At 46.3% G+C, this 144,179-nt stretch overlaps 1 protein-coding gene and 1 long non-coding RNA gene across 2 annotated transcripts; one reads left to right on the forward strand and one right to left on the reverse strand.

Moving 5' to 3' along the window:
* Nucleotides 1-7,882: 7,882 nt before the first annotated feature.
* On the reverse strand, nt 7,883-58,131 carry LOC140426831 (pantothenate kinase 3). The gene is made up of 7 exons (XM_072512060.1): nt 57,761-58,131; nt 33,170-33,522; nt 30,228-30,481; nt 29,290-29,466; nt 26,492-26,615; nt 23,508-23,633; nt 7,883-19,483 (listed from the first exon to the last, which is right to left on the reverse strand). Exons 1-7 carry the CDS (start codon nt 57,786-57,788, stop codon nt 19,433-19,435), a joined length of 1,113 nt encoding a protein of 370 aa, XP_072368161.1. The 5' UTR covers nt 57,789-58,131; the 3' UTR covers nt 7,883-19,432.
* A 4-nt stretch (nt 58,132-58,135) lies between these two features.
* On the forward strand, nt 58,136-78,421 carry LOC140426832 (uncharacterized). Its single transcript, XR_011948302.1, has 2 exons — nt 58,136-58,420; nt 77,926-78,421. It is a non-coding gene; the product is annotated as an uncharacterized lncRNA (long non-coding RNA).
* Nucleotides 78,422-144,179: the final 65,758 nt, after the last annotated feature.

Here is a 144,179-nt window from a genome sequence, read left to right on the forward strand (position 1 = left end):
CACTGCAGCCCCCGGCGATTCTCCAACCCAGCAAGGGGTCGGAGAATGACGCCCCCAATGTCTTATGGTTTAACCTCCCTGCTTTTTAATTCTGATGCTCCAAAAATGAATCCCAGAGCTCTGTTTCAATCTTTCTGGCCTTGTTAATCTGTTTCTACTTGTAATAATTTATGTCGGATTAGGTCCCTTTGCTCCTTAATCTAACTTTGACTCTTCCCAATTATGTGACTTCCTAATTCCCTCAAGCAAAACTTACCACCTATATTTAAGTTAATTTTCCAATTACTCCACCTTTCTGCAATGTTTTTAATGATGCCTGGCATTTTGTTATCGATTAGTATTAACTGTTACCACAATTTGTCACCTTTGACAAATTTTGGAACTATCCTCGGTTTCCCAGATTCCAAATTGTTTAAGTAAACGATGGATAAGAGTGGCTCCTGTAGAGCACAATTTCCACTTTCCACCATTGTGAGTGGTTAACTTTAATCCCTAATGTTTGTTTTGTTGCCAGCTTGCTATCCACTTTGTTACTGAACATGTTTGGCCTTAGCCGTGAGTTCTATCGAAGACCCTTTCAAATGTACACATCTACTATATTACTCCAATATACTCTGTTGCTTCTTCAATTAATTCAATATGGTTGGTCAAGCATGATAATATCTTCTGAAATTCATGCGTTTTTAAATTATATATTTGATTTCTAAATTTTTCCCAATAAATTGTTGAGTAAAGATTCCAGTATCTTTCTTACCCCCCCTACATTAAATTAACTGGTCTATAGCTTCTGGACCCATTCTATCATCCTAGAATATGTAACACGCCTCGCTTACCTAGTTTCGCTTAATTGAGTGGACGCAATCCACTTGGGTGGATGTTTAACTTCAAGGTTGACCGTTGATTTTAGACAGCAGGCAGATCTTAAATGTCACATTTTTTGATCTATTTTTCTCATGGCATGTCTACTCCATTAGTTTTCCTGGTGAATCCTGAAGCAAAGTAATACTTAAATATTTCCGCCATTTTGCCTTTATTGTCTAAGAGTTTACCTTGTGCATTCCGTTGTGGCCTTATATTCATCGTGCTTTCCTTTGGTTATGTATCAGTAGAATATCTTACTATTCCTTAGTATTTCCTTGAAACAAGTTTTTTTTTGTCTAACTTCTGTTTTGAATTAATTCCCAACCTGTCAGATCTCCTTTTTGCATCCGCTCCTTGACTTGTCGTTTACTGTCATTTCAATTTTTTCTTTACCTCTTCATTCATTCATGGGGTTTCGTTCTTGGCAAGTTTGTTCTTGTCCTTGAGGAATTATGGTCCTCCTGAACTTTTAAAAATATTTTTTACTGTTGTTCTGTTTGTCAATAAATTTATCTTTTCAATTTACCTTCTCTAGTTCTCTGCTTAGCCCCTCAAGCTTCTTTTCCAAACTGAGAGTTTGGTGTTTGTCACATGCGCCGTTCTCAACTATTAACATCAATACTATTTGGTCATATGTTGGTCTCAACATAATGGTTGGACTAATGAGATCACCAATATTCATGGGCAAATGATACAGCAACATCAGATGATCAGTAGATTGGTCAAAGGCAGAGCTGGATTTATTGGAGCCCGCTAAAGTGGGAATGATGGTGGAGTAGGGCGATTGGGAAAATTGAGCGAGAGTGCCTGCATTGGATTTTCAACGTGTAAATTGTCCCTAATTAAGTTGGGGATGGGAGGAGACTTCCGGTGGTGGCATGTAGGAGGAAGTCTCAGGTTGGGTGGCTCCTGCTTGAGGCTTAATTTTTAGGAGTTAATGCCCGGTCCCAACAAATAGGTGTTGGAAGACATAAGGCAGGAGGGGGATATCCCAAAATCAGAAGGCCGCCATGAAGAAGGGGGCGCGTGAAGGTCCGCCAACGAGCTAAAGAGTCAGCCTGGCAACTGGATTGATGGCTGAGGCTGGGTGGGGCCGCACCAATCACAGCAGAAAAGCTGACTGAGGTCATGGAATTTGAGAAGCAGTTTGCTGAGCACATGGAGGTGATGAGGAAGGAGATGATGGTGGCAATGAAGATACTGGTGGAGGAGGCAATTGCCCCGGTGAAGGCGGCGGTGTCGAAAACATTGGTCGAGGTGTAGGAGCAGGGTGAGAAACAAATGGCGGTGGAGGGGGTCTTGTTGCAAACACAGCGATCAGCTCACTTCGATGGGTGAGGAGCTGCAGAGGCTGGTGGAGGCCAGCAAAGGTCTGAGAGCAAAGTTGGAAGACGTGGAAAACAGATCTAGGCCTCAAAATCTGAGAATCGTGGGACTGCCTGAAGGGGTGGAGGCCCGATGTCGACTGAGCATTTGCCAAGAGGTTGGCGGAGCTGTTGGGGGACGGGGAAGACCCATCCCAGTACAAACTGGATCGGGCTCATCAGTCGTTGAGGCCTAAACCAAAGCTTAATGAGCTGCCAAGAGTGGAAATTCTGTGTTTTCACAGGTACCAAGTGAAGGAGAAGGTCCTGAATTCGGCGAAGCAGAAGTGGAAGGTGCAGTGGGCTGGAGCTGGTATATCCATATACCAGGACTTAACTGTGGAGTTGGCAAGGTGGGCGGCCTTTGGTCGAGTGAAGATGGCACTGTACAACAGCGGGATGTGGTTCGGCGTGGTGAATCCAGCGAAGTAGAGGGTGACCTACGTTTGTGAAGCAGAAGGACTGGGGCAGAAGTGAGAAATGGGACTGCGGGTTGGTCTTGGACTGAGGGTAGCAGGATGGATGATTGTATATAGTTCTATTTTTATATTTCTTATTTCATGTTTTTATCTCATGTTATATGTGTTAAATGGGGTGAAGTTGCCTATTTGAGTAAGGTTGGAGTTGGGATTCTCTGTAATGGTTTTCTGGAGTTTGTGTGTTTGTATTGGGTTTGTTTGTTTGAAGGGAATTTGTTTGTTTTCCAGGGACCGGATGGGGGTGGGGGGTGGGGTTGGAGGGGAGTGGGGCCTGGGCAGGGGCCTCCACACTAGCAAGAGGTCAAGGGTGTCTGCACATCTAAAAAAACTTAAAGGACGATATTGTTATGCTACAAGAGGCTCACCTGAAGGTGAAAGATCAGGTGAGGCTCAGACAGGGCTGGGTAAGTAAAGTATTTCACTCAGGTTTCGATTGAGGGCTGGGAGGGTAGCTGTTTTGGTGGGTAAGAGAGTGTGGTTCCAGATAGAGAAGGTGGTGGTGGACCATGGGGGCAGATATGCGATAGTAACAGGGGCGATGGAGAGGAAATTAGGGGCATTGGAAAGTGTGTATGGCCCTAACTGGGATGATGCAGGATTTTTGAGGAAGGTGCTTGGGGCCATTCCAGACTTGGATTCGCACGAGCTAATAATGGGAGGGGACTGGAGGCCGGGGTGGAGAATGGATGCGGGGTTGCTGGGGGACCAATGTTTTTGTGAGAAGATCGGGAAAGTGATTGAAGAGTACGTGGTCTTTAACTGTACAGGAAAGTATCACAAGCGGTGGTATGGGAGGCCCTGAAGGCGGTAGTGAGGGGGAGGTGATATCATTTATGGCCAAGGTTGATAAAGAGGAGAGGGAGGAGTGTCAAAGGCTGATAGAGATGTTGGAGGTGGACAGGAGGTACGCAGGGGATGCAGATCCAGCCCTTTTGGACAGATGGAGGGAGCTTCAGGCTAGTTTCGACCAATTGTCCACGAGGAAGGCAATACGCCAACTGAGGCGGGCGAGGGGAGCAATTTACGAATATGGGGAGAAGGCAGGGTACATGCTGACAGGCTAACTTCAGAGGGAAGAAACGGCAAGGGATATAGTTCAGGTGCGGGATATGACAGGGAAATTGGTGGTAGCTCTGGACCAGATTAATAAGATGTTTGAGGAGTTTTATGAAAAATTGTACAGTTCAGAACCACCGAGGGAGGATTGGGGATGAGGGTGTTCCTGGACGGATCGGAGGTATCCGAGGTTGGAGGAGGAAGATAGGGCCAGACTGGAGAGGTCGGTGGGGGAACAGAAGGTGAAGAATTGGGAGGACACAATTGGGGAAGGTGGCAGGGCCAGAGGGAGTATTACAAGAAATTTAAAGAAAAATTGGTGCTGCGGATGATGGGGATGTTCGAAGGGGTGATAAGGAAGGGGGTGCTACCACAAACATTGGGGCAGGCCTCGATTTCCCTGCTGTTAAAGAAAGTTAAGGTCCTGACGGAGTGTAGGTCGTATAGGCCCATATCGTTACTGAATTTAGATGCCAAGATACTTGTGAAGGTGATAGGGCAAGACCAGACATGGTTCATGAAAAGAAGCAGCTATTTTCAAATATCAGGTGATAAAAGTAACCCTGACGCCGGCTGAGGCAAAGGAGAGGGAGGTGGCGGTTGCGCTGGATGCGGAAAAGGCATTTGATCGGGTAGAAAGGGGATACTTGATGGCGGTTCTAGAGAGGTTTGGGATAGGGCTGGGATTTAGAGAATGGGTACTGCTACTACAGAAGGAGGTGATGGCGAGTGTCCTCACGAATAATTTGAGTTTGAGGTTCTTTGCTCAGCACCGGGGTACCAGGCAGGGGTGTCCCAAGTTCCCTCTGCTATTTGCATTAGCGATAACGCCTTTGGTCATCGCTTTAAGGGGTTTGTGACTATGGAAGAGAAAAGTATGGTGGGGGGGGGGAAATTGAACATAGGGGGCGGGATTCTCCAACCCTTTGCGCCGAGCGTGGGGGCGGAGAATAGCCGTTCACGCCGGAAATCTGGCGTGACGGCGATTCCACGGACCCGCCAGTCCCACGCGCGCAGTTGACGCAGCGCCAGTCGACGCAGCGCCAGTCGGGGGTACAGCCCCCTGCGGCGAATCTCCGCGGTCGACCGGCTGAATTCCTGCCGCCGTGGTTTGCATGTGGTACCACCCGGCGGGAGCTGGGACCTTCACCCGTGGTGGCGGACGGTGGGTATCTGACGCCAGGGGGGCCTCCGCAGTGGCCAGTCCCGCGATCGGGCTCCACCCATCTGGGAGGGACCTACCTTCGTCCGCGCGGGCCCGCTGTGGCCGAAACGGCGGTACCTGCACCGAGGTGTTCCGCCGTGCACATGCGCAGACCCGCTTGCGGCGCCATGCGCATGCGTGGTCTGGCTAGCAAGGCCCCGCCGGCAGCCAGAGCTGCGGGACACACGCCGGGGCTCTGCTATCCCCCTGGAAAACAGAGAATCACCCCGGAACTTCGAGGAAAAAGTCTGGAGTGATTCTTGCCCTTTTCCGAGGCTGTGGGGACTTCCCAGAAGGGAGAATCCCACCCTGGGTATCTTTGTACGAGGACGACTTATTGTTCCATATATCAGAGCAGAGTACGTCGGTGGGGAACATAATGGGACTTCTCTGAAGATTTAAGTATTTTCAGGATATAAATTGAACCTGGAGAAGAGTGAATATTTTGTAATGTCCCAGCCGGATGCATTTCGCAGGGCAGCATCCCATTTCAGGTATTTGGGGATGCAGGTAGTGTGGGATTGTGAGGGCTTCCATATGTACAAATTCACTAGTTTGGGGAGGGGGGGGGGGCAGAGTTGGGAGGGGAAGGTGAAAAAAGGACATGGCAAGGTGGGACAACTCTCCAGTCATTGGCAGGTCGGGTGTAGGCGCTTAAAATGAATGTGGTGCCGCGGGTTTTGATTTTATTTCAGTGCCTGCCGGTCTCTTTGCCGAAGGCATTCTTTAGTGAAGTGGACAAGTCGGTCAACTCATTTATTGGGGAGGGTGGGCGGGTAGAGTGTAAGGTAACCAGGAACAGGAACGTGGTCCTGCAGACAGGGGGGTTGGGCATCTCAAATTTATCATATTATTGGGCAGTAAATGCGGAAAAGGTGAAGAGTTGAATCGGGGGTGGTTAGTCCCGTTGGGTTAGGATGAAAGCAGGTCTGTGCACGGGGTCGGGATTGAGAGCGCAGGAAATGGCACCGCTCCTGATGGCCCCAGGCAAGAACTCTGGGAGTCCGGTGGTGGTGGTAACACTGAGGATTTGGAGGCAGTTGAGGCAGCACTTTATACTGGGGTCTGAGTCAAGGGAGGTACCAATAAAGGGGAATCACAGATTTGAGCCCAGGAGGATCGGTGGGAGGTTTCGGAGAGGGCGATCAGGGTATTAAAAGACCTGTTCCAAGGGGGACGTTTTGCGAGACTGGAAGAGTTGGGGGAGAAATATGGACTGGGGCAAGGGGAAGGAGTTAGGTACCTGCAGCTCCGAGATTTTGCTAAGAAGGAGGTTCCGAGCTTTCCAATAGCACCGACCCCCTCGTTTTTGGAAGTATTGACTGCATGGGGAATGGAGAAAGGGGTGGTGTCAGCAACTTACGGGAATATGTTGGAAGAGGATGGGATGCCTATGGAGGGGATTAAAACCAAGTGGGAAAAAGAGTTGGGGGAGGTTATCGAAAGTCTGTGGTGTGAGATGCCCAACGGGTGAACGCCTCAACCTCATGTGTGAGGTTGGGACTGATGCAGTTGAAGGCAGTGTATACGGCGCACCTCACGAGGGTGAGGAAAAGCCGACTCTGAGGGAGTGGAGGGCGTATGTGAGCATTGAGGGAGGGGCCCCACAAACCATGTTTTGGTCTCATCCGAAGCTGGAGGGGTTTTGGAGGTTTTTAGTATCATCTCAGGGATACTGCACGTGAACTTGGAACCAGCAGGTGCGGGGGTGTGCCTCGGCTGGGCAGGGGGGAATCTACTGGAATTTTTGACCTTTGAGAAGGTGAAATTTGAGATGAGGGCAATGAAGGAAAGGTTCTACAATTCATGGGCACTGTTTATTATGGACTCTCGAAAATTGTTTGCCATTGAACATTGGGGGGGGGGGGGGGTTGGATTTATTGTTGTGTTGTTGCACTGTTCAGTTTGTCAACTTTTACCTGGAATGAACAAATGGATGTATTGGACTATACATTGAAGGGGGTGATGTTTCTGGGGGATTGTTATTGTGATTGTTTTTTGTTTATCTTTTGTTTATCTTTCCTTTGTGTTTAGTTGATGAAAATGTTGAAAATGCGAATAAAAAGATTTAAAAAAAAAAAAGTTGGGGATGTGAAGTGCTTGATGCAGAAATCCTGCCTACCCAACGACAGGAACATTTATTAGACTACTGTCGGAGTCATATAAAAGCCAATTATCCAGTGGACCAGAATTTAATAGGATTTTAGTAGAATTTTGGGGAGGTAGTAATGTCACTGGACCAGTAGAGACCAAATCTAATGTTCTGGGAACCTGGATTTGAATTCCAACTCAGCAGTTTGTGGAATTTGAATTTAATGAATATCTGGAACTAAAAGTCTAATGGTTCCCATGAAACTGATGATGGTCATAAAGACCCATCTGATTCATTATGTCTTTGAGGGAAGGAAATCCGACACCCTCGCCTAGCCAGCGACACCCACATCACATGAAATTAAAAAACATTAGTGGTGACTCAGGAATTTAATAGACTTTCATATGACTTCAAAGGACCACCTAGCAAAACCCGGTCAGGTTTGCCTGTGGCTTTGAAAGGTGAGGTATCCCTCATCGACAGGCTAATGTGCCCATTGAGGGACCGGCAAGAAGGGCAGGGGAGGTCCACACTGAAACCCACCCACTTGCCCTTACCTCTGACACCATCTCCATCCCCTCCTTGCTTCTCTGGCATCCCTACCCCATCCTCACGTGGGCTCTGGGATCTGGTGTTGAACCTGGGGTTGGGCCTCAGTGCAAACTGAGTTTGAAATAGGATGCGTGCAGAGGAACAAAATGTTGAAAACAAACGTAATTGCCAACATTTCCTAGACATATTGATGTTTGCATATTTTGGCCTACTGAACTTCTATTGTGTGAACAGGTAACAAAACACAGAATACTATGAAATCAAACCAAAAAAGTAAAATTGGAGATGAGCTTTATTTTGTCAAGCACCAAGGAAATACACTGTAAACTGCAAACAAGAGATCAGACCATGCAACAGATAATACAACACACTGTAGCTGGATGGTGGATGGGAATGCTACCAGTACAGATTTTGGCCTTTAGAAATGTTGTGAAGGAAAATCTTTTATGAGCAAGACATCTCACAAATAGAGTAATAAAATAAAAGTATGCACAAAACAAACACCCACATACATGCAACCGGACAATGAATCATAAAACATGTATTCTCACAACTTGTTAGGCAAAGGATTTCTTAAAACAAACATTGCATCTAAATGATTGTATGTTGAACAATATTTTACAACACATCATACCATTTTTTTTCTACAAACGTCAGTGTTGTATGTTTTACCAGGTCATTTAAATAGCATCTTAATACTCAACAAACTCATTAACCTTTAAGTTACTGAATTACAGTGAAATCAAATATCTAACAGATGCACCATGAAAGTTTTCTATTGCATACTAAAACTTTTTTAAAATATATTAAATCTTCATGTTCATCATTATATTGCCTAACTAGTTCATGGGTTGAATTTATAATTTAATATAGCTGGTGACAGGCTCTTTATTTCAGTGGCTAAAGCACAATTAAAGAGCAAGCTGTTTTTTGTTGTTTTTTTTTTTTAAAGAGGGGGGGGGGGGGTGAGAAATGCTAAACATATGCACCTTGCCTTGCTTGAGAAATGTTATCTTCCCAGACTGCAGTTTTTCCAATATAAAAAAAAAAGTCCCTGAAGCTTTGGGAATTCAACAGGGGCCAGTTTTACTTCGTCAACCTTTGGAGTAATTTAATGCATTTAGCTGGGTTCACTCTGACTCAGCAAAGCTTCAGGGAGTCCCTGAAAAAGGTTTAACCAACAGAAAATGCTTATAAACTACAGTGAGTGATTATAGCAGATATGAATGATCAAAATTGGCGACTCTGGTATAGCTGGATACATTGGAGTTCCCATGCTGGTTTTAACCTCGTCTTTTGTTGTCCTTTTACAACAAATTTATTGCGACAACTGTGCAACTGCATTCTGCAACTCAAACTTCGAAAACAAAACCTTCAGGGAAGCACGGTGGCGCAGTGGTTAGCATTGCTGCCTCACGGCGCCGAGGTCCCAGGTTCGATCCCGGCTCTGGGTCACTGTCCGTGTGGAGTTTGCACATTCTCCCCGTGTTTGCGTGGGTTTCGCTCCCACAACACAAAAGATGTGCAAGGTAAGTGGAGTGGCCACGCTAAATTGCCCCTTAATTGGAAAAAATGCATTGGGTACTGTAAATTTATAAAAAAACCAAAAAACAAAACCTTCCATCGCTTAGGTTTCAATGGTCAAGTCTAATTGCCACCCCAGCCTCCTGGTTTTGAACTGGACAGGCCAGTTAAAAAGGCAGTTGTCACATTTCTAAACCGCGATCTTGACACCAAATGTCTGTTTTTATCAAGTCAAATTTTACATTTATCTGTCGTTTATGACGTGGAGGCAATGCATTTTCAGCAGCATGGCAAATCGTGGAAATCGATCTACAATCTGATGGTCCCAGTCTGCTCCAAGTTTAGTACATAAAAAATATAACAAAACTATAACTGAGACATATTTCTTAAGGATTTAACCTGTGTAATGTTGGGGGCAGGGTGTGAATGGGGAGGGAAAAGAGACCCGATTTTTTTTTTTTTTTTAAATGATTAAAAGTTGCAGAAGTATTCAACTACAACCACAACCCCAAGTTCAGCAGCTGTAAATGAAATTGGTTACCACCCTTTTGCTGTGGACAGATTTCAGTTCCAAGTCGGTCAACCGTAGTCTTTATACTGTTCTAATCCTTCTGCAGCTGTAAGCAACTGCACCTCAATACAAATTAGCAAGTGGTTTAGCACATTGATTATGATCCTCACAGGCCAGCTAACTGGTAACAAAACTATGGTGACACCACCTCCGGCATGTACATATAACTGCTGTCATTTTATAGTTTGATACTGGTCAACTGACAGTCAAGAGTCCTAGTGAATGAACAGAGGCTCTAAGACTGAAACATATTCCAGAAAGTCTCCAAAATTTATTTTCCCCCTCAAACATCTACAAGGATTTTGGAAGGTGCTTGTTGCGTGGCTAGTAGTAGGGATGGAGAACAGAGCTCCCTCCTCCTTTCCACCACCCCCCCCCCCCCCCCGACATTCTTAAACCAAAGGTTCAAAGATCAAAGGCACGCCCACAATCACAACTACTAACACCAAAGAATTGTCAAGTTAATCAGTAAATGCTTACATTATCTACCTCTTTAGTTCAGTTCTCTCAAATTCAAAGTCACACAATGTTCTTAGTCAGGCTTTAATATCTGCAATTGACTGGACTGATTATAGTTTAATTAATTCATAACCCCTCACCAATAAGAACAAACTTTCATCGCCCATCCACAGCATGAATTACAAATGTAGAAAAAAAATTCCACAAAGCCAGCAAGGTCTTAATTCCATCCAGTCTGTTCATCAGTAAGGTTTAAATTATACACAATCTGAAGTGTCTGTTCTATGCTCGGAACTATTAATCAGATTCAACAGGTCCTCACTTTAAAATTAGTTATCCACACCTGTGAAGATGGGTCAGTACTTGCTCCCAAAAGTAATGCACGCTGTTCTCCTGTCCAACCTCACGGTGTTTTTACCCATTGGCGTGACCACAGATCAGGAGCACAAGAAGCTCTTCATAAACCGGAGTTTGACCCGCCTTCCTCATGTATAATTCAACTCTGGTCCATACTCTCCAAAAACTACAATCCAAAGGCTAGATTTTTAAAAATTGTATTGCATTACCCAATTTGTAACGGCAACATGTAGGTTTAGAATGATACTCACTGAGCACGAGTGTAATTCGCCAGGGGGTGCAAGTTTATTATACAAATCAGCCATTGGTTCTACATTGAACAATCAAGCAAAAACAACTTTGCTCAACGCTACAGAGGACATTTTGAAGAAAAAAAGTCAGCAAATTATTTCAGGAATATTGAAGCAATAAAACTGCTGTTGCGATAGACACATTACTGGGAAGTATTTGAGGTGGGTTTAAAAATAGATTCAGCAGAGCACCAATTCCGTTTTTGGTATTGAGAGTTTGATGGTGGGAGAAAACGGTGACAAAATGTTCGAACAAACCCCAACAAAAACCGCAGAAGGACTACAGATAATCGTACAGCTCCCTTAAAGACTGCATTAAAAGCTTAAAAATTATACTATGCTAAATTTCACTGACTCTCAGTACTGGAAATTAGTATAACCACAGCAAATATTCAAATACTAAGGCATAGTTTTGTCTGGCTTAATTGCATTTTGATGCTTGCAGATCTAATTAGGTCATGAGCATACATTCTAGTAATTAAGTAAATTTAACAGCTCTGAAACGGACATACTGAATGTCCATTTATACTAAAATGGCACACAAACTGGAAAATGCACTGCACCATGTTAAACAGGTTTGTTGTTCACCAAAATAAAAACTGTAGAAACCTTGCAGTGTAGACGGAGGCCATTTGCCCATTGAATCTGCACCGACCCTCTGAAAGAGTACTCTACCTATGCCCACTTTCCTGCCCTAGCCCCGTAACCCTCTGCATTGATCATGACAAATCCACTTAACCTGCACATCTTTGGATTGCTGGAGGATACCAGAAAATCTGGAGGAAACCCACACGGACACGTGGCCAAGGAGCAAACTCCAGTCACCCAAGGCCAGATCCAAGTCCCTGACATTGTGAATCAGCAGGGCTAACCACTGTGCCACCCAAAACTATAGAATTATTTTCACTAATCATCAAAATACTATGGTTACACAAGTTCAATCATTCTAACTTTATAGTTTCCATTCAGTGGAGAATGTTTCAAAGGATCTTTTTACCCTATTTACGTAACCAAGTGAATAAAATACTTGTGTGCCCAGAGGCATGTACGACTGCATTATAATAAAGTTCAGGTCACTGTCTAGATGTCACTGCATCTGCTTTAGACAATGCATTCAGAGTAAAATAACATCACTAGCGAGCACAGAACTTTCCACAGAATTCTAGTTTCTGCACATAGAAATTTCAATCCTGTGTTTTTTTTAAAATGCTAGTCGATCTCGCATCATGGTGCACACAGGGATTGAGAGTCAAGCACAGGTGGTAAACCAGGACTGGATAGCAGGGAACACTTGGACCATGGTTTACAGAGACAATTAAGCCCCCATATTAAACTCACAAACTGTCCTTAATCATACCATTTCATTTCAAATTCCTAAGTCTGGAAATTGTCTATGTTACTGCGTGACATTGTCATTCCAATCTCCCACCATGGGTAATGCTGCAACATCTCCACTGATGGAAGGGTGCAATGAGGTAGCAACTGGTTTAACTCAGTGGGCTAGACAGCTGGTTTGTGATGCAGAACAAGGCCAGCAGCGCGGGTTCAATTCCCATACTAGCTGAGAATTCCAAATTCTCGCTGTGTACCCGAACAAGCGCCTGAATGTGGTGACCCGTGGCTTTTCACAGTAACTTCATTGCAGTGTTAATGTAAGACTACTTGTGACAATATAGGTTATTTATTTGTTTATATTACGTAGCTTTTAATTAAAAGACTGTAGGAACGGACAAAGAAATTGAAATGGCAACAGTGAACTTAGACTGCCCTAGGTCTAGTGTGTGCAAGATGAGAATTCCATATGGGAAAATGTTTTGCCGATCTAGTGTACTGACAACAATGTTACATTGGATGGAAAAAGAAAGAACGTTATATACAGTGAACTGGACCTCAGATTCAGTGACCTGATAAATTCACACTGGAGGAAAATGGTTAAACATAATTACTTGACGGATCTAACCATCCACACCATTAGAGGAGACGCTGTTCTGAAACACCGTGTGAAAGTAATTTGTTCACCCGGTTTCCTCATTCAGAAGGTGGTGATCATGCGTTGAATGGTCTTTGTATATTAACATACGAGGAAATAACTAGGACCTCAGCTATCAACAGTCACCATGAAGAACAAGAGTGTTGTCTCTCACACCGGTTCTGGTATCTAGAATAAAAACTAAACCATATCTCAAGCTCATTGGAGGAGTGCAGGAGCATTCTATTTGGCACGGTAGCACAGTGGTTAGCACTGTTGCTTCACAGCGCCTGGGAACCGGGTTTGATTTCTGGCTTGGGTCACTGTCTGTGCGGAGTCTGCACGTTCTCCCAGTGTCTGCGTGGGTTTTCCGGATCCGATTTCCTCCCACAAGTCCCGGAAATATGTGCTTGTTGGGTTAATTGGACATTCTGAATTGTCCGTCAAGTGTACCCGAACAGGCGCCGGAGTGTGGTGACTGGGGATTTTCACAGTAACTTCAATGCAGTGTTAATGTAAGCCTACTTAGGACACTAATAAAGATTATTATTCTAGAAATCGAAATTTAAAACCAATTACACTAGTACCTATCGTAGATGGCTGCACATCAGTTGACTGGTTGTATAAGATGACCCTTGTTTCTGCATCCCAAAATACATGTTTAGACCGACTCTCGCCATATAGGTTGACCCGCCCCCCCCCCCCCCCGGGCTGATAAATGAACGTTTAAGGCTAAACGTATAGTCAGTAAAGCTGCCATAGTCCTAGATGCGCATAGGCCGCTTTCTCCTTTGAGGGGGGGAAGATTTGACTGGTGGTTATTTAACCTGATGATCACACCTCCGGCGAGGGTAAAGGTCAAGAAGCCGGTACAGGAATTGAACCCGCGCTCTGCATCACGAGCCAGCTGTCCAGCCAACTGAGCTAAACCGGCTATACGAGCATTAGGAATCAATCTCTGTTTTTTCAGCTCAGAAAATACATGTTTACGGTTATTCTCATCTTCCAAATTGCCACAGGGGATCAAACCGGCGATACGAGCCATGTTGCCAAGACGATGAGCAAGAATTTGCCTTCCCCCTCAGCAGATTGCACATGGCAACCAATGAACAGGAAATGCTTTCACGTTTCAAAATGGCAACCAGCCACACCCAAAGCCAAAATGTTTGACACTCCGCATTTAAGTCCATGCATTTTTGGAAGGACTTTTCAAAGCTTCAAATATCGACTTATAATGCCACAAATTATGGTGCCTTTAGGCAATGAAAAACATTTTAAAATGACAAAAAGATTCAAAGAAATCCAAAATATATACTTTGCTATTGAAATTAGAGGAAAATATTCTGAAAATTAGTATGCATTATGCACTTATCCCTTTTATTTAAAAAAAGACACTCCTTAAAGGCAGATGTGAAATTTATATTTGTTTGTTCCTGGTTGTCATAATTTGTGAGTCCCTTCTATTATTTGCTGGTTAATTATGATTTTAAAAAACTTTTCTACTAATCTTATTTCTATGAATAAATTAACTTTTATAATTAAATAGATATTCGAGTAAATGCTTAACTGGCTGATCTGAGCAGTACCTAATTGCAGGATGTGTCAGTTAGCTCAAAGTCTCGGGTGGTTGAATTAAGAGCTCGAGAAGCAAACGAAACATTCTCCAACTTGAAAGAAATACACAGGAGGTGCTTTAACGAAACCCCAAACCAGAGACTTCAAATTAACGTTGATAGAAATATGAAGACGAGGTGGGAGAAACGGCCAGAATGCTCTAGCCGTTGGCACTCTCTTTTCTCACCGGCAGCACACCACCGCCAATGGGAAATCTCACGTACAAGTGGCGGGAGTAGAGAATCCCGCCGCCAACAAACAGCGCACTGCCGAGAAACACGCAGCTGGAGGAGCTGAGAATCACGCCCAATATTATATGTATACAAAAAAAGTAAATGGCAAGGAAAAAGCCAAGTTGCATTAGTTTTGCACACTTACTTCCTCAAACTAAACATTCGGAAAACAAAACGATTGTCCCCGTCCATAAATTCAGATTCCTTAACCATCAATTCCAGCCCTCTCCCTGTCACCGTCTCAGGTGGAGTCAAAAGGTTTGCAATTCCCGAATCCCATTTGACCCAGAGCTCCTGACCCACACCTTCCTCATCACAAGGACCACCTACTTCAACCCCTAATGTTTTCCATTTCCTCCTCTACCTCATCCCATCTTCTGCTGATAAAAAACCATTTGTCCTTCCGTTGCCAAACACACTTCACTATCCCAAAGCCCTCTTGGCTGGTCTCCCATCTCTCATCCTTCATGAAATTGAGCATGCACCAAACTAGGAGAACTTACACAAACTTTCATTTACCTATAAACTCTGTGCATTTGGATCCAAATCGACTCCCAACCCATTCAAGTCTCTCCTTGGTCTCACCCCTCCATTTACTGATTACCTTCTCCAGTGTGACAACGCTAAGTTTCTCCAACTCCAACATCATAACATTCCCCATTTCCTTTATCCCCATCATGGGGAAACATGCCTTCAGATGTCGAGACCGTAAACTCTCTCCCCTGAACCTAAACGTCTTAGTCTATCATCTCCTTCACTTTAAATGGTCTGAAACATTTCCCTTTAACTCGGTAACTTTTCTCTTATTATGTTTCTGTGGAGTGCCTCTGTTAAAAGTGCTTCATAAATGCCAATTATTGCTTTCAATTGGAGTACCTGGAAATATTTTTCGCTGCTACATGCTCTCTCTGGGAATCAGGGCCGATTGCAAAGTCTGTGGAAGGATTTTGTTTGATTGGACTACTCTTTCCTCTACATCGATGTCTTGTATTTTATATTCTTAAGCCACATTGATGTCATCCATCTCAGATGGGTGGAACCGAAGCAACAGCACCATCCAGTGGCAAATGAGCTACCATCTTGAACGACTGTTCTGACAAATGGTTATTGATCTGAAACATTAACTGTTTCTCTCCCCAGATGCTGTCTGACCTGATGAGCACCCAGCATTTTTATATTTTTACTTCAGATTTCCAGCATCTGCTGCTTTTTCTTTAGTGAGACCGTAAAAGAGGTTAGATCATCATCTCTCCCATTAATAACAGGTGAAGAAAGAACCACAATTACACTGAGCTACACTCTCCCCTATATGGCTTAACAACACAAGCGCTACAAAACTGGCTACCTTCCCATTTCTTATACCCCAGTAGGTTTTTTTTTTAAGCCAGTGCTGTGCTTGGTGATGGGGAAAATCTACACTTTCAAAAATGAATGTTTACAGTTGTGTTATGATCATAGGGTAATGGAAGTAGAATCAATGCTAACTTTCAAAAGGAAATGGATGAATACTTGATGGACAGAAAATTCCAGGCTCATGGGGAAATGGAAAAGTGAAACAACTCCCTCAACGAGCCAGTAGAGGCACAAATGAATCTAATGGCCTCCGTGTGCTGTAAGATTCTATGGGGTGAACATTTTAGACGCGATCACACACTAAAATCCAAGAGCCGAGTACAAAATATTCCTAAACAAGAGTCACCTACTGTAGATTTTCTTGTAACGTGCATTAATATACTTTCACTCTGAAAACTGTAAAAAAAAAAATCTTTTAGAAAGGGGAATATTTTCCACCAGTTTAATTGTTGGGAAGATCAAAAACAGACAAAAATGTTTTAGAACTCAACCTAAACAACGTAAAACCCTGAGCAATTTTGCATCACTGTTTGGTGCTGAAGCGATTACTTCAGGATCCACTGGGTTGCTCTGACATGATACAACTCTTTGTTTCCTAAACTAAAACCTGTGACAGCCCGACTACAGAAACACGTCAAACAAGCCGAGCCTGTGGTTTGTTACATATCTGTATACGCTGTTATTGGAAATGTGAATTTGAAATGAACGTGATGCATTAGTTATATTGAAATGAGCTTTGCCGATCAAAAAGTATCAGTGGATGGAATGAGAATTTTTTAAAAATGTAGCGTGGTGGAACGTCCATTATCTTCACTCCTGTCATTCTGCATCAATGAACCAACAAGGCCTGAACCAATGGTAAATGCAGTTGGTTATCCATAGAATCCCTACAGTGCAGGAGGCAGCCATTCAGCCCATCGAGTCTGCAGTGACCCTCCAAAAGAGCACCTTACCCAAGCCTAATCCCCTACTCGATTTCCATAACACCAAGCATTGATCATGGCCAATCCACCTAACCTGTACATCCTTGGACTGTGGGAGGAAACCGGAGCACCCGGAGGAAACCCATGCAGACAGTCACCCAAGGCCGAAATCGAACTCAGGTCCCTCCGTGAGGCAGCAGTGTTAGCCATTGTACCACCATGCCACCCATTATGATGGATTGAGAGTTAGAATTCAGTTCATAAGAGATCTGGAATTTATTTTTTTTTTTTTTTTTTAAACTGACATAGGTAAAAGTGATCATAATCAGTCAAATTTTTATGAAAATCTAACTGGTTCACTGATGTCCTTCAAGAGGAAATATGCCATCTTTGTCCAGTATGGTCTTTATGCAACTCAGTCCACCAGTCTCAAATGCCCACTGATGTGGCCTAGCAAGTCATCCAGTTGGAAAGTAAGGACCTGCAATGAATGCTGGCCTTGCCAGTGTTCCACACCTCAATAATTCACACCTACAGGGCAGCACTGTAGCACAGTGGTTAGCATTGTTGCTTCACAGCACCAGTGTTCTGGTTTGGATTCCCGCTTGGTTCACTGTCTGTGCGGAGTCTGCACGTTCTCCCAGTGAGTTTCCTCTGTGCACATGATTTCCTCTCACAAGTCCCGAAAGACGTGCTTGTCAGGTGAATTGGATTATTATGATGAATGAACAAACAAACATAAAAATCCCCTCTTAAAATTGAGATGTATCACATGCAGGTCATGTTGGACAATTTTTTGTGTCATATTGATCTAGGTCTCAGTTCTTTGCCTGCTAAAGTTTCTTTGGTTAATTGCATTGTATTTAAGTTCAATTTCATGTCTAGGCTTTTTCCCCCTGTACCGTACATGCAAGATCAAAATTTGGAGCCCATCAATAACTTGGCCAAATTCCAGTATCGATTAATGGGACCTTCTCGGCTATCAGAGTAAGGAGGTTCCGTTATATAAGGAACAGGTTGACTGGAGGGGGGGGGAAATGTTTTTGCAGACGTCAAAAACAAAGGCTGAGAGACACAATAATCTCAAAATAAAATTATGGCCATTTTATTAAATTGGTTGTCAATAATTTTCTCACTGAAATTAGAATAGGAAGGAGCATGCTCCAGATACAAATGACAGGTGGTGAAAACTATACTGAACATTTGGCACATAATTACTGTACAACTGATGGGACTGACAATAGCAGCCAATTAGCAGAAGGAAACACAATCAGGGTATATATAATACTGCCTGCATCACTTTCTAATAATCAGCTGGTTATTACCAACTTCTCCAGCAATTATCGTACATCACAATCATTAGCCCACTCAGTCTGAAATCACCATACGTTAATATAGAAGGCACTAGTCGTTGACTATTGCACCTCTCAGCAAAGACGGCCCAACATTAAACTAACATGCTTATAAATTTCACATATATAATAAAATAGATACCTTTGAGGAACTTCAAGAGGTGACCCAATAGAATTCCTTAAACAATGAGCAGAACATTTGCTCAAACTCTGCTCTGGTGTTTATGGGACCACTTGGCTAGATACAACTTATCTAGCAATCATTACCGTCAAAAAGCGTTTTCCCACATTTGTATATGTACAAGTCTAGTTTGCCCCATTTCCTGTTAAGGATGTATTAGAGTGTGCACCTGTTGTTGGTGCACACTTAAGGCGTTTTATAGATTGAAGTATTTCTAACGATTTCTCACAGGTAGAATTCCACCCTCTCCCATATAAGATACATACTTTTCCTGAATAAAATTAACTACTTTAAAAAAATAAATAAAGCCACTTTTGGTGTGTACATGAATACATACCAAGGTTTCCCAGGAGAGAAGGGGTCATATTTTAGTTGTGATTATTTTTTGCCTAAATCTGGCGACTTTGAGCAACATTATGTGTCTTATATACAGAGTCCTTAAACAGATCTGTGTTACAAAGTAAGTACTTGCATTGCTGCAACCCCAAATCATTCTCCATAGAGCAGATTCCTCCTCACCTCCAGATACTGTTAGATTATTTATTTATTCCACCTGTGGAAGTGCTTATCTTTCTATAATCATTAGCCAGTACTGAGATTCCAAAAGTTCAAGGAAGGTTTTGATGTGTATAGGCTCAAGGGTATTTTGGAGATCATTTGAATAGGGTAAAGGGTAATTCAAGATTAGATTAACAAAACAAAACAACCTTTTGTTGATGTGGCAATAAAAGGAAGTTTTTAAAGCAGTGTTGTGCTAAGTTATGGTGTGGTTTAATGCCCAATAACATTGGACCCAATTTAAAACAAAAATCTGTTAAGATTTTTCACTATTCAAGTAGAAAGAATACTTTCATAATACAACAGCCTGTAGTGTGGCTCAATTTTGTCACAGATTTTCACAAGATTTTATTACCCTGGATGAACCTTTCCATTTCAAAATCATCATACAGATGTTTGCGTTTCTTCAGAAACCACCGGGATACCGAAAGCCATGACTTCTAAGTGGAATTGAGAAGTCCAAGGAGGGCACCTACTGCTCCGAAGTAACCCTGTAGTTTAAAAAGGAAGAATAAGTGAACATTGCAGAATTTCCATATAACAGTTTTTATTATCTTGTGCAGCATTTTTACATTAAACATAACACCCCATAAGTCTCCCAAACAAAACTGTGCTTCTGATAAGTTTATTTTTTCTCCAAACATTTCTTATGCTGCAGGTTCACAACTTTTGCTTGATTGTAGAATTTTACAGGGTTTTGTTCGCCTCTACATTTGTGCAAGGGCCTCCTACACATCAGTGACTCACACTCATTCTTTTGCTGATAATTCCACTCCAGATTTCATCTTTCAGATCAAATTTTTCTGCACATGTAAGTTGCAGTCCTCTTGCCCCGCAAACATCTTGCTCTCCGCCAGATTCTTTTGAGAAAGCATCAAAAGCTTAAGTTTCTTTTGAATCGGGATCAATTCATCTATGCACCTAGATTCCATAGAATCCCTACAGAACAGAATTAGCCCATTCGGCCTATCCACTGAAAGAGCATTCTACCTAGGCTCATTCCCCCACCCTATCCCCATAACTTTGTAATCACATTTAACCTTTGGACACCAAGGGGCAATTAAGCATAGCTGACCCATCCACCTGACCTGCACACCTTTGGACTGTAGGAGGAAACCCACGCAGACACGGGAGAACGTGCAAAATCCACACAGACTGTCACCCAAGGTCAGAACTGAATGCGGACCCATGGTACTGAGGCAGCAATGCTAACCACTGTGCCACGATGCTGCCCATGCTAGGCTGACCATCACCTGCCACTTTTGAAAGGGCAGGAAGGTCGAGCCAAACAACATTTTTAGCTTCATCATCTCTCCCAACCTAGTGTTCATTTCTCATTGTTGAAAGTCAGTTTCTTCTACTGTTTCAACACATATTTTCCCCAAGCCTGCCCAAAAAACTACAGCACGCTTAGCAGAGTAGAGTTTTCTCACACATCTTGCATCCCTAGACATGACAGCAAAAAATTAATATTGTTGTATTGGTAGTATCCTTCACCATTAGCTTCTAACTTCATCTTCCAAAAGCCAACATGACAACATACCAAGCTCAAGGTGACAGCCAGTGAAGTTCAGATGTCACTGACCATTGCAGTAATTTTTAAACGTAGAAAAACATGAAAAGTTTTTGGAATGTCGGCTGAGGGACCATTACAAACGAAGAACTCAAAAGTATCTCCAGCCTCCAAATGAAGGTGAGGAACAAGCACTTCATGTACTGCTTAACCAACACCACCCGATACGGAGAAACTTTGTATCGGACAGGGAAATCCAGAACAAGAAATGAAAAATGAAATGAAAATCGCTTATTGTCACAAGTAGGCTTCAATGAAGTTACTGTGAAACGCCCCTAGTCGCCGCATTCCGGCGCCTGTTCGGGGAGGCTGCTACGGGAATTGAACCATGCTGCTGGCTTGCCTTGGTCTGCTTTCAAAGCCAGCGATTTAGCCCTGTGCTAGAGGGGAATAATGTTAAAATCAGAGTTAGGCCATTCAGGAAACACTGATACGAATAGTGGAAATCTGGAATTCTCTCCCCTAAAACTATGCTGAGTTAGCTGGAATTTCCAAAACTGAGATTATATTATTTTTATTAGGTTTGGTGAAGGGACATGGATCAAGGCAGGAAAATTGTCATGATAGGGAGATATTAGAAACTTGGGTTCAGAAATGGGATCCAAGATGTAACAGACCACCTAGGGGTTAACCATACTGAGGGAAAAGCAAAGGGATATACACCCACAGCCTGAGTTACCTGGTCATTCAGACTTAACCTCGTTTGTAGGAATACACATGGTGCTCTGAATCAGCCAGGGTGATCCACTCAAGATCCATTGTCCTTTGGGACAACCTGTTTGACCAGCCAATAACCCATTACAGAGTCTGTTGACCTATTTGTCAGTCAATGGAAGTTGAGCATGTATAAATGCATAGCTCTGTTCTTTCGTATAAACAGGAGAGGACAATCAGCCAAGGTAACAATAATAGGTTCAGGTCTGGAAACCCGAGAAAACCTTTGTTTGATGGGCTGACGGAACTTAGAGACAGAGAGAGAATGCTGTTTTGAACAGTTACAGTTACAGACGGCTGTAGAAATCGATCAGAGGGGTCATGAAAGTTGCCATTGAGGCAGGCTTTGGGAAAGGGTTCTGAACAAGTGTCCCTAAATGCAAATATTGCCTTGGCCTGTGCAAGCGCCATGGTTAAAGAGACGATTAATGGGAACTAGTGCGTTAAAGTTAAGAAACTGCATGTAATCTGTTAGTGTTAAGAGCTGACGTAGAAGTTTAAAGTTTGTTTATAACATAACCAAGCCCTATTTCTTATATTATGCCTCCTGGAATTAATTGATCTTTCCGCACTGAATTAAAACTTAAATAAGGTTATGGAATCTGGTCCAGACTCTTAGTCACTATTGAGAGCTGACCAGGTATCCGTAACAAAATGGACTTGCGGCTTTTCAGATCAGCCACAACTATTTGAATGGCCCAAGGGGCTTGAAGGGTTGATAATCCTACTGCTTTTGCTGGGTTTCTTTATTTTGAACCTGGGACAAAAAGACCAAGTAAATTGCCCTGTTGTACACAGTTGAGATAAGCTAATCAGCACATAAAATCTAGTATCTAAGTGATCTGTACCAAATAGCATCAGACAGAGATAGTTAGCACTTCTTTCCAAGTCTTCTCAACCCTGGAATTCCTATTTTGTTCAGTTTGGTTTCTGATGTCTTCTATGATGATAATATAGGGTTTCCTTCAGGCCCAGATTTGATTGACATAGCCCCCAGAACCTGATCATTCTCCAAACCTGGACTCAGGTTTTCCCAAAATCTGATCATACGTACTCCAAAAAATGCAACAGTGATTCACATGTTTCTTCACCATAATATTGCCTCTTCAAATGGCAAATATTAAGTTGCTGATGTCTAATCGTAACCATTATATACACTTCCATCGCAACAGGTTCATGTGACGATCAAGTAACAAGAAATATTATGCCCTAATTGAATAACTCGATGAATATGATACCATCATATTGCACCAGGACAGATTTTGTTTGTTTGAACAACAAATTACAGGTTGAGCACCCGTTACTTGAAAAGCTCTGAAATCCGCACTTCTTGAACTCCAAAATCATGTTTTTAGTTAAAAAAAAGAAATGGGGCGGGATTCTCCGTTGCCCAACGCCAATATCGCAATCAGCGATCGGGCATAGAATCCACTTCAATGCCGAAATCGAGGGCGGCGCCGGTTTGAGTGACTCTGCCCCCTCCAAGTCATCGCGTTGGGCGTTGCATGCTGTTGCAACGGCATTGGCGCGTCATCGGCAGGCCCTCCTACGATGTGTCCAGCGCCGCCACACTCGGCCGGGATGGCTTCTGCGAGGGTTGGCGAATTGGTGGCAGGTGGCCAGGGGTGGCCTGTGGGGTTGCATTTGGCGGGTCGGGTCCGCGAACTGCCGGGGCTATGTTGTACGGCGCGACCGATGTAGGTTGCCGCCGTGTGAATGCACGGTCAGGGACCCGGCCATTCTCTGGCTGTTTTCTGGTGTGGGAGCCAGACGTTTCACCCAGTGCCACTGCTAGCCCCTCACCGGTCCCAAAAATCGGTGAGGGTTCGGCGCCGTGAAATACCCGCGATGGAATTCTCTGTTTCAGCCGGCACTTAGCTGCTGGAAAGGAGAATCCAGCCCACGGTAGTCACCCGAGATCCACTAGCTGTGTGACGTTTCACAACTATACCTGTACAAGTATTCAAACATTTGGAAAATTCCGGAACCAGAGATACTCTCGGCCCCAAGCATTTCGAATAAGGGATGCTCGACCTGTACTATTGTTACTGTTGTGTGGGCAGTGAATGGCTGCAACTGCTTCATGTCAGATAAACTCGTTGACAAAAAGCATCGGGCAATTGTTTGGAGTTTCGGAAATTCGCCATGTAGACTTTTCAAATAAATGAGCAGGATCAAATAATTTTTGATGAATACCGTCAGATATTAACAACTGGTAAAGCACGCACCTCATGTTCTAGAAACAATGCCTTCAACTGACCCCTTGACCAGTAATCCAGTGCATAAGCCAGGAGTTTCATTGACAGTGTATTGACACGCAGGAAGTTGCCAACAAAAACAACTCTATTTATCTTCTGCAAACAATAAAAATATGAAGTGGTGAAAAGAAGGGTTTGATTGACCAGAGTTCAAAGTTATGGAAGCCACCGGTATTCGCAGAGCATAGCAATCCAAAAATAACAGCTTTTGAATAAAATGTTTTTTTGCTTACAGACACACTAAGAGCTGATGAAGGAAGCAGTCTTTTGTTTTGTAGCCTAACCCTTCAATGTTAAACACTTTGTCATCTCACTCTGCTTCCAGAACCATGTGCTTTTATTCTGCTGACCATAAAGGGTAAATTAGCCTATGGGACCCGGTACAATGCATTTTAGATCAAACGTCTTCCTGAGAAGTACACGGTTCAGGAATTCCATCTCCAGGAGCCCATTAAATTTGGAGTTTAAGAAGCAGGCCAATTGAAAAAAACTGACATATTCAATCTGATAACCTTTCGCCAATTGTATTTAAAGTTTGAGTCAGACTAAAGGTGAACAGGACAATTTTACAAACCTTAGCACTTGCAAAGGTTTGTCTAGCTGGAGGACATTTTGTTTAACTGGGCTCCCAACAATACCATTAGCAACTTTATTTTTATCTTCTCATTCATTCTTGGAATGAGGGTGTGGTGTTGTGAGCAAGCACAGCATTTATTGGGATCGGATCAAGGGTTGCAGAACATAATCACACCTTTGCGATGATCAACACAAAGGCTTTTTGAAATCTGGATGAACCCGTCTGATGCCTTGGTTACAGGATGGCTCGTCATTCTCACTATGTTCAATTAATGATGCTACAATTACTTCACCAAATACAGCAGCTACTTAAACACTCTTAGTTGATAATATATATTTTATATAGATAGATATTGCCATTTTTAGTTTACATATAGCGATACTTTTCATGACTAAATCACTGGTAGGCGGATAGAGTAGACCGCATAGGCCAAAGGAACAGACTCCCATTTAAAATTGTTCAATGATGTGAAGTCTCTGAGCTTTCATAGCCCTGTACAATGCTGCTTGATCTTCACGTCACAAGGCAGCACTGTAAAGAAGCCGAAAGTACAGAGAATTTCAAGTTCTTTCATAGATTTGGCAGCTATCGAGATAAGAAACATTCTTCTGCGTAGCTTCTATCACACCAGATATGTGAATTCTTTCCTGTCAGGACACATCAAGATAAGTAGCAGTTTAACATTCTCACCCATGGTATTGTATTTAAGCCACATTTCAAAAGTTGAACATCCTGACAGACATCCCAACAGTCCAGTGCAAAGACAGAAAAAAAACCCGTGTGTTTAAAAAGTGCCTTTCATCACCACAGCAATCCCAAATCACTACAGCCAATCAAGTACTTTTGGAAAAATAAACGTTATTGTTGCAATGTATGGAAAACCAACAGCAGGCAATTAGTACATAGAAGGTTCCAAAAAAAAAAAACAGCAATGTGAAAATGATTAGATAATCCCTTTTTGTGACTTTGATCGATTGAGGGATAAATGTTGGCCAAGGCACCAGGGAAAACATACCTGCTCGTGCTGCTGGATCTCTTCGATCCACGAAAGGCAATCATCTTATCTGAAAGATTTCACCTCCAACACTGCAGCATTCCCTCAGCACTGTGCTGGCGTCAGCCAAGACTTTTGTGCTCAAATCCTGGAGTGGAGCTTCAAGTCATAACCTCTGATGCGGAGGCGAGTACACGACCAACTGAGCAACATCTGTTGCTAGTGTCACTAATTAAATGCCATTATTCAGGTGAGAGGCTAAACTGAGAGATTGTCTCCTTAACTACCGCCCCTCAAAAAATAAGGTTAGCTGGTCATTCATCTCACTGAGTTTATCGGACTCTGAAGCATGCAAAGTTAATGGTTGCATTCAACCACACAACATCAATTAACTTCAAAGTATTCCATTGTTTTGAGAGATGTGATATGAACTTATTAGAAATGCAACTTTGTGAGGCATGACGACATCCACAAATCAGCAAATATTACAATAACATTATTTTCTTCAATTTCCAGCAATATTACACTACATGCACTCAGATCAAGAGATATGGGGCGGGATTCTCTGATCCTGAGGCTAAGTGTTGACGCCGTCGCGTTTCACGATGGTGTCAACATGCCCCCAGGAGCAGCAACTCTGACCCCTACAGGGGGCCAGCAAGGCACTGGAGCAACCCACGCCGCTGCAGCTGCCGATACCGGCGTCAATTGGAGGCCGCGGGGCGTGCGACCGCCACGATTGTGTGGTGGTCCCTTCTCCGCGCCGGCCCCGATGCAACATGGCATAGGGCTACAGGGGCCGGCGCAGAGCAAAAGAGGCCCCCAGCCCGCCGATCGGTAGGTCCCGATCGTGGGCTAGGCCATAGCGGAGCCCCCCCTCCCCCACCAGGCCGCCCCTGGATGGATGCACGCCGAGGTCCCGCCAGGTAAGACCACACGTGGATGGCACCAGCGGGACTCGGATTTTTTTTGCGGCCGCTTGGCCCATCCCGGGTGGAGAATCGCCGACGGGGGGGGGGCGCTCTGGCACCGATTCTCCGCTCTCCGGAGAATCAGCGTTGCGCGATCAAAGCCCGCCGAATCTCCATCCCGGCCTGGGCTGAGAGAATCCCGCCCAAGGTTTCATAACTGTTAAGTTTTGTTTCCGATCATAAGAGGACTCTAATGCATGGACTGAGTAGACACACGCAGTATCCCCATCCTGGCAAGCTCAGTCCTGACATGTGCCTTCTAGACGATGGACAGGGAAGTCAGGCAGCAGGTGAGTTAATTTGATCAGCACTTGTAACCAGTGTTTGTTTATATGGCTATTCTAATTAGGTTTCTGATCGCAAAGCCAGCCATCATCTGCAAAACAGTTAACTACTGACAGAACTACTATACCTCATTCAGAGCACACATTCGGGCTATGGATCCAATGTTGTTTGTGATGGTGACCAAAGTAGCTCTTGCTAGGTCTTCTTTGCTGACGGAATCTCGTTTCTCCCTGCAAATCATATTTCCAAAGCTACAAGAGAAAAGTAAATAGTTCATTATTAAATTATGAAGAACTTACATTATTTTAAATCTATAAGCAAATATCAGAATAACATTAGTCATTGGAGGCTTTCTGCTCTTCACCTTTATTTCTTTGTGTGAGCTGCAGAGGCCTTGGGAGATATCTATGCATCCAAATGGAGTGCTACAGAAATTTAAATTACTGTTCTACAAGTAAACAAAACTGGCCGTTTTACTTCAGTCTCTTGCTGGAGTACAATTCTGAAGGTGCTGGGCACATGCTGGGCCCTTTTTGTATTTGTTCACGGGATATGGGCTTGCTGGCTGGGCCAGCATTTATTGCCCATTCCCAAGGGCATTTAAGAGTCAATCACATTGCTGTGGATCTGGAGTCACATGTAGGCCAGACCAGGTAAGGATGGCGGATTTCCTTCCCTAAAGGACAACGCTGAACCAGGTGGGTTTTTACGACAATCAACAATTTGGTTTCATGGGCACTTAGATTTTTATTGAACTCAAAGTTCGCCAAAGTAAGAGTTCAAACACAGGTTCTGGATTACTAGTCCACTGACAATACCACTACGCCACTGCCTCTCCTGCTTTTCCTGCGAATGACACCCTGCAGCTTTAAAAGTCCAAGCCAGACAGGCAAATGACAACACTGTTGTTAGGTGGATTGCCTCGAATCCTGCTGAGCATTTTCGTAGGCCACATTCATTCAATGTGGTGGACAGTCTGATTCAGGCAACCACAGGTGGCCTGTTGGTCTTTCTTTCAAATTCCATTTGTAGAGGGGTTGTGACATCCGATCATGGAGACTATGGCTCCTATTGATTGTAGACCACTAGAAAAGTTGAATCCTGGAGGCTATAATGTCGGGTCACTCGCAAACCTCACTGGAACTCGCGGAATGCTTTGAGCAATGTTTTGAGGGTTTTGACAGAAAGGAGGAATGGTGCAAACCTCTGGACTGTCACCAACATCACCAAAAAAGATTGCTGAGTGATCCAACACTGTTATCTTAGCCCAAGTTCAAAGCAAATGTTGAGTATAGATGTCCTACAGGGCGGTATGGGCTATCAGATCGCTCCTCTTTACCCGATTGCCATAGCTAGGCACTGGCCGCAGGGATTGCTGGACAGTAACCAAAAGTGGGAAAGCAATGTTCCTTCTAATTTTCTGCTCTGTTTAAGAGTCTGTTTGTTGAACTGTGTACATGCCATAGCTAGGCACTGGCCGCAGGGATTGCTGGACAGTAACCAAAAGTGGGAAAGCAATGTTCCTTCTAATTTTCTGCTCTGTTTAAGAGTCTGTTTGTTGAACTGTGTAACATGCTGTGAGTTACTATACAACCAGGAAGCTTAACAGGAACACTGGTAGGGACAATGGCTGACACATAGAACATAGATTGCAGAAGGAGGGCATTCGGCCCATCGGGTCTGCACTGATCCACTTAAACCCTCACTTCCACCCTATCCCAGTAACCCAATTACCCCTCCTCACCTTTTTGGTCACTAAGGGCAATTTATCATGGCCAATCCACCTAACCTGCACGTCTTTGGACTGTGGGAGGAAACCGGAGCAACCGGAGGAAACTCACGCAGACACGGGGAGAATGTGCAGACTCTGCACAGACAGTGACCCAGCGGAGAATCGAACCTGGGACCCTGGCGCTGTGAAGCCACAGTGCTATCCACTTGTTCTACCGTGCTGCGACATGGGCGGTCAAGCTAATTACAGCACCCTGAAATCTGCGCCATCTGATTTAGAGTAGAATGTTACTGCACGGAAATGTTCCTGCATGGTGTAGCTCAGCAACACACCGAGTAAAATTGACAAGCTGTCGGGGAACCTTTTCTGATTTTAACATTTGAGGCAATGACTAATTAAATCCACAAAACCCAAAATTGCAGTCTTGTCAATTTAAAAAGGAATTTGGTCTTGTTCACTTCAGAAAGGCAAAAAGATCTGCTTTTATGACCAACCTGGACCTTGTTTATCTGTTGTCATTATATAAATGTGAGCATAATGGCAGTAATCACAGTTTGTGATTAACAATACTACATTCTTTAGCCTAATAACATTTATGGGTCTATAGTTTAATATTTTAAGCTGATATGAGAGTGTGCACTATTTAAATATAGTTGACTTTTCATTTTAATTATAAAAAGGATTTCATAATCATGTTATTGCACCTGCCACGACTTGGCATGGTGTTCTCCCCTGCAACACGTACGCTAGCAATGAAGCATTTTCAAACACTTAGTCATGGTCATAATCTTAAATAGCTTCCAATCAATATTAAAATATTCCTCGAGATAAGACGGAAAGTGCAAAACTAAACACAGAAGGTGCTAGAAATAAACAATTGGCCTGTTAACGTTAAAGACAGACTGGCATTTCAGATGATATCCATCATCAGATGCTTGGCTGTTAAGACATCTCTCCAATACATTTCAGGGTAGATCCTTTAGCAGATGTTTGGCAACATGCCTACCCTATACATTTAAAATCTAAGGAGCTTATATGTACAGAGATTGACAAAACATGCAAAAACAAAAGTCCTCCTAATTTCTATGTGCAGTGCAAGCTATTGCTTGAAAACTGCAACGCTTCATAGAAGTTAAAGATATTGGGCTCAGAGTGTTCAAAGAGCTAAAGAGTTAAATGCTTTTAGTACCTACCTGGATGCAACTGCCCATCCCGGCAAACCAAAACGCTCATAGTCTCCCCCATAGATATCCCGCACAAGTTTGTCAGCCATGGTGCTGTCGCCCTTTGATGCCATTTCGAGAGCTTCATCAAAAGTCTCACAACCTGTAAGTAAACAGCAGAGGCCCAGGAAGGTTCCACCTCCTAAACTAAAAAACAAAAAAAAAAGTCAACATTTCAGGCAACATAGGCATTTTAAAGTAGTAATGTGAATATTTGGAAATAATTAAGTGTTCTTTGCTTTTATTTCTCAAGCTCTGAATTTTGCCAAATAACACCAATTTTTACAGGGTCCCATTACATCTAATGGTTTTGCCTATTTTGTGGATGGAGGGGTTTCCCTGGTAATGCCAGGATGCTGCAGGTACTGGTCGGAGGCCAGAACCTGCTCAGAGCAACATGGCTCAAAGACACAATTATTTTGCTGGTTTCATATGGGTGTCCAGTAAGGCAAAGTAGAATTCTATACATACAAATGTGCACTGCTCCGTTCACTGATATTTAAATACCAGTCTAAATGTTTATATTCATGAAAGGTCACAGCGATGGACTAATGCTTCTATTAAAATATCTGAAAATTAATTCTCAAAAAGTTAATGGGCAACAAATAGAATATATATTCATAGAGTTGGTCTTACTCACTTCAGCCCAAATGCGGTTATAGAACTGGGTCAGAATACATGATGAAAACTCTCAACAGAATAAGCCAGTGTCACTTACCATGAGGCAGGGAAGCTAAAAAGGCATAGCTCTAACTGATAATCAGATAGACATGGAATGACAGAAAAGATAGGGTGAGACAGAAGAGGTGATGGGATCTACCATGATGTGGGTTGCAAGGTTTATTTATTATTTGGCAAAGTAAATTATAGAAAAAAAAAACATAAATTGTAATCCTGTAACATATTACCTCGTCCCAGTTACTCTCTTATAATGGTCCTTTGAGTATACAGCTAATATGCTGACTCCTGAACCAATGTTCACCACAAGCAAAGGGTAGGGGTCATCAAGGTTGAAAGGCATCTTCTGGCATTTCTCAGGGTCTGAGGCATTTTCAAAGTAATAACATTCTGCCTGGCCATTAAAACTGAGAGAGTCAATGTGCAAAAGGCCATTGACCAGGCAATCCAGTTCATCCAGTTTGTGTAGCTGCAGATTAGCAATCTGAAATAAACAAAGTCTATTAGTGTCACTGGAGGGTCAGAACAAGATCCCAGTTTGACAGAATTAGAGAAAAATCAATATTAATCTCCAGCACTACTTTCAGAATAAGAAATAGTTTGCTCAAGTTTTTCTTCAATTCTAACATATTCTCAAAAATGAAACAAGAGAACAGTAAATTGCTCCCATTTAATTCCTGGCAAACAAATTGCAGTAGAAAATTCTGCACAAGGAACAATGAGGTTCAATGTTCATTCCCATAAAATAAATTTTAACTATGAAGGATGAATCGCCATCTGGTTCCTTCCTAAATCAACACATGAACACCTTCCAGCATCAATCATAGTGAAATTGCCTGAAATAACAGGAGTGATCATTTAAAAATGGGCAAGATGGAAAAAGGTAACCAGGTTTCGTGATGATTGATCTCTAACAACACAACCATCTTCCTCTGTGCTGGTTATGACTCCAACCAGGCAAAAATGAAAAAAGGTAGGGTGGTATTGTTAGTAAAAGATGAAATCACTGCAATAGTGAGAAAGGATATTGGTTCAGAAAGTCAAGATGCAGAACTATTCTGGGCGGAGCAAAAAAGCAAACAGGGGTTGAAGACATTAGTAGGTGTTGTCTATAGGCCTCCAAAGAGTAGTGGTACGGTAGGGGATAGCATTTAACAGGAAATTAGAGATGCATGTAGCAAGGATGCTACATAATCATGGGTGACTTTAATCTACATAAAGACCGGGCAAGCCAAATTAGCAATAATACTGTGGCAGGTGAATTCCTGGATTGTTTAAGAGATGTTTTTTCAGATCAGTATGTCAAGGAGCCAACTAGGGAACAGGCTAGCCTAGATTTGGTATTGTGCAATGAGAAGGGATTAATTAATAATCTTTTTGTGTGGGGTCCTTTAAGGAAGAGTGACCAGAACCTGATAGAATTCTTCATTGGAATGGAAGGCGAGGTAGTCCAATCAGAAACTAGAGTCCTAGATCTACACAAAGAAACCATCAAAGTAAGAGGCACGAGTTGGTTACGATAGATTGGGGTACTTCATTAAAAAGGCATGATGATGGACAGGCAATGGCTAATATTTGAGGAATGAATGTATGCATTGCAACAGTAATATGTTCCTTTCTGGAGCAAAAACACAACAGGAAAAGCAGCCAACAAAAGAAATTAAGGGTAGCATTAGACCCAAAGAGGAGTGATATAAAGCTGCTAGAAAAAGTAGCAAGCCCAGGGCATGGGAGCAGTTTAGAATTCAACAAAAGGAGGACAGAAAGATTGATCAAAAGGGGGAAAATAGAGATCCCAGCAAACTGTAAACTGCACCACACCTGCCCACCTTTCACAGCACAGCTAATTATTCCAAACTATCACAATGACGTAGTGGTTCAGTGGGCAGCACGGTGGCTAGCACTGCTACCACACAGCACCAGAGACTTGGATTCAATTCTGACCTTGGGTGACTGTGTGAAGTTTGCACATTCTTCCTGTGTGTGCGTGGATTTCCTCCGGGTGCTCCGGTTTCCTCCCCTAGTCCAAAGGTGTGCAGGTTAGGTGGCTTGGCTGTGCTAAATTGCCATGAGATGGGGTTACGGGGATGGAGCCTTGGTAGAGTGCTCTTTCGGAGGGTCGGTGCAGACTTGGATGGGCCAAATGGCCTCCTTCTGTACTATAGGGATTCTATGATTGCCACCTCAAATTGTTATTGTTGAGATCAGGGGTCAAGGTTTAAATTTCAGGTCGAAAGGAAGGTATAAGATCATAAGAACTAAGAGCAATTCAGCCCCTGCTCCGCCACTCAACATGATCATGACTGATCTCATATAGGATATATATCGAGAAGTGGGATGCCAAGATTGGGTTTTAAACACTTGCAGGATGTACTTAAGGGGTTGCAGTGCTGATTAACCCAGGCTCCTTTCTATGCTTGGGCTGTGGGTTTGGTAAATTTACCTTTGTAAACAGTTCAACAGTTTTGAGACCCCGGCAAAAAGATTAGTTCAGAGAAATAAAAGCACTTGTACTGAGGGCAATATGCAGTCAGTGCATTTTCCAATTTCCCTTCCCCCTTTTGATCACCTGTCCATTTTTCTCTCCGATGTGCATATTTACTAGGGGATTGGCAGTTCCATGCTATTTATCCCCAACACCTCAGCCATTTAAAAAAAAAATCACAACGTACAGAATTCTACTCCATGTCCATCATTATTCGGAAACGTAGAATCAGTGTCAGGAAAAACATTCACCTCTTAAGCAATAGAATAAATTCTGATTTTTTTTTCTTCGTACTTCCTTTCCATGCAAATGTGATGAAGAATATTGATATTTAACATTATTTGATATTTAAAATTATTTTAGAGTTCTTAAAACACTTGTGCTGGAATATGCTAACATTAAGGTGTTAATTCAGTGTTACCAGAGTGCGAGTGTCAAGCAGCTCTTCAGACTTTCATTCAAGTGGTCATTCCTAAAAGGTACAAATCTTAGACGGTGTCACTAGGTGTCACCTAAGATGGCACTGCACCCATGTTTGACCATCCAAAATGGGAAACAGATAGAACTAACAAGGGACAAAATGATTTTGATTCCTAATCCTAATGATGAATATATCTGATCATAAAATCTGTATTTGTCCTGTGTTTCAATACATCAATTGGATCTTCATCACCAACACATTCTTACCGTACGAAATTCTTCTTCAAACTTATAAGCACCCCCTCCAGTGGCACAAAGCACCGTGTGTAGTGTTGAAAAGTTCTTGTCTCTCCCCATTTGAATGAAGGTAGGTAGGTCATGTGTAGGAAATCTAATAAAGTGCAGGTTTCCTTTGCGGCCACAAAGTGTCAAGTCTTTGAGCTCAAGATGCACATCTCGGATGCCCGTGGACCCATAGGCAACGTTTGACACCAAGTACTTGCGAATACTTTTTAGGCTTTCTACTTCTTCTTCCTCCTCCTCAGCTGTGATATCAATTGGCTCAAAATAAACTAATTTCACCAGCGTTCCACCAATATCCATCCCAAACCACGGGAATGCTGCAAAGAAATGACAAATGTGTTGAAAGATGCCAGAGAACAAACTCACACACAACACTGAGCGGCAGGACAAACTTAGAGAGGAAGGATTTGTGTGGGGCACATAAAATCAATCCTTTATTAGGAGGCTTCATGGAGGGGTTTTTACAAAACTACAGCATTAAATTGAAATTCAATTTGATTAATATAACTAAATCGTTCGGCCACTATTAAGCCTGGCAACACCGTTAAGGGGCCTATGACAACACTGTTCAGGGGCCTATGGCGCTCCTGATGTGCATATTTAAGTGAGATAGCAGTTTCACGCTCTTTTACTTTCAACACTTCAACCATTTAAAAACAAAATCACACACTGTACAGAACTCCATTCACTGTCCACCATTATTAAGTAACCTGGTGCCAGGGGGAAAAAAAAGATATTCACCTTTTAAACACTACCATAAATTCTGATTATTATTCTTGTCCTTCATTTTCATGCAATTGCAATTTTCAGTTGATAAAGAATATTGCTATTTAAAATTCTTTCAGAATTCTTAAGAGCCCGTGCTGGAAAATGCAGCATTACAATGTCACAAACTACTTTAAAATGTTGAAAAGATGGGTTTGTTTTTGAAAAGGACACTTAAGTGTCCAAAAGCTTGAAGACAAGGTACATAAAACTAAGGAATTGATATACTTTACTGAAATCAGTTTGTAGCGTACAGTTCAGTGAAACAGTTCCATGTTTAATTAATGTACATTACTGGTATTGTGTGTACGGAACATCATGCAGTTAAATATCTGGGCATACACTTAAAGCAAACTTTACTCTCAGCTGCACCTCAGGGATGGCAGAATGCAAACCCTCATTCAAACTTACAATCTCACCCACCCAGAGTAGCCATAAGGACTTGAAACGTTAATTTGGGTACTCTCTTCACAGATGCTACCAGACCCGTTAAACGTTTCAAGCATTTTATTTTAATTTCAGATTTCCAACATCAGTAGTATTTTGCTTTTATCTATAAAGTACAACATTTCAAAATAGCCAGTTATGCACATCACTTCAACACCATAAAGGGGGTAATGAACTAATGCACCAAACTCATAATTACGGTTTACTCATAAAAATCATATGAAATTGTACAGGGCGTTGGTGAGACCACATCTGTGCCGTGTGTATTGTTTGATATCCCTACCCAAGAAAGGATATACTTGCCTTTGGGGGAGGGGAGGGTGGGATGGAGTTGGTGGCTGCAACAAATATTGACTAGATTGATCCCTGGAATTTGTGTTGCCCAATGAGGAGTGATTCTGAGTCCATACACTCTGGAGTTTACAAGAATGAATGATAGTTGATCTCGTGCAAGATTCTTAAAGAGCTTGGCAGTGTAAACGCCGAGAGGCTCATTCCCCTGGGTGCGAAATCTAGAGAGCAACCATAGTTTCAGGATAAGGAGTCGGCCATTGAGGAATGAGATGAGGAGAGATTTCTTCACTCAAAAGGGTTACAAACATTTGGAGAAAGGGTGCAAGCAACTACAGACCTGTCAGTTTAAAGTTAGTGGTTGGAAACATGTTAGAAATGATAAATCTAGGACTACGTTTAACAGCCATGGACAAATGCAGATTAATTAAGGGAACCCAACACAGATGTTAAACGCTAATTTTGTTTGACTAACTTGATTGGGCTTTTTGTGGAGGCAAAAGAGAGGGTCGAGGAGGTTAACTGATGTGTTGTATATGGACTTACAACAGGCATTTAAGAAAGTACCACATAATGGTCTTGTCACCAAAGTTGCAGCCAATAGAATAAAAGGGACTGTGGTAGTATGGTTGAGTGATATGAAACCGTGGTGGTTTTTCCAGACTGGAGGAAGATATATTGTGGGGTTCAACAGGCATTTGGAGAAGTTAAAAGTAAAGATGTTATGCTTCAGTTATAGAGGGCATTGGTGAGACCGCGTCTCGAATAATGTGCAGCTTTGGTCACCTTGGAAGGATATAAATACATTGGGAGGGGGTTCAGAGGAGGTTTACTAGATTGATACCTGGAATGAAGAAATTGTCTTATGAAGGTAGGCTGGAAAGGCTTGGCTCGTTTCCGCTGGAGTTTGGGAGAATATGGGGTGACTTGATTGAAGCAAACAAGATCCTGAACGATATTGACAAGGTGGATGTTCAAAGGATGTTTCCTCTGAGTGACTCCAGAACTAGGGGGTATTATTTTAAAATTAGGGGTCCCCCTTCTCGGACAGAGATGAGGAAAAATATTTTCTCTTATAGGGCTGTGCAACTTTGGAATTCTGGGTCTCAGAAGTTTGTGGAAGCAGGGTCACTGAATGCTTTTAAGGCAGAAGTAGACAGATTCCCGTTAGGCAAAGGAATCAAAGGTTATCGGGGTAAATGGGGAATGTGGCACTCAACACAGATCAGCCATAATCTTACTGAATGGCGGAGCAGGCTCGAGGGGCCGAATGATCTGCTCCTTGCTCCTATGTTGTTTGTTCATAAGTTGGTGTTGTTCTCCTTAGAGAAGGGAAGGGTGAGGGAGAGGTGTTCATAATCACGAGGGCCCAGACTCAGTAGATAGGGAGAATCTGTTCACACTGGTAGAAAGACAGTGAGAAATAAAAAAAAGATTTAGGACGATTGGTAAGGTACCAAAGTTTACCCGAGGAAAAATTATTTTTAGGCAGTAAATGGTTCAATCTGGATAAGCACCCGTGGAGAAACAATTACAGAGCTGCAGGGAGACAGCGGGGAAGTGGGATTTAGCTAAACAGCTCTGACGGAAGAGCTGACAGACTTGATGGACCGAAACGTCCCCAATCTTGCGCTGTAATCATTCTGTACTCGGAGGCCTCTGGATGCGCAATCATTTCGGGCCTGAGAACTAGATTTTTGGACCTGACTGGAATGTAAAGATGGCAAGGCAAGGGAAGAAAGTGTTAGATCAAACGTGGTCTTATTGAATGATGGTGCAGGCTCATGGAGCTCTATGGCCAACCTCCTGTTCCATTTCCAAATAAATACTGTTCCTTCTGTAAGTGGGGAGGGGGTTCTCTGGCTACACTGAACCATTTGGCTTTTGCGTGAGAGGGAATGAGAAAAAGGGAAAAAAATGTATGCAAAGCTTGTGAAGGGAAACGGTATGCAAATGTTTGTAGGGGGAAATGGTATTTGATAGATAAGATTAACATTTTCACTGTAAGAGAAGCAGATTGTTCAGAAGGTTAATTAATAACAGCACCGCCTGACATAGTATTTAGAAAAGAAACCTCTATTGTTGTCCAATATGCTTAATATAAATGAGAGGAGAAACACACTAAATTTATTCTACTTTAATATTCCACTACACATCGGACAATTTGGTCTCATCACATCAAACTGCTCCCAGGACTATCACAGCCACCAAACGCTAGGGAAGCACCAACGATATGGGCTTTCAACAGACCCACCAAGTTTAGGATAAAATCTATAATTGCATGGGTGCTTTTATTTATTTATATTTTTAACACACAAGTGTCTCTGGTTATTGGACTTCATCAAAAACTTAAGAGGCAACATTGGATTTTAAATGTGACTGGATATAATTTCAGGGGTCACAAATAGTTCTTCCTCAGAAATATGTGGATATGAACAAGGGAAGCTTAGATGGATTGTCCCTCCTCCACAAAACACTACCATTTGCACAACTGTATGCGGACATTTGAATGTTTAATAAGTTATTTATCCAGTATTCTGTGGCTGCATTGCCGATTTGAACATTCACAGATAGTCTTCCACTGCTGCTTCTCCCTACCTTTGTCTTTCATTTTCATTTTTGTCACTTTGCTTTCCTACTCCTTAAACCCTTCCCTGTCAGATCTTCAGCTTTCTTAGATTTTATGATGATCTGATTTCCATTTCCCCAATTCAATGCATCTTCTTGGGTTCTCTCTTTCCAAAATCCTTGCCAAAAGATCTGCATGAATGTTTCTTTTTCCAAAAATATTACATATTGTACACTACACAAGCAGTAAGGATAACTGTGCCGATTACACTGTACATGTCAAGTTCCTTGAGTACCTCAATGAAGTATGTCCACTCGTCTCTGTCGAAGGCTTTTTCTGCGTCCAGGGAGACGATCACTTCTGATATTCTCTCCACAGATGGGGTCATTATCATGTTCAGCAAGCGCCTGATGTTCGCAGTTAAAGCCCGTCTAGTCTTCTGCGACCACCTCTGGTACGCGGTTGTCCAGCCGCTTGGCCATGACTTTTGCGAGTATTTTCACATCCAGACGGAGCAGCAAAATGGGTCTGTATGATCACCACACAGTTGGGTCTTTCTCCTTTTGGGTATCAGCGATATGGTGGCCTGGGTTAGCGTTGGAGGCTGGGTGCCCCTCCTCACCGAACGTTTCCCGCAAGTGTGGGCCAGTGCCATCGCAGGTTGTGTTTCAGGTCCGCTGGGCACTCGTCGTGTCCCAGCGTCTTCCCCGCATGCATGGAGCTGATACTCTCAATGACCTCTCCAGTTCCAGTGGTGCTTCCAGATCGGCCTCGTCTATCGTCCCTGACGACTGGCATGTCTAGTCCATCGAGGAACCATTTATTCCCAAGTCCCTGTCATGGGGTTCGGATGTATACAGTCCCCTGTAGAAGGCCTGGAATGCTTCGTAAACCTTTTTTGGTGCAGCTGCCAGTCTTTCTCAGTTATTATTTTTACCTGAGCTATTTCCCTCATGGTTGCCTGCTTTCTCAGCTGGTGAGCCAGCAGGCAGCTAGCCTGGTCCCCAAGCTCGTGAAAGATCCCCGCATTGATACATTGCTTTCTTGGTGGATAGCAGGTTAAAGTCCAATTGTAGCATTTTCCTCTCCGCCAGAAGCTCTACGGTCGGAGCCTCGGGAGTACTTTCTGTCGACCTCCAGGATGGAGTCGATCAGTTGTTGCCTGGCCGCCCTCTCTTCCCTGTCTCTGAGTTTTATAGGAGATTATTTCTCCTCTAATCACAGCCTTCAGTGCCTCCCAGAACGTGGAAAGTAAGACTTTCCTGTTCCTGTTGTTATTGACGTATTAGCATGGGCTGTGATATTTTTTGGCAGAAGACCTTGTCGGTCAAGAGGGTCGTGTCCAACCTCCATGTGAGGAGTTAGGCACAGATGTCTCCAACCTCACAGCCGTGGAGCGTGGTCGGAGATTACAATATCAGAATATTCCGCTCTTACTATTTCTGGAAGCACGGATTTCCCCACTACAAAGTCGTCGATGTGGGCAGAGACGTTATGTACTGTGAGAAAAACAAGAATTCCTTCTCATCCGCCATGGCTCCACTGCCCCCATCTGCTCCATAAATGTTCCCAGTTCCCTAGCCATGCCTGCCATTTTTCCCGTTCTGGGGTTTGACTTGTCCATCCGTGGGTCCTGTACATAGCTGAAGTCCCCTCCCATGATCTGTCCGTGCATGGCTATGTCGGGGATATCCACCATGGTCTTGTTAATGAATTCTCTGTCGTCCCAGTTGGACGCATACATGTTTACCAGGACACCGCTGATGATGATGTACCGTCCTCTTACTTATCAGTACGGCTACGCCCCTAGCCCTCGTCCCGTAATAGGAATGGTAGGTCTGTCCCACCCAGATCTTCCTTTACCCGCAGTCGATCCTTCTCCCTGAGGTGCGTCTCTTGGAAGAAGACTATGTCAGCTTTCATGTCTTTCAGGTGGGAGAAGACTCTGGATCTTTTCACTGATGTTCCAGGTGACTATCCTGATTTTGTTTTGGCCCCTCGCTTCCTGCGGGATCAACCATCCTTACCTGTGGATGTGCCCCTGCACTCTGGGGTTTCCCTTTATTAGGGGGCCTCCTAAATAGCTGCAGTCACCGTTCTCACCATGAGGCCAGGCCCGTGTGTTCCGGGGATTCCCTTTGTCCAGGGGTCACCCAACATGACCGCCAACTGTGTGAACGCCATGTGGGTGAGCCCATGCACTCCGCGGTTTCCCTTTGTTCAGGGACTCGGGTGCCTGTGATGCCATCTTGTTCCACGTTTCCGATATTGACCGGAGGCCAGTCCAGAACCCTCCGCAACCCCCGCGTTTCATTCCCCTCGTGGTTATGGTTCCCCCTCTGCCCCCCCCTTCCCCCCTCTTCTATCTGGCTCCCTGCCTCCAGCCCCTCACCCCCTCTTCTAACTGCCCCCCTGCCTCCAGCCCCTCACCCCCCTCTTCTAACTGCCCCCCCCCCCCCCAGTAAGAGCTGCACCGTGGCCCCCCTTTCTCGCATTCTTCCTGCCGCTAGCTTTCCTACTATTGTGGTGGCCCCCCTCCCAGGGTCAATCTGACCCACTTCTATGCCCACTCTGCTATCGCCCCCTCCTTTCTACGAGATGGTTCCCTTGTTCAGAGTGAGGTGATGCAGTCCCAAGCAAAATTTTCCATTTCTTTCCTTCGCCTCCACTAGGTCTATCTCACCGATGCCTCTCTTACGGACGAACTCTTCTGCCTCTGCCGAGGCAGTTCAATAATGTTCTTTACCCCGCTAAGTTACGAAGAGCCTGGCTGGAATAACATCCCGAATCTGACCTTGCTCTTGTAGAGGGCCACCTTTCAATGGTTAAATTCAGCCCTGCACTTTGCCAGGACGGCCAGGTCCTTATTTTATGTCCCTTCCAGTTGCACACCTTTGTCTTTCGAGCCTAGCGAAGGATCCTTTCCTGGTCCTGATATTTGTGGAGGTTGGCTGTTATCGCCCTCGGCTGCTCCCCGGCCCGTGTCTTCGGTCGGAGCAGCCGGTGAGCCCTGTCGATCTCTGCTGGTTTGGGCCACGTAGTCAGTTGGGCCCCTGCCCTCAATTCCCTCTGGCAGGTCCACTACAAATGTTCTGCCTCCTCGACCGATTCGCCTGGTCCTCGAAATTCCCTTTCAGGCATCCCTGGATCACCACCAACCTCTTGATCTCGGCCTGTAAGACGGCGGTTTGGCCATCCTGATCTATCACCGCCGTTTCCAGCTCTCGAATCGTGTTCCCCGAGGCTTCCAGTTTCCTCCCTGTGCCATTGGCCGTCGTCTGCATGGCAGCTAGCGCCTCCGCCACCTCGACCGTCGCCTTTATCTCGGCCTTAATGTCATCCTTCGTTGCATTCAGTTCTTTGGTTAAGGACATCCTACATCCATCACGGGGGGCTTGTTTTCTGGGTCACCAGTCTCCTCCTCTCAGGGGAAGGCTGGGTAGCCCTCACCTCATGGCTCCCCTGACCCACTTGCTCATTGTTCCTGTCCCTTGCCGCAATTTCTGGTGTCCCTGCGGCATCTTGAGCTGTTGTTCGTACTATTGTTGAGGGTGAGGGGATGTTCAAATTCGATTTTGCAGGCTAAATTCGGCCTAAAATGTCTATTTTTCTGTCATATGGAGGAGAGCCCCTGATGTGCAACTACTCCGCACATCCCCGTCACTGAAGTCTGCATGAATGTTTCTTTGCTTCAAAAGGAAATTAACAGCAACAAAGGGCAACAAAAATAAAACATGTTCAGAACTTGGGAGAAATAAAAACAAGTGGAATTATTCAAAATTGTATCTCTTATTTTCAAATGGAAATGAAAAAAAAGTTGAAAAGATGTAAAAGAGCAAAAAGAGTCAGCGAAATGTTAAAAAACTGAAACTCAAATTTTATTTGAGACTCTCGTTGTTGTTGGAGCAGAATCCAGTTCGGAGGGATTCACTGAAGGTGACGCGCGAAAGATAGGCTTTGAATTGATAAGCAACATGATCAAAGACCTTGGCGAGGAAAGGTAGTTTGTCCACGGAATAGTTGTTACTAAGAGCTGGACAGGGGGATGCCCAAGGACGCGTTTTCTGACAATGATGGGATTTTGAAAAGGAGGGACTACACACCCAAGGAGAGGGAACCAATTACAAACCTGGCTCGTTTGGGACTAGGAATGAAAGGGGGACAGTCAGAAATTTAGTGGGAATGGGGGTTAAAGGAGTCAGGTGCAACTCATGGATTGGGGAAGGGAGAAGCCACTCTAACCTCATTATCTAGCTAATTCCAGAGCCGCATTGGTGGAGGTGTTGACAATCTACATATGGCCAAGGAAAATGCGTTGCAAAGAAACCAAGTGTCACCATAGCAGTGAAAACAAGTTGATCAATTTTATGTCCAATTACTCGTCTGGTCAGATAAATGATTTTTTGCTCTGTAACAAACTGTTCACTGATTCAGCATTAATGCCGAGAAAGAACCATATAAATACTCTGTAAAACCAGGCAGGCAAAGAAGAATCACTTTTCTGTCTTGTGTGATTATTTCTCAAATCAACATTTTCACAATTGCTAACTTAACTTTTGCTTATTGAGCTAATAGCATTATGTTTTTAGAACCAACTTAATAGTCTGAGGGTAAATAAAGAGCATTTCTCTAAATAATTCTACAGCAATAACTAAAACTCAACTGTCCAAAAACATTTTCCTGTCTTTAAACCCGCAAATTCAATGTCTTTAGATTGGGCCTGTGCTGTGCAAATTGATTAGACAGCATAAATCTACTGATCTTGATTAAGTCTTTTGAGTACAGATTATTTTGCTGATTTAATAAATATCTGTACCAAAGGCCATGTCAACCAGCCTGCGCACACAGCCCAAATAATGAAATGTTTGGCAAACAGATTGAAAACATGAAAGGCAGAAGATATTTTTTTTTGGAACAGAAAAGGACTATTAAATCCATGGGGCTGACTAAGTTGGTAGCATTCTTGCCCAGAGTCGGAAGGTTCTGGGTTTGAGTCTCATTTCAGGGATGGAAGGTCAAATTTTAGGCTGACCATGCATTGTGGGACTGTGGGGAGCTGGACCATTGCCGACATTGTCTTTTAGCTGAAAGATTAAACTTGAGGCCACGTCGGTCCCCTCGAGTGGATGGAAGAGATCCCATGGCACTATTTTGAGATCATAGGATTTACAGTGCTGAAGGAGGCCATTCAACCCATCGGGTCTGCACCAGCCATTGGAAAGAGCACCCTACCCAAGCCCACACCTCCACCCTATCCCTGTAACCGCACTTGACCTTTGTGGGCACCAAGGGCCAATCCACCTAACCCGCACATCTTTGGACTGTGGAAGGAAACTGGAGCACCCGGAGGAAACCCACGCACACACAGGGAGAACATGCAGACTCCACACAGACAGTGGCCCAAGCCGGGAATCGAACCTGGGACCCTGGAGGTGTGAAGCAACTATCCTAACCACTATGTTACTGTGCTGCCCCATCCTGGTCAATATTTATTCCTCAACCAACATCACAAAAACAGATCATCTGATTATTATAACACTGCTGCTCTGGGACCTTGTTTGGTGCAAATTGGAGGCCACAGCTTCTGCATTACAACAGTGACTGTATTTCAGAAGTATTTCAATGGCTGTAAAGTGTTTTGGGAAGCCCTGAAGTTGTTGAAAGCACTGTATAAAAGCCAAGTCTTTCTCTATGTTTTTTGTGGAAATTAACCACACTCTTATTTTTCTCAATTGCTTTAGCCTAAAAGGCATCTAATTGCCCCATGAAACCATTAATGCATCAATATACAGCACCTAACAAAATTTTAAGTAGGGTGCAGGTTAGTTGATTGGCCATACTAAATGGTTAGTGTCCAAAAGGTTTGGTGGGGTGACTGGGTTACAGGGCTAGAGTGGAGACATGGTCTTAAGTGGGGTGCTCTTTCCAAGGGCCCTTGCAGAAACGATGGGCTGAATGGCCTCCTTCTGCTCTGTAGATTCTATGAATCTATGCTTAACTGAGAAACATTTGGCATTTATAGACTAGAAGGACTCACCGAATATCACTACAGTAGGATAGTAAGCAGATTTCTACCTCTTGAAGATTTATTTGGCCCTTGAAGAGCATTTGACACTTGGATTAGACCCTCTTACCAGATTTAAGCAATCTCCTCAATCTTTCATCATTTTTCCATTTCTGGTTGACAATTTCTAAATAAAGAAGGGAAACTACAAAACGGTGAAGATGTTTAGATCTCAGCTGGTTTTAATTCCTCAATCTATTCATTAATTAATCTTATCTGACAAAATCATACATTTTCTTCATTATTTTCGATCAAAGTGGAGCTATTTGCTGTTGGATCACACCAGTGAGTAAACAGAAAAGTGAACTGGATCAATAGATACAAAACTGAAGATGTTTAGATCTCAGCTGGTTTTAATTCCTCAATCTATTCATTAATCTTAACTGACAGAACCATGCATTTTGTTTATGTTGGATCACACCAGTGAATAGATTTGCTCCTCCCCCCCCCTCACTTTTCTGCTTATAAATTTCCTAAGTATAATAGAGTTATTCCTGTGTCTAAAGCATCAATCGAGAGAATCTTTTAAATGCAGTATAACTGTACGAGTTCATCATACCTTGGCGAAACATCATGGAACTTGACAATTACATGAAAAAAAGAGGATTTACAACTTTAAAAAATTATTTATTGAAACTATGATGAGAATTCGCAATAAAATGGATCTAAAATGTTTTGTTCTAATCATGAATATTTATCTTACTGTTTAATGTGAACTGTTGAAACCATCCAGTTGTCAAAAAACTCCACGTGTGGCTTGTGTACATTATATCACTTAAATAAGGCACGATGCTGCAGATTCTGGAAATCTGAAATAGGATCCTAAATGCAGTCGGGTAATTTAGACTTGTAACGTTAACTCTGTTTCTTTCCACAGATGCGAGCAAACCTGCTGAGTTTATCCAGCTTCTTTTGTTTTTATTACATTTTAGCACATTGGCTCTGAGGATGCTGGAGCCTGCAGCCGTTTTGTTGGGATCTTGTCATTCCTGGAAACTCAAGGTGGGACACTGGTAGACATGAAAAGCACCTTAAAAGGTGTGGAGTTGGGTCTCTTCATCTAAAAAGTGTCTTCGGGGTATTAATAGATGAATATTTTTTTGTGTTGACTGAACGTACACACTTTCAATTGATTTGAAAGCAGGAACATGTTTTTATGGAGTTACATCCACATCAATTAGTCAAATACAGATTGGCAGTGCCAAATGTTGTTTTATCGGTGGTAGATTATAATAGAGGAAGGAAAAGCTTCAATATGTCCTTTCACAGGTGCAGTTAGACTGGCAGAGTGATTTATTTTATTTTGGTATAAATGTCCAGTGCAAGGCACCAAAAACTGGATTTATCAAATAGTCCTCTTCCCCCCCCCCCCCCCCCAAAAGAGTACAGTTTAGTTTTGCCATCTTCCTCGTGAGCAGCATATAGTTTTTCAGTGCCTCCTAATGGAGATGAGTTTAGGTATTTACATTCAGAAACTGAACTGAACTAGCCATATAAATGTTGCGGCTACAAGAGCAGATCGGAGACTGGAAATCCTGTGGTGAATAACTCGCATCCAGATCTCCCAAAACCTGTCCACCATCTACAAGGCACAAGTGGAGTGTGATGGAATACTCTCCACTTGCCTGGATAAGTGGAGCTCCAACAACACAAGAGGCTCAACACCATCCAGGTCAAAGCAGCCCCGCTTGATTTGTATCCCATGCACAAACATTAATCCCTCCACCACTGAAGAACAACAATGGCAGCAGTGTGTACCATTTACAAGATGCACTGCGGGAACTCACCAAGGCTCCATAGGGAGCACCATCCAAACTCATTACCAGGACCACTACCACAAAGAAGGGTAAGGGCAGCAAATACTTGGGAACACCACCACCAGGAGGTTCTGCTCCAAATCACTGCCCATCCTCCTTACTTGGAAATATATTGCTGTTCCTTTACTGTCACTGGGTTAAAATCTCAGAACTCCCTTCCCAGAAACACTGTATACCTACAGCTCAGAGACTGCAGCGGTTCAAGAAGGCAGGTCATCACACCTTCGCCGGGGAACTAGCGATGGGCAATAAATGCTGGCCTAACCAGCGATACCCACATCCCGTAAATGAACAAAAAATTCCTGGTTGATTTTTGACTTCACTTGTAACTCAAATCTTTATTTTTGAAAGGATTTTTCAAAGCCTCAAAGGTTGACCTAAAGCTGTGAACTACAGCACGATGAGAAAGAGTATGTGCATAAACCATTTCATGAACTGAGTAATTTAACTGAGAAATGAATATTAATAAAAGCCCCAAGATTTCAGACTGATGTACAACTTAAGTCTTGTGCAATTGTTGCAATAAACGGCATAGGAGCAGAATTAGGCCACTCGGCCCATCGAGTCTGCTCCGCCATTCAATCATGGCTGATATTTTTTTTCATCCCCATTCTCCTGCCTTCTTCCCATAACCCTTGATCTCCTTATTAATCAAGGACCTATCTATCTTAAAGACACTCAGTGACTTGGCGTCCACGACCTTCCCCGGAAGTGTAGAAGATTTTAGTTTAGATGGGCAGCATGGTCGCCGCAGGCTTGGAGGGCCGAAGAGCCTGTTCCTGTGCTGTACTTTTCTTTGTTCTTTGGCAAAGTGTTCCACAGATTCACCGCCCTCTAGCTGAACAAATTCCTCCTCATCTCTGTTTTAAAGAATCAGTCTGAGGTGGTGTGCGCCCTCCGGTTCTAGTTTTTCCCTATTAGTGGAAACATCCTCTCCACGTCCACTCTATCGGCTTCTCAGTATCCTGGAAGTTTCAATAAAATCCCCCCATATCCTTCTAAACTTCAGTGAGTACAGACCCAGAGTCCTCAACCGCTCCTCATATGGCAAGCTCTTCATTCCCAGGATCATACTTGTGAACCTCCTCTGGACCCTTTCCAAGGCCAGCGCATCCTTCCTTAGATACAGGGCCCAAAACTGCTCACAATATTCCAAATGGAGTCTGACCAGAGCCTTATACAGCCTCAGAAGTACATCCCTGCTCTTGTATTCTAGCCCTCTCGACGTGAATGCTAACATTGCATTTGTCTTCCTAACTGCCTACTGAACCTGCACGTTAACCAATCTTGAACTAGGACTCCCAAGTCCCTCTTCATATGCAGCAAGACATTTAGCTTTTGCGTGAATAATTTTTATAGGGCGGCACAGTGGTTAGCACTGCTGCATACGGCATTAAGGAGCCGGGTTCAATCCCGGCCCCGGGTCACTGTCCGTGTGCAGTTTGCATATTCTCCCCCATGTCTGCGTGGGTTTGACCCCCACAACCCAAAGGTGTGCGGGGTAGGTGGACTGGCCACACTAAATTGTCCCTTAATTGGAAAGAAATAATTGGGTACTCTAAATTTATTTTAAAAAACATACAATTTTTATGATACGTTCAGCACTTGGGCGTGGTTCAAGAATGCAGCTCACTACCACTTAGGAATGCTAGGGATGCTCAGATCCCAAGGATGAATAAAAATACCAGGACTGAAAAGGGTATGAAACAAAACAAATTTTAGATATACACATATGTACATACCCCTACTAGAATAAAACAAATATATTACATGTCTGTTGAGATGCTATCGATGATCTGTTGGAAGCATATTAAGCTCCATCTCCTCTGCCCAAACAACCCTCAGATCATAAATGCAAATTATTGCGGATGCTGGAATCTGAAACAGAAAGTACTGGACCATCTCAGCAGGTCTGACAACACACCTATGGAGAAAAAAGGGAGCTTGCATTGAGTCTGGATGACTCTTGTCAAAGTCCTTGGGTCACACTGGACAGCCAAGAAAACATTCAGCTTATCTTCTCCATTACCAATCATCTCCGACAAATGCACGAAGCTCATGAACTTTTCTCATTCAGACGGACACTACCCCCCACCCTCAACTTCTCATGCCCGACGAGTCATATTTCCCCAGGATTACTCCACACCTCTCCTGCCCAGCCTTGAACTTGCCAATATTTCTGGTTGGGCTTCTCTTAGTCCCCTCTGTCCAGAATGCCCTCTTCCTTGATTCATTTGCTGTAAAATTGCTGACAACACAAATTTTCTTCATAGTTTCTATCCTAGTTAACACTGCAAATGGTTTCACTTTTGTCAGGTATGGGCCTTCTCTCTCATACCACGCCACACCATCAAACTTCTTAACTACTGTTAACATTTCTAAGTGTCATCCCACCTCCCTTTCCTCTCCAGTCTTGAACTGGATTTCTCATACCATTTCCCATCTTTCTTACAAACCCTGATTTGAATCTCTTCCACTCAATTTCCACCCCTACAGAGCAGGGCACTAACCAATGTTCCATAGGAGATGCTCTTTGGCCGTGACAGTGGGACATTATTCCTCTTTATCTAGTTCAGCTGAACGTTGGAACTGGTTTAGTTCTTCTGTTACTTATCCAACTAGAAGCAAAGCATGCACATCAATAACGTCCCTTTTTGCCTCTATTATTGCTTTGGATTTCCTCAAGGATCAATCCTTGGCTCCTCACCTTCCTCAGAAAAGGACAGCACGGTGAAGCAGTGGGTTAGCACTGCTGCCTCATGGCACCACAGTCACAGGTTCGATCCCGGCTCTGAGTCACTGACCGTGTGGAGTTTGCACATTCTCCGTGTTTGTGTGGGTTTTGCCCCCACAACACAAAGATGTGCAGGGTAGGTGGATTGGACACGCAAAATTGCCCCTAAATTGGAAAAAATGAATTGGGTACCAAATTTATTTAAAATCTGCCTCAGAAAAAAGCTGCCGCTTGCCAACAGAATTCACTGGCAGGCCAGATTCCAATTGTGACAGTCAGCTTTTTCTTTACCAGTCCTTTTGAATGCCTTATAGGTTGTCAAGACTGCCAGGGTCCAGTCGTGGATGTCCCACAATTTCTTTCAAGCAAATTGGAAGACAGAAGCCACTGCCTTACCGCAAGTTGTGATTATGCCATCAATTCAACCACACTCTCTGTGTGGGCAAAGATGCAAGGTGAACCAGACTGCGTGCAACCTCAGCACCCTAGTCAGCCCCAATCAGAACTTCAGATCCCATATCTTCTCCGTCAGAAAGGCTCCCTACATTCAGTATCTGGGCACCTCTATCTCAGTCCATCTGCTGCAGGAACTACCACCCACGCTGTAGGCATCTTCAGGATTGCTGCATTGCACATCCGGTCAATCTTCCATTCTCAATCCTCTGTAAACTTAGTCTCCCAACTCAAATGTAAAATTCTCATCCTCGTGTGTCTGTCCTTCCATGGCACACTTTACCCATCTTTGTTAACTCAAGATGCAGAACCCGTAGTATTAACCCCGGATTTCTCTACTTCTCAGACTGGTCTCTTGCACACGACCATCCTTCATCCCACCATTGGGAAAGAATTACATGTCAACATTAGTAGGTATGATCACTACACAACCCTTATGGAATCTAAGTTCCTGTCTTCACACTCGGGATACCGCACATTATATTAAGCGCTACCAGTATGTTACATAGGATAGATTCAGAAGAGAACTAGTAGCTCAAAACCGGGCATCCATGAGGCACTGTGAGCCATCAGCTGCAGAATTGTATTCAACCACAATCTGTAACCTCATGGACTGGCATATACCCCACTCTACCATTACCATCAAGATGGGAGACTAATCCTTGCTCAAAGAGGAGTGCAGGAGAGCATTTTGTTTGAAGCAGCACCAGACATACATAAAAAGGAAATGTCAGCCTCGTGAAGCAAAACCGCAGGCTACATGCGTGCCAAACTGTCAAAGCAGCATGTGATAGAGTGCCAAGCGATTCCACAACAGATCAGATCAAAGCTTTGCAGTCCTGCCACATCAGTCATGAATTGCAGTGGACAATTAAACATCTAATGGAAGATGGTGGCTCCACAAATACCCACACCCTCAATGAAGAAGCCAAGCGCATTCATGCAAAAGCATTTGCAACGATCTTCAGCTGGTAGTGCTGAGTGGTTGATTCATCTCAGCCTCCTTGAGATTCCAAATATCACAGATGCCAGTCTTCAGTCAATTTAATTCACTTCACAGTGTGTCAAGCAATGACAGAAGGCATCGGATACAACAACGGCTATGGCCCCCAAAATATCTTGGCAGTAGTATTGAAGACTGGTGTTGCAGAACTAGCAGCATCCCTACCCAATCTGTTCCATAACCAGCTCCTGGCTTCTACCAGAATGTGGAAAATTCCCCAGGTATGTGTTGTCCACAAAATGCAGGGCAAATACAATTCAGCTCATTACCGCCATATCAGTCTACTCACGATCATCAGGAAAGTGATAGAAGGGGTCATTTATGCTATCATGTGGCATGTTCAGCAATAACGGATGCTCAGTTTGGGTTCTGCCAGGGCAACTCAGCTCCTGACCTCATTATGGCCTTAGTTGAAATATGGACTAAAGAGTTGAATTCAAGAGGGAGAGTGACTGCCCTCGACATTGACAGTGTGTCAAAGAGCCCTAGCAAAATTCGTATCAATAGGGATCAGGGGAAACTCTCCACTGGTTGGATTTGGGCTTACCATTAAAAAAAATGGTTGTGGTTGTTGGAGATCAATAATCTCAGCCCCAGAACATTGCAGCAGGAGTTCCTCAGAGTAGTGTCCTAGGCCCAACTGTCTTCAGCCTCTTCATCAATGACCTCCCCTCAGGGCAGCATGTGGTGCAGTGGATAGCACTGGGACTGCGGCGCTGGGGACCTGGGTTTGAATCCCAGCTCTGGATTGGACACGCTAAATTGCCCTTTAATTGGAAAAAAAAAAATTGGGTACTCTAAATTTATATTTTAAAAATGAAATTTAAAAAAAAATAAACAATGACCTCCCCTCCATCATAAAGTTCAAAAGTGGAGATGTTCACTGATGATTGCAGTGTTCTGCAACTCCTCAGATAAACACCAGACAAGTGCCAGGCATGACCATCTCCAGTAAGAACTGAGCCACCTGCTGCCGATATTAAACAGCACGACAATCGCTGAATCCCTCACTATTAATATCCTGATGATTACCGTTGACCAGAAACTGAACCAGCTATATAAACACTGTGGCTACAAGAGTGGGTTACAGGCCAGGAATTCTGCAGCAAGTCAACTCATTTGCTGACTCACCAAAGTATGTGTGCCATCTACAAGGCACAAGTCAGGAGTGTGATGGGATACTCTCCACTCGCCTGGATAAGCACAGCTCCAACAATAACATGGGGTTGGTTTAGCACAGTGGGCTAAACAGCTGGTTTGTAATGCAGAACAAGGCCAGCAGCGCAGGTTCAATTCCAGTACCGGCCTCCCTAAACAGGCGCCGGAATGTGGCGACTAGGGGCTTTCCACAGTAACTTCATTGAAGCCTACTTGTGACAATAAGCGATTATTATTATTAGGCTCAACATCCAGTACAAAGCAGCTTGTTTGATCGGACAACCTATCCACCACCAACATACAATGGCAGCAGTGAGTACCTCATACAAATGCACCTTCGCAAGAGTCAAGTACACTTGCAGTGGCACCTTCCAAAGCCATCTTTATCACCTGTGGTGGTATGTATTAGGGGTATTAAGGTACCCTGGGATGCCAAGAGGCTATTGGTGGATAGTCACTGGATCCCGATTGGCTCCACCCAGTAAGGCGGAGTATAAGAGCCCGGGTTCTCCCAGCAGCCGCATTCTGTAACTGTGCTGCTGGAGAACAAGTCTGAGTAATAAAGCCATCGTTCGACTCCTTCTCATCTCGTCTCGTGAGTGATTGATTGTGCTACAATTTATTACGCAAACTTTTAAGGACATGGAGCTCCGAATCATGCCGGAGTGTCTGCAAATCAGCCCCCATGCGGCAAACGCAGCGGCCACTTTTAAACATTGGTTAGCGTGTTTCCAGGGATACCTCCGAACGGCCCCCGGCATACCTACAGAAGAACAGAAAATCCAGGTCCTGCATGCAAGGGTGAGCCCTGATATCTACACGCTTATAGAGGATGCGGAAGATTTCCCGACGGCGATCGCGATGCTGATAGGAATCTACGTTCGGCCCGTCAACCAGGTCTACGCACGCCACCAGCTCACGACAAGACGGCAGATCCCCGGGGAATTGCTGGACGAATTCTACAATGCACTGTTGACACTGGGGAGAAACTGCAACTGCCCATCGGTGGCGGCTAATGAACACAGAGCTGCTGGTCCGAGATGCTTTTGTGGCAGGTATGCTTTCATCCCAAATTCGCCAGCGATTGCTTGAAAGAGACACACTAGGCCTCAAAGGAGGCATGGGCCCTCGCGGCTCATTTGATGTGGCATCACAGAACGCCCGCGCCTACGCCCCCGACCGTGCGGAAGCCCCTTGGGCACCATGGACCCCCGCCGCGACCGAACCCCCAGGACCCCCCGCTGGCCTGTGCTGCCAGAGCGGCGGATCACCCCGGGGGGCCCCCGCTGCTACTTTTGCGGGCAGGGGAAACACCCCCGGATGCGCTGCCCAGCCCGCTGTAAAGGGTGCGGGAAAAAGGGGCATTTTGCCGCTGTGTGCCAGGCCCCGGGGGGGGGGGGGGGGGGGGGGGGGAGTAGCTGCAATCTCCGGGGGAGAACCCCAAACTCAACCCCCCCAGCGATTCACGTGCGGCCAACGGGCGCCGCCATCTTAGGTCCCAGACTCCACGCGGGAGGGATGGGGGCCGCCATTTTGTGCCCCCCCGGCAACGTGCGATCCATGGGCGGCGCCATCTTGCCCACCCTCGACAGTGTGCGACCCGTGGACGCCGCCATCTTGGCTGACATCCAAGGACCCCAGGATGGATGGCCACACGGGGCCTGAAGAAAACGCCCCGGTGCAACAATTACGACTGGCTTCGGTGACCCTGGACCAGTCGCGGCTCCGAACGGCATCAACAACGATATTCGTAAACGGGTACGAGACGCCCTGCCTGATCGACTCTGGGAGCACGGAGAGTTTTATACATCCTGATACGGCAAGACGCTGTTCCCTTCCGATCCACCCAAGTAATCAAAAAAAAATTCTGGCGGCGGGGTCCCATTCGGTAGAGATAAAAGGGTTCTGCATCGCGAACCTCACGGTGCAAGGGAGGGAGTTCAAAAACTACCGGCTGTACGTCCTTCCCCACCTCTGCGCTGCCACACTCCTGGGATTGGATTTTCAGTGCAATCTCCAGAGCTTAACGTTTAAATTCGGCGGTCCTATACCCCCACTCACTATCTGCAGCCTCGCGACCCTCAAGGCCATTCCACCTTCCCTGTTCGCGAACCTCACCCCGGACTGCAAACCAGTCGCCATTAGGAGCAGACGGTACAGCGCCCAGGACCGATCTTTTATCCGATCAGAAGTCCAGCGGCTGCTGAGGGAAGGCATAATTCAGGCCAGCAATAGTCCCTGGAGAGCCCGGGAGGTAGTTATAAAGACCGGGGAGAAGCAGAGGATGGTCGTAGACTATAGTCAAACCATCAATAGGTTAACGCAGCTGGATGCATACCCTCTCCCCTGCATATCCTACATGGTCAATCGGATTGCACAGTACAAGGTCTTTTCCACGGTGGACCTTAAGTCCGCCTACCACCAGCTCCCCATCCGCCCGAGCGACCGAAAATACACTGCTTTCGAAGCAGATGGGTGGCTCTATCATTTTTTAAGGGTTCCATTCGGCGTCACTAACGGGGTCTCGGTCTTCCAACGGGAGATGGACCGAATGGTTGATCGGTATGGTTTGCGGGCCACGTTCCCGTATCTCAACAATGTCACCACCTGCGGCCACGACCAGCAGGACCACGACGCCAACCTCCGCAAATTCCTCCAGACCGCAAACGCCCTGAATCTCACATACAACAGGGAGAAGTGCGTGTTTAGCACCGACCGTCTAGCCATCCTTGGCTACGGAGTGCGAGATGGAGTGATAGGCCCCGACCGCATGCGCCCCCTCATGGAGTTCCCCCTCCCCCACTGCTCCAAGGCCCTGAAAGGCTGTCTGGGCTTCTTCTCTTATTACACCCAGTGGGTCCGCAACTACGCGGACAAGGCCGTCCGCTAATCCATTCCACGGTCTTCCCCCTGTCGACAGAGGCCCGCCAGGCCTTCAGCTGCATCAAAGCAGATATCGCAAAGGCCACTATGCACGCAATCGACGAGTCCCTCCCCTTCCAAGTCGAGAGCGACGCGTTTGACGTAGCTCTGGCGGCCACCCTCAACCAAGCGGGCATACCAGTGGCCTTTTTTATACGCACCCTCCACGCTTCAGAAATCCGCTACTCCTCAGTGGAAAAGGAGGCCCAGGCCATAGTGGAAGCTGTGCGGCATTGGAGGCATTACCTGGCTGGTAGGAGATTCGCTCTCCTCACTGACCAACGGTCGGTTGCCTTCCATGTTCGATAATGCACAGCGGGGCAAGATCAAGAACGACACGATCTTGCGGTGGAGGATCGAACTCTCCACCTATAACTACGAGATCTTGTATCGTCCCGGAAAGCTGAACGAGCCTTCCGATGCCCTATCCCGCGGCACGTGTGCCAGCGCACAAGTGGACCATCTCCGAACCCTCCATGAGGACCTCTGCCATCTGGGGGTCACTCGGTTCTATCACTTCGTAAAGACCCGCAACCTGCCCTACTCCATCGAGGAGGGCAGGACCGCCACCAGGAACTGCCAGATCTGCGCAGAGTGCAAGCCGCATTTCTACCGGCCAGTTAAAGCGCACCTGATAAAGGCTTCCCGTCCTTTTGAGCGCCTCAGCCTGGACTTCAAAGGCCCCCTCCCCTCCACCGATCGCAACACGTACTTCCTCACCGTGATTGACGAATACTCCCGGTTCCCGTTCGCCATCCCCTGTCCACACATGACCGCGGCCACGGTCATTAGAGCCCTCAGGGCCATCTTTACACTGTTCGGTTTCCCCGCCTACATACATAGCCATAGGGGGTCCTCCTTCATGAGCGACGAACTGCGTCAATTCCTGCTCAGCAAGGGCATCGCCTCGAGCAGGACGACCAGTTACAGCCCCCGGGGGAATGGTCAGGTAGAGAGGGAGAACGAACAGTCTGGAAGACCGTCCTACTGGCCCTACGGTCCAGAAGTCTCCTAGTTTCCCGCTGGCAGGAAGTTCTCCTGGACGCCCTCCACTCCATCCGGTGGCTGCTGTGTACAACAACGAATCAAACATCTCACGAACGCCTCCTTGTCTTCCCGAGGAAGTCCTCCTCCGGAACGTCACTTCCGACCTGGCTGGCAGCTCCAGGACCCATCCTGCTCCGAAAGCATGTGCGGACACACAAATCGGACCCGTTGGTCGAGAGGATTCATCTCCTCCACGCGAACCCTCAATACGCCTACGTGGCGTACCCCGACAGGACACGGTCTCCCTGCGGGACCTGGCACCTGCCGGAGCCCAACCCCCCCCCCCCCCCCAAACACCAGTGACCCCCTCTGGAGCCACGCGCCCCCCCTCCACACCAATCACCCCCTCCCTCCCGCCAGCGCACCCCACAGCCACCCCCTTCCAGGGTGGATTGGTCCTTCCCCCGGCCCCGAATAGGGATATTGGAACGGGACGAGACATCGCAACGCTCCCAGAGACGGCGAAGCCGGAACCGGCGCCTGCATCACCACCAGGGCTAAGACGATCGGCAAGGATGAACAGGGCACCCATTCGACTCATCGAATCTGTATAATGAAGTGAGATTTGCCTCTGTAAATATTTTTTGGGGTTGCCCAGTAAAAGCGGCATTGTAAGTAGTTAATGTTGGAGCATAGCCGCCGTGTTAGTGGCATCCTAGGTACCGACTCTGGAAACCCCTACCACCATATGATCCACTACCCCGCCGGGTTCCTTTTTAACAAGGGGTGAATGTGGTGGTATGTATTAGGGGTATTAAGGTACCCTGGGATGCCAAGAGGCTATTGGTGGATAGACACTGGATCCCGATTGGATTAGCCGCCTACTGGCTCCACCCAGTAAGACGGAGTATAAGAGCCCGGTTTCTCCCAGCAGCTGCATTCTATAACTGTGCTGCTGGGGAACAAGTCTGCGTAATAAAGCCACCATTCTACTCCTTCTCATCTTGTGAGTGATTGATTGTGCTACATCACCTAGAAGGGCAAATGCATCAGATGAATGGGAACCACCTGTAACTTCCCCACCAAACTACACATTATCCTGACTTGAAACAATAGTACCGTTTCTTTCATTTAATCTTTATTGTCACACGTAGATTTACAGTAACACTGCAATGAAGTTACTGTGAAAAGCCCCTAGACGCACATTCTGGTGCCTGTTCGGGTACACAGAGGAAGAATTCAGAATGTCCAAATTACCTAATAGCACATCTTTTGGGAGAAAACCGGAGGAAACCCATGCAGACACGGGGAGAACGTGCAGACTCCGCACAGACGGTGACCCCAGCCAGGAATCGAACCTGGGACCCTGGCACTGTGAAGCCATAGTGCTAACCACTATGCTACCATGTTGCTTTCTTTGGATCAGAAATATGGAACCCTCTCTTTAATAGCACTGTGGGTGTACTTACACCAGTAGGGTGTAACAGCATTATTCAAGGTGGTGGCTCACTACCACCTTCTCAAGGGCAATTAAGGATGGCCAACAAATGCCTGCCTTGCCAGTGACACTCCCATCCCGTAAAGAATATGAAAGAAAAGCAGAATTGTAATACTAGTAGATACATTTAATGGAACAATGGTGTGAATTATCGGTCAAGGATTAAATGCCAAACATTGCAACAGCTGGTGTAAAAAAAAAAAATCAACATTTTATGTGAGGCTGACAATTTGAAATTCTTGTCATAAACTATACTAGTCATTCTCTCACCAATGGGAATAATTTAGAACAAAATATTCTGTTGGATTTTTAAACTCTGTCTTGTACTCAAAGATGGGCTCGATGGGCCGAATGGCCTCCTTCTGCACTGTAAATTCTATGATAACTCTATGAAGTAAACCAACCTAGAAATAAAATCTGAGTCATCCCAGTCTTTACATTTGGAATTAAATTAAAAAGGATGAGATACCAGTAGTTTAACTATGCATAATTAATCATGTAATCTGCAAATCTGGACATTCTTTTTTCAAAATCATGAATTGTAACGACTACTTTACCAGCATATTTAAACTACTTATTCATAAAGAATGTTTACTTTAATGAGTGTTACACCTACTTATTTGAATAGGTCAGAATGATTGGTTTGCAAAATCTCAAGACGCACAATTCACACTAACCTAACAATAAGGGTAATAAATTAATCAGAATTAAAAAAAATATAGTTATATAAAAAGTGAATTTAAAACCTTAGCGTTCATTGTATTAATACTCAGCATTTATCTAGGCATTTTTTAAAATTACAAACAGGAATGTATTAAATGGTCAAGGTGCAGGGGTAATTCTTTTCATTTAACAAAAATATTATTTATTATAAGAACATCTTTAATTGGATAGATTTACAATTATATTACATGGAGAACAACAAAAGAAACACACCCATAGTTGTCATATAGATTCAAGGAGAATTTGAAAAGCATATTCCTGCATGTCATCCTTATAGACAGATATTAAAAATAGATCATGCAGAGTTATTACACAACTGGAGAAGTGGGAGGAATTTCTAAACATTGCAAAAGATTATTGCCTTGCAACATAGGAACAGGCCATTCATCCCCTCGAGCCTGCTCTGCTACTCACCCAGATCATGGCTGATTATCTACTCAATGCCATTTTCACCACATTATCCCATATCACTTTATGTCAGTAGCAAACTCGAAATCTCTCTACCGGTCTTGAACATACTCAATTAATCAGCTTCCAGAGCTCTCTGCGGCAGAGCGTTCCAAATGCCTCCTCAATTCTACCTTTTTTTCCTGAGACTATGCCCTGTGGTTCTAGAGATCAAGACAGCAACCAATGCAGTCGCAGAACAATATGCTTTAATACATAAAACGAACACCTTCCCAGTAAATCGGAAGAATTTGGAAAAATATAAAATCAGAGATGTCAAATGCACCTTTGTCAGAAAAATCGAGGGGGCTAATGCCTAGTGAAATGCAACCAATTTGCACACTTCTCAAAATTGAGAACACAAGCGTCTCTTCCGTTACTACCGTGGTTCTACTTCCTGAAGGAGAGAATCAGCGTTAGAAATGGCTATTTCCTGAAAGATGGTTCTCGCTCGTCGTTTCATTTCAGTGGCCGCCACAACTTCAGTGATATATTGAAAGCCATTTCTTTCAGAGAACCATTTCAGGGACAGAAGTCCGCGCCACCGCGCATTCCAACTACATTCAGCTGTTTATTCCTCAAAAAGCTGAAATGTGGAATAAATTGAAATGTTATATCCCCCTCCCTCGCTTTACACTAGAATTTAGAACGGTGTTATGAACGATTTAATAACTCACAAGGCTTCTTGGCGTCCTTGATCTTCATGTTGCCGTCTCCAGACACCCAGATGATTTGACAGGAACTCAGCTCGACTCGGCCTCTCTTCTTAAATGGGTGGGTTGAAGGGATCAGCCGAGAGGGTGAGTGTGGGGGAAAGAGGTGCGGTCGGTCGACGGCAACCTGGCGCCGAATCGGTGTAGTGTCGTCGGATCGATTCAGATGGCAGAGAGTCGGCCGGTACCTGCAGCGATCATCATCTTCCTTCCTTCCCACCCACCCTCTCCTCTCCCTCCCTCCGGCTCAGTGCAGCCGCCCTGCGGAAGGACGGCGCTCAGCCAGCAGCAGGGTCCGCCTCCCCTTGGCCTGAGAACACAGCGGGCCGGGGGGGGGGGGGGGGGGGGGGAGAAGGGGAGGTGCTGCTGCTCATGGAGCTCGGGGCCCAAACCTCCTGCAGCTGATTGCGATGCTGGCTCACCTGGGCGCGGCTCGAGCTGTATCAATCACTCGTCCGGCTCCGGGTCACATTCCATTGGAACGCTGCTACATTCTCACCCCCGCCACCGCCCTCCTCTGGGAAATGTAGGTTCCCGAGCCCACGCCCAGAGGGCCTGCCCAGCTGAAAGAGAACTACAATCCCAGGCGGCTCCGCGCTCGCGTCACGTGCCCCCAGTTGACAGGTAGGAACTGTTCCTCTCAGTGAGCTCGCGGGGGAGGGAGGTTGAGGAAGTGTGAGGTGGAGACTACACTGTGGCTGCGTTGTTTTATTTTATGCACCTACGCAAACAGGAGCTTTTTTGGTTTGCAAATGTTAGTCAGTTTTTTTATATTAGAATATGTAACAGAAGGTTGAATATAATGTATGTTGTCAGAAGGAAAAATAAAAATACTGGTCGAACTGTTTTAAAAAAAAATGTATTTTATTACAAACATGTATCAGAACAGGTGACAACAAATAAACACCCTGGGAAACTTAATTCCCAACAATCAACTATACAGTCTGTTCAAATACTTTCCCCTTTTCATCCCCCCTCCCCACCTGTGGTGAACAGCTCCTCAAACACATCACAAAACCTTTTCTCCAACCCCCTCTACAGAGCCCCTTAACTCATACTTTATCTTCTCCAACCGCAGGATGTCATACAGGTCATCCAACCAAGCCGCTACCCCCAGTGGAGATGCCAACCGCCACTCCAGCAAAATTCGCTGCCGTGCAATCCGAGAGGCATCAACCTTCCTCCTCTCCATGAGCTCCGGCTTCTCTGAATGACCAAATATCGGCACCCACGGGGTCCACCTTCTCCTCCACTATCCTGGCTAAGACTGCAAACACTCCCACCCAGAATCTTATGAATTTTTCACAACCCCAAAACATGTGCATGCAATTCACTGGCCCACACCCACAACTCTCACTCATCTGCTACCCCCTGGAAGAACCCACTCAATCTCGCCGAGTCCTATGCACCCTGTGCATCACCTTAAATTGTATCAGACACATCCTTGTACATGAGGAGGTCCCGTTTACCCTATGCAGTGCCTCACTCCATACTCCCCAATTAATCTCCCATCCCAACTCCCCTTCCCATTTCTCCTTGATCTTCATCACACGCTTGCCTCCTTGCTCCCCCAGCCACTTGTATACATCCCCAATTCTTCCCTCCCCTTCCACATCCGGAAGCAGCATTCGCTCCAGCAGGGTGTATCCTGGCAACCGAGGGAACCTTTGCCAGACCTTTCGCGCAAAGTCCCTAACCTGCAGATACCTGAATTCATCCCCTCCCGGCATCTCTAGCCTCTCCCTTAGCTCCTCCTGATTGGTGAACCCCTCCTCCAAATAAAGATCCCTCATCTTGACCAGCCCCACTTCCCTCCACCTCCTGTATACACTATCCCCCAACTCAAACCCATGATTCTCGAATAGTGGTGTAAAAAAACGACATACCTTCCACCCTAAACTGCCTCCTCAACTGATTACATATCTTCACCTTGGATTGCAGTACTGGGCTCCCCGAATACCTACTTGGAGCCATTGGCAACGCTGCTGTCATCATAGCCCTCAAACTGAACCCCTTACAAAATTCCTCCTCCATCCTAACCCACTCTACTCCTTCTCTTTCCCACCATCTCCGCACCTTATCCACAGTAGCCGGCGAATAATAATGAAGCAGATTCGGCAACACCAACCCCCCCTGCTGCACAGTAGCACAAGTGGGTAGCACTGTGGCTTCACAGCGCCAGCGTCCCAGGTTCGATTCCCCGCTGGGTCACTGCGGGGTCTGCACGTTCTCCCCATGACTGTATGGGTTTCCTCCCACAGCCCATAGACGTGCAGGTTAGGTGGATTGGCCATGATAAATTGCCCTTAGTGACCAAAAAAGGTTTAGAAGGGTTATTAGGTTACAGGGATAGGGTGAAATTGAGGGTTTAAGTGTGGCGGTGCCGACTTGATGGGCCAAATGGCCTCCTTCTGCACTGTTCGTTCTATGTTTGTTCTATGTTTATGCTGCCTCTGGAGCAGGGTTCTCCTGACCCTCGGCACCATCCATGCTGTCATGGGAGTGTCCCTTTAAGAAATGTTTTTGTCTTATCACATGGCTTCAGTGATGTCATTGTGTGGGTGGAGCTGGGCTGTGGCTCTGGCTTTTTACTTTCACTGTTGAGTTGGTTTTACTTTCGCTTTGAGTTTGAACTGGTTTGTACAGCACAGGTTGAAAAAGATGTGTTTCTCTATCTGCATTTAAAAGCTGTTTTCAGACTGCTTGATAACTTGAAAATAAATAATTGTTTTCTGGAAGGAATTCAAACCTGCTGTTTTGGAAAGGAAACAAGAGCATCCAAACCAGGTCTTGAGTGCTGTGTGCTGGGCCACCCCTTTGAAAAGGGGTTTCTGGTTTATGGGATCTTGTTATTAAATTGGAACAGCTTAAGGGGAAATTTTTATTTTTTATTTTTTTAAAAATATGTTTTTATTAAGAATTTTTCAACAATATTTTCCACCTTACAAACAAACCCCCCCCGTAACAAAGAAAAGAAAGAGAACTCGTGTGGCAAGACATGAACATGGCAAGTCAATAAGATACAGAACTTTGTACATTGGATTCATCCCGTACATGTCAGTTTCCGGATCATTTATGTGTTTTCTTGCTCAAATGCCCCCCAAAGGAACTCCCCTCCCCCCCCCACACGAACGATGTCCCCCCCTCCCCCCCCTCCCCCCCAACCCTCCACCCCCTCCCCCCCCCACCCCCCTGGGTTGCTGCTGCTGCTGTCCGACCTTCATCTAACGCTCCGCGAGATGGTCTAGGAACGGTTGCCACCGCCTGTAGAACCCCTGCGCAGACCCTCTCAAGGCAAACTTTATCCTTTCCAACTTGATAAACCCAGCCATATAATTTATCCAGGCCTCCACGCTGGGGGGGCTTCGCCTCCTTCCACATTAGCAAGATCCTTCGCCGGGCTACTAGGGACACAAAGGCGAGAATGCCGGCCTCTTTCGCCTCCTGCACTTCCGGCTCATCCACTACTCCAAATAGTGCTAGCCCCCAGCTTGGCTTGACCCGGACTTTCACCATCTTAGATACTGTTCCCACAACTCCCCTCCAGAACCCCTCCAGTGCCGGGCATGACCAAAACATATGGACATGGTTCGCCGGACTTCCTGAGCACCTCCCACATCTGTCCTCCACCCCAAAGAACCTACTCAGCCTCGCCCCCCGTCATATGCGCTCTATGAACCACCTTAAATTGTATCAGGCTAAGCCTGGCACACGAGGAAGAGGAGTTAACCCTACTTAGGGCATCAGCCCATAGCCCCTCCTTAATCTCCTCCCCCAACTCCTCCTCCCATTTACCCTTCAGCTCCTCTACCAAAGCCTCCCCCTCTTCTTTCATCACCTGGTATATCGCCGACACCTTGCCCTCTCCAACCCATACGCCCGAAATCACCCTATCTTGAATCCCCTGTGCCGGGAGTAGCGGAAATTCCCTCACCTGCCGCCTCACAAACGCCCTCACTTGCATGTACCTGAAAGCGTTTCCCGGGGTAGCCCAAACTTCTCCTCCAGCGCCCCTAAGCTCGCAAACGTCCCGTCAATGAACAGGTCCCCCATTCTTCTAATCCCTGCCCGATGCCAGCTCTGAAACCCCCCGTCCATCCTTCCTGGGACAAACCGATGGTTGTCTCTGATCGGGGCCCACACCGAAGCTCCCGTCGCACCCCTGTGCCATCTCCACTGCCCCCAGATCTTTAGCGTTGCCGCCACCACCGGGCTCGTGGTGTACCTTGTCGGCGAGAGCGGCAGCGGTGCCGTCACCAGCGCCCCCAGGCTCGTTCCTTTGCAGGACGCCATCTCCAACCTCTTCCACGCTGCCCCCTCTCCCTCCATCACCCATTTACGGATCATTGCCACGTTGACTGCCCAATAGTAATCACCCAAATTCAGCAGCGCCAACCCTCCTCTATCTCTGCTACGCTCCAGGAACCCCCTCCTTACCCACGGGGTCTTGCTCGCCCACACAAATCCCATAATGCTCCTGCTTACCCTTTTAAAGAAGGCCTTAGTAATCACAATTGGGAGGCATTGGAATACAAAAAGAAACCTCGGGGGGACCACCATTTTAACCGACTGTACCCTACCCTCCAGCGAGAGTGGCAACATGTCCCACCTTTTAAAATCCTCCTCCATCTGTTCCACCAACCGCATCAAATTAAGTTTGTGCAGTGCCCCCAGCTCCTAGCTACCTGAATCCCCAAGTATCGAAAGCTCCTTTCCGCCCTCCTCAACGGTAGGTCGTCTATCCCTCTTCCCTGCTCCCCCGGATGGATCACAAAGAGCTCACTCTTTCCCACATTGAGCTTATAGCCCGAAAAGTCTCCAAACTCCCGAAGGATCTGCATTACCTCAACCATCCCCTCCACTGGATCCGTTACATACAGCAACAGGTCGTCTGCGTACAGCGACACTCGATGTTCCTCTCCCCCTGGAACCACCCCCTTCCATTTCCCCGACTCCCTTAACGCCATGGCCAAAGGTTCAATTGCTAATGCAAACAGCAGAGGGGACAGGGGGCACCCCTGCCTCGTCCCTCGATACAGCCGGAATTACTCCGACCTCCGCCGGTTCATGACAACACTCTCCACTGGGGCTCTATACAGGAGCTTAACCCAACTAATAAACCCTCCCCCGAACCCAAACCTCCTCAACACTATCCAGAGATACTCCCACTCTACCCGATCAAAGGCCTTCTCCGCGTCCATGGCTGTCACTATCTCCGCTTCTCCCTCCACCGATGGCATCATTATCACATTTAGGAGCCTTCGCACATTAGTGTTTAACTGCCTACCCTTTACGAATCCCGTCTGGTCCTTGTGAATCACCCCCGGGACACAGTCCTCAATCCTCATGGCCAACATTTTTGCCAGCAACTTAGCATCTACGTTAAGGAGCGAGATCGGTCTATACGACCCACATTGCAGTGGGTCCTTATCCCGCTTCAAGATCAAAGAGATCGTCGCCTCCGACATTGTCGGGGACAGGGTTCCCTCCTCCCTTGCTTCATTGAAGGTCCTTACCAGCAACGGGGCTAACAGGTCTACATACTTCCTGTAAAACTCCACCGGGAACCCATCCGGCCCCGGGGCCCTCCCTGCCTGCATGCTCCCCAGTCCTTTAACCAGCTCCTCCACCCCAATTGGCGCCCCCAAACCAGCTACCTCCTGCTCCTCCACCCTTGGGAACCTCAATTGGTCCAAGAATCGCCGCATCCCCTCTTTTCCCCCTGGGGGCTGGGACCTATACAGCTCCTCGTAAAAGGTCTTAAAAGCCATATTCACTTTCCCCGCACTCTTACACCGTAGTTCCCCTGCCATCTTTGATTCCGCCTATTTCCCTCGCTGCCATCCTCTTACGGAGCTGATGTGCCAGCATCCGACTCGCCTTCTCCCCATATTCATATATCGCCTCCTGTGCCTTCCTCCACTGTGCCTCTGCCTTCCCTGTGGTCAACAGGTCGAACGCAGTCTGAAGACTTCATCTCTCCCTGAGTAGTCCCTCATCTGGAGCGTCTGCATAGCTCCCGCCCACCCTTAAAATCTCCCCCACTAACCTCTCCCTTTCCCTGCCCTCTCTCTTCACCCTATGAGCCCTGATGGAGATTAACTCTCCCCTGACCACCGCCTTCAGCGCCTCTCATACTACTCCCACCTGCACCTCCCCGTTGTCGTTGGCCTCCAGATACCTTTCGATACACCCCCGCACTCTCCCGCACACATCCTCGTCTGCCAGCAGTCCCACATCCAACCTCCACAATGGGCGTTGGTCCCTCTCCTCCCCCAGCTCTAGCTCCACCCAATGCGGGGCATGGTCTGAAATGGCTATGGCCGAATACTCCGTTCCCTCCACTTTCGGGATCAATGCCTTGCCCAGAACAAAAAAATCCATCCGGGAGTAGGCCTTATGGACGTGGGAGAAAAAATAAAATTCTCTGGCCAAAGGCCTGGCAAATCGCCACAGATCTACTCCCCCCATCTGGTCCATGAAACCCCTAAGCACCTTGGCCGCAGCCGGCCTCTTCCCCGTCCTAGATCTAGAGCGATCTAATGCTGGGTCCAGCACCATGTTAAAATCCGCCCCCCCATTATCAAGCTCCCTAACTCCAGGTCTGGAATACGCCCCAACATCCGTTTCATGAATCCAGCATCGTCCCAGTTCGGGGCATATACATTCACCAGTACCACCTCCGTCCCCTGCAACCTACCACTCACCATCACGTATCGGCCTCCCTTGTCCGCTACTATGTTCTTGGCCTCAAACGACACCCGCTTCCCCACCAGTATTGCCACCCCTCTACTCTTCGCATCCAGCCCTGAATGGAACACCTGCCCTACCCATCCCTTCCTTAACCTGACCTGATCTGCCACCTTCAGATGTGTCTCCTGAAGCATGGCCATGTCTGCCTTAAGTCCCTTTAGGTGCGCGAACACTCGGGCCCTCTTAACCGGCCCATTTAGGCCTCTCACATTCCACGTGATCAGCCGGATTGGGGGGTTACCCCCCTGCCGACTAGCCATCTCCAATCTTAGGCCTGTCCCGTGCTTGCACCTCCCGCACCCTCCAGTCCCCCAGGCGGGTAACCCCCGTCCTGACCACCTCTTCCATTTTCAGTTCCTCCTCGGACAGTGCAGCAGCAACCCTAAAATCCCCCCCCCCCCCCCCGCTAGATCTACATCTAGCTCTTTTGCTCCCCCCATATTACTTCCGTGAGTCAGCTGACTCCTGCTGACCCCGGATTCCCCCGCCTTCCCGTTGATCTCCCCCGTGTGGGAGTCTCTCCTCCTCCTTACCTTCCTCCATCCCGCCCCCCCCTGTTGGCACGGGAAAAAGCCCGCGCTTTCCTGAACCAGCCCCGCCCCCTGTGGCGCAGCTCCTGTTGCGGCCCTTATCCCAGTTCCTTCATTCCCGAGTCTCACCTCCCTCCAGCACCGACGCCCACATTCCCCATCATCATCATCTCGTCTACAGAAAAGAAAAAAGGGAAATTTTAGGAATTTTAACCAGAACTCTACCCACATCCCCATCCATCATCCCACCCATGAAGTATTCTTTGCCCATATTTACAACCCCATATACAACCGACATCTCCCCCCGCAACCACATCCCCTCAGTTCGAGTCCAGTTTTTCCGTCTGAATAAACCTCTTCTGGCGTTTCAAAATAATGGTGTCGGTCCTGATAAGTGACCCACAGTCGCGCAGGCTGCAGCATGCCGAACCTGACTCTTTTTTTATGCAGCACCACCTTGGCCCGGTTGAAGCCAGCTCTCCTCTTTGCCACCTCCGCGCTCCAATCCTGGTAAACTCGGATCACCGCGTTCTCCCATCTACTGCTCCGCACATTCTTGGCCCATCTCAGCACACTTTCTTTGTCCGCGAAGCGATGGAACCTTGCCACTATCACCCTTGGCGGCTCATCGGCCTTGGGACCCCTCGCCAGAACCCGGTGGGCCCCTTCCAGCTCCAGGGGGGCTCGGAGAGGCCTCTGCGCCCATCAGCGAATGAAGCATCGTACTCACGTACGCCCCGGCATCAACTCCCTCCACTCCTTCAGGAAGACCCAGAATCCGGAGGTTCTTCCTCCTCGACCTGTTCTCCAGGACCTCAATTCTCTTGGCCCACCTCCTGTGCACCGCCTCGTGCGCCTCCATTTTTACCGCCAGGCCCAGGATCTCGTCCTCGTTGGTATTCACTTTATCATTCACCCCACAAAGCTCCACCGCCTGGGTCTTCTGGGTCTCCTTCAGCCCCTCGATCGCCAAGAGCATTGGCGCCAGCACCTCCTTTTTCAGCTCCTCCACACATCGCTTGAGGAACTCCTGCTGGTCTGGCCCCTACGCTGCTCGCTCTCCGCCCTCCGTCATCTTGCTTTTTTCCCCTCGTTTTGGTCTCTGCGCCAGGGCCTCTTTTCTCGTCGTTCCACCGCTGATCTCGGCCATATATCGTAATGGGGGACCTTACTGCACCTTCCCACGCGGGATTAATTTTAAAAAAAGCTCAGTTGGGGCTCCTCTGGAGAGCCCGAAAGTCCGTTGTCGCGGGAGCTGCCGAAACGTGCGGCTTAGCTCCGCATCGCCGTAACCGGAAGTCAAGGGAAACATTTATTAAGGGTTATACATAGAGTACTGTAGCTGTGTGGGGTACATATGTTGGTAATTGATAAAAATGTTTAGTGTATGTGTTTATAAAAATGTTAACTAAATTCGTAGAATAAACTTTGTTTTTGATTAAAAATGCTTAAGGCCTCTGTTGAATAACACCTGAATGGCAGGCCCTTGTGCTCATCGTAACCAAAATCTATAAACAATTGTAGGTCAGGTGAACTCCATGATATACTTTGGAGTTTTCTAAACCCTGGCCCATACAAAGTCCGAAATGATTATGTCCAATTTCTGAAAAAAGGCATAAAGATCAGGAGAGCCTGAAAAATAAACAAGAACCTGGGCAGAATATTCATTTTCACCACTTGGACCCTCCCCGTCAACGTCAACTGTGGTGTATCCCACCTCCTGAGATCTCCCCTGGCTTCCTCCACCAGCTTTGTTAAGTTCCACTTATGGAGCCCGTCCATTCCCTCACTACCTGAATCCCCAAATACCTAAACCTATTCCTCGCTACCGTAAATGGCATCCCCCCTAAATTAGCCGCTGTCCCAGCTCATTCACCAGGAAAACTTCACTTTTCCCTACATTTAGTTTGTGTCCCGAGAACCTACCAAACCTCCCAGCAGGCCCATAATCCTTCCCATACTCTCCGGTGGACCCGAAACATACAGCAACAGGTCATCGGCTTAGAGCGACAACCGATGCTCCCCCCCCCCCCATAATCCCCTCCCACCCCTCAACCCCCTAAGAGCCATCGGCAACGGCTCTATGGAAAGCGCAAACATTAACGGCAACTGCGGACACTCCTGCCTAGTACCCCTGTGTCAGTCAAAGCTTTGCAAACTCATATTATCCGTCCACACTCTTGCCCTTGGTGCCACATACAGCAACCGCACTCATGCCACAAAACTCGGCCCAAACCCAAACCTTCCCAAAAGCTCGAACAAGTACCGCTGGTCCACCGATCAAATGCATTCTCCGCGTCCATGGACATCACCACCTCCGGTACCAGAGCCCCCGACGGATTCATCACCACATTCAACAGCCGTCTTATGTTACTCGCGAGCTGCCTGACCTTCATGAAGCCTGTTTGATCTTCTGCAACCATCCCCGGGACACAATCCTCCATCCTCGCCGGGAACAACTTAGGCAATACTTTCACATCCGTGTTCAATAGTGATATGTGCCTGTACAACCCACATTCCACCAAGTCCTTCCCCTTTTTCAGGATTAGCGTGATTACTGCCTGCGTCATTGTCTCTGGCAACTCCCCCTTCAGCAAACGCCCCCAACAGGAATGGTGCCAGGTCCATCGCAAGTTCCTTGTAAAATTTCACTGGGTACCCATCTGGCCCCTCGGGGCCTTCCCCGACTTCATACGCCTGATACTATACAGCACCTCCCTCAGACCCAGGGGCTCCTCCAACGCCTGCCCCTTTGCTTCCTCCACCTGAGGAAATTCCAGCTCGTCCATAAACTGCCCCATGTCCCTCTCCTCTCCCCCCAGGTCCACCTCATACAGTCCCTGGTCGTATTCCCTAATATCGCTTCTTAGTTCCCAAATAACAGAGATTCCAGACTGCGCTTCTTGGGAAAGTTATTTGAAAGTTTATTTGCCAGCTTTAGTGTCTATTGATAAAGTCAACACAGAGATCCATTAATAACCTCTCACTTATCCATCTCCTAGCCTATCTATAACCATCTGTAAAATCTGTGTCTCCTCTTCAATGCCTGCTTTCCCACCTATTTTAGTATCAACTGCAGATTTTGCTATATTACACTCTGACACTGTTTGCAGATCATTTATATAGATTGTAAACATATGAGGTCCAAGGATTGAATTCTGTAGCACCCCACGAGTTACAGTTCACCAGCCAGAGAACAACCCTTTTTTTTTCTTTAAAAAAAAAAAAAATTTGAGAGTACCCGTTGATTTTTTTCCAATTAAGGGCAATTTTAGTGTGACCAATCCACCTAAACTGCACATCTTTGGGTTGTGGCAGTGAAACCCACACAGGCACAGGGATAATGTGCAAACTCCACACAAAGAACAACAAATAAAAAACAGTACAGCGCAGGAACAGGCCCTTCGACCCTCCAAGCCTGTGTCCTATCTAGACCAAACGCCTGTATCCTTCAATGCCCCGTCTGTTCATGTGTCTAGCTGGATAAATCGTAAAGGTCTCTAACTGTCTGCCTCAACCACCTCACTTGGCAGTGCATTCCAGGACATCACCACCCTCTGGGTAAAAAAAACTTCCCCCGCACATCTCCATTGAACCTTCACCCCCCCCCCCCCCCACCTTGAACTTGTGCCCCCTTGTAATTGTCATTTCCGCACTGTTATTGAGAAAATATTAGAAGCTTAAGGAGTAATAGGAAGACATTTGGAAAATTATACCACAATCCAACAGAATCAATGCGTTTTTTTTTGCAATGTCTGCTCTGCCATTAAATCATGGCTGATATTTTTCTCATCCCCATAATCCCTAATCCCTTTATTAATCAAGAACCTATCCAACTCGGTCTTAAAAATACGTGATTTGGCCTCCACAACCTTCTGCGGCAAAGAGTTCCACAGATTCACCACCCTCTGGCTGAAGAAATTCCTCCTCATCTCTGTTTTAAAGGATTGTCCCTTTAGTCTGAGATTGCAGAATTGCAATCTCTGCTTTCTGTCCAGAATGTGTTTCAGAGCATGTTTGGACCCCAGTTAGACCAGGTAAACGGCCCCGATTGGCAGGTGTTAAATGAGACTGCCCACAGATACATACATGGGACATGTACGCAAGAAAAACCCCATAAGAGTAAAGCACCCCAATCCCCGACTGAACAGGCAGAACACACCCCCATGAACCCTGTAACCACACACTGCAGGGCCTCAGCAGAAGGAGATGCAGATTTCCTGTATACAACCCCATTAACCGTGACCCAATTACGGGATGCGTGTGGAAAGATTACACCGTTCCTTCCCAGATCAGACCCCCACCAGTTTTTCGCCAGAGTTAAACAGCAGGTTACCATGTACGGCCTGGACGAAAAGGAGCAAGTGAAGCTCACAGTTTTAAGCCTCGACGCTTCAGTCGTGGCAGCCCTTCCCGAGCCAGAGAATGTAGGAGGAGGCACCCTACAAGAAATGCACACAGCGATCCTAGATGCGATCAGCTATAACAGAGGAGACCCGGTAGAAGGCCTAAACAAGTGTAGGCAAAAGAAGACAGAGCACCCCACAGTGTTTGCTGGATGCTTGTGGATACATTTCACAGCTGTTTTCGGAGAGTTAGTGTAGCCATGTGGGATGACCACTTCCCGATTACAAAATGGACACTTGCAAAGACTGCAGGGAAAATTGGACAATGCTAAGAAACAAGCAGGTGCAAGCTCTGTCTGTTGATTAGAACCTTAAATGCTCAGACAGGACAGAAACTACCAAACGATTTACATACTAATGAGCCATCTCCGGGGACAAAAGGGAAACATTTAGATACACAATGTTAGGACAGACTCCCGGCGCCAGAAGAAGCTAAGACAAAGCAGACTGACAGTCACCAGGACACGCCCAGCGATCAGGGAACCACCCCTCTATTGGAGGAAAACTGATACCGATCATTGGGAAAGACCCAATTAGTTGAGGCCAAGTTCAAGGCCCACCCAAAAGAGCACGAAGCCCTTTGCAGTATAAAAGGTATCACCCAAGGGAGAATCTTTCTCCTTTGGCTTTGGCTCTCAGTGAAGGGAGAGACCAGCCTAGCAGACACAGCAGACCAAGTAAGTTCCAAGTCAATGCACGCTACGAGATAGACGCTCCTAGTTGCTACCCTGTAAACAGCTCAACCCAGCAGCCTCAGAACCGAGCAACGGCCATTGTTCCTCTGACTGAGTGGGCGCCCGAAGCTAAGTATAGGCCTTAGTAATAGTGGTAGTTTAGTTTGTAGAGTTTATGCATGAGTAGATTTGACTGTGTAAATAAATGAGCATTGCTTTTGAACTTACTAACTGGTGTATCGAGTCATTGATCAGTATTCGGTTCTGAGCCTTGTGGCGGTGTCGAAAGATACCTGGCGACTCTTGAGCAAACGTGATTAAATAGAGCTAAATTAAGAACCAACCAAAGGTTAGCAACATTTACTGGCGACATCTGACGGGATTCGATTTAGAAGTGGCCTAACCACTCCGGGAGAACCCAAAATTTGAATTGAGAATCCAATTGGGAACAGAAAGAAAAACCACAAGCGTCAAAACAGCACTGATCAAGCCTCTGAGATTCGGAAGTGTGTTAATGCATGTGTACTAACAGGGATATAAGTAAACCTGAGAGATTTTGTTGCGAAAAACTGTCGGGAGTTTTGTAGGCCGGAAATTAGTGTAAGCCGTACCCGTGTTTACATCACCATTTATCAGCCCCTGTTCCAAATTCAGTAGAGATCCTAGATAGAGAGAATGGCAATGAAGGCACTGGAACGCCTTATGAACCCCCAGGAATTCGAGGTCGCAGCGACCAGCAGTAGAGTAGGACAGTGTCCCGTTTGGGAAGAAGAGATCAGGAAATATCTCAAAGGGAAAGGATGGCCCCTCTGGAGTGAATTCTATGATAATGAGGAAACAGGACCCGGGATTATAGGACATACTTGGTGGGCGAACCTCTCAGAGATCCACAAGAAAAGCTTAGGGAAAGCTCGCAAGCCGATGGCAATTGTGTCCTGTTTGGCACAATTGCGAGGCACAGAGGAGGTCGTTAGGATGCTCCGTAGAGAGATAGAGGAGAGAGACAGAACCAGTGAGGTAGACGTGAGTGAGGTAGAGAAAGAGAATCAGGATCTGAAAGAGCAGTTAGCAGCAAGGGACAGAGAGGTGGATGATGCCAAGAGGGCACATCAGTCTTGTCTCGCGCATTTGAACAGCTTTCAGACACAATACGATAAGGCCTACCAGGACACGCATTGTGCGGTCTTGGTAAGACAAGAAACAGAACAGCAAGTGAGAAATTGCAGAAGAAGTGCAATGATTTAAAAGCAGCCCTACGAGCACTCCATACTTCCACAACGGAACAAAGGCAGAGCTCCGAAAACCATGCAAAGTGCCGGAAGCAAATTGCAGAATTGCAATCTCTGCTGTCCGTACAAAATGGATTTCAGAGTACATTCGGACCCCAATTAGATCAAGAAAACAGCCCCAATTGGCAGGAATTGAACGAGACTGCCCATAGAAAAACCCCAGAAAAAGAAAGCACCCCAACCGAACAGGCAGAACACCCCCCCCCCATGAATCCTGTGACCACACACCGCAGGGCCGCAGGAGAAAGAGAAGCAGACTTCCTTTACACAACCCCGTTAACCGTGACCCAATTATGGGACGCGTGTGGAAAAATTACACCGTTCTTTCCCACTTCAGACACCCACCAATTTTCCGCGAAGGTCAGACAACTGGTTACCATATACGGCTGCAATAACGAGGTTATGCTGCAATTGTATAAGGTGTTAGTGAGGCCACATCTGGAGTATTGTGTTCAGTTTTGGTCTCCTTACTTGAGAAAGGACGTACTGGCACTGGAGGGTGTGCAGAGGAGATTCACTAGGTTAATCCCAGAGCTGAAGGGGTTGGATTACGAGGAGAGGTTGAGTAGACTGGGACTGTACTCGTTGGAATTTAGAAGGATGAGGGGGGATCTTATAGAAACATATAAGATTATGAAGGGAATAGATAGGATAGATGCGGGCAGGTTGTTTCCACTGGCGGGTGAAAGCAGAACTAGGGGGCATAGCCTCAAAATAAGGGGAAGTAGATTTAGGACTGAGTTTAGGAGGAACTTCTTCACCCAAAGGGTTGTGAATCTATGGAATTCCTTGCCCAGTGAAGCAGTAGAGGCTCCTTCATGAAATGTTTTTAAGATAAAGATAGATAGTTTTTTGAAGAATAAAGGGATTAAGGGTTATGGTGTTCGGGCCGGAAAGTGGAGCTGAGTCCACAAAAGATCAGCCATGATCTCATTGAATGGTGGAGCAGGCTCGAGGGGCCAGATGGCCTACTCCTGATCCTAGTTCTTATGTTCTTATGTTCTTATGTTTGCTGGACGTTTGTGGATTCACTTTAGCGCAGTTTTTAGAGAGTTAGCCTGCGCTCATTTGTCCCCAGATAATATGGCCAAATGGACCCGAATTCTAGTCTCCCATGCCAGAGAAGCAGGATGAAAAGCTTGCGCAAAGTATGACCCCTCAGATGAGGCCCACAATGAAAAATGGGATTTGAAGAGATTGTCCCACGCTTGGGAGCAACCAATTGCAGGCAAAACCGCATTTATAACACCCGATGAAGAGCAGGTAGAAATGAACCCAGTTAAGGCACACCAGAACCCCGCATGGGTAAATGAGGGCAGGAACAGCCCACCACAGCCAAAACCCCAGGAATGTTACTACTGTGGACAATTAGGACACATTGCACGAGAGTGCAACGCGCCCCAAAAGCAGCAGAGAAACCAAGAGACAGGCACCCTAAATAAGAATAGGGCAAAGCCAATCCATAGCATTAGCAGCCGTTCAGAGAACATAGACATGAACGGCACCGACTGACGGTGTTCGGGCTCCCCAACTTGGGTCTGTGACACGCTTTGGGACAAGTCCGGTAGACCGGTCGGAGCAGGCGATGTTCGGGGACACCCAGTAGAATTTCTTTGGGACACAGGAGGGTCCCGCACTACGCTCAATTCCTCCACGATGTTTCAGCGAGACACGTGGCCCTAAACAGACACCATCACACTCAGCAGCTTTACAGGTCATTTACAACAAGGACACATCACAGCCCCTGTAGCGATACAAATAGGGAACATTACAACTAAACACCCCGTAGTTTTGGTCGATCTACCCCAGACAGCTGAACACATCCTAGGAATCGATTTTATGAGCTCCCACAACCTCTCTTTTGATCCAGTTAATAAATGTGTTTGGAGAATGGCAAAGGCAGCACGAGCCCCCGCCACGCTCACAGTTGGAGAAGATGAAAACAGGATTAACTCAGTAGGAGTCTTCTGGTTTGACCCTCGAGCCATTAGTCTGGACAAACAGGTTAGGGAAGTCCTGGAGCAACACAAAGCAGCATTTGCACAGCACAAGCACGACTGTGGCAAAATAGCTGGCTTGGTGAACATTACAGGTCCCGACCCCAGACCCCAAAAGCAGTATGGTTTTCCCCAAGAGGCAGAGGGAGAAATCTGAAAGGTAATAGAGAGTTTGCTGGATCAAGGCATACTCAGATCAGTAGCCTCCACAAACAACGCACCAATTAGGCCCATCAGAAAATCCGATGGATCATTGCGACTGACCATTGATTACCTGAAACTGAACTAAGTAACCCCAGTAGCAGCCCCCACCATAGCCACGAGGTACGAGACCATGCTCAAGCAGGGACTCCAGTCAAAACGTTTTTCGGTTTTTGACATTAGCAACGGCTTTTGGTCCATTCCATTGGATAAAGCGTGCCATTACAAATTTGCCTTTACATTCCAGGGACAACAATATACGTGGACGTGCCTTCGACAAAGCTTCCACAACTCCCCCTCCATTTTCCACCAACAGCTGTCAAATGGACCAGCAAAATATTCCCGCCCCGATTGTCTGGTCCAGTATGTAGATGACTTGCTACTACAGACAGGCACAAAGGGAGAGCACATTTTGCTTCTTGCCGAACTCCTAGCACTCCTAAAAGAAATTGGATGTAAAGTCAACCCCAAGAAGGCCCAGATTTTGCAGGAAAAAATGATTTACTTGGGTACAATAATGACACATGGTAAATGCGAGATCGCCCACAGTGTCTCAGCCCTCCGGTCATTTTTAGGACTGGTTGGCTACTGCCAAAACCATATCGATGGTATCGCCACAAAAGCAGCGTTCCTTTCCGAACTTCTCAAGAAGCAGGCACCTTGGGAATGGCTTTCACAGCACATTGATGCCGTGGATGCTTTAAAAAGAGCACCTCAGCACATCCCCCGCATTACAGGTCCCAGATCCACTTTCCCCGTACGCAATCGAAGTTGAAAGCACCGATCGAACCCTTTCGGCCGCGCTCCTCCAGGAACGCCACGACCAGTTACCAGTAGCACACACCTCACGCGTGTTAGACCCTGTTGAGCAAGGAATTTCTGCCTGCGAAAGGCACCTGCTCGCAGTTTTTTGGGTAGTACAGTACTTCGCCTACATTACAGGACTCAACCCCATCACCTTTTCACTGAACACACCCCAACACAGCTATTATTAGACTGTCGACTTAAAGATGGCACAGTCAGCCAAATCCGCGCAGCCCGTTGGACCCGTCTTTTACAGGGACGGGACATTACAGTAAAAAGAACCAAGACCCACACCTTCCGAGCTGTTAATTTGCGATATGCAGGAACCGCTCATGAGTGTGAGATCATCACCACAAAACACAACACAGGCCCATTTATACCTAAGACAGCTCCCAGGAACGCAGGAAATACACCCAGAGACCCCAGCCCACAGACACGTGCGCACCCCTGAAAATTTATGTGGATGGCTTCTCCACAGTTTTGAATGGAAAGAAAATTACCGGTTGTGGCATTTATATAGAGGACGCGCAGGGATGCGCCCTAGATGAGATCTCATTAAAGTTGCCAGGACACTTAGGCTCGCAGGCAGCAGAACTGGCAGGAATCGCTTATATTGTAGACCACCCCGACTCGTTCCTGACCCCAGCAGACATCTATTCGGACAGCTTGTATGTCTGTAATAGTTTGACGGAATTCCTACACTTTGGGAAAGTAGAGGATTCGTTTCCGCAGACGGAAAGCCCCTACCCTCAGCCCCATTACTCAGACATATCCTCGAGACAGCTAAAGATAGGAAATATGGCATAATTGAGGTTTGCAGTCATCACCGTTCTTCCACCCCCCCATGTAACGTTAAAGCAGACACCTTAGCGAAGGCAGGTTCCAGGCATGGTTACTTTTGGAACCCCCCCCGAGAGCACCCCAGTACACACGGTTCAGGTCTCACAGACCAACATTCAGGATCTAGCAAAGGCACAGACGGAAGATGAAAAACTCAGGGAAGATTTAAAAGGAACCTTCCCAGCCCCGTATGACAAGTTTAAAAACGCAATCACCACACACGACGGTGTGATTTAAAAAGAAGGCATTTATGTAGTTCCCAGCCAGGACAGGAACCAGATTATTTGTCAGTTCCATGACAATCATGGATACCAAGGCATTGAACCCACCTCACACCTCTCTGCTGGTGGCCTGATTTAAAAGCCGATGTTACTCACTATATTGAAAATTGCTTGATCTGTGCCCAGAACAATCCGGACAGATATTCAAGAAAGGCTCAGCCTAGTCACACCTGCCCCGTTAATGGCCCCTGGACGCATTTGCAGAAAGACTACATAGGACCCCTACCCACCTGCAGAAATGGTTATAAGTGTGTGTTGGTGGTCATCGACACCTTCACAAAATGGGTGGAAGCTTTTCCATCGAGAACGAATACGGCCAAGACAACAGCTAAAATACTAACGCAGCACATCTTTACAAGATGGGGCCTCCCACGCAGTATAGAATCCGATCAAGGCTCCCATTTTACAGGACGAGTAATGAAAAACGTCCTCACAATTTTCGGAATTAGGCAGAAGTTTCACATAGCCTACCACCCCCAGTCAAGCGGCATTGTAGAGAGGATGAATAGGACTCTAAAAGCCACCCTGAGGAAAATGGTACAACAGAACAACAGCACCTGTGATTCAGTTCTCCCATTTGCTTTAATGTTCCTACGAAACACAGTATCCACGTCCACAGGATACACCCCCCACACTCTCATGACCGGATGCCCCATGAAAGGGACAGAGTATTTATTAGGACTGGATTTGGCCAGCCCCGCAGTCACCAAACACGCGCATGAAAATGCTGTACAACAGTTAATAGAGAACATAAAGGCAGCCCAACTTGCAGCAGCTGTGAGACTTGGGACCAGGAAGAAACAAAGCAAGGCTTGTTGCGACAAAAAGGTACACACCACCGAGTTTGTAGTAGGGCAGCAAGTGATGCTTTCCCTATACAACCCCAGTTCATTCCTTTTCCCCAAAATTTTCCGGACCGCACTCCATTTCGAACAAAGTAAGCCCCTTGGTATACAAAATCACATATCCCAATGGCAAGTCTGCGTGGTTCCACATAAACCAGCTTAAGGTTTATGGCTCGCAGAACAACCATTCACACCACATCTTGCATGCAGCAGCAGACGAGCATGCCCCGCCCACAGATGATGCATTCCTATCCTCCCCCAGCCAGTCCAGCCCGTCCTCAGACACGACTTCAACTCCACCCCCAGAGGCATGACTCTGCCTCTCCCTTCCTTCAACCAGCAGCGACAGCGATAGCGACAGCAATGACGACAGCCACAGCACACCACGTTATGATTATACCCCTGCACCAGGCCCCACTCCCAGCGAATCCGAGCATGATTCCTGTGACCCCTTCGAAGTCACATACATCAAAGCCCCTGACCCAGACCCACTGCCCGACGATTACGGATTACAGCCAAGCAACTCCAACCTCGACACACGATTCTGGCACCGCGACAATTTGTTCAGGCTCATCCGGAATGATGAGATGGACCCGAATTCACCCCAAGCAGCTTTGGCCAAACTACTCCAGTCAAGAGTGTGGCAGCCGGGAGAAAATGATGACATAGAGTCTGACTCCCACCAAACAAATCCCTTTGCGACCCTGTTCGCTACTCAGCAATGAGGTGTCCAGCTGATGGAAAAAAGGAACCGATGGAGAAATACAGTGTCCTTTATGATGGAACCTGCACCATGTTTGTTGTATGTTTGTTCGTTTAATGTACATGTTCGTTGTTTGTAAATTTGAAAGTTTTTCATAGCCCCACGCCACCACCCTTTCGACGCCCAATGCCTGTTAATGGAACAAGTTTGTCCCCAGACAACCGTTCAGAGGAACTAGTTTGTCGACAGACAACCGTTCAGAGGAACTAGTTTGTCGACAGAACACCACTCATAGCTACTCTCCTGATTCGATCACGAGAGGCAGCCCCCCATGGTGACCACATTCTTACCCGTTCTTGCCGGTCGCTCAGGCAGTGGAGAAACGGCGCTGGTCCTCGCCCTGTCTGAGGATCCCCCTCTGGTCAGCTATGCTCGGGTAGAGCACGAACGGCACTGATCACCATCCTACCCAGGGATTCCACCCATTTCGTACCCGCTGCGGCCCATACGCACCCCATTTTGGCACTTTCAGTTCGAAATTCTTTTGTTTGTTTTTGGCAACCCTTAGGTTGCTTCCGTATGCTATTTACATCCTCAAACACTAGGATGGTAGATCGCACAGGCTGCGAATCAGCTCGCACTATGTCAGTATTTTTCTTGGATGTCTTGTCCCAAATATTTGGTTTAAAAAATAATGAGGGAGTCACAGATGGTGACCAATCATATTGGGTAATTGGCAACAAAGGACAGACAGACATACGAGATCTTAAGCAAGATAATAACAGATATTATGCTTGTGTCCATAGAACTCCAGAACCTCTGGAACCCCAGAGGAAGAAAAAGAAGACAGAAAGATGAAGACGACCTCCATATTTTTCACCTGGATCTTAGCGGGATCCCTTCAGTTGCGCGCGGACGCTACCGCCCTGACCCCTACCACACAGGCCGTGAATGATCCCCATCCCTACCATACACAGAACCCCGAGATAGTTAGTCCTAAGACCGTTAACGATACCCCGACCTGGTGTGATAAGTTTATCACCTGGTATTCACTATCCGACATAGTAGAAGCCCTCTTTGTACTGGCGATACTTTGCAGTGTCGTGCAGACACTTAGAATCAGAAAATGGTGAAGGAGAGCCTACCGCTCTCGAACCCTGGTATACACGTTTAGGTCCCCTATTTTCGGACTTCACCAAACCCATTGACATGAATTAAAGTGCATCCGCTCCTCTTTATGTGTGTTTTGTTCAATAAAGAAATGTAAACCTCTGTGTCTGACTGCCAGGCCAGAGAAACTTGTGTTGCTGCTATTTTGTACATTTAAAGTGTTGCAGATTATTTTTGATTGTTTGAGTGAGGATAGTTTATTGAGGATAGTTAGAGGTTCCAGTTTTTTATTTTGTAATGCATGCCTGAATGTCATAGCGCCCTGTAGAGTTTTATATTGATGTATGTAAGTAAAATGATTTTAGGGAAAGAATTGCGTTTCAAAGGATAGGGCAGTGTAGAGCCCATGACCTGCTTACGGGTGTCCCACTTGGTCAGAGAACGAAGTATTGTGATCCTTCGCGCTTCACGTTGAGGATCACAAGGAGGGTGTGTAGCCATCTGGGATGGCCACTTCCCGATTACAAAATGGACACTCTGCAAAGATTGCAGGAAAATGGACAATACTAAGAAAGCAAGCAGGTGCAAGGTTTGTCTGTTGATTGGAGCTGTAGCTCCCAGACAAGACCGATACTGCAAAGCATTACCATACTAATGAGCCATCCCTGGGAACAAAAAGGTAACATTTAAGTAAACAATACCAAGACAGACACCCTGGCGCCAGAGGAGACCAGAACAAAGCAGGCCAATGGCCACCTAGGACACGCCCAGCAATCAGGGCACCCACCCCTCTATTGGAGGAAATCGATTAGAACGATTGGGAAACGATTTGGGTATAAGAAGAATCTCCCAAGAGAGAATCACTCTCTTGTGGCTCCGGCTTTCATCAAGCAGAGACCTGCCCAACAGCAGCATTAGAACAAGTAAGTCCAAGGTCAATGCACGCTACCAGACAGACGACCTTAGCTGTTATTCCGTACCAATTCGACCCCAGCAGCCTCCGAACCGAACAACGGCCATTGTTCCTCTGACTGAGTGGGCGCCCGATGCCAAGTATAGGCTTTAGTAGTAGTGATAGTTTAGTTTGTAGAGTTTTATGCATGAGTATATTTGACTCTGTGTGTAAATTAATGAGCATTGAGTTTGAACTTACTAACTGGTATATCGAGTCTTTGATCAGTATTCGGCTTTGAACCTTGTGGCGGTATCGAAAGATACCTGGCGACTCTAGAGCAAATGTAATTAGAATTAAGGGAGGCAACCATAGTGGTCGCCATCTTCAGAGCCAAATTCAGAGAAACACAATTAGCAACAATTAGCAACACCTGCGACATTTTAACCACCCCATTCAGTCCCCGGATGTGCCACGTTACCAGCCTTACTGGAGGCCTATGTCTCCAATCCCCTCTATCGTCAGTCATCTTCCCTACTTAACTCCAGCCCCCTTAATTCCACCCTATACCTAGCCCATCCTAGATGGCCCCCTTCTCCACCCCTGACCATGTCATCTCTCACCCTCTGCCACCTTGCAACAACCTGCCCCCTTCCCCCTCCGTCCCCCCGGCCACCCAACTTGGGCCTTCTCCCTCACCACCTCACTTCCGTTCACCAGCATTATTTGCTAGCGTGGCAGCCCCTGCTCAAACGCACCTTTCAAAGACCTCCCCTCCCCCTCCTCAGCTCAAGGAAGAACCCCCCCCCCCCCACCGAAACAAAGACTCCTTCTGTGATGCACCATCAATAACACACAACGAGTGCTAAACATAACTGAGGTTTTAATACACAAAACAGCAAGCCTCCTGCCTCTGGATCCGAACTGGGTACGGAGGCGGAGATTTGCCACCTTTATACATAAGCCCGAGGGGGGGAGCCACAGGCAGAGCCAGCCTGGACAAGCCCAGGCATGCACAATACAATACATATAATGAAATAACAAAGTTTACCACATTCACCCCCTGTTTAAAAAAGAGTCCGGGGGGGGGTGAAGTGGTCTTAAAGGCCTTGACCTTCCGCCGTGATCGCCTCAGTCTCGGCTGTGGTGTGGGCGCCAGCACCGAGACCTGCATGTCTGGGAGCGTGTTGTCTTCTTCTTCACCCAGATGTTGAGTCGGTGAAGGGGGGGGGCGGTGTATGGGCATGGTGGTGGTGCTTGTCACCGGTGGGCCTGCGGGTGTCAGTTCGAGAGGGAGGTGGGCAGGGGTGGAGGAAGACGGTGTAGGGTGGGGGGTGGTGGTGATGGTCGCCGGGGAGCCTGCAGGAGCCAAATCCCGAAGGGAGACCGTGTCCTGCCGCCCGTCCTGGTGTGCCACGTAGGCATATTGGGGGTTTGCATGGAGGAGCAGGACCCTCTCGACGAGGGGATCGGCTTTATGACTCCTCGCATGCTTGCGGAGAAGGATGGGCCCCGGGACTGTCAGCCAGGACGGAAGCGAGATCCCGGAGGTGGCCTTCCTGGGGAAGGCAAACATACGTTCATGAGGAGTCTCGTTAGTGGCTGTACATAGGAGCGACCGGATGGAGTGGAGCTCATCGGGGAGGGCCTCCTGCCAGCGGCAGACTGGGAGACATTTCGACTGTAGGGCCAGAAGGACGGCCTTCCAGACCGTCGCGTTCTCCCTCTCCACCTGTCCGTTTCCCCAGGGGTTGTAGCTGTCGTCCTGCTGGAGGCGATGCCGTTGCTGAGCAGGAACTGACGCAACTCGTTGCTCATAAAGGAGGAGCCTCGATCACTATGGATGTAGGCGGGGAACCCGAACAGGGTGAAAAGACTATGCAGGGCCTTGATAACGGAGGCAGAGGTCATGTCAGAGCAGGGGATGGCGAAGGGTAATCTGGAGTACTCGTCAACGATGTTGAGGAAGTAAACGTTACGGTCAGTGGAGGGGAGGGGCCCTTTGAAGTCCATGCTGAGGCGCTCAAAGGGGCGGGAGGCCTTTACCAGATGTGCTCTATCTGGCCGATAGAAGTACGGTTTGCACTCCGCGCAGACCTGGCAGTCCCTGGTCACGGACCTAACCTCCTCGATGGAGTAAGGCAGGTTGCGAGCCTTGCTGAAGTGGAAAAAACGGGTGACCCCCGGGTGACAGAGGTCGCTGTGGAGGGCCCGGAGTCGGTCTACTTGTGCGCTGGCACATGTACTGCGGGAGAGGGCATCTGGGGGCTCATTGAGCTTCCCAGGTCGATACAAGATATCGTAATTGTAGGTGGAGACCTCGATCCTCCATGTCAGAATCTTGTCGTTCTTGATCTTGCCCCGCTGTGTGTTATTGAACATGAAGGCAACCGACCGTTGGTAAGTGAGGAGAGTGAATCGCCTGCCAGCCAGGTAATTGCTCCAATGTCTCACAGCTTCTACGATGGCTTGGGCTTCCTTTTCGACGGAGGAGTGTCGAATTCCGGAGGCAAGCAGGGTATGGGAGAAGAAAGCCACGGGCCTGCTCGCCTGGTTGAGTGTAGCGGCCAGAGCAAAGTCCGACGCATCACTCTCCACTTGGAAAGGGATGGACTCGTCCACAGCGTGCATCGCGGCTTTGGCAATATCTGCCTTGATGCGATCGAAGGCCAGTCGGGCCTCAGCCGTCAGGGGAAAAATGGTGGATTTGATCAGTGGACGGGCCTTGTCCGCATAGTTGGGGACCCACTGGGCATAGTAAGAGAAGAACCCCAGGCATCTCTTCAGGGAGTGGGGGAGGGGGAGTTCCAGGAGGGGGCGGTCGGGGTCGGGCCCTAGGACTCCGTGTTCCACGACGTAACCGAGGATGGCTCGGCGGGTTGTGCGGATTCGCATTTCTCTCTATTATAGGTTAGGTTCAGAAGTTTAGCGGTGTGGGGGAAGCGCTGGAGGTTCTCGCCATAGTCCCGCTGGTCATGGCCGCAGATGGTGACATTGTCTAGGTACGGGAACGTGGCCCGCAGCCCGTACTGGTCAACCATTCGGTCCATTTCCCTTTGGAAGACCGAGACCCCGTTGGTGACGCCGAAGGGGACCCTGAGGAAGTGGTAGTGACGGCCATCTGCCTCGAAGGCAGTGTATTGGCGGTCCTCCGGGCGGATAGGGAGCTGGTAGTACGCGGACTTCAAGTCGACTGTAGAGAAAACTCGATACTGCGCAATGTGATTGACCATGTCAGGTATGTGGGGGAGTGGGTACGCATCGAGCTGCGTGTACTGGTTAATGGTCTGGCTGTAATCGATGACCATCCGGTGCTTCTCCCCAGTCTTGACGACCACCACTTGGGCCCTCCAGGGGCTGTTACTAGCCTCAACGATCCCCTCTCACAGGAGTTGCTGGACCTCCGACCTGGTGAAGTTCCTGTCCTGGGCACTCTGGCGGCTGCTTCTGGTAGCGACGGGCTTACAGTCCGGGGTGAGGTTTGCGAAGAGGGAGGGTGGGGCAACCTTAAGGGTCGAGAGGCTACAGATGCTGAGGGGGGGGCAGGGGTCCGTCGAACTTTAAGGTAAGGCTCTGGAGATGGCACTGGAAGTCGAGCCCCAGTAATAGGGCAGCACAGAGATGGGGGAGGACGTAGAGCTTAAAGTTGGTGTACTCTACGCCTTGTACAGTAAGGTTGCGACACAGTACCCCCGGATTTCTACTGCGTGGGATCCGGAAGCCAGTGAGATTTTCTGGGTCGCGGGTAGGATGGGGAGGGAGCAGCGCCTTACCATATCTGGGTGTATGAAGCTGTCTGTGCTCCCGGAGTCGAAAAGGCAGGCTGTCTTGTGCCCGTTGATCCAGACGGTCATCGTTGACTTCACGAGGTGGTGCGGCCGGGACTGGTCGAGTGTGACAGAGGCGAGTGTCGGAAGGCGGTTGGTAGATCGGTCGGAAGTAGCGGCGGCCAACGTGCGGTCGGGTGAGATGGGTTCCCGGGAGGCTGCAGAGTGGTCCCAAGATAGCGGCCCCCATGGGTCGCGCGTGGCGGGTGTCAGCGGCGATGGCGTCCAAGATGGCAGCCCCCGTGGGTCGCACGTGTTGGCCGAAATTAAAGATGGCGGCACCCACGGGTCGCACATGGCAGGTGGCGCGGCAGCTGGGTGCGGTCCCGACAGGCAGCAGGCAGCACTGCTGGCCTAGAAGATTTAGGGTGTGATCGGGCCTGGCAGGCTTTTGCGAAGTGGCCCTTCTTCCCACAGCCGTTACACGTTGCGTTCCGTGCCGGGCAGCGTTGTCTAGGGTGATTACCCTGGCCGCAGAAGTAGCACCTCGGGCCTCCGGCGTTGGGGGGCCGCTGCGCGGCGCAGGCTTGTGTCGCACCCAGGGCGGTTGATGGCTGTGCCCACAAGGCCCACGAGGGTGCCGCGCGGTCAGAGGTGTAGGCCCCCATGTCCCCAGTGGACGAAAATCCCCCAATCCCTACCCCTAATTTAAACATGTTCGAGCCATTATGAACTGCCAGCACACTGGTTCCCAAGCATTGTCCACTCAGTTCTTCCCCAGTTTATACTCCTTAATGTAGTCTTCTGGGGTCTTGAAATAATACTCCCGGCCTTCGAATGTCACTCATAATTTCTTCAGGCAAAGCACCCCTAATCTAATCCGCCACCGGTGCAGCACCGCCTTGGCCTTGCTGAACCATGCCCGTCGCTTTGCCAACTCGGCTCTGATGTCATGATAAATTCCGACCTTATTCCCCTCCCAATCGCAGGTACGCTTCTCCCTGGCCCAACACAAAATCTTCTCTTTCTCCACAAATTTGTGGAGTCTCACGATCACCGCCCACGCGGCTCCCCAGCTCTAGGCTTCTGCCTCATGGAACTATGTGTTCAGTCCACTTCAGGGGCCTTATCTAGCACCCCTTCCGCCACCAGCTCCGCCAGCATCTTCGAGACGTACCTCGTGGCACTCACACCTTCCACTCCTTCAGGTGGGCCCACTAGTCGCAGGTTCTGCCTTCTCAAGGTATTCTCCTGCTCCTCCAACTTTGCCCTCAATGTTTTACAAAAGTCTCCGAGGAGCCCCACCTCCACCTCCAGTGCCACCACACAATCGCTATGGTCCGAGATCACGCCTTCGATCTCCCAAATCTGCGACCCCTGCACCTCCAAACACTTCTCCACCCATTCCAACAAACTCTTCAGGGTTGCCACAGCGCCTTCGATGGCCTTCGAACGATCCTCCCGCATTTCCTTCCTCTGTTGGTGGAATTCCTCCTTAATAAAAGCCATCAACTGCTCCATCTGGGGCTTTCCACCTTGCAGCAGCCCTTCCCCCTCTCAGCCATCTTTATATGGCTGCTGCGCCACTGGTTTCCTCCAACTCTTTGGCCAGGTCTCTCACCGTCTTCTGCTGGGTTTGGGAACCAGTGAACATACCACTCCCGAGGGAAACGACTCCTCCACCTTCTCCTACACCTTTTCATCAAAATCCGACCCAATGTCGGGTAAAAATAACTCTTTTCTGTGGCTTCAAGCTGGAGCTGGCCTGTGTCCGACCACTCACACCATGGCCGCCACCAGAAGTCCTGGTCCGACTGTTAAGAAAACATTTGACAAAATGCCACATGAAAGACTGTTTAATAAAATTGAAGCTCACTTAGAAGGGTCAGTGTGAGGTTGGCTTAAGGCGAGAAAATCCTGAATTGTGGTGAATTATTTTTCAGGCTGGAAGATGGTAGACAGTGCTGTTCTCCAAGGGTCACTGCTGTGGCTGCTGCTTTTTTGATGTATTAATGATTTGGACCACAGAGTAAAATCTCAATTTGCCAATGATATCAAAGTTGGAGGAATAGCAAACAGAATGATGTAAATTCATTACAACAGGATAGGCCTGCAAAAAGGGCAGACAGTGCTGATTATAATTTAATACAGGAAAGTGCAAGGTGATGCATTTTGGCAGAAGGAATAGGGAGCGGCAATACCGACTTAATGGCACAGTTCTAAATACTGTGCAAGGACAGAGGGACCTGTTGGTTCACATACACAGACTTTCAAGGTGGCAGCACATATTGGGAGTGTGGTTCATAAAACATCTGGGATCTCGGGCTTCATAAACAGAGGCATTGAGTATAAAAGCAGGGAAGGTATTCTGAACATTTAGGAGGCTCTTTTTAGGCCACAGCTAGGGCATTGAGTCCAATTCTGGTCACCACACGTATTTTTATTGACGTTTTCAATTTTCTTACAAATATCATAGAACAAAATAAAAATTACAAAACCCATAGGTGTCAATACAAAACAGGTAGTAATTACAAGCACAGGAACAAATAAGACCGGATGAGTTGGGGACAAAATCCCCAACCTGCTCCCTCCACAGATCCATCAGCACCAAAGCAGTATACAGTCAACAGCACATCATTACATCATACCCATAGCTTAAAAAAAAACAGAGGACTAAAAAACCCGAGATCTCAGAGTTAAGGGGGTTTTCCACAATGTAATCAAACTCCCTTCCAGGCCCAGGACAAGTCACACAACCATCATATAGCATGCAGTCTGCCTAGGCCAACAACAACAAAAAAGCACAGATGCTTTGAATCCAAATTAAATGAAAAAGTAAGAAAATAAAACCCTGTAACTGTGACCTCTAAACTGGGGGTGGGGGGCAGGGGAGCAGGACCTTTCTCACTCACAGCGAGCACAAACTAACCCTACCCTCTACCCCTCACCCTGCTCCGGTTCTGCTCATCTTCCTTCTAAGTGCGACGGAGGCGGACATCAAATAGCACCCCTTTCCCACCACCACATGGATTGTCAGGCAATATAAGGCCCAATGACATTTAGGATAAAGACTGTGCCAAAATCCCGCATTCAACATTCGATTTAATGTGATATGAACTTGTTAAATTAGGATAATCTATGGCCTAGGCCATCATACCCACATTATTCACTTCCTTGTAAATGGAAAACATTGACAACATTAAGCAGGCAATAACAAAATCAACAGGGAGAAAAGGCCAGGATAATATCCGAGATGCAGGAATGCAAGACAGTCCTCAGACACTGGGGCACAAAGAAAGCCAAAATCAATGATGAGGCAGGATCAGGATCAATGAGACTCAGGATCCCTCAAGGATTCCAACAATCGAAGCATGAGACACCATCACTTCCACCATGCCATTTCATCAGAACCCAGGCAATCAACGACCTAGGCTCTGGCTGGAGGAAATGACTTGTCCAGTTTGGCCACCCCCACCCCCTCATGACTGCCATCCAGAACAGGACAACACAGGGTCAGTGGTCGGAAGGCCATGCCAACTACAGACCTTGAACTCAACTGGGAATTTATCCACCACCTCATCTCTGGGACTGGACTCAGCAGTACTCCTCTCCTGTTTTCCCCCTCCCTCTGGGATAGTAGTTAGAAAGGACAAATGGGCAGATGGTAGATTTTTGTGTGGGGACCTAAACCGCACTCTTAAAGAAAATACTAATTAATGCCAGTAGGAAAAAAGCAATAATAACGTAAGCTGTCATGTGGGCCAACAGAACTAGCAAAGTTATCACGAGGGGTTCAGGAAGCCGATCTCATGGAAGAGGTAATTTTGCAGAAAAGGGTGGAAACAGGGTAGAAATTCAAAGTGACTGGCGTTCAGGGCTGCAGCTTTGGTCAGGTTCTGGGAGGGGACATTGTTGGCGGGGTGTAAGTTGAGAGCAGAGGCAGAGAGGAAGCCAATTAACAGTAAAGGGCACCTTAGATACAAAAAGGTTGTACTCCTTTTGCACTTGGTATTGGGGGAATCAATCAGTTTATTGGGAGCAGGGGTCAGTTCAGGGATAGAGGTTGGGAAAGGTGAAATCAGCAGCCACATGGTTGATGAAATTCAACATGGAAAAGTGTGAGGTGATATATTTTGATTGGAAGAATAAGGTGCCTAATGGATCATTTAAATGACATGATCTGGATCACACTGGGCACCGCAAGTCGAGTGACTCGCATGAGGTTGGGGCCCTCTTGCGTTTGGCAAGGCGCAGTGGTAAGATCGCGCCCGTTAACTCTGTTTCTCTTTTCATGGATGCTGCCAGACCTCCTAAACATTTTCTGTTTGTAATCCAGAATTCAGAGATCTGCAGTACTTTGTTTTCACAAACATGAGGAGACATTGGGGGTATTTGTGCACAAATCTTTAAAGGTGACAAGACAATGTCAACAAAGCAGGAAATAAAATTGGTGGGGGGGGGGGGGAGGGGGGGCAGCGGTACAGCGTCCGCAGTCCTACCATTCTGCCATTCCATCCCCCGGATCTTGTATACTCATATCCCACCAAACATGACCATGACAGAGCCTCAACCGCGGTAATATGGTGAATGTCACTTTAACCCCCGCTGACCTGCACAGCTGAAGGCTACTGCTAATAGTGAATTGGCAATTCAAGTAACCTGATCGCCTCACAGCTCCCAAGTGGATCTCCGTGGGTACACGTGCCACGATGCAGGCTTTTGTTACTGCCTAGCATCTCAGTCAGGCTGTGAGACCTGGACACTTGTCCTGAACTTCAGAGGCATCAACACCACAGAGCCAGCAGCCAACATTAGAACACGAAGTGCACTGGGGACATGCCCGCTACCACAGGGTGTGTGTGAGGATCGGGGAGGAAACCTGTGCCCGGTCCAGGTCGTCATGTTTCCAGCGGGTGTCTGGGGTACAGGGCCTGGGGCCAGTGCCCAGAGGCCACTGCTGTGGCCAGAGGTGCAGTTGCAAGGCTTGTTGGATGGCACCCTGAGGGATGGCAAGGGATGTGAGGGTGGGGGATGCTTGGGGAATCCGGGGTGAAAGCCATAGCTGATTATCAGTCTCACACCCTCTCCAATTCCTTACAGATATTACATTATGGATAATATCTTGGAGCTGCATATATCAGTTTTGTTGTTGCAATTGTTTTCAAGGCAAAGGTTAAAAATAGTTTAAACGTCTGCGTTATAAACTGACGCTGGTTAAATCACTTACTAATGAGCAAAGAGTTTTCAAAGTGGCAAATGCATCCACTGAACTGTCCGAGAAAGTCTTTATAATCCCAGTTGTTGTGGAGCAAAGAACAAAGAACAAAGAAAAGTGCAGCACAGGAACAGGCCCTTCGGCCCTCCAAGCCCGTGCCGACCATGCTGCCCGACTAAACTACAATCTTCTGCACTTCCTGGGTCCGTATCCCTCTATTCCCATCCTATTCATGTATTTGTCAAGATGCCCCTTAAATGTCACTATCGTCCCTGCTTCCACCACCTCCTCCGGTAGCGAGTTCCAGGCACCCACTACCCTCTGTGTAAAAAACTTGCCTCATACATCTACTCTAAACCGTGCCCCTCGCACCTTAAACCACAGAACAACAGAATGCCTGCCAGTCACAAGTGGTGCCATGGCAATTATGAGTGAAGCAGCTGGCTCCCTTGTGAGTTAATGCATTCTTAATAGTATTGCAGCTTGCACAGTTACCAGTGACATTTCTTCCAAAAAGAATGATGTGGAGAGAAAAAAAATAGTTCCATCTGGGGAGAGCTAAATCAATAAAGCAATAGAAGGAAGCACATGACTTGGATTGCAAGGCAGGGGAAGGAGTGACTGGAACCAGTGCAACAAGAGGCAGTTTTTCTTCAGGTCATTAGATGTCTAGATTTATGGGTTTATTTCTTTGTTTGATTTTATTTTTGCCTGTACTGTACAATCTATAATCTAGTAGTCTCATAACCGAGATCATAACACGGGACAGAAAGAAAATGGTCTTAATCACAGAATAGTTACAGTGCAAGAGGAGCCCATTTGGCCCATCATGTCTGTATCGGCTCTCCAAATGAGCATCATTGTTTAGTGTCATTACCCTGATTTTACCATAACCCTGCGCATTGTTTCTATTCAAGTCACTTGGTGGATAGGGAAAAGTTTAGTTCTGTTTTTAAACTTAACTCAAATTGCTGGTTCCGAGAACACCCATCACTGAAATATGAGCCAAGAATGGAATTGAGTATCCATATTGTGCCTCACATACATGGAAACCATTCCTGCCCACTTTCTTCCCATTGATCACACTCTTTTATTTTCAAGATAAATCTTGGGTATAAGTAATTCCATAGATTGTGGTAAATGCATTTCTCATTAGTAAATGCACATCTTTTTGAGATGCATCTTCTTTGTACCTCGTGAAACATGATCATTTTGCATGGCAGTTTGAGGATCACTTGTAATCTCTGGCCGCACTCATGATGATGTCAGGCTAAGAGCTCTTTGAGCACTTTCAAAGAAAGTTGAACATGTTTTGTGTTGAAATGGTGATACGTTTGTTTTAAAAAAGAGTGAAATGTCAGCAATTAAATTCTTAGTTATGTTCACAAAACAAAATAAATAACAAAGGAGAACTATTTATTAATAGATTTAATTAGTTATATAGCACATGTTGGAAGTATGTACGCTCTGCTTGTATTTTAATAAATATTGGCTTGCATTACATTATTTGCATAATGCAATGTTTGAATTTATTTAAGTTCACAAAAATAGTTTGTGCATTGAATGTTGTATTCCATAACCTCCAGTTGTGATTTCTCTATTTCACCAAATGAAACACAAAGATTGGAAAGTAAGAGAGGAACTTTAATATCCTGGGACCACTTTACAACAATAAAGAATGACAGTGGCTTCTGCCACTGGCTGCAGCAACAGGAAAAAGCACCTTCTATATTTTACCGAACTACTGCTGAGGTTGGCCCTACCTTCAGCAGCAAAGATACAAAGAAAAATGCTGTAGTTCGCTGTAATACAGTACGCAAAGCTCGTGATTAGACATGGGTTGGTTCTTCAAGTGAAAATATCAGCAATCTCCATTGGCATTGATGCACTTTGTTAAACACAACAGTAGCAATTGTGAATGTGGCATGTGATCCCTGTATAAAGTTCAAGGTCTTTGAAGCAATTGATTTATTTACAGTGATCTTGGTACACTAAAACGATTAGTGTATTTTATAAGGTTTCCAAGAAAGATGACTAAAAAATGCTGAAGTATTAATTTATAAAGATTTTCTGGAGAGATTAATCATGCTTTTAATACATAAAACACGGTGTATTATTGCACTTCTGAATAAACGTGAGGAAATATATGACCTTTTCAGTTACTCGATAATAGTAACAAAAAATGATTTTGGATGATATTCATAAACTGGTATGTTTGCACGTTTTCAGATGAAATTTTGAGGCATTAGTCCCAATTTTCAATGTGTGAGGTGTGGGGGAAGGTGAAGGACTAAACACAGGTAATTATTTTTGTGGGCAGAGATCAAGACTTTTGGCCGATGTTGGCTCTGCCCATATTTCCTGTACCATTCTGCACCTGGAAAGAAATGTACCAGTGCATTGTTCAATGCAGCCATCCGGTGCAAGATTTTCTGCTAATTTGAACAGGTATTATGAGTGTAAAATAGGTGAAATTGGCTACACTTGCACAGAAAACTGATGTATTGGGTGTTCTGGATCACATACAGGTCACCAACACTTGAAGTAGTGCAACACTATTTTATTAAAAGGTTAACTATTTAAACATGAACTGTGGGTAAATACGATACCAGCTTTAACTAAAGACCTTTGCCTTGTCCTAACCAGTTGATGCACTCAGCACATGGTGAATGTCTGTGTTGCAGACTGTGAGCTCTGTGCTCCTAGCTAGCTGCTACTCAAATGAGCAGGAACTCTGATGTCCCCTGTCTTTATAGTGCGTGTGCTGGATAGTCAGAGGCTTTTCCCCAGGGTAGAGGGGTCAATTACTAGGGTTGAGGCATAGGTTTAAGGTGAGAGGGGCAAGGTTTAGAGTAGATGTAGTTTATTACGCAGAGTGTAGTGGGTGCCTGGAACTCGCTACCGGAGGAGGTAGTGGAAGCAGGGACGATAGGGACATTTAAGGGGCATCTTGACAAATATATGAATAGGATGGGAATAGAAGGATACGGACCCAGGAAGTGTAGAAGATTGTAGTTTAGTCGGGCAGCATGGTCGGCACGGGCTTGGAGGGCCGAAGGGCCTGTTCCTGTGCTGTACATTTCTTTGTTCTTTGTTCTTTGTTCTCACTGGTGATTGGCTGCGGTGTTGTGTATGTTGATTGGTCCCACTGTGTGTCCATCAGTGTGTGTCTGCACCATGATAAACTGCATTTGCGCTTCTGCAGTTCTTACTCCTCCTAGTCCCTCCACAAAACTGCATCCCGGATTGACATATGATGGTCGAGTAGCTATCGATTTATGGCAGTTTGAGGAGGGTCTTAATATTGAACTCTTTTTGGGCATACAAGGACTAGTAAGCATGTTTGAGAAGATTCTACATAGCAACATTTATTAAATCAAATTGGGGAATAATGCATTTAAGAAGAGAGTGGTTAGGGTGTGGAACTCGCCATTGCAGGAAGTGGTTGAAGCAAAGATACTCTCAATGGGAAACTAGATAGTCTGCTGGAGAAATGAGAATTGGGAGATGCTGAAAGGCTATGATAAGCTTGATGGGTTAGGAGGAGATTTATGTCGAGTAGCAAAATCACTGACTTTGTGGGATGAATGGCTTGTTTCTGCTCTATATCTTCTATGATGCTATACTACCCCAATTGCTTCATCTGCTTTGCTCGCAATTGAGAAACTGGGAGCAACTTGTATGTGAAATTCTAGTTTTTTCCCAAAGTTTGCACAAGGTAATTTGCATAATTCTAAACTTGAATGTTTTTGTGAATCAATGTACCGGTAGCATAAATACATGTAATAGTTTATTTTTCACTTTACAGATATATTGATCAAACTGAAAGTGGATAGATCATAAAAAGTAAGATTTGTCCAGCCCTGCAACTTTGAGTAACTTGATTGCAAATCACTGAAAATGGCTTATAACACTACACTGAATGATTTACTAGTTTCTTTGGTGTACACTAGACAATTTCTGAGTAAATGCAATTTATTCTTTTTAAGTAGAATTGCATGAAATATACAACACAGAAACAGGCCATTTGGCCCAAAATAGAATCTGGATAGCACAAACTTTTTGTACACTAAAGGATGGCTCCTGCAGGAATGTTGGCACATCGAGTGGTTCTTCAGTTAACACAATGCCAGAATTGTCATAGTCTGCTGTGTGCTCCACGGTGGCACAGTGGTTGGCACTGCTGCCTCACAACGCCAGGGACCCGTGTTTGATTCCATTCTTGGGGGATGGTGTGGAGTTTGCACTTTCTCCCCTTGTCTGTATGGGTTTCCTCTGGGTGCTCTGGTTTCCTCCAACAGTTCAAAGATGTGCAGGTTAGGTGGATTGGTCATGCCAAATTGCTCCTTAGTGTCCAAAGGTTAGGTTGGGATACAGGGCTAGTGTGGGGATTGGGCCTATGTAGGATGCTCTTTCCAAGGGTCAGTACAGACTTGATGGGCCGAATGGCCTCCTTCTGCACTGTAGGAATTCTATGATTTGGTTGTCAAAAGGCATCCTCTAGAAAGAGGGGCAGGGGCCGTGACAGAAAACTTTAAGTTTAATACAGCAACCTGTGAAATTATGCAACAGGATTACAGTCAGTAGTAGATTGGGCCACTTTATTAGGAAACATTCAGTCACAAGTGGTCCATCTCTTGTCGTTGCAGCTCAGGCATCAAGGCTCATTTCTGTGGTCAGCCCCTCAACCTACATGAACACAAAACAGGCAACAATCTTCAGCCAGAAGTGCTAAGTGGATGATCCATCTTGGACTCCTCCAGAGGTTCCCAGCCTCATGGATGTCAGTCTTCAGCCAATAAGATTTGCTCCACGTGGTATCAAGAAACAGCTGAAGGCACTGGATACTGCAAAGGCTATGGCAATATTCCGCAATAGGACTGAAGACTTGTGTTCCAGAGCTTGTTGCCCCCTTAGCCAAGCTGTTCCAGTACAGCTACAACACTGGTATCTACCCAGATATGTGGAAAATTGCCCAGGTATGTCCTGTACATGCAGGACGAATCCATCCAACCTGACCAATTATCGCCCCATCAGTATACTCTCAATCATCAGTAAAGTGATGGACGGGGCTATCAACAGTGCTATCAAGCGGCACTTGCTGAGCAATAACTTGCTTACTGATACTCAGTTTGGCTTACGCATGGGTCACTCAGTTCCTGACCTTAAAATTTGTTCAAACATGGACAAAACAGCTGAATTCCAGAGGTGAGGTGAGAGTGGCTGCCCTTGACATTGAGACATAATTTGACTGAATCACTGGGAATCAAAGGGCAAATGCTCTGTGCTTCTATCACTTCTCTACACTTTCCTGGGAACTCACCAGAAAGCAAGGTAGGATAGAGATTCTCTGAAATCTATCTCAGAACACATCCAATTCAATATTTTATTTACCTTTAAACATTGCAAGAAAGGATTAAATGAGATCTTCCAAGCCCTCAGATCTTGCTCTCAAGAAGCTGATTCTGGAATTCGTCAATCCTTCCTTGGTTCCCGAAATGATTCCAGGCTATGCCAGAGGCTCCCTCTGACTTGGAGTGGATGCAGATGTTCTTTATAGTCTCCAGGATGTGAAAATGAAATGAAAGTCGCCATTCTCCCTGCTGTCCCGTCTTTATGATAGAGAGGGCTGACTGATAGTGATTTAATCTGAGGATCAAGACTCTCAGGCGAGGGTCAAGTTGAGAAAGCGAGACCTTCATGATCAGCTGGTACAGGAATTTAATCCGTGCTGTTGCCGTCGCTCCACATCATGAACCAGCCATCCAACCAACTGAGCTACCCGACCCCGTCCCTTGCTAAGAACCACCTCCAATGGTGAAACAAAGATCTAAATTATTCTCAGCAGCAACTTCATCTTGAAATGGAAGGCAGAGCCTGCAAACATATGTGGTGATTTTCAAATATCCTTTTTGTAAGAATCGCAATGAGACTATTGTCTCTATGTTTCAGAGTCAGGGCCTGAGTCTCCACATAGGACAGCAATTGGTGAGAGATTTTGTGCACAGATGATCATCTCAGTTGCAGTTTTTCCTTCAGATATTTTGACAAAACAAGCAACATTGAGGTAAGATAAATTGGTGTTTTTATTCAAATGGCCACAATGTTCTTTTCAAAGAAGCAATTGTCCCTCATGCCTTAAAAGGAAATTAGTTTGAGAAAAGTATCTGTTACGTTGGTTTAACAAAATTTATACATTATTCAGTCTTGTTGAATTCTTTTTTGAGAAACCCAGGAGAAAGGTCATTGAGTAAGGTAAACCTCCAAGATTGAAGAAAAGCGGCAGCGATGATTAAAAAGAATAAGTTGTTAGTTGCTCCAGATTTAGATTTCAAAAGCCTGTTGGTTCTCTGGCCCAAATCTCCTCTAAGCTGTTATGCAAATGTTTACAAGGAAGCATTTCCATACCCCTTGGCGCGATCAAACAGGAAAAATTCCCAGTGTAATTTTGGACACGACTTCCTGGGTGTTTCCCAATGGCAAGGCCGGCGAGATTGGGGCATTTATTTAACGGCACTTGGTGATAAAAATGATGCCCAACAACCTTCACGCCGGCACTGTCTGTCCCACCAGCTGATTCGCCAGACTTGCACCTGGCAACTCCCTGCTAACAAGGGGGAGTTGCTTTTAAATGCTCCCCCGGCAACTCACTCCCCATCAGCACACAGTCAGCAGTAGATAGTAGGGCACTATCTGTAGCTTGGGACAATGGCTGTTTCAAATATTCACCATTAAACATCTAACACCTGATACATGTGAAGCCTCTGTCATGTTATTCTGTACAGTAAGCCTGCCTGCACCCCCACCCCCTGATATTACACAGACCCTGGAAGGGTGAAAAAGGGAAGTCGAGGAAGGGCGGGGGTGATGTGGGAGGGTCGTGGAATGGGTGGGAAGAATAAGGTTGAGGTGGGGATGATCAATGGGGAGAGGGAGTGAATGGGGGGAGTTGGGTGGATGGAGAGATGGGGAGGAGAATTTGGTGGAAGGAGGGTTTGGGGGGCTGAGAGGGGGGGGTGAACTGATGGATAGAGCCTCATCAAATGAGAAGCGGGTGAGGATGAGCTCCTCCCTGGTCCTCCAGGCATGCCTGACCCTCACCGCAGCCTGTCCTCCATCCTCTGGCTGCTCCATCGGGTGGTCCCGGGCTCGTTCTCCAGCCCCCACTGGTCCGACCCCATCTCATCCTCTTCAGACATGGTTACATATCCCTCCTACTCCAGCATGTTGTCCCACTGCTGTGACAGGTTGTGGAGGGCACAGCGGACCAACAGAAAGTGGGAGTTCCTCTGGGGGTGGACTGCAGTTGTTACAATACCCTGAGCGAGTGCACGGTCAATTCCAGCCCCACAGACACCGGTGGCCCAACATAAGTGAATTAACCAATAATTCATATATTATCCTGAGATCTTTGACCCTTTAAACCATTGGTCATGCCTGCAGCTGCTGCTGGACTGAACTTCCTTGAGTCAATCTGAGTGTAGAGAGAAAAAGATCTTTATTTTGCACCTTCAGGCACAGAGCCATCAGATCAGAGAGATTGGGGCTTGTGCTCTCCAGATTCTTGATCCAACTGAAAACTAACAGCGACACAGAGAATGCCTACCAGCTCAGCTGAGGAGAAAATAGAGCCTCCAAATGAGGGTTTGAGGGAGATCTACCCACATCAGGGAGAGAGAACTCATAGCCTTCTTCATCTCTGTCCCAAAATGAAACTAAACCCTGAGAGCCAGCCTGCCTTTCTTTGCAGAAATCTTCCAGAAGCTTTTGAAGGGCTCCGGCAATCACAATCGAGAATAGAACAAGACACGGAATTCCAGAAGAGCCGATTAGCTGCTGGCCATGTCCATCAAAATGACATCATGGTACACTGCCACACAGTACACCCAATGGAGGGGAATCCCCTTGGGTCAGTCCAATTAGCAGCTTGCAACGGGGGGTTTCAAAAGCCTGTAGTTTAACCCAAAATCTGCAATGTTGCAGCAGCCAGCAAGACAGTAGTTAAAAGGGACACAAGGGTCAGATAAAGGGTTTAAAAGAGGTTCCTCAGACAGTGCACCACCAGAGTGGTCCAGTCATTGGAACCGCATTTTTAGTGACCTGATGCACCGCTCAATAACAGCACGAGTGGCAACATGGGCCTGGTTATATTGGGTCTCTGCTGCGGTCTCTGGCCTCCGCACTGGTGTTATCAGCCTGGAACTCAGAGGGTACACCTCATCTCCAAGAGCCAACCCGTCATCCTGGGGTGATCCTCGAAAATGCCGGGGATCTCCAGGTGTCCCAGGATGTAGCTGTCATGCACACTGCCTGGAAAGCGTGCACACGTGCATGATCCAGAGGCGATGGTCTCACACGAGTTGAACATTCAGAGAGTGGAACCCCTTCCTGTTAATGAAGGGCACCTCCCTTTGCCCAGGTGCGAACAAGCCAACGTGCGTGCTATCTATTACCCCCTAGAGCGGTGATGGCAGAGAATCCTGCTGCCCGGCATCTTGATGGGTGTTTTCCAGCTCAAAGTTGATACGTTCAGCTGTCAGGGCATAAATGGCATCCGTGACCTCACTTGTGGGCTGTCGGTTGCAATATGCCACACATGTCTGTGCTCAAACCCTGGAATGGTCCAGTGGCATAAAGGTTCAGGACTGTGGTGATGTTCACGACCACCAGGAGTGGGCATCCTCCTCCTTCACAGGGTGCCAAGTCCACAAGGACATGGCACATGTGTTGTACTATCTCCTTGTTGAGACGGAGCCTCCCGCGGAACAGGCTGTCCATCAATCCCTCGTACGATGAACGATGCCTGTACACCTCGGGCTATTGCCGGCGTCGCCCTCTGGGTCCCTCCTTGGCCTAATGGGTAGCCGTGTTTGCAGGATGTGTGGTGGCCCCCCTGCACATGGAGTGCCGCCTCTTACTGCCGTTTGCCACCTGATCCAGAGGCGATGCCACCAGCACTGCGAGGGTTGCTGCTTCAGGGTCGACAACACCATCCTTTGTGCTATCTGTAAGGAATTGGAGAAGGAGACAGACTGACAATCTGTTAGGGCTTCGACCCCGGGACACTCATATCCCCCGCTCTTTCGTATCCGCCTTCTCTCAGAGTGCCATCCACCGAGCCAGTTTTGCTGGAGAACCCCATTCTGGACACTCGCCCGCGGCCATAGCAGGACCCCCTAGACCCCAGACCCCAGACCTTTGCTGGGAACATTAGGGGGACCGAGCTCAGATCAGCCCTTGATCCACACACCCACCCTCTGGTTGCGGGGATATCCCCAGTGCTGAAGCACAGCTCTTGGATGTTTGATTGTTGTCTGCTGCCTCTGTGGTGCTGATGCCCCCCAGGGTTCAGGCAGGGTGTCCAGGCCTCACAGTTTGATTGGAATGCTGGGCAATAGCTCCCATCTGAGACATGGCACATGTACCCACGAGAATACACTTGAGAGCTGTGAAGTGCCCTTATAACTAACAATGCCAATTCCTTATTAGCAATAGCCTTCAGCTGTGCAGTGTGAAATGGGTAACATTCAATTTAAGGCTTTTATGTGAGTTATCAATTATGAATAGATTTCTTGAAGATCAAGAACTTGAAGATTTAGGTTGGTTGTTGTAAAAGCATGCACTGTATTTAATTATTCACGAATCCATAGCTGCTGGCCATGACTGGGATAAATGTCTTTTTACTTAAGTTAAATTAGACTGAGCGATTTAATTTGTGTATTTTCTCAATGAGTCCCAGTAGTGAGCAGCCAATTCTAACCTATAGCAAGACCTGGACAACATCAAGACTTGAGTTGTTAAGTGGTGAGATACATTCATACTACCTAAGTCCTAAGCAATGACCATTTCAAATCAGAAAAAAAGCAACCGCCTTCCCCTGTTTGCCCACCTTTTTCCTTCAGAGGCACCACCATGGCTGTGTGCTTCACCATCAACATCTTGGAGATCAACATTGATAAGAAAATTAATCAGACTAACTATATAAACATAATAATAGCCAGGTCAGAGGCCGGTTGACAAATGGCTTGCCTCAACTCTTAAAAAATCTTGTTATCATTTACAATGTTCGAGCCCGTTGTTTGATGTAATGATCAACATACACTTGAATGGATGCAATGCAGCAACACCTCAGAAATATTAATATCATCCATGACAGAGCAGTTGGCATGACTACTCTGCCATTATTTTCAACGTTCACTTCTTCCATCAGTGTGCTGTGACTAAAACATGTTCTACACACAGAATACACTACAATAACTCACTACGTTGACTTCACTAGTAAAGGTTAGGTCACTATATTCCCAGATGACCATGGACTGCTTTCCCCTTTGAGGGGGAGAACTGGCTGCTGGCGATTTAACCTGAGGATCACCATACCTCAGGTGAGAGACAAGGTTGAGAAGGCAGGTCCTTATGAATAACCTCAGCCGGTACGGGAATTAAACCCTCGCTGTTGGCCTCGTCTGCAGCTTCACTAGTAGCTCCCAGCTCTGTGACCTGCATCACCAAGAAGGGTGATCTACAACTTCATAGGAACACCTTCACCATCAAGTCTCACACCATCTTGATTTGGGCCTTTGACCCATTCCTTCATTTTCACTTTATCAGTGTTGTCTAAATTGATTGTATTACTTCAGGTCCAACCTAGGAGATGCCTTGTCAGCCATGATGATAAATTAACAACTGAAAGGAACAAGAAACAGTAGGTAATGAGACAGAAATACATATTAACTCAGACCTCTTTACGGGAACATGCACTTATAATCAGTTGGGTCTGTTTATTAGAGCTGACGTCATGGAAAATCAGATATCATACACAGCAAAATTGAAAGAATGTATTAGGGAATCTGGGCCATTAGTGGGTTTATTCTGCAACACTTCTTGTCTTAAATTAGTAACACAATGACTAACTTTGCTCTATTCATTAGCTTCTCAATGTGTATTTGCTGTTCTTAGTGGTTTGAGTGTAGTTGGATTTTTTAACTCATGTGGGTGCTACACCAGAGTTCACGGGCGTCATTCTCCGCCGGCGGGAGTTTCCGTTTTGCCGGCGCCCGGGGGTTTCCCGACGGCGTGGGGCTGCCCCAAAATGGGAAACCCCATTGACCGGCCGGTGTTACGGAGACTCCCGCCGGCCGGTCGGGGCAGAAATGTGGCGGGGCGGGTAGGAGAATTTCGCCCCACATTAGCCATTATTTTCTATTTTAATTGCAGATGTGTTGAGCATCAGAGGAGGTAGTATAAATTAAATCATATATTTTTAAAAGGGGATGCAAGAACCAGAAACCTGAAAGACACAAGTCTTTGGAGGTGGTAGGAAAAGTTGACAATCCATATGGGATTAGTGGCTTAATAAACAGAGGAAAAGAGTACAAAAGCAAGAATATTGTGCTAAAAATTTATAAATCACTGGTTAGGCTTCAGCTGGAATGTTGGGCACTATACTTTAGGTAGAATGTTAAATTTTTCCAGAGGGTGTAGGGGAGAGTTAGTAGAATAGTAACAGCGATGAAGGACCCGAGTTATGTGGAGAGACTAGAATAAGGATTGACTGGGGTGTGCTAACAGTAGGCCGTAGAGGCCAAAGATGGCCAGAGGTGGAAATATGTGCAGAGGATCAGGCGTAGATGTCTCTACCAATCAGTATCTACTTGCCAACCAATCAACATCTCTTCTCATACAGTATAAATTGTTGTTTTCCCATTATACTGGTATTCCTGCGCGGTGTTCTGATGAGTGCAAGAGGAAAAGCTTCAACATGTCTGTATTTTTCAGCAATACTCAGGTTCTGTACAACTAAATGACTCAATTGGCTTGGATGTGTTGCTCATATTCAGAGCCTGAATAAAAACATTCTCATCAAGCAAGATGTGGCCCTTCAATAAATGATGACACAATTATTTCAAGTGCAGCACTCCTTCAGTTTACAACAGTTAGCTTTAGTTGCCTCAAAAGGCACACCATCTGTTTATACATTTCTAAATAAATAAGATTATTTGATAGTGATGCCAAAGTGAATTGACCACAATTTAACAGGAAAATAATTTGAGTTGAATAATGTAATGACTGAAATAGCCAATTGTTAGCTCAGTTATATGTAATTAAATGACATGTAGCAAAACAACACGGGGAAACTTTGTTTATGATAGAAATTCCTTGGAATAAAAGGTGCTGTTCGAACATTGGCCTTAATTATGCGGTCGAAATAATGGTGAGGTTGTGCTATTATTAATGAGTATATTGGACAGCAACGTCCGGTGTCTGTACATATGTAGCTAAGTGTGGAAATCAGGAAGTTTGTATGAGTTGCTCTGTTATTCCAGAAGCTTTTGCACCAACAGTATATTAATGAAAGAATTGGCATTAAAATACATATAACAGCATGAAGTTGGGATACTTAGTAGATAGATATCTACTAATAAAGCTCACCGATTCATTTAATAGCATGATAAGTCTCGATTGCTGCAAAACATCTTGGCACTGAAAATCAGCTTTTAAAAATGTGGGGAATTATTCCTTTAGGTTTTAATTATTGATGCAATTTAAAACATTAGGAATTTTCTCTCTCAATCTCACCTTTCTTCATTTTGCTTTCTGTACATAATTTTGCATTAAATTAAATACTCTAACTTACACTTTCTGCATATTAGGATTCTTCAATCTGATTGCTTAAGGAGGCACGCTTGTACTTGTCCAGTTCATACAAGCCAAAGATCACTCGCAGTGCCGAGAAACACGTGGCTATTCAACGTGACTCGCTTTGAATATGGGGCCTGAACGAGGAATGTTTTGTACCGTTTTGTACAGTGCGGAGCGCCTCTCACCGGACCTTCCCATTGTAGCGAGAGATCGGGACGCCATTTAAAAATGGCGTCACAATCGCCAAGGCCCTGAAAATAAACTCTGCCCTCCTCTCCAGCCCAAATGCAACATGAGAAGGTCTCCCCCCACACCCCCAACACCCATGCCGGGCAACCCCAGCCTGATCGCAGGTGGAACTGCCAGGGTGCTGGGCTGGTGGTGTCAGACTGGCACTAATAGGGTACCCAGGTGGCACCAGAAGTGCCAGGGCACCACCCTGCACAAAGGGCATGTAACTGGGGGCCTCTGATCCCCTTTGAGACCCCCATGAGTGCCGTTCTGTCTGGTCCCCGTTTGTGGGGACCAGTACCAAATGGCGTTTGCCCGAGGTCTCCGAGGCGAAGGGATTGAATCTTACTGCCTCGCTCTAATATGCAGATTTGCCAAAAGGTGATTGACCTTGCAACATCTCGCGAGATCATGCTGAACCTCGTGAGGTGTTGCAAGCCGTGTAGATCCCGTGAGCGGGGTCTCCCGGCTTTCTATGGCCACACTGCGTCACGGCGAGCTGCTTTTCCGATGCAGCATGGCTGGAGGACCATGCCCATTGTTTTGCCGACCTAATTCTTGTAAGTTGCAGTGCAAAATCCGCAGAACATCAGTTGGAAGTGTAACCTTGCGCTGATTGCAAAATATAGATCAATACTTTTTAAAAATATTCATTCCCTATTTATCCTTGAGAAGAGGGTGATGAGCCTCTGCAGTCTCTGTGGTCAAATGTTGTTACATTGCTGTGAGTTCTAGGATTCTGACCCAGCACCCATGAATTCAAGTCTAGATTATGTGTCCCTGAAGATGAACCTGGAGGTAATGGTGTTCTTCTGCATTTATTAGCCTTATCCTTCGAATTGTGAGGACACATGTTTTGTAATACTGTAGAATATCATACTGCCTTTACTTATTCAAGTGCATGGACATATAGCAGTGATATCATAGAATTTACAGTGCAGAAGGAGGCCATTTGCCAATCGAGTCTGCACCGGCTCTTGGAAAGAGCACCCTACTCAAGCCCACCTATCTACCATATCCCTGTAACTCCCACTTAACCTTTTTTTTGTTTGGACACTAAGGGCAATTTGGCATGGCCAATCTATCTAACCCGCACATCTTTCAACTGTGGGAGGAAACCGATGCACCCGGAGGAAACCCACATAGACACGGGGAGAACATGCAGACTCCGCACAGACAGTGACCCAGTCGGGAATCAAATCGAACCTGGCACCCTGGAGCTGTGAAGCAATTGTGCTAACCACTATGCTACCGTGCTGCCCAAATATGGGGACTTCCGGTTGTGACCATGGAGTGAGTGGTCACACACATGGTGACTCCGGCTTGAGGGCACAGAAAAGAACTCTTTGAACCTGATACTGTGTAGAATTTTGAAAAAAAGTCGTAGGTGAATGTCGGAGGTGTAGTTTCCCCCAGGAGTGGTATGTCTGCTGGCTATCAGACCCGGCAGAAAACAGGGCGAGATTTGGCTGAAAAGTTGGAGGGAGCCATTCCTGCAGCAGCCACTGTAAACATGCAGGTGGGGGAAGGGCTGTTGCAATCTGGAAGGCCCCAGATCGAGGAACTGATGGTGTTTATGAAAGGAATTCTGCCGGCAGAGGAAGAAAATGCGTGAAGATCGTTCAAAGGCCATTGAAGGAGCTGTGGCACCCCTGAAGCGTTCTCTGGAACAGGTGGAGAGGTGTTTGGAGGTGCAGGGGTTGCAGATTTGGGAGATCGAAGGAGTGATCTCAGACCACAGCGATCGTGTGGTGGCTCTGGAGGCGGAGATGGGGCTCCTAGGGGACCTGTGTAAAGCGTTGAAGGCAAAGGTGGAGGAGCAGGAGAATGCTTCGAGAAGGCAGAACCAGCGAATAGTGAGGCCTGCCTGAAAGAGTGGAAGTGTGAGTGCCATGAAGTACGTCTCGAAGATGCTGGCTGGTGGCAGAATGGGTACTAGATAAGGCGCCTGAAGTGGACCGAGCGCATAGGTCCCTGAGGAAAAAGTCTAGAGCTGGTGATTGTGAGACTCCGCAAATTTGTGGAGAAAGAGAAGATTCTGCGATGGACCAGGGAGAGGCTTACCTGCGACTGTGAGGGGAATATATCAGCACATCGGAGCCGAGTTGGCAAAACGGTGGGCAGGCTTCAACAAGGCCAAGGTGGTGCTGTATCGGTGGCAGATCAGGTTTGGGGTGCTCTACCCGGCAAAATTATGGGTGACGTTCGGACGCCGGGAGTATTATTTTGAGACCCCAGGAACGGCCGAAGATTTCAATAAGGGGCATAAACTGGGGGAGAACTGAGCGGACAATGCTTGGGAACTGGGATGCTGGCACTTTGTAATGGTTGGCAACATGTTTGAACTGGGGGTAGGGATTGGGGGATTTTCGTCTTTTTTTGGGGGGAGGTTTTGCTGTTTAATTTTGAGATTGTAAGACGTTGTAGGAGTGAAGAGTTTATGTGGCGTTGGATGTTCCGAACCCCCCTCCTCTTTTAGGGGACTGTTTGTGTTTAACATTTATTTGTTTGCTTTTGGAGATGGCTGCCTGGAGTCAAGAGAAGTCCTTGTTTGGGTGGGGGAAGGTAAGGTCAGCAGGGAGCCTTCTTGAGCTGAGGAGTGGGAGGGAGGGAAGCAGAGGTGCCTTTGGCTATGCTGGTGAACGGAAGTGACGTTCTGGGGGAGAAGGCCGAGGGGTGGTCGAGGGGAGGGGGTATGGGGGAAGGGATGGGTAGGGGGGGAGGGGGTGGGGTGGTTGTTGCGATGTGACAGGGGGTGAGAGATGATGTGGTCAGGGGCGGAGGAAGGGGCCATCTGGGATGGGCTAGGTACAGGGTGAATTAAAGTGGCGGGGGTTAAGTGGGGAAGATGATGGACGGTAGAGGGGATTGGAGGCGTAGGCTTCCGGTAAGGCTGGTAACGTGGAACGCCCGGGGACTGAATGGGCCAGTTGAAAGGTCTTGGGTGTTCATGCACCTCGGGAGCTTGAAAGCGGGGGTCGTCTTTTTGCAGGAGACGCACATCCGTGTGATGGACCAGGTTAGGTAAAGGAAGGGTTGGGTCAGGCAGATTTTTAACTCGGAGTTTGATTTGAAATCGAGAGGCGTGGCGATTTTAATGAGCAAAAAAATGGGATTTGTGAGTGCGAAGGAGGTGAGGGATCTGGGTGGGAGATATGTGATTGTGAGTGGGGTATTGGAAGGGGCACCAGTGGTGTTGGTAAATGTGTTTGCCCCAAATTGGGATGATGTGGGTTTTATGAGGGGGTTGCTGGCAGCGATCCCGGATTTTGCCACGCACCAGTTGATCATGGGAGGAGATTTTAACTGTGTCCTAGAGTCAAGGGTGGATAGGTCGAGCCCCAGGTCGATGGGTAGGGTACGAATGGCAAGGGAGCTGGGCAGGTTTATGGAGAGGAGGGTATGGTGGACCTATGGCGTTTTCAGAACCCAGGGGGTTTTCATACGTTGATAAGGTGTATTTGAGGATTGATTACTTTGTAGTGAGTTGCGAGATTTTTGTTGGGGTGGAGGGTGTCATAATATACACCAGCATATCATGGTGCAGATACACACACACTGATGGACACACAGCGGGACCAATCAACACACTCAACACCGCAGCCAATCACCAGTTAGAGTACACGCTCTATAAAGACAGGGGGCATCAGAGTTCCCGCTCATTCGAGCTGCATCATCCTAATAGGTCAGAATTTACAGCTTGCAGCACAGATCGTCACCATGTGCTGAGTGCATAGACTGGTTAGGACAAGGCATAGGTCTTTAGTTCAATCTAATATCGTGTTAACCTACAGTGAAAGTATGTTCAACAGTTTCTGACTTAATAAAATAGTGTTGCACTATTTTAAGTGTTGTGGCTTGTATGTGTTCCACGGATCCAGAGCACCCAACACATCATGATACCAGGAGTTGAGGGATATTAGAACTTCTTAGACCTACCTGCAAGTGATCTGCCTTCCACCATGATACTGTCATCCTGCAAAAAGGACAGCGTCAGCCCACCGCCGCTCCGCATCACCGGTAACCTCGGGGCCAACTGGAAGATATTCAAACAACGCTTCCAGCTCTACCTTGAAGCCACAGACCGGCAGGATGCCTCGGACACCAGGAAGATCGCTCTCATCCTATCCACAGCCGGGGACCATGCCATCCACATTTTCAATTCTCTCACCTTTGCGGATGGTGAAGATAAAACAAAGTTCAAGACGGTCCTCCTTAAGTTTGACACTCACTGCAGCATAAAGGTGAATGAAAGTTTCGAGCGCTATGTATTCCAACAGCGTTTGCAGGGTAAGGATGAACCTTTCCGAGCAGGTTCTTCAGAGTGGAGGACAAGTGTGGGAGGTGCGGCGGAAGCCCGGCAAACCACGCACATATGTTTTGGTCGTGCCCGGCACTGGAGGGGTATTGGAAGGGAGTGACGGGAGTGATTTCGAAGGTGGTGAAGGTCCGGGTCAAACCAGGCTGGGGGTTAGCTCTATTTGGAGTTGCGGATGAGCCGGGAGTGCAGGAGGCGAAAGAGGCCGATGTTGTGGCCTTTGCGTCCCTAGTAGCCCGGCGTAGGATTTTACTCAAGTGGAAGGAAGCGAAACCCCCCGGACTGGAGTCCTTGATAAACGATATGGCGGGGTTCATAAAACTGGATCAGATGAAGTTTGCGCTGAGAGGTTCGGCTCAAGGGTTCACCAGGCGGTGGCAGCCATTCCTCGACTACCTAGGGGAACGTTAGAGGGAAGATAGATGACCAGCAGCAGCAACCCAGGAGGGTGGGGTGGGAGTTTTATTTTATGTTAAATGAATAGTTTACCATGTTGGTTAACTACTTGTTATTAGACTGTGGTTACTATGTTACATGCACTGTTAAATTTTCTTTTTCTTATGTTTGATGTGTAAGGGGAAAAAATTGTGATCGAAAATTTTCAATAAAATATATTTTTTTAAAAAAGGATGAACCTTTCCAGTCCTTTCTCACCCACCTCCGCATCCTTGCGCAGTCCTGTCGCTACGGGCCCACCTCCGACTCCATGATATGCGACCAGATCGTTTTCGGTGTTCAGTCGGTTCAGTTGGACCCCCTACCTCCTCAAGGTAAAGCAGCTCACCCTAGCGACCGCCATCACGACCTGCGTGCTACACTAAAATGCCACAAGTCGGTATTCCCACATCCAAGCGGCTGAAACGGCGCGGCAAGGTCCCCAAGAGGCGGAACGGTTCCAAGCAATCGAGCAACTCCAGGGCCTCAGCCTGGATGAGGGCGGCCATTTCGCGCACTTTTCGTGGACTCACGCGCTTGTGAGCACCAAACGAGGGGCGGCGACATCGCCGAACGTAATGCACAGGCACGCACCACGTACGACCGCACCGCGCATGCGCGGTGGCGCAGCGAACGTACTGACGCTACGACGTGCGGCAACTGTGGCTCCGCCCATTTATAGCGGCAATGCCCTGCCAAATCCCGACAATGTCTGAGATGTGACAAACTTGGCCACTATGCTGCTTTATGCAGAGCAGCTCAGCCTGCCAACTCACATCACTTCAGCCAGCCTCGCAGGAATGTCCAGGCCATTCAACCCACGGTCACCGAGTCCGATGCGGACCTACTACCCAACATTGACAGTGAGGACCCGAAGGCGCCTTTTCGAGTCGGTAACGTTACAAAAAACAGGGTGTCCCGGAAGCAAAGAATCCAGCCTCTATCGGTATATAGCATTGATCCAGACGATGAGTGGTGTGCCACCCTGACAGTCAACCAGAATTTGTCGCCCACCTCAGAGACTTAATTTATGAACTTTGCGGACTTATAGACTTTCTGAATTGTTTTGTTGCTTTGTTTGATCGTTTCCCTGGTTTGTATATAGTGTTCATCTCATTATTCTTGTTGCATACTGCTTCTCTGCACCAGGCACCTTCCCATGTAAATAGCTTAGTTCTCATGTACGTAGTCCTGTAAATATGTCTTCGCGCCCCACACGTAGTTAGGAACATTCTCACCATACATTATTTATTGCCACACATATACATTTTTTTATAAAAGGGGGGATGTCATAATAAACACCAGTATATCATGACACACACACTGATGGACACACAGCAGGACCAATCAACACACGCAACACCACAGCCAATCACCAGTTAGAGCACACACACTATAAAGACAGGGGGCATCAGAGTTCCCGCTCATTCGGGATGCAGCCTCCTAGTAGGACAGAGCTTACAGCTTGCAGCACAGATCTTCACCATGTGATGAGTGCATAGACTGGTTAGGACAAGGCATAGGTCTTTAGTTCAATCTAATATCGTGTTAACCTACAGTGAAATTATGTTCAACAGTTTCTGACTTAATAAAATAGTGTTGTACTATTTTAAGTGTTGGTGGTCTGCATGTGTTCCACGGATCCAGAGCACCCAACACATCAGAGGGGGCAGAGTATGTGGGGATAGTTATCTCGGACCATGCGCCCCATTGGCTGGAGATTCGGTTTAGAATGGGACGAGAGCAGAGGCCGGCGTGCAGGTTTGACCCTGGGTTATTGGCGGATGTGATCAGGTGTGGACGACAATTAAAGAGTATGTGGAGTTGAATCAGAATGGGAAGGTGTTGGCGGCCACTTTTTGGGAAGCACTGAAGGCAGTAGTCCGAGGGGGAAATTATTTTGTTTAAGGCTCGTGCGGATAGGGAAAGGAGGGAGGAACATGACCGACTAATTAGCGTGACAGTGGAGGTGGACAGGACATATTCGAGGGTGCCCACCGTGGAGGGATTGGTGAGGAGGAAAACGTTGCAGGGCAGTTTGACAGGCTGACAACGGGGAGGGCTGTAGGGCAACTGCGGAGGGCGAGAGTGGTGCAATACGAGTATGGGGAGAATGCGAGCAGCATTCTGGCGCACCAGCTGTGGAAGCAGGCTGCGTTCAGGGAAATATTGAAGATATGGACTGGGGCTGGGGATGTTGTGACGGAGCCAGGGAAGATAAATGAGGCGTTTAGGGAGTGCTACCAGGTACTTTACGAGATGGACCCAGGGGGAGAGGAGGGGGACATAGGGCGGTTTCTGGATGAGCTGGAATTTCTCCAGGAGGAGGGAGCAAAGAGGCAGGCATTGGATGAGCTCCTGGGGCTGAGGGAGGTGCTGGATCGTATCAGGGGTATGAAGTTGGCACTTGGGCCGGATGGGTATCTGGCAGAGCTTTATAAGGAATTCGCACTGGACCTGGCACCACAACTATTGAGGGCGTTTAATGAAGCACTGGAGAAGGGGGAGTTGCCAGAGATGATGACGCAGGCAGTAATCACACTAATCCCCCAAAAAAGGAAGGACCCGGTGGAATGTGGGTCGTATAGGCACATATCACTATTGAACACGTACGTGTAAGTATTGGCTAGGTTGTTGGCGGGGAGGATGGAGGATTGTGTCCCGGGGGTGGTGGCAGAAGATCAAACAGGCTTTGTGAAGGGCAGGCAGCTCGTGCGTAATATAAGACGGCTGCTGAATCTGGTGCTGAATATGTCGGGGGCTCTGGTACCAGAGGTCGTGGTGTCCATGGACACAGAGAAGGCATTTGAGTAGAGTAGAGCTGTTGAGGGGGAGTGAGTTCAGGTATCTGCAGGTTAGGGACTTTGCCCGAAAGGTCTGGAAGGGGTTTCCTAGTTCGCTGGGATACACCCTGCTGGAGTGACTGCTGCTTCCGGATGTGGAAAAGGTCGGAAAAATGGGGGATATATACAAATGGCTGGGGGAGCAGGGAGGTGAGCGGGTGGTGAAAATCAAGGAGAAATAGGAAGCGGAGTTGGGAGGGAAGATCAATTGGGGAGTATGGAGTGAGGCACTGCGTAGGGTGAACGGGACCTCCTCTTGTGCAAGGATGAGCCTTATACAGTTTAAGGTGGTACACAGGGTGCATATGACTCAGGCGATAATGAGTGGGTTCTTTCAGGGGGTTACAGATGACTGTGAGAGGTGTGGGCGGGGGCCAGTGAATCACGCGCACATGTTTTGGGGTTTTGAAAAATTGGGAAGATTTTGGGCAGGAGTGTTCGCGGTCTTAGCCGGGATAGTGGAGGAGGAGGTGGATCTGAACCCTTTGGTGGCGATATTTGGGGTTTCAGAGAAGCCGGAGGTCATGGAGAGGGGGAAGGTGGATGTCGTGGCCTTCGCCTTTCTGATTGCACGGCGGCGAATTTTGCTGGAGTGGCGGTTGGCATCGCCACCGGGGATAGCGTCTTGGTTGGGTGACCTGTACGACTTCCTGCGGTTAGAGAAGATAAAGTATGATTTAAGGGACTCAGCAGGGGGATTTGAGAAAATGCGGGGGATGTTTGTGACCGTGTTTGAGGAGCTGTTCGTCGCGGACGGATTGTGGGAGGGGGGGAGGGGGGGGGAGCGGCGGGAGGATGAAAAAGGGGAAAGATCAGTACAGACTGCATAGTTGATTGTCAGGAAGTATGTTTCACGGGATGTTTATTTGCTGTAACCTGTTTTGTTACATGTTTGTAACAAAATACATTAAAAAAATATATAGTGGAGACATGATATGCTATATTTGTAATTATGATTGACTGTCCTTTTCCTGTGCATGAGGATAAAATTCCAATTATATCAGTGTTTTCCAATGTGAGGGTCGCGGCCTGTGGGTAAGTCACGAGCGGGTGTCAGGAGGGTCGCGGAGCGATTGGTCTGGCCATTCCCGCGGTGGCCCCGATCGCAGGAGAAGCGCCCAACAGCCGCTACCGGCTTTTACCCCAAGAGTTGCGGCTGCTGCTGCCTTTTAAAGGGAGATACATGATTAGGCTGTGTGGAATCCTCTGGCCAGAAATGGCAGCAGAGAGCAGGTCGCGTACTCTACACGTAGCATTGATGTGAAGCGCAGTCCAGGTATGTGCTTTTGGTGCCAAAGCAGGGAGCAGAGCTGTTTCAATTTTGCAGCTGCTGGCAAGCAAGGCAAGTGAACTGTGAAGATCAATGTGGTTTTCTTAAAACTAAGAGATGGCCAGAGAATCAAATAGGCAGTTTACTTATTGGGTAGGATCTCACAACAGAATTTGTTTGAGACAATTGCTCAGGTAAGCCTGGGGCAGGACAGAGCAGTGATAGTGTTAGCGCTCCAGGGCCTCTGGTTAATGAAATGAAATGAAAATCGCTTATTGTCACAAGTAGGCTTCAATGAAGTGACTGTGAAAAGCCCCTAGTCGCCACATTCCGGCGCCTGTTCGGGGAAGCTGGTACAGGAATCGAACTGTGCTGCTGGCCTGCCTTGGTCTGCTTTAAAAGCCAACGATTTAGCCCAGTGAGCTAAATGGCACTGAAAAAAGAAACTTAACTTGGAACAAAGAAGTATGAAGATGATTTCTTGAGGTATAGTTTTTGTCAATTGCGATAATGCAAATAAGGAGTCAAAGCCCATGTGTGCTATATGCAACAAAGTAATGGCAAATGAGAGAAGTTTCAGAATTTGAAAGAGAAGTAGTGTGTGAAAAATTCCTTTTCAAGTTGAGACCCCAGAGTCAGTAATTAACTTCGAGCTGACTCCAAATTAAAACCCAGCAGGTTTGTTTCGAATAACTAGCTTTCGGAGCACTGCTTCTTCTTTCGGTGAATGAAAAGGTGGGTTCTAGAAACATATATATATATAGACAAAGTCAAAGATGCAAGACGATACTTTGAATGCGAGTGTTTGCAGGGAATTAAGTTTACAGGTCCAGACAGAGCAACCGGAGAGAGGGATAATCAGAGGTTAAAGAGGTGTGAATTGTCTCTAACCAGGACAGTTGGTAGGATTTGACGTGTTCCCCGATTGGGAACGTTGGCTACCTTATAAGCTGCAGGAAAGGATGTCCCGAAGCGTGGTACATTGGCGAGACCATGCAGACACTGCGACAACGGATGAACAGACGTCGCGCGACAATCGCCAGGCAGGAATGTTCCCTTCCAGTCGGAGAACACTTCAGCAGTCAAGGGCATTAAGCCTCTGATCTCCGGGTAAGCATTCTCCAAGGCGGCCTTCAGGACGCGCGACAACGCAGAATCGCCGAACAGAAACTTGTAGCCAAGTTCCGCACACATGAGTACGGTCTCAACCGGGACCTGGGATTCATGTCACATTACATTCACCCCCTACCATCTGGCCTGGGCTTGCGAAATCCTACCAACTGTCCTGGTCAGAGACAATTCACATCTCTTTCACCTGTGATTATCCCTCTCTCCAGTTGCTCCGTCTGGAACTGTAAACTTAATTATCTGCAAGGACTCGCATTCAAAGTATCGTCTTGCATCTTTGACTTTGTCTATATATATGTTTCTGAAACCCACCCCTTCATTTACCTGAGGACGGAGCAGTGCTCCGAAAGCTAGTGATTCAAAACAAGCCTGTTGGACTTTAACCTGGTGTTGTAAGACTTCTTACTGTGCTCACCCCAGTCCAACACCTGCATCTCCACATTACAGTTTACCTGTAATCCCACATTAAAAACATGCCAAAAGCTCACGAGGCTGTCAGCATTCTGGTGTAGCATCTCGCAGGAGTATCCAGTGCTGAGTAAAACATGCGTTTTGTTGCATTGCCCTTCACGACGACCTCTGTGAGGTTGGACTTTCCGTTTTCATAAAGATTAAGACTGCACAAAGGAACTGTCTGAATGATGGTATGGTGGCGCAATGGTTAGCACTGCTGCCTCATGCCGCCGAAGACCCAGTTCGATCCATCGCTGTCCGTGTGGAGTTTGCACATTCTCCCTGAGTCTGCGTGGGTCTCACCCCCACAACCCAAAGATGTGCAGGGTAGATGGATTGGCTGCGCAAAAATTGCTCCTTAATTGGAAAAACAAAATAAATGAATAAATAAAAAAGGAACTGGCTGAAGTCGGCACCTGATATGTGCAGTGCCCTCTGCTCCTTTGAACCGGATTCAAGTGAGATTGTGAGGACAAAGCAGGCACTCCCGTTTTGCCTTAAAAGGTACTCGAACGTGGCGTATGTCGCAAAGGGGGGTCGGTGTGTCTCACGAAGGTTGGCCAGCGTGGGTCGAGAAGGCCAGCTGGTGTGAGTCCTGAAGGTTGGCCGGTTGCCAAAAGTGAGTCCCAGAGAAACACTGATTCATATCACATGGCAAATCATTGAAGCAGCTGAGGCTCTTTCCAACCTGATTGTTCTATTGGCAAATATTACAGTTATTCTGGTGAGCAGCATCCCACAAACATTACTGACATGTACAAATAGTTACTCATATTTTGGAGATACTGCTGGAAGGAATGTTAGCCAGGATACCAGCTTCCTGCTCGTCAAGTTATTCAGGTAACTGCTACGGGACCTCTAACGCCCATCGAAAAAGACAGATAAGATCATAGGTTAATTTTGCAATTGAAGAGCAGAAATTCCATCAGTGCAGCACTCCTTCAGTATCCTTTTGGAATGCCAGCCTGGTTTGTGTGCTCAAATCTTGTTTTCTTCATTGTGGAACAGTTGAAGGGATGGATTTTCAAAAGGTTGGGGTCCTGATCGAGGTGGGCAGGCACCCAATTTTGTGTTGCTGGTTTGCTGCCACGGTCCCTGGCTCAAGGTTGGATTGACTGAGATTTCCAGTCAGCAATGTGGGCAGCCTGTGTTGTTAGGCTAAGGGCAGGAAGTGGCGGTGGTGGTGGGGGAGTACACAGTGGATCGAGTGAGAGACCAACCCCGTCCTTCAGACTGGTAAATGCTGCTGGGCCTCCATTGCGCCTCCCAGCTATCCCCTGGAGAGGTTACCAAAGTCCTGGCCAGAGAGCTGTGGATTTAAAGAAAAATAAAATGAACCTGCTGCCTTTGTCATTCGCTTTCTGTATCCTTCTATTGACATATCCCACATTGGCTGGTGGGGCTGCTGTCCTGAGCACCAGAGGACCTTCCATTTGCCCTCCAGTGTACAGAGAGACCACCCGCTATCCTTGACAGGACGGTGAGCCCGCTCATAGGCCTTTAATTGGCTGAAGCTTTGAAAATCATGTTCTGCATGCATAAAGCAGGCCATACAAGGTCAGGACCAAGAACTAGACACGTCTTTGTGATGATATGCGTAAGCAATCATATATTATAGTGATGTAACTGACCTCCAACCAGCAGGTGGCAGTGTAGATCTACCACGTGACTCTGTACCTCGCGAAGTCTGGAGATAGACGTGTTAGCGGATAGTCATACTTGCAGTAGCTCTAGGATGATTTATCATTATTAGTAGTTTGTAATATATTTCACATAGTTTAACTGGTCAAGAACTGGACGTTCTATTGTGCATCATTCCTACGGGCCAAGCAGCAGAACATAACAGGCCGTTCCTGATTAAAAATGCAGCCACTGTTTTTCCCACTATTTCTTCATACCTCAGTTCTTGGATGCTAAGGATCTGTGTTCTCTCTGCCACCTCTGGATATTGTGATGAAGGTTAACTGACCAGGAATTAGAGTTAAACATGCCTTCCTTTTGACTGAACCTTGTTGTTTTTGGTAACGTATTTGTTATGTTAGTTGTTCCTCAGTGATTGGACTCATGAAGTAAACCTCAAATTTTTTTCAATTGACCCAAAACTATTTCAGACCTTTTCAGAATACACTGATATTGCCTTAGTTTTCTTCCTAAGTGTCACACTCTTCCCTTGTCTGTGTTAAATTCCATCTGACATTGTTCCAACCACTTCCATAATTAACCTAACTCACATTGTACTTTCAGTCTATTTGTTCAGTTCGGCTGGTCTCCTATTTTATTTAGTGTGCTTAGTTTGCAGCGAGCATCTGAATCCACTAAATGTTCAGTGTTTACCTTTGGGACACTAATCATCACCTTTCTCCAGGTCAGAGATAATAACAATCTATCAAAGATTGTATTTTTTTTAATAAAACTTTTTAAATTATTTCAGTTTGGGACATTTACTGTCATAGCAATACCAAAGGACTTTGCAAAAAATCAGAAAGTGGTAGAAGTACTTTGCATGTCTGGCACAATCTGTAAAGAGGGAAGCAAAGTTAAGGGGCAGGGTTCTCCATTGCCCGATGGCGATATCGTAATTGGTGATCGGGCAGAGAATCCCTTTGGACGCCTAAATTGGGGGCGGCACCAGTTTGACGCAGATTTTTGAGTCTCCATCCCCTACGATATGGAGATGCCTGGAGAGATGGGCCAAGGGTTCGGGGGTCAGCCCGGATTGTGGAAGAAGGTGACAGAGGCATCATACTGGTTGTGAACAAAGATGTTTATTGTTTTTGACAATTCCCCATCATCCTGATAGTGCCACCCCCCTCACCCCCTACCTACCCCCACATCCCCTCCGCACTTACCCGGTGCTGTAAGTGATCCTCGATGTGCTTTGCCTTCCTAGCTCTACCACTAGGTTTAGGTGTGACCCCAGGATGCACATCTGAGGAGGAGGCAACCAGCTACTTACCTCGTCCCGTGGCCTTCAATTCCACTGGCGGGCGTCCTCTGGGGCCAGAGGGCACTGGCTCAATTGTCGGTGGCACATGCACAGCGGTGCTGTCCTGTCCCATGTGTTTGCTGCGAGATTGAGCCTCATCAGAGGGATGGAACCCAAGGGAGTTGATGGCCACCATCCCCACTGCATGGGATGGGTCCGGCTTGGCACTCAGCACCCCCTCTTCCCGGTCGGTGCACATAGGGCTCTGGAGCTCACCTTGGGATGGAGGAGCAGCTGGTTCGAACCCCGGCTGCCCTGCATCATCTGGCTCTGCCAACCCTGGCGGTTCGTCAAGGTCTGCACCATCGTGTCGAAGCCCTCGGCAATGTTCTTCAGTGACTGGGACATGCCTCGGCAATGCCCACCTGCGAATGGGACAAGCTTCGAAGCACCTCAGCCATGCCATCTGAGAGCGGGACATGTTCCACAGAACATCATCAAGGTCAGCCTGGTGTTGGGTGACAACCCCCAATGAGGCGGACATTCTGTCGAGACCCTCAGCCATGGCTGTCACCGTCTGCGTGACGTCTTGGTCACCTTCACTAATGGTGCCGACGTCGTGCACCAGGCTCTCCACTGCGGTCGCCACCCTAGCAGTGTTGGCCTAGGTGCCACACATTGCTGGCGACACCTCCTGCGCCTGTAATCTCTGGTACTCCTCCAAGCAGCTATGGAACTGTTGGAGTGTCACTGAAATCTCCCTCTGGATGTCCCGGCCGCTCCCTAACATCTCCATCAGCTCCGGGTAACTCTGTTCCACAGGCTCAGCATCAGGCTGGGAGCCAGCTGGGTCCTGGAATCCAGCAGCCCTCTGATTGCTGTCTCGCCTGGGGGTTCCTGCCTCCACCTGATGTACATCATCAACAGTGTGGTGCTCACCAGATGGTGCCCCAGAAGCCTGACCACTAACATTTCCCACCGAGGTGTGTGTATTTGTGCAGGTGGAGGGTGGGATTGACAGCTGTGCCGCTACTATTACGGTGCCTTGCTCGAAGCTCTCCTCTGAAGTGGTCTCCTGGGAGGCTGGAGAGGGTGCTGCCCGGGATGGGCCGTCGCCGTCGGCTGGAGGGCCTGCGGAAAAAGGAACATGTGGGCAGTGGGAGGGATGGGTCAGTCAGTAAGGCAATAACAACTCACGTTTGACAGGTCCTTCAGGTGAGGCCCGGGAGTTCTTCACCTCTGAGGCAACTGCCAGCCTCCGCATTGGTGACCGCTCTGTTCTCAGCCACCTCAGTCACCTCCAGGGCCCATTCCTCAAAGGCGGTGAGGATTCTGATGACCGGCACACCAGCGCCAGTCTGGGCTGTCCCCGGTGAATGTGGGAGAGCTTTTCCTAAGGAGGCACAGAGAGGGCATCATTAGCCACATGCGTGGTTCACAGTGGTGGGAGGAGTGTGACGGAGGGGTTGAAGGGGGAGGGGTGGAAGAAGGGGTGGGGGGGTTGAAGGGGAAGGGGGGATAGACGCTCCCGTGGGGGGAGGGTGGGAGAATATCTTGGGGGTGGGGGGGGGGGCGTTGGTGTCTACTCACTTGAACTGCCTGGTGCCTGGTTTGGGTCATTGAATTTCTTCCTGCACTGGAGGCCAGTCCTCCTGGTTGCACTCCCCGAGCTCACTGCCGCCGCCACCTCATCCCAGGCAGCACTATGACTCACCCTCCTGGACCCTCAGGGGAACAGGACACCCTCCCTGGCCTTCACTGCATCTAGTAGCCCCCGCAGGTCAGCGTCCCCGAATCATGGAGCTGGTCTCCTCGGCGCCATTTTTGTGAGCTGGCTGGGGTTAGCTTAGCAAGTGCTGTTTAAGTGCTGCTTGACCTTGTTAGTGGGGGACTGGCGAGCGCGGTCCTGGCAAATCGGCTGGCGAGCCTTCATTTGCGGTGAGAAGCCCTTGAGGCCTCATTAAGTGGACCAATTAACATTGAATAGCGTTGCCGGTCCTCGCTGGGCCAAGCGCCGGGAAGCTCGCGACAATTCCCGCTTGCTAGAACACTTTCCGGAGAATCGCACCCAGACTCTATTTGACCTGCTGAGCATTTTCAACATTATCTGTTCTAATTTCAAATTTTCAGCTTCCGTACTATTTTGCTTTTACCTTAAAAGGACTTAAATATCTCATGTAACATTCATGTAATTAGTTAATGTTAAAGCTGACATTGTCATAGAGTCATAGATGTTTACAGCATGGAAACTGGCCCTTCGGCCCAGCTTGTCCATGCCGCCCAGTTTCTATCAATAAGCTGGTCCCACTTGCCCGCATTTGGCCCATATCCCTCTATACCCACCCTACCAATGTAACTGTCTAATTTTTTTAAAGGAAAAAGTGTACCCGCCTCGACCATTGCCTCTGGCAGCTCGTACCAGATGTCTTAAATGGTATGAAATCTTCTACTTTGTAATGCCTAAACATTTCTGTCTCTGGAACTATCTTCCGATAGCGCTTCGTTACTAATTGGCATGCGACACAACTGTGGTTTTATTGTCGTTTCATATCAATACTAGCTAGTTGGTGTAAGATAAAATATCCAGAATATGTGTTTCCGATCATTTTAAAAAAAATTGGGGGGGAGGAGGGAAGAGACAGGGAACAATAGAGGAGAGCCAGGGAGGCGGGGGGGGGGGGGGGGTGGGGGGAGGCAGGGAAACGTTAACCAACCTGACATCCACAGGAACAGAGAAAAAGGAGAGTACAGACGGAGGACGGGAGGGCCGGCTGAAGCGGCAGCGAGCACGAGAAGACAACGGCGGCGGAATCCAACCGGGAGAAGCGAGGGGCAACACTGGTGATGCACAATCAATTACTCTCGAGACAAGGTGAGTCATAACTAATAGGCTTTAATCAGCTAGAACTGTACCCAGCAGCTTCGATACAGAAAGTGAAGGCTGCTGGGATGGCATTGGTTCTTATACCCCGCCTCGCAGGGCGGAGCTATGTACGTTAGCCAATGGTAGACTCCTAGGTCTAGCCAATGGTCACCCACCTCTCAGGTACTGCAATACCTGGTATTACCACAACCGGCACCAGACCCACTCGAGGATTGCCCTCCGGAAGTGCTTCACCTGAACGAACGGATGCCTACTTACATATATAGCCTGTGTAAATAACGTCAAAATATACTCTGTGCAAAAATCCAATAAAAAACATTTTTTTAAAAACCCAAACATTTTTTAAAAATTTAAAGTACCCAATTCATTTTTTTTCCAACTAAGGGGCAATTCAGCGTGGCCAATCCACCTGCTCTGCACATCTTTGAATTGTGGGGGTGAGACCCACGCAGACATGGTGAGAATGTGCAAACTCCACACGGACAGTTACCCGGGGCTGAGTTCGAACCCATGATGCAGCAGTGCTAACCACTGCGCCACCGTGCTGCCCGTGTATTTCCGACCACTTTAACCTGATGTCATATCGTAATAGACAATGGACATGTTAAACTAGAGACGATTCTGGACATTACCTAGATTTTCAATTGATATTATTTTCAGAAGCATGTTTGCATTTATATATGTCCCTCATTTATAGCCAATGAATTATTATGCAACCTAAGACACACACACATGCAGTAGAGGGACAACTATGGATAGTAATAATAAAACAAACCCACAGAAATGAGTATTCATTCACGTGATTTCCAGAGTCCAGAAAGTCAAAGTCAAAAAGGTGTTTCCTATGTGACAGAGTTCAGATCAGATGAGTTGCTGGTTGGAAACAACAGCACGAAAGTCCTTGAAAATGAATGGGGTTGCTTTTACAATAAAGCAGGCTTCAAGGATTTTAGAGATGGTGGCCGCTACTTGGTCAGCCAGGAGCCCTGCTGTTGTACTTCCTAATGAAGAAATTTTCAATTCGGGGGCAATTTAGCGTGGCCAATCCACCTATCCTTCACATCTTTTGGATCGTGAGGGTGAGACCCATGCAGACATGGGAGAATGTGCAAACTCCACACGGACAGTGACTCGGGGCTGGGATCGAACCTGGGTCCTCAGCGCTATGAGTGCTAACCATTGCGCCACCATGCCTCCATCTGCTGTTGTACTTTTGAGGTTGAAAGAATTAGCAGATCAGTTCTAACAAGCCCCAGCTGGGTGGCCTCCGCTCCCCACCTGGGAAGCTCGAGCCCCACGGGTAGATCAATAATGGTTTCCCCGTAGGGGTTATAACAGCTAGAAAAGCAAATGGCTTTCCCAATATGGCCTTTTGAACAATCCTGATCTTAAACTCCACCATTGATTGCTTTAACCTCTGGGCCCGATCATCTGGAATTCCCTCCCTAACCCTCTCCACCTCTTTATCGCTCATTCGTCCTTTAAGAAGCTGCTTAAAAGTTAATCCTTTGACCAAGCTTTTGGTCAGACATCTTAAATCCTCCTGAAGTGGTTCTGTCAGAAATTTATTTTGCCAACACTCTGAGGAAGTCATAAAAACGTATTATTAATCTACTATATAACTGCAAGTTACTCATTTTTAAAATTCATGCATGGGATGTGGGCATCATTGGCTGGGCCAGCATGTTTTGTCCATCCCCAATTGACCTTGAGCTGATTGGCTTGCTAGGTTATTTCAAAGGGCATTTAAGTGGCAACCACATTGCTGTGGATCCGGAATCACATTTAGGCCAGACCAGGTAAGAATGGCAAATTTCCTTACCTTAAGAACTGTAGTTCAGCTGGATTTTTACAACAATCGATGATGGCTTCATGGTCACCATCAGGCTTTTAATTTCATATTTTTAAAATTTAATTTGAATTTACCATCTGCCTAGGGTGGGATTCGAACCAGGATCCCCAGAGCATTACCTTGGGTTTCAGGATTACTAGTCCAGTGACAATGCCACCACACTGCTGCATAACAATATTATTGTTCGATGACCTGTAAATTGTGCTGGTCACATTTGCCTAATAGCTTTGTTGATGTCTGCAACTTTATTTTATCCTGAAAAAACAGGTTTGTCGGGTGGCATTTTGTGTCAACTGAGAGCATGAAGACAGTGTTAATCCTTTAAATTCCAATGTGTGGGTTAACAGAATTGAAGGTAATGGCTGGACTTGCTCCTTCCTCCTCATGCTTTAACTTTATTGCTGAACTGTAGAGAGAAATTTGATTAGAACGTAATAATTGGATTGATGCTGTTGTGTGTTTCACAAGAGAATATATTAAGGATAATTTTTCAGTCCCAGAGTGCAAATTACAGATCAACGATGGGCTATGAAGTATTTATTATCTTCTTTAGAATTTCAAAGTAATTTCATGGATCTATTGCACATTATACCATATGCCATTTTTTAATTTCTGTGAACTATTTTTCATATGTCATGGAAAGGGCATCACGCCACTTAATTGCTCACAAATTACTTTTTCCCACGAGCGTTTATTAAGAGAATATGTTTAATGAATGAACATTTTAAACTCTTTGATACTGAATGGATGTGCACCCTCGTGTACTGAGCTTCAGGGAATAATGCACCATTAAATCAATTTATCAGAAATCTCTGGGTTCATCAGTAAACCATGCAGATCAGAAGATGCCATTTCCGAGGTCTTTGGTTTGTTAGGGACAGGAATAGACTGTTTGGCCTTTCTCACCCTGTTCTACCATTCAATCAGATCATGAAAAATGTGTGCTCAACTCTATTATTATTAATTATTATTATTATTTCCCTTTCTTTGCTCCACATCCCTTGATACTTTACATATATCTGCTCAGCCTTAAAAGCTCCAGTTGTCACAACATCCAGAGTCTTTCGATGGAGGAAAAGCAAATTTGTACTCCCCTAAATGATCTCAGTTGGTCAACAGTAGGGGTACTAAAATAGACTTTGGTGACCCCAGACTAGGGATAGCATAAATCAACAAAGACTCTAATGTGTTGGGTGTTCTGGATCACATACAGGTCACCAACACTTGAAATAGTGCAACACTATTTTATTGAATCATTAACTGTTTAAACTTACTTAGACTGTGGGTTAATACGATACTAGCTTTAACTAAAGACCTTTGCCTTATCCTAACCAGTCGATGCACTCAGCACATGGTGAATGTCTGTGTTGCAGGCTGTGAGCTCTGTCCTCCTAGCTAGCTGCAACTCGAATGAGCGGGAATTCTGATGCCCCCTGTCTTTATAGTGCGTGTGCTCTCACTGGTGATTGGCTGTAGTGTGTGTGTTGATTGGTCCCACTGTGTGTCCATCAGTGTGTCTGCACCATTATATACTGGTGTATATTATGACATCCCCCCTTTTATAAAAAATATACCTGCGTGGCAATAAATAGTGTATGGTGAATGTTCCTGACTACGTGTGTGCAAAATATTTACAGGATTATGTACGTAAAAACTAAGCAATTTACATGGGAAGGTGCCTGGTGCAGAAAAACAGTGTGTCACAAGAATAACGAGATGAACACTATATACAAACCACTTGAACGATTAAACGGAAGAACAGAACAAATCAGAAAGTCCATAAGTCCACAAATTAAGTCTCTGAGGTGGGCGACGAATTCTGGTTGACCGTCTCAAGGGTGGGTCGGGAGCCACCGGCTGAGGAGCGGCGGTAGCGGGCTGATGTTGTCCATGTCGCTGGATGACGGAATGCTGGCAGAAGGCAGATCACTTGCAGGTAGGTCTAAGAAGTGCTAGTCTCCCACCACTCCTGGTATCATGATGTGTTGGGTGTTCTGGATCACATACAGGTCACCAACACTTGAAATAGTGCAACACTATTTTATTGAATCATTAACTGTTTAAACTTACTTAGACTGTGGGTTAGTACAATACTAGCTTTAACTAAAGACCTTTGCCTTATCCTAACCAGCCGATGCACTCAGCACATGGTGAATGTCTGTGTTGCAGGCTGTGAGCTCTGTCCTCCTAGCTAGCTGCAACTCGAAAGAACGGGAACTCTGAAGCCCCCTGTCTTTATAGTGCATGTGCTCTCACTGGTGATTGGCTGTGGTGTTGTGTGTGTTGATTGGTCACACTGTGTGTCCATCAGTGTGTGTCTGCACCATGATATACTGGTGTATATTATGACAGACTCCTCCTGCTGTTGTCAGTGCATGACTTCCGTGGGAACTGGATGTTTGGTGAATACGGGATAAGGCTGACAAGGAATGCCCCATGTGAACAAGTAGCTTGTTGATGTTGTCTAGATCTGGGCATGAAGAATGGTCACTTAGGAAGGCTGCCAACTTCCATATGGAACTTCGCCCAGGAGTTTCCTTTGATTCAAGATGTTAGCTTGCATTACAATAGTGATTGAACTTGGCTGTGAAATCCTGAGGTATATCCTGAGTGTTACATAACTGCAAGTTCACTCATGCTCTCTAAATGTCCAAGAACAATTGGAGCAAAGGTGGGAGGCACATGATTACGTTCAGCTAGTATTTGACTGGATGATTCAACCCATCACTAATATTCGTACAGCTGCTCAAATCCAATCTAAGCATGAAAGAGAAAAAAGACTTTATTATAATAATAATAATCGCTTATTGTCACAAGTAGGCTTCAATGAAGTTACTGTGAAAAGCCCCTAGTCGCCACATTCCAGCGCCTGTTTGGGGAGGCCAGTACGGGAATTGAACTCATGCTGCTGCCTTGTTCTGCATTACAAGCCAGCTGTTTAGCCCACCGTGCTAAACCAGCCCCAGATATAACTAATGTAACTTGCACTTACATATCACCTTCCATGACTGCAGGATGTCCTAAAAGATTTTATGGTGATGAAGTACTTATTAAACTGGACTCACTGTTGAAATTTAGGAAACACGGTAGCTAATTTATGCCGTGCAATCTCCCAATACCCCTATGAGTTTTTTTGTTGATTCGTGAAGGATAAATATTGGCCAGGACACCAGGGAGAATCATCATACTCTGCTACAAAATAGCGGATCTTTACTGTCTGCCTGAGTGATCAGGTAGAGCTCCTGTTTAACATCTCAACGAAAAGATAGAACCTCTGACAGTGCATCACTTCACCAGCACTGGACTGATGTGTGATTCCAAATGCTCAAAGCTTTGGAGTCAGACTTGAACCCACAATCTTCTGGCCCAGAGGAGAGGGTGCCACCAACTGAACTACAGCTGACACATGATGTTCTGCTGATTTACTCCTACGGAGCTGTCACTACACATGGTAGAAAAACTGAGGCAGAAACTGGGTCAGATCATGAAAAAGCAGCATTTTTTTCCAAAATAAGTTTTTGTCCGACTCATACAGTTAAACCTGTACATTCATGAGCGTGAAAAGTACAGTGAGTGGTTATTACCTGGAATGCACTGTCAGACGAGGTGATTGAGGCAACTTTAAAGGTTACATTCCAAAGGGAATTCGGTAATTATCTAAAGGCAAACAAAAGTGCAGGGCTGTGGTGAAAAGATGGGAGTAAGACTAGCTGAGTAGCTCCTTACAGAGAGTCAGAATGGGTATGATGAGCCAAATGGCATCCTCCTGTGCTGTAATCATTCTACAGTTCAAAGAATTATTCTGTCACAGTATGCAACAACACAAGTTATTGCCCATCAAACTTTGTGTATGCATGAAAAAAATTAGAAACTTTTCTACTTAGCAGGCATGCACTGAAAATATGAGCAGCTGAATAACATTAATTTCCTCGCTAACTGAGATTATAATATTGTGTAGTTACGAATGTAGATAGTGCGGCACGGTAACACAATGGTTAGCACTGTTGCTTCACAGCGCCAGGCACCCAAATTCGATTCCCAGCTTGGGTCACTGTCTGTGCGGAGTCTGCACGTTCTCCCTGAGTCTGCGTGGGTTTCCTCCCACAAGTCCCGAAAGATGTGATGTGAGGTAATTTGGACATTCTGAATTCTCCCTCCGTGTACCCGAACAGGCGTCGGAGTGTGGCGACTCGGGGCTTTTCACAGTAACTTCATTGCTGTGTTAATGTAAGCCTACTTGTGAGAATAAGAGATTACTATTTTGACAATCAGTTGCATAACAAACAAATTATCTTCTGCAAGCCACCATAATGATACTTCAATCTGTCTGAATTAACCCATTTGATGTATCAAATTTGATGCTTCTGCATCACACTTCAGATAGACATGAACATAATTCTAAGACATGACAAACAAGAATTACATTCTAATACATAGAAACATACCAAAAAAAGTAATTTCACGCCAAGTATAGAATCCTGACAGTGCAGAAGAAGGCCATTTGCCCCTTTGAGTCTGCACCAACCCTCTGAAAGAGCACCCTCCCTAGGCCCACACCCCAACCCTATAGCCACAACCCCACCTAACCTGCACATCCCCGGACACTGATTTTAGCATGGCCAACCCACCTAACCCGCACATCTTTGGACTGTGGAGGAAACAGGAGCACCCGGAGGAAACCCACACAGACACGGGGAGAACGTGCAAACTCCACACACAATGAGCCAAGGCCGGAATTGAACCCGGGTCCCTGGTGCTGTGAGGCAGCAGTGCTAACCAGTGTGCCACCGTACCACCCCCCTGTTGAAAGTATTGAAGTTTGATACATTGGTTGTGATTTCTGCACTCCCTTTGGTCAACCTGTACCCTATAATGGACAGTTAGCTAAAATATCAGTTGTCTGCACCTTGTATAAAAACTAATACTTCACTCACATCTGATTCTGATGAATTGTTTAAACCATGGTGTACCATCAATGAAAACTTTATATAAATGTTGGAGGGAGAAACCTTATACTAATACATATGCTGAGTGTAGTGGAAAGGTACTGGGGAATTGCACACAAAAATCACAACAATACGTGTACCCCTCTGATGAGAGTATTTTTGATCAAAGTGCTGGGAAAATCTGGAGGGAAAATACAGTGGAAAAAAGTACAGAAATTCATTCTGAGAAAAGATTTTCTCTATCTTTAGTAAAACAAATACGCAATCAAAAAGAATGTGCTTGCACTCTGCTGTGAGAAATATTATGGTTTGGATTCTCCGCCGTCAGGATTCTCCATTTTGTCGGCAGCCCGGGGGTTTCCCGACGGCGTGAGGCTGCCCCACAATGGGAAACCCCATTGACCAGCTGGCGAAACGGAACATTCCGCCGGCGAGCTGAACCAGAAATCTGGCGCGGCGGGACGGAGAATCCAGCCCATATGTTTTTAGACTGCTGTAACAACACTAAAATAAAAATGGGATTAAAGAGGGATTATGTGGAGCACCACTGCAAGAAATGATCTTTAGTGTAGCTGAATTATAGGATACTTTATAGAATTTTACATTACAGAGGTCACCTCTTCCATTTTACCCATGCCAGTTCATTGAAAGAGCCAGATAGTCCCATTTCCCCACCCTTCCCTTAAACTTGTTATTAAATAATTATTCCGTTATCCAATTCCCTTTTAAAAGGTGTATTATAGATTCTGCCTTCAGCATCATTCCTGGTAAAGCACTCCATTGTCTTAACCACTCCTCTTATTTCTTCTACCCCCTCCACAGAAAGTGAATTATTTTTTAACACAGAGATATGTTGTGGTTATTTGCCACATTATGTGCGGGATGGTGGATGACGAGGTTTGACTTTGGGTGCCCGTTATTCCACGATGATACTTCAGTTGCTCTTTGAACTGACAGAACTGTTTCTTGCTGATTCTCTAAGGTGAAAGGTCAGCTATGAGTTAGGCCAAGGTTAGCCTGAGGGTGGCTGAGGTTAGCCTGAAGATGGTCAATGAATCAAAGTCATTGAATCATAGAATTCCTACAGTGCAGAAGGAGGCCATTTGGCCCATCAAGTCTGCACCGACCCTCTGAAAGATCATCCTACCTAGGCTCACTTCCTCACCCTATCCCTGTAACCCCATCTAACCTGCACACGTGTGGACACTAAGGGAAAATTTTAGCACAGCCAATCCACCTAACATGCACATCTTTGGACTGTGGAAGGAAACCGGAGCACCCGGAGGAAACCCACGCAGAGACGGGGAGAAAGTGCAAACTTCACAGGCTGTCATCCGAGGCCAGAATTGACCTGGATCTGTGATGCTGTGAGGCAGCAGTGCTAACCACTGTGCCATCATGCTGCCCTATTTTGCAATACTGAGATATTAAACTCTGAAGATATTCTTGTCAGCTACTCAATGTTTATTTTAAGTCAGTGGCACTTAATTATATCAATGTAACGTTTCCATTTATTTATTTCTGTCAGGAGGACCTATTAGGATTACTTTCCAATGCATGACTTGACAGGAAATTTGACAGACATGTCAGACCATCCCTCCTTGATTTACTATGTTTTCTATTCTCTTGTCTGGTTTTATATCCAACACCTTCATTCTAAACTGAAGATGAAACAAATAATTTCTGGGATCTGTCTCAAACTGCATTTCATTACTCCTTCCTTTCCATGCTTATTTAGACAAATTATAGCTTTCAGATATGAATAATATATAACTCAACAGCCTCATCTGCCATCAATAAGAGCTTTTGGTCACTGCACATGAAGGAATTGCTCATACTGCCCAAGCTTTAATATGCAATTAAATACCTCACATTTTAATTTATCTTTAGCGATTCAATGGAATGCTAGAAATAATCAAGGCAACTAAATAGCTTAATGAGTGGAAAATGATATGTGATCTTTATCGGTGACTTGCTGGATGAAATTACTCTGTAAATCTAATAATTTAGTGCATTAATGTTCTCGTACTTTCCCTACACTTTCAAATTTCCTCTCAGGCACAAATCATTCTAATGCACAAAGCTGCCATTTTCAAGATATATTTAGCATTAATTACAGGCCAACATGTTAATTTACCCGCGGCTCTCTTGTAGCCCATTATATCGGTGGTAGTAAAGTTGCATGGCAGAGAGTATAAAGCAGAAAAGAGGAATTGTAATATTTGATCCAGTTGTTCCAGTATATGCAGTAGTGTGGGTCCTGCTTACCTGCACTTCATGAAGGAAAAAAAAGAAGTTGAGCTTCAGAGAGGAACCAGTTGGGCTATGGGAGTGGGGGTAGGGGTGGGGGGGTGGGGGGGGGGGGGGTGGGGGGGGGGTGGGGGGGGGGGGTTGGGGGGGGGGGGGGAGGTGAGATGGTGGTGGTAGTTGGTGTGCACAAGACCATAGGACTAAGACTGTTAATTGTAAATGACTTGTGTGGGTGGTAGGGATAAACTGGAGGTTTGTTTGTGACCCTATAAAAAAATAAATGTTTTGAACTTGTACTTGTTGGATGTGCATCTCTGCAAATAATTAACTACAGGAGTGTGTGAAAGATTGGCTCAGATCTATTCTTGGTCATGAGGCTTTCTGGATATTAACAGGGACCATTAGGATACAATATTTGCAAAGGCAATCCATATATGGACCGTGACAGACATATCTGACCAGGCTGAATATACCTTTGCGAGGGACCTATGATTCATCTAGAAATCCACAGGTGAAATACATCATAAAAAATCAACATACGCTTCATGTAGCCAGCAGCAGTAACATGGTTTCAACATGGTTTGTTAGGATCACACAGCTTTTGGCTTTCTGGCATTCACCCAGCTCTGAGAAGCCCGACTGGTGAATACAATGGGCTGGATTTTGTGGTAGAAATAATGGTTGTTAACTGTTCAGTAAATGTGTTAAACCTATCTCCAAGACTGAACGTTCCTTTGTCAGAGCATACATCAAGGAAACAGCTTATTCTATATGAAGAACCATAACACAACATGGTACCAGTAGTAGCCTGTTGAATCTGTATAGTTCAACTCAAGATCCGTGCCGACCAGCAACAGCACCCAGGTAAGATGTTCGAGATTCCGGTTCCTCAGCAGTTCAGGTACCCACAGCAGTGCATTCGAACAGAGTTTGAGATCTACCTGGTAGTGTCCGACCTAGATGGCGTGGCGGTTGCAGAGAAAATAAAGCTTCTGCTCACCATTGCGGGTGCAAGTGCAGCAGAAATCTTCAAGACCTTCAAGTACTCCAAAGGGCAAGATAAGAGAGACTTCCAGACAGTCCTGGACAAGTTTGAAACAAACTGCGAGGAAAACACAAGAGAGAACGGTAAAAGAGGCGGCAATACTCACCACGAGGCGAAGGTAGGTCTGCAAATGCAGAAAACGGCAGTTTTGATTGGCAGCCATCTTGAGAAACGAGCAACGCATGCGCGGTTCCCCAGAAGACGAGTACCGGCAAAACAGTGTTTTGCGCATACGTGAGAAGCCGCGCATGCGCAGTTGTGCAAAGAGCGCACAGTATAGGAAAAGCGATCTGCGCATGCGCAATCCATTCCTACACTCTATGTCACAAGCGTCATGATGCCAGAGGCCCCGGACCACGGCCACTTAAAGGGGAAATGCCTGCAAATAAGATTTTTTTTTTAAAGCCGGAAAACACAATTCTTTCACCTGGAACGACAGCACAATGCCTGAACTTCGACAAGCAGCTGAAAGTAAGCTCTGCAGGACCCTGCAACAAGCAGTTAGCACCACCCTAAGAGATGATTTAGTCCTTGAAGACTACGACTCAGACGTTGATTTCTTCTTTGAACATCACGAGCACAATGACAGCTCCGACACAGAAAGTGATGATATGGTCCTTGAAGACTACGACTCAGACGATGATTTCATCATTGGACGTGGCGACCTCAGTACCAAATCCGAACCGCAACGAGATGTGTTGTACAGTGAAGTATCCGACACAGACATGGACGCGTTCGTCGGATTTGAGGATCCTCAGCCCAGCACAGACGACATCCTAACCCAGAAGTACAGGATTCTGCTGTGGCCTGACGCCAAGAGACAGAGAGCGGTACAAGCCCACAGAGAGTAGCCTGACGCCAAGAGACAGAGAGAGGTACAAGCCCACAGAGAGCGGCCTGACGCCAAGAGACAGAGAGAGGTCCAAGCCCACAGAGAGCGGCCTGACGCCAAGAGACAGAGAGAGGTCCAAGCTCACAGAGAGCGGCCTGACGCCACACCACGCACCATGAACAGTACGCCACGCACCACAAAGAGTCCCCGACTCCGCACAGAAAGCGATGACAGGCTCCACAGCGAGACCACTGCACGACTCCATTGAGAGTGCACAGATCGACTCTATAGTGAGACCACTGCATGACTCCACACTGGGAACGATGCCAGACTCCACAGAGAGAGCGATACAAGCCTCCACAGCGAGCTCGTTGACAGACTCCACGATGGAAGCAACGCAAGACTCCAAAGCGCAGTCCTTGCCTGAACAAGACCACGAAGGTCTAGCAACCTTATCTGAGCAATCAGCGGCAGACAATGCAAGTCTGCCACGCTCAAGTGCACAGCAAGAAGACTATGACAGTGTACCACGCTCACGTGAACAACCAAAAGACTATGACAGTCTACCCAGATTATTTGAGCCATCAGAAGAAGACTCTGACAGTCTACCCAGCTCATCTAACCGACAAGAAGACACTGAAGGTCTACCCACTGCGTGTGCGACAAGTGACAAAGGCTTCGCAATTCCCATACAAGATGTGCAACATCTCAACGAGACTGACAGACCTCAGCTAGAATGTACAGAGGCACTCGACGATCAAAGTGAGGTTACTAGTGACTCCAGTGACACTACGTTAACTCAAACCTCATCCACTCGAGCCTCGCCACAAGAAAATATATTCCTGAATGTTTTGACTCCGGATGGGGAGCATCAAGACACCTCAGATGATTCAAGTGACACCTCAGATGATTCAAGTGAACCTGAAATGACTCCGGACGGGGAGTGTCAAGTAACCAAAGCTGGTTCAGGTGAACCAGAAAGGACGCCAGACGGGGAGCATCGACAAGCCGAAGATGATTCCAGTGAGCCGGACATGACTCCAGACGAGGAGAGCTGAGGAATCAGAGACGGTACGCTCAATGAAACAGCAGATGCCACAAAGGACACTGACACAAGTAACTTTGTGAAGGACCCGAATTCTCCACTCGGTGTGGTCATTGAGCGCAACAAACACAACAACAAAACCTATGAAAACAACAACACCGACAACAGCAAGAAGCATACCAAAGGCACGAACGTCGACAACAAGCATGACAAAAACAACAACACTGGAGCAACGACTGGTACGACATGGTACAACTCTGCAAATGCAGGACAATGTAACAGCTCAGCTCCTCGACATACCATGGCATGACAGCAAATCTCACCGATTCAAGTTTGCTCCAGTACAAACAAACAGACCAGCTTTCAAGGCAGCTGACATACGGCCTCAATATCGCAATCACAAGAAACAGTCCAGGCCGGACAACACAGATTACATACTGCATCGCTACCACAAGCATAGAAAAAAAGAGTCCAAATCAGACAACTAAGTGATTTGACCACGTCTTGGTTCCTTAAGCACAGGGACACTGATGGTGTTCACATGGAAATGACAACATCGACATTGACACTTCAATAACAATACAAGAAAGCCACTCGACCATATTAATTCATGAACTTTGGACTCATACATATTATTTGATAATGTATAATCATCACTGTCATCATGATTTGTACATGTCATCACTTATCTACCTATTTTGTTCAATTTTCTTTAACACTGTACAGAAAATATGTAACACGAAAAAAGGGGGGGAAGTGGTGATATGCTTCACTGTAAATACACTGGGACTGAGTAAACACTAGAGGGAGCACCAGAGACATCATGACATGCAGACATACAGCTAATGAACACATAATTGGTAGAGGAGCTGAAGGGTAAATGGGGGGAGGAGCTGGGGGAGGAGATTGAGGAGGGGCTATGGGCTGATGCCCTAAGTAGGGTTAATTCCTCTTCTTCGTGTGCCAGGCTTAGCCTGATACAATTTAAGGTGGTTCATAGAGCGCACATGACGGGAGCGAGGCTGAGTAAGTTCTTTGGGGTAGAGGAAAGATGTGGGAGGTGCTCAGGAAGTCCGGCAAACCATGTCCATATGTTTTGGTCATGCCCGGCACTGGAGGGGTTCTGGAGGGGAGTTGTGGGAACAGTATCTAAGGTGGTGAAAGTCCGGGTCAAGCCAAGCTGGGGGCTAACACTATTTGGAGTAGTGGACGAGCCGGGAGTGCAGGAGGCGAAAGAGGCCGGCATTCTGGCCTTTGCGTCCCTAGTAGCCCGGCGAAGGATCTTGTTAATGTGGAAGGAGGCGAAGCCCCCCAGCGTGGAGGCCTGGATAAATGATATGGCAGGGTTTATCAAATTGGAGCGGATAAAGTTTGCCTTGAGAGGGTCTGCGCAGGGGTTCTACAGGCGGTGGCAACCGTTCCTAGACTATCTCGCGGAGCGTTAGATGAAGGTCGGTCAGCAGCAGCAACCCAGGGGGGGGGAGGAAGGGGGGAGGGGGATGTCTTACATTGGGGGGGGGGGTGGGGAGGAGGGAGGGAGGGGGTAGGGGGGCTTGTTTGGGGGGTATTTGAGCAAGAAAATACATGAAGGATTTGGAAAACTGACATGTACGAGAGGAATCCAATGTACAAAGCTCTGTAACATATCGATTTACCATGTTCATGTCTTGCTATGTGCGCTTTCTTTCTTTTTGTTACGGGGGGTGGGGGGGGGAGGGGCGGTGGGGTTGTTTGTAAGGGTGAAAAATTGTGTTAAAATTCTTAATGAATAATTTTTTTAAAAAGCTAATGAACACATAGAATAGGACACGACCAATGGGCAGTCAAGACACCCAGAGGTGACACTACCACAAGGTGGCAACCCACATAAAAGGACAGGGCACATATGCTCTTGCTCTTTCCACAGGCGACACAGGGGCAGATCGGAAGCATCACACCCACCGCATGGCTTAGAGCAGACTGGTTAGTTAGACTGAGTTACAATAGCAAGATTAGCAGGAGAGTCGAACTCAAGTAGGAGAATTGTTAACAGTTCAATAAATGTGTGAAACCTATCTCCAAGTCTGAACCTGCCTTTGTCAGAGTATACATCAAGGAAGCAGCTTATGCGACATGAAGAAGCATAACACAACAATGGTGAGGCTCAACTATTGTTACCTGTCTGTAAATTGGATGTCAACTTCCAGCAACTGCACTTGAGTGGTCAAAGTCGTTGCCTGAGATAGTCTGCCCTTCCAAAAGCTGCACAATAATGCAACTCCGCTGTCTGACTTGAACTCTCCTGACATTTATAATAGGGGTTGGTTTAGCACAGTGGGCTAAACAGCTGGCTTGTAATACAGAACAAGGCCAGCAGCACGGGTTCATTTCCCGTACCGGCCTCCCCGAACAGGCGCCAGAATGTGGCGACTAGGGGCTTTTCACAGTAACTTCATTGAAGCCTACTTGTGACAATAAGTGAGCGAGTATTATTAAATACTCCAGAAAAAGTTTGAACTTGTCCATTCCAGTACAAGTAACCTTTTTATCAACATGATAAGTCTTAATTATTGTCAAATAACCTTTTGAAACTGAAAATTTACTTTTAGAAGTTTAGAGCCTCATTCCTTTAAAGCACACATGCAACAAATGGCTAGTGGCATTTACTGACTATAAAATTCAGTCTGTCAAATTCAGCAGTAACAGAAGCGGCTTACAGGGCTGAGCATTTTTCAGTTACAGAGTGTAATTGACTGCTCTGGTGGTCATCCTCACACTATCACTTTCAAAGTTTAAATGTTCTTAGCCTACTGGATAATTATACAGGTTATAAAGTAGAATATGATTATAATAATGGATTTCCCACTTATTACAAAAGGGTAGATATGTGGAATAAGGGGTGTACGCTGGGCTGGCTTTGCAAAATGCAGTCAGACTCCCATTATATCTAATTCACTTGACTGAAGCAGCAGTTACCACGTGCCACTTAACGACAGGACGCATGAGCTGGTGGTGCAACTACAATATTCATGCTCATTTAAGATTTCACTCAAATATAACTTTTTGCTGACTTATCACTGATCTTCTCCAACTGAGTTACGAATTATAAGTACTGTACTGATTACAGGGGAGATTTAGGGGAGGGAGGAATGTCAAACATACTATTCAGTGCAGAGGGAGAGGGGCTGGTGATTTATTCTGCAAATTATTCAGCACTTCCTTGTATTTTCTTCCTCCTTCAACAGACTTTGTGCAGTTCTGTCATTGAACATTATGTCTGGGTCAGATTTGTCCAACTTTATCTTTCGTAGCAAATTACATCAAAACTAGAGTGAAGCAAATCCAACCTGTGGCCTACAGGCCCTAGATTTGTCCTTGTATCATAGATTCCCTACAGTGCAGAAAGAGGTAATTCAGCCCATTGAGTCTGCACCCACCCTCTGAAAGAGCACCCTCCCTAGGTCCACTCCCCCGCGCTTTCCCTGTAACCCCAGCTAACCTTTAGACATCAAGCGCAATTTAGCTTGGCCAACTCTTTGGACTGTGGGAGCAGCCAGAGGAAACCCATGTAGACACAGGGAGAATGTACAAACTCCACATAGACAGTCACCTAAGGTCGCAATTGAACCTGGGACCCTGGCGCTTTGAGGCAGCAGTGCTACCCACTGTGTCTCCATGCCATCCAGAGAAATCTTGCTTTGTCAGTGCAATGGTTCAATTGTCTACTGTGCCAAATTACCTCCTATGTTATTTGGTCACTTTAATGAATAATTTTAGTTACTTCAAATTTGCATTCCGCACAAATTTGTGTAAGGTTATGTTGAATCTAAAAGTTAAACAACAAGAACTTGCATTTCTATAGTGCCTTTGACAGAGCAATAACATTGTCACTTCAGAATTTATCAAACAAATTTTGGGACAGGTGACCAAAAGCTTGGTCAAAGAGGTAAAGGAGAGCTTATAAAAAGGAGAGGGAGCTACGTCTTTAGGTTTAGTGAAGGAGTTTGAGAGCTTAGAGCCTGTAGGAAACTTAATGCGTGACTGTCAGTGATGGACCAAAATAAAAATGCTGAAGTGCAAGTGGCCACTGTGGTGTTATCATAACTGTAAGAACTGCAAGGGTTAATGCAATGTCTAGAGTAGCCAGTAGAGGGAGCTACAGTTACAAGTATATAAAGCATTGATGCAAAGCCTTGTGGGGGAGAGTGTGCAGGAGTTAGCTAGAGACCGTCAGAAGTACAGATAGAGGGAGTAAGGGCAGATCATATTTTATATCAGTATAAAGGGTAGTTGTAGATGAGTGTAGTTTATATGTTAATAATAATGTTCTATGATTTTTTTAGGAGTACGTGTCTAATCCAAATTAGTAGTGTTAATAAATTTACAGCTTTTTTCAAGTTTAAGCTATTTTGTGGTCTTTGTGAACACTACGTCAACCATCCTGAATTTAGCAACACAAGGAACACCACAGCCACAAAAGAGTGCAGAGACCGTGAATTTGGAGCACAAGAGGACATTGCAGATATAGGGAAGGGCAAGACCATGAGAGATTTAAAAATGAGGGTGAAAAATTCAAATCGGAGGTGTTTCCGGACCAGGAGCAAGTCAATGATTATAGGGGTGATGGGTGCACAGGACTTGGTGCGAGTTAGGAGATGGGCAGCGATTTCAAAGAACTTGAGTTTGCAGATCCAGGGGTTTATCAGAACTTAACAGAGACCCCCGCATATTTGTCGAGTTTTGCATTAGATTTTTCAATCCGGACAAATTATGTATTTATGGCCATAAATTTACATAAAGTTGTTCAGGCAGGCGCACACAGGCCTGATCCAGAAATGCACGGCCTGCCATCATTGTGCAACTGCTCGATATTCCCGTCGGCAGGCGCACGCAAGAGTTTGAAGCGCAGCTGTCGACAATTAACCCATTAATGGGCCAATTGAAAGCTATTTTACAAGGTTGGTCGACTTTTACAGTTGACAGGTGGGCCGATTGGCAAGGCAGCCTTTACATTTTAGCTACCACCTCCGTTTGGGATGGGATAAAAGGTCAGGGCTGAAATAATTTTTTTTAAAGTGTCTGGGAAGTGAGATTTGTGTTTGAATGTGTTGCCTAGAAACAGATTGCTGCTTTTGTTTTCATCGGGATTTAATTTATACAGGTCTGCAGTTGCTCAAGAGAGCTCCGCAGTGGCAGTCCACTTGAGGGATCCCATTAGAAGCACCAGCCCACACCCTCCTGTTTCTGGGTGCCTGCCCTCTGCCCACTGGGCCTTTCTCAATGTGTGTTTCACGCTAGCTGCCCATTAATTGGCCAGCCAACATGAAATTGCATTCTGGGACTCATCGCAGCCAGAGCAGATTTCAGGTCCATTTACGGGCCTATAAAGTGCGCCCATCCAACAGGCACAAAATTCAGGCATCTGTGCTTGCTCTAAGTCATTGCACAGCTGTGATGCCAGTGCTACAGTGATTATTAAACTCATTAAAGTATATCTGCATTTCAGTGAAATTCTAACAAATTTATTAGGTATTGCTGCTGTGGCTTGTTATCAGCAGTTTACTATGAAATAAGGTAAGCACTGACATGTGTCATGTGAAAGTACCTTTATAAAATGGGTGTTTCTTATAGAATAACTGTAGTGGGTGTACCTTTAAGAAATGGGTGTTTATTACTGCTGTGATGTCAGAGTGTGGGTGGAGCTGGGCTGTCTGTCAGCTTTTAGTTCCACTTTGAGAAACAGCTTGGGTGTGTCTGTGTTTTTTTGGGTTTTGTTTCAGTGTTGGAGCTGCAGTCAGCCACAGAATGTGTAATTTGTTCTCTCTGCCATGTAAAGACTATCTCTTGATCATTTGGTAAATTCAGAGTGATAACTGTTCTCAGTAGTAAATTTAAACCTGATGTGCTTCTGTTAAAAGTGTTTTTAAAGTCTTATGGATGTTAAAAGGAAAGCTTAAGGATTACTTAGTGTTGTATTCTTTGGGGGTTGTATTTGAATTAATGGTTGCTAAGATGTTCACTATGTTTTAAAAAGGTTAACTTGAGTTCATAGAATAAACATTGTTTTGCTTTAAAAATTACTGTTAGATGTCGGCTGCATCACACCTGTAGAGTGGGCCATGTGCTCCCCATACCACAATCTAGTAAAAGTTGTGGGGCAGGTGAACTCCATGATATACTTTGGAGTTCTCTAAACCCTGACATTTAACCCTGTTGGGACCAAGTAAAAGTAACTGGTTTATTTTACCACCGACTTGCAATCTTCACTCTGCACCTTGTACATTAAGGACTGTGGGATGAAAGATGGGCATATAGAATGTATATTAATCTTTAACTTGTGCCATAACCATTACCATAATTTTGGTGGGCAACAAGAATATGCATAGACCTTGATATATAATTCGGTGGCTCTCATTGCAATCGCAGGATTAGATGAATCCTGGCAACCTTGGTTTTGAGAGAAGCTCCTGGATTGAGAGGACTCTTGATAAAAGCAAATTACTGCGGATGCTGGAATCTGAAACCAAAAGAGAAAATGCTGGAAAATCTCAGCAGGCCTGGCAGCATCTGTAAGGAGAGAAAAGAGCTAAAGTTTCGAGTCCAGATGACCCTTTTTCAAAGCTAAAAGGCATAGAAAGTGGGAGATATTTATACTGTAGGTGAGGGAATGAAAGGTGAGTCATAGCCACAGAAACCAAGGGAAAAGAGTGCTAACGGCAGTCCCCAGAGAGAATACAAAGTGAGAAAGGCCAAACAGCAGAGAAACTAAAATCAGAGGGTAAGCTGTGACACATGTAGATGTGGGGGGACATGGGTGGGAGGGAGGTAAAATGAGAAAAAGGCCGGAAGGGGGAAGCAAAGGGGAGAAAAGTAAGGAAAGGGGGGATAAGATAGCAGGAAAGAGTGAGAGGAAATATATATAAAGAAAGACAAGAAATAAATAAATGGTAAAAGACAGCTAAAATGAAATGGAATGTAAACAAAGGGGTAGAGCTAATCATCTGAAGTTGTTGAATTCGATGTTGAGACCAGAAAGCTGTAGCGTGCCTCACCGGAAGATGAGATGCTGTTCGTCCAGTTGTGTTGAGCTTCACTGGAACATTGCAGCAGGCCAACGACAGACATGTGGGCATGGGAGCAGGGTCTTGTGTTAAAATGGCAAGCAAATATCTCCCATTTTCTATGCCTTTTAGCTTTGACAGAGAATCATCTGAACTCAACGTTAGCTCTTTTCTCTCCTTACAGATGCTGCCAGACCTGCTGAGATTTTCCAGCATTTTCTCTTTTGCTTTGAGGGGACTCTTTCTCTGTGGAGAGGAACCTGACCCCTGAGCCTGCTTTTCAGGCTGCTTCTGTTCGTCAGAGCTGGGTGCTGGGGTAGGTGTAGCCCCGGGTCTGCCCAATCACAGGCAACTGTAAGGGGGAAAAAGGTTGTCTGACTGCTGTGGATGGATTGTCATTGAGCGAACCAGTTACTGCCAGTCCACACCTGCCTCTGCTGCTGAGTCACTGATCCCTGAGGAGGCAGACCCCCCATAACGCTCATGACACCCTTGAGTCTCCTCTCATTGTCGTAGCTGTCTGAGGAGGTGGTGATATTGCAGTCCATTGCTCATTAGTGTTCATTCTTTCCTGGTATGTGAGCGTTACTGGCAAGGCCGGCATTTAGCGGTGATCATCCTTGAATCGTTCCGTTTTTGTGGTGAAAGTACTCCCACGGTGTCCTTTGTAGCAGTTTGAAAAACCGAGTGGCTTGCTTGTCATTTCAGTGGGCAGTCAGGAGTCAACCATATTGTGGGTCTGGACACAGATAGAGACCAAATCATGTAAAGACAACAGATTTCTTTATCGAAAGAACAGGTTTATAACAACAATCAAATAATTGCATGATCACCAATATTGATTCTTTCTTTTGTACTGATCTTTTCAGTTAATTTAATTTACAGATTAACATTGTCTAGCTGCCCTGATGTGATGTGAATTTTGCCTCTGGGTCATTAGATAAGGCCATAGAATTACTAGTCAAGTTACATAACCACTATACTACCATATGGCGCATTTAGATGGAGCATTTAGAGGCTAGAAAGACAAACTGTGCAATCCTTGTGTGGGAAATTGCACTGCAGGTGTCTCTAGATCCAAGGCTGACTGCAAAATTTTAATGCTGTACATGAGAATTCAATGGGGGTATGGAATCCTCCACGGCAGCGGTATAAGCCCCTCAACACACCCTTCAGTGACTTCAATGATTTTATTGTACACCAAAAATATTCTTTTAAAAGCTATGCTCTGGAGATCAGGATCCTTGCACACCTCTGCCAGGTACATTCTGCTCATGAAACATCACCATCCACCCATGTTCCTCAAAGACTAAGGGTGCGATTTCCCGGTCGCATCGTGTCAGAACTGGGATGGGACGTGGCTGGTAGATACCGTGAGAGGCCTCTTCTGGAATTCCCGACAGTCGTTACACCACGCGAGATCTAACAAGATCTCGCGAGACGTTGCGATCTGGATCCCACCACAATGGGCGGGACCCAGACATGCAGAGTTAAGTGAGTTTAAAAGCCGGATCAAAGCGGCTCCCAGCATCTACTGGCCTTGCCGAGGTGTTGGGGTTTCCCCCGAGCATCTGGGAATTTGTGTACAAACCCAACAATTGAATTTATTTACACTCTGCGTATGAGTGAGCCATGTATATTAAGGTGTTAATATGCAGTTTACCCTCTACATGATGTTGGATTAATATGATAATACATAAGGACAGTAGCGCCGTCATTCTCTTCAGGTCAGCGTTTCGCTAGTACTCTCAAAGTTCTGTATGATGTAGTTTACACGAGTTGCATGGATCCCATCTGGCTTTTCTTTTACTTTAACAGCTGTTCGGGTTGTTAGCGGCACTTGGTAGGGTCCATTCCACCGAGGAGAAAAATAATCTTTGTTTAGTGCTTTCACATATACATGATCTCCAGGTTTGAAGGGTGTGTATTTCCCTCTTTTGGATGCATCTGAGCCTGTCGCACCTTTTCATGTATTTTTTTTCTCTCAGCGGTTTCACACATGGCCTGGGCATATTTTAGTGATGCCTCATCTGCCCATATTAAGGCCACTGCCGCTGGAGTCATTGGGGGTTTAGTTGCAGTTGTCGTGGGACGTTCCATTAATATCTCAGCAGCCCATTTTGTTGATACACTTTTGTAAATGCAGTTTTAGTTATTCCATCCGCCTTTTCCACCATTCCTGAGGATTGTGGCTGATATGTTATGTGCAATTTCTCCCCCAAAAAACATGGCTTCTGTTAGGGCTTTGGTCAATTTGCTGTGAAATGAGTTCCCCTGTCACTGTTACTACCCATTGGTATCTCAAACTAGGTATTATTTCCTTTAACTGACTATTTACCACTATTCTAGCATCATCTCCTTTAGTTGGAAAAGCCTCTACCCACCGTGAAAACATGTCCACTATCACCAACATGTATTTGAATTCTTTAGCCATCAGCATGTGTACAAAATCTATCTGCAAATTTTCCAAAGGCATTTCGGGTTGTGGTAAATGATCAAAGGCAGTGGGTGTTTTTTACCCCGATTATTCCTCTGACAAATCATACGTGTGCAGGCTACTTTTTAAATTGATACCGTAATACCTGGTATATGCCATTGTTGACATATGGCATGTGTCAATCCTCCTTTGCCCACATGAGCCTGCCCATGGGCAAGGCGACATGGTGGCAAAAGCAGACTTCTGGGGCATACTGTGCAGGTTTCTGAGTGGATCCAGGTTTGATGATTGTCTTGATAGCAACCCACTTTTAGCCAAGAGCGATGCTCCTGTAGCGAGGCTTGCTCCTGTGCCTGTTTTAACTTTGGTTCTGTTATGGTGGACGGAAGTTCAACTGCAGCAGCTTGTAGTTGTGGCTGCTGTTTGAGAGCCACTTCCTTTGCTATTTTATCAGCAAATCTATTGCTGCATGAGACTTCATCGTCTGCAGTAGTATGCGCTTCACACTTTAAAACGGCTATCTTGCTGGGCAGCTGAACAGCACCTAGTAAATTTAAAACCAATTTAGCATGTTTAATAGGTTGGTCGGAGGAAGTTATGAATCCCCTGGTTTTCCATAATTGGCCAAAATCATGTCCTACCCCAAAGCGGATCGGGAATCAGTATAAATATTGACTGTTTTATTTTTAGCTGGAATTCATGCTTTAGTAAGGGCAAACTATTCGGCCGCTTGAGCAGACGTTCCCGAAGGCAGAGCAAAAGCTTCCACTACCTTGAATGGAGTTACTATTGCATAGACAGCCAGGAGGGTCAGATCATTTGGTCGGTTTGCTGACCCATCGGTGAAAAAGATGATGTCTGGATTTTCTAGTGGGTGACTCAATAAATTAGATCGAGGGGTTGTGGTGGCTTCAATCAATTATAAACAGTCATGATCATACATATGTTCTGCTTCCAAGGGCGCGGGCAAGAGTGTAGCAGGGTTGACAGCTGGCACTCGCTTGTTGGTAAAGTTGGTTTTAGAGAGGATTACTTCATACCCAGTGCGTCGAGCCGCAGTAAAATGCTACGTTGTGGATGAATTAAGCAGCAGCAAAACTGATTTTTCTACTATGGCCGCCGTGGCTGCTACTGCTCTGAAGCAACTTCGCATACCCTTTGCCACAACACATAGGGCCACTGAGTAATAGGCAAGGGGTCTTTTCCCTCTTCCATGCTCTTGCACCAGGACCCCTGTTGCAAATCCCCCTGCTTCATTCACATAAAGAGTAAAGGGCTTGCTGAAATTAGGAAGTCTCAAGGCAGGGGCACTAATCATGGCTTGTTTCAAATTACGAAATGCTTGCTCCCTCTCTGGGATCCAGGTAACAATTGAAGGGGCGTCCTGTTGGGTAGCCTTGCGCAGTACTGCGTCCATCTCTCTATAGTCCGGTATCCACTGCCTGCAATAGCCCACTATGCCGAGGAAGGTAAGGCTTTCCTTTTCCGTGCGCGGAGTTGGAACCCTTGCTACAGCCTGTACGCTTTCAGACCCAAGCCTCCGCTGTCCTTGCTGCAGCTGAAATCCCAAATACTGAACTGTCTCCTGACAGAATTGCAGTTTGTCCAATGAGACCCTATGCCCTCTTTCTGCCAGATGTGATAATAACAAAAGGATATTCTGTTAACAAACTAGCCCTCCCTCTGAAGCTATCAATAAATCGTCACCATATTGAGGGAATGTTGAGCCTGCAGATAACTGGCACTCGTCCAAGTCTCTTTTAATACTGTTAATACCGATATGTAAAGGCAAATAGATGTTGACTTTCCGGGTGCAATGGTATGGAGAAAAAGGCTGAGAAAGTATCCGTTGTTGGTGGTATAGAAGACAAAATGACATTTGTGTCCGGCACCAATGGAGCAATGGTGATAACAATTTTATTGAAGGCTTTGAGATCTTCTCCAAACCACCACTCGTTGGGTCTTCCTACCTTTGGAATGGGGAGTTTCGGGGTGTTACAGGGGCTTTGTGTTTCCTTCAGCACTCCTTGCTGTAATAGTGCTTTGATCACTCCCTCTATCTCTTTTTCTGCTTCCGGTGCTAACCAGTATAGTTTTAAGCAGGGCAGGGCATCGTTCGTCTGTAACTGCACCCTATGCGCTGGGGCAGAATGTACTTTTCCAACATGATTTTTATGTTGGGCCCATAGATGTGTCAGTACCTGGGCCAGGATTGAAGGGAGTAAACGATGGTTCTCTCGGGGAGGTTGTTGTCTTTCAAATGTAGCGGGCCATTGCTCCTCTTTCCAGGTCACTTTGCCCTCCTGTTTGCCATAAAATTCTATCAGGCAATTTCATCCGTCCATTTCAAGATAAATCCCATGTATTACTTTTTTCCTTTGGCCTCTTTGATCAGTTCTCCTATTTGCTTTGCCTTAGTGGGATGTCTTACGGCCAATGTTAAATGGAGTTCTGAAATTAAACCCATCCTAAAAAGGTCCCTCTGATTATGGGTCAACTGTACTAACATTCCTAATCACACAACATCGAAAACTAAAAAGGAGTGATATGCAATGAGGTCTACTTTCCTAAGTGACTTTGAGTTTGTAAATTGTATGCCTGCTCATCCTCACGAGCATACCAAGCCGTACAATGGGTCACGATATTCTCTCGGCTGGACTCTTATCAGGTGTTTTAATAGCTGTGCCCAAGGGCCATTAACCTTTTGTAAGACTTCCTGCAGTTTTTTTTAAAACGGTGGTACTGTAAGGGTTAACGTTCAGCTGCCAGCATACAACACAGACACAGAGCGATCGGGCGCAGGCTCAGAAGTTATTAAATTTTGCAGCTGGTGAGCTCGTATTTGAGACAGTTCTATAAACATTCCATTATCAATGCAATGTATTACCGCTCCTAATTTGCAGAGTGTCTGTCTGCCTAATAGGGGAAGGTGCTGCTCGGTGGGGTACATCCTTCCTGGGGGTTAAATGCTTCTTGGTCCCCTGCATGATAACCTCTTTCCCTCTATTTGCTAACCAGTGTTCGAGGGACTCATTTCCTTCATTCAAACAAATTTAATTATTGGGAACCCAGCCCCCATTTATGCCGGGTGGGACTGCAATCCCATCCTTTCACCATCTTTCTCGCTCCGGATGTCTTTACCGAGGGTTCGGGATGACCTGTGAGGGGACATCGAGTTTATTGCTCATCGTTCCTTCTGCAAAATACCTTAGAACATATATATAACAATAACAATGACCGCGGAAATCATTTAAAAATACTTCAGAGAGAGCACCTGGTGTTTATCCTTTCAGAAACCTTGAAGTCGTTTTTTAAAAAAATTTAGTCTCTTAGGCACCTTTTTTATTCCCATGCAGCTATCGTTACGATAACTCATCCTAGCATGAGTCACTGGTCAGTAATTAAGGCTGCCGAGCGCCCCCCCCCCCTTTCAGCTGGGGTCGCGCTATGGCTCTCTCCCTTTCAGCTGAGAGAGTCCTATTTATAGAGTCCTTTCGAGGTTCACGTCCCGTTAAATTAGGGAAACTGCAACGACTACGCCAGTTTGCCTTGGAAATTATAATAAAGACAAATTCCTCGAGGTTCGATTTAAGGAAATTTATTTACACAAATATATTTGCGGAGAGAGAGTGTTCCAGCTGCAAAGCCAGGGCACCGCACTCTGAGATTCGATTGAAGAAAGCATATTTTTATAGTCTGAAATAACAGCTTGAAGTAAACAGCCATGTTTTTTTAAATAGACCTTGGAAAGTACATAAGATGAAATACGTAGTATGTATGTTCTTGCACTTGGCTAAAAACAACTTGAGTACACATTTTGTTATCTTTCGGAGGGCAATGTGTTTTCATAATATGGCCGAGACCAAAATATTAAGCAGTATTTTGTTTATGTTACCTGACCAACTTATTTTTGTTCAAAAGCAGTGTTGAACTATAGTCAAGCATTTCCCAGCATGCTTCTACGTTGGCAACTCATTAATTTCCTTTCCACACGAGGTGACCACAGCCAGGCGCTGTTTAGCACTGGTCTCCATGAACGGGGACCAAACAGAATGGCATGTCAGAGGGTGGGGTTAGGGGGTGTTACCAGGCAATCGGAGGCACCAAGTGTTTGGTATCTGGGCAAGTTGACAGCCTGACACTGCTGATGCCACTTGGGCATTTTGGCACCGGCAGCATGGCACTCGGACAGTGCCACCCAGGTGCCATCTTGACACTGTCAGGGTGCCAGGATGGTAGCGCCAAGGTGCCGAGGTAGCATTTTGCCCACACCATGTATCAGGCCCGGCGGTGCTCTGTCTGTATGAGATGGGGTGTGGGGAGGGGCTTGACGACCCCCCAACAGGTGAGTTGGGGCATTGGAGGATCCGGGGGTCTCATCGGGGGGGGGGGGCTCACTGGCACCCCAATCTAATTTTTCTCTGACTTGTAGAGCTGGGAATGCAACTGAGTGCAACCTCAGTGGGGCGTTCCCCGCTGAGGCCCGCAAAAAAGAGTTGCGTTAGATAGCGGGGTTGTCCCCAGTGCTTGTAGCGCAGGGAATGACCCCTCTAATCCGGCCCAGAACGGACTCATTTTTTAGGTTCGATCGCGCTCACTGTGTAAATCCCGAATCATGGATGACTCAATGTGTGTGCTAAGTGTAGTGAAATTTAGTAAGTTGTTTCCAGGAAATGCACTGGTGAAATTCACCAATTACTTAAGAACCTGAGACAACTTTTTTCTGCTGTCCTTGCTGACAAAGAAATAGCCCTCGCTCCTCCCCTTATTGGCAATAAAGATACTAATTTTATGACAAATATTTTGCATGTCTCTGCTTGCGTGTAATAATTCCTTGAATTGATTAACGTATTACCATCATCAAATTAAGATGTCAAATACAGCATTAAATCGAGTTGCAGAGAATGGTGATAATCATAGCCAGGCTTCTTACCTAACCTGGCTAGATGCCTCATCTTTCCTACTCCGATAACCTATAAACAAGACATTTATAATTCCAAGTTTTAAAAACAGATGCACAGCTCGTCAGAATTTGTTTTAAAAAGGTGATGTTAATTCATTCTGAAGCCAGATGGTGAAGTAGGAATCCAAATGCCAATCTTTTACTCGGCGCTAGATTTATTTGCACAATGCAACATGACGTATGTATGCTTCCTGCTGAACCAACATCCAGACACGCAGAAGTGTTTCTTTGACTCATAGAGTCATCGAGGTTTACACCATGAAAACAGGCCCTTTGGCCCAGCGTGTCCATGCAGCCCAGCTTTTACCACTAAGCTAGTCCCTATTGTCCACATTTGGCCCATAATCCCAGCTTTCCCATAGAAAAATATAATCTTTATTATTGTCACAAATAGGCTTACATTAACACTGCAATGAAGTTACTGTGAAAATCCCCTGATCGTCACACTACGGCGCCTATTCAGGTACACAGAGGGAGAATTCAGAATGTCCAATTCACCGAACAAGCACGTCTTTCAGGACTTGTGGGAGGAAACCGGA

Source organism: Scyliorhinus torazame, chromosome 7 (assembly GCF_047496885.1).
Source record: "Scyliorhinus torazame isolate Kashiwa2021f chromosome 7, sScyTor2.1, whole genome shotgun sequence".
NCBI classification, from domain to species: Eukaryota; Metazoa; Chordata; class Chondrichthyes; order Carcharhiniformes; family Scyliorhinidae; genus Scyliorhinus; species Scyliorhinus torazame.

Bases quoted from the DNA above. Each gene is read 5' to 3' on its own strand.
- LOC140426831 (XM_072512060.1), bottom strand. From the start codon at position 57,788: ATGAAGATCAAGGACGCCAAGAAGCCTT. The intron at 33,523-57,760 runs GTGAGTTATTAA...ATTTCTTTGCAG, and splicing joins CAAGGACGCCAAGAAGCCTT to CATTCCCGTGGTTTGGGATG. The intron at 19,484-23,507 runs GTGCGTGCTTTA...TTTAAACTACAG, and splicing joins CATTGTTTCTAGAACATGAG to GGTTACTTCGGAGCAGTAGG.